Raw genomic sequence first — 102500 nt, 5'->3', positions numbered from 1 at the left:
ATTGCGAACTATTTAACGATATTTGTGGATCAAAAACACTCAAAAGGTCCTTATAAATTTAATTGCTAAGTTATGAAGGCAAAGTTATGGCTCTCTTATTAATTTGAATACAAAACGGTTTGATCAAATTGTCACTAACGGGACGGCGTGAACATGAAAACGACAAAAAGCCCATACTGTGATGTAATAAATGAATAACTTACATAATAGCTGGTCAATGAGTCTGATATGCTCTTATGTGCTACACGCAAAAAACGCACACAAGCTGTCATGAATTCATGGCTATATTAAAACAATCAAAAGTGGTTTGTAAACTAAAAGTTATAACTTTCTTTGTGCCATAAATGTTCAATGCAATTGTTGTTAGCGTGACTGCTGTCAACAAGACACCAACTTATGAAACGACTTTATAATTCTTGCGGGTAGCCAATAATGACTATAAATGAATACACGGTCCAGAACCTAGTTAAAATCTAGGTGAAGTATTTTCATAGTCCAGCTGTTCTCTTTTCCGTAGAATATGATTTAAAAAATGCACTCACAACTTCCTCTGGGTGTTCTTGTTGTTGTTGAGTTGCCATTTGCACTTGATCAGCCGATACAATTTGCACGTGTGAAGCCATATTTGTACTTGAGAATACTTGAGAATGTTGTATTTGTACTTGAGAATGTTAAATACTTGTACTTGAGAATGTTGTAAAATATCCAAATAACTTGTTCTTCGGGTTCACGGAATACAAAACACGCAACCAATCTAATCTGAAGAGCATTCTGGTTACACACACACACTCTGGTTACATCTCTGGTTATACATTTCTCATCGTACAGTCATATTATACACCTCTCAACCGCTTCCCTCCCTCCCCCCCACCCAGCGCCCCCAACTTTCAACATCCCCCCCAACCAGCGCACCCAACTCTCAACACCCCCCCCCCCCCCCCACCGCCACTCATCTAGCCATCCTTTATTGTATCCAATCTCTATTCTACACTCCTCTTCTATCCATTTTAATTCATCCAATGGCACGTGCTATTTTCAAGTTTGATCTCTGTCGAACGTTCTGAACACCTGTGCTCAAGATGGGACAATGCCACATTCATGATGGCTGCAGGTACGAAGTTTCGGGTCCCGATGGGCGAATGGGCAATGATGGAAAATGTTCAGTGTCAACTTTGAGGACCTGTTTCACTTCGGGAGGAGTAGTAACAGCAACATTGCATTATAAGAAAAAACAGTTTTTACTTCTGAAAGGGTTGGGGCGGTGGGTGGGTGGGTGGGTGGGTGGATGGGTGGGGGGGGGGGGGGTAGGAATCTGGACGAACGGACGGAAGTAAATGCATTAATTCAATGCCAAATCAAATATTTCAAATCAAATGCCCCCCCCCCCCCCGGCGGGTGGTTCAGTTGATCATTCATGCGTTCTACAGCGAACTACAGCGGTTATCTACAGCGGTTATCGAACTACAGCGGTTATCTTCGAACGTTTTGCACAACTTTTTCAACTAACGTTGTCAGTTGCCTTGACAGATGCCAGATCTTGCGTGCTTACTCGGTGATTAGTTCTCTTTGGCGATGAGTTCTTTTTGTTTTGCCAAATCAGATGCCTGATCATTCATGCGTTATTTCGTGTTCAAATTAGTTAAGATGACGCGTCCAGATTGTTTTTAGTTTTAAATAGCATCTTCATGCAAAACCAAAATTTTTGAGTTTCATTCGAAAATTTCATTTTTTTCTGAAATCTCTATGAACATTATGAAAGACTCATATCATCATGTTCATCCTACTTTCAGAAAAAGAATGCTTTCTGAATTTATACTGAACATACTTGGCTAACAAAGTACCCTTAGGTCACTCTGATTCAGTACTGAATCGTCGATATACTATTGGAATATACTGATTCAGTAATGAAAGTCTATGACACTCGGGTCCGGGTGGCAAGTTTTAACAGCAAAAAATACCAAAATATAGGAAAAAATTCAAGTGAACATCCTCAAATATTGGACTTAAAACTACAAAACCATGCCGTTTTGTTGCTCGCTTTTCAAAAGCACGGAAACTTTTCGGAATAGCAAACCGAAATTCAAATTTTTGTTGCTCGAGATATTACCTATTTGTTTTATTATACGGTTTATACCTAATTTTATATACGGTTTGCTCACTCAAAAAATATAACAAAAATAATTATAGGTACAAATACTTTTCCGACATTTTGGGCAGAGTTGCTGATCGAAAGCAACAGAATAGAGCCCCTGAGCTATGAATAAGTTTGAAAAGTCAACAGATATTCAGCAGACACTGCTGTACATACTGATGAAATGAGAAATGAGGGTTTCCTGCGTCCGAACTCCTAAAATTTCTGAAAAAAAAACACCTTAGACAGTATTGCAGCTTTTATGAGCATTTTGCGGATAAAAATTAAGATTGATAATTCTTCCAAAATACATAGGTAATCGATCATTTCTGAAAACCGCGTCAAGTGAAACCATATGCACATAATGAAATTACCCAAAAAGTAAATACAAAAAAGCTTTTTATGACTTAGCTGTAAGGAGTTGATTAACCAATTCTCCCTTAAATTATCCGTAAATGTGGTGTCTGTCGATTTGTACATCTGTTCTACCATCAATTTTTCTCTCTATCAAGAAACTTTCATCAAAATAGGGACTAGTTATGGAATTTTGACAATGCTGATCGTTTTATTGGCTTTTATATTACATATAGAGGCTAAATTTATGTTGATAAATTTACATAGTTGAAAAGCAGGGAATCTTAGCTTTCAAACGGTATCATCATTATTTCACTGCGACCTCTAGTTCGGGTAAAAATCGGCTATTGAACTTCTGGAACTATGCTATTTTTGGACTCAGTTATATTGAATTTCAATTGCGCGCTCTTAATTTTCGTTCCGGTCGAGCTTGGCACTATAAATACAGAGCATAAATTTAGCTTGGTATCAAACTGACTTTATTTCACTATTTGCTCTAGTTAGTAATATAACCACCAAATTTACTCCAAATTCTTACAATTCAAAAATACTCTTATTTCGACATGACTGGAACTACACCCGCTAAGAAGACCGCCACCCCCAAAAAGGCAGCAGCTGCAAAGCCCTCGCACCCAACATATTCTGCAATGATCAAGAAAGCAGTCAAATATTTGAACGAAAAAGGAGGTTCCAGCAAGATTGCCATCGAGAAATACATCAACGCCAATTACAAATTATCAGGAAACGTCTCCAATCTTGTCAAAATGGCCCTGAGACGAATGACAGCGAAGAAAGAACTTGTTCACGCGTCCAGTAAGAGCACTGGAGCAAGCGGGAGCTTCAAACTTCCGGCAAAGGAACCCGCTGTTAAGCCGAGTCCAAAAAAGAAAGCAGCCAGCCCAAAAACAAAGACCCCAGCTTCACCCAAGCCTAAGAAAGCTCCAGCAGCGCCCAAGAAAGCCAAGAGCCCGAAGAAACGGAAAGCCAAGAAAGCTCCAGCAAAGAAAGTTGCCGCTAAGAAGTAAAATTATTTTCCAAAACTGATTTTAGCTGAAAAATAGCTTAGAAAACTGTACCAAAACTTGAAAAACTCTCAGATGCTTTTTATATTTCCGATAGTTTTGGTTATTTTTGATGACATCTTTGTATTTTGTTTCCTAGACTAAATTTGCGGTCTCTAAACTTTGTTTTTGATGGAACTTGTTTGAATTTAAATATTTGGATTTGATCAAACCTTTTTCATGTTTTTGTGAAATGGCTTCAATTAAGACGGCTGTATAGCTCTGCTGCGAAAAACGGTTGTTCGGAATTGAAATAATACGCGAGGTATTTTTTGTAAATTATCTGAGGGCAAGAAGTTGCTCAGGTATAGAAATGCGTGGGGGGGGGGGGGCTAAGATCCACTGAATCAAGCCTTGACAAAAAGTTTTAAATTGTTTTCTCGAAGAATGAACGAGCATTAAAAACCACAAACGTTTTCTGACCTTATTATATCGGTTGTAATGGTATCATATTCAGTCCCACGCGCCGCCAAGGCATGGCAAAATGCGTTAAATGTGCAGCTCTTTAAAAGTCAAGTGGTTTTGTGTTTTTTCCGTGGTTTTTTTCCCCGAAACCACGTATACCATAACCCCATATCATTTAACCCCAAAATTAGCAGTTTACATTTCAAGCCGCTTCCTTCCTAATAAGGTGTATAAATTAATCTCATGTTCGGTTGTGTTAGCTTCATATCAAGTCCCGCGGGCCACTGAGACATAGCCAAGCAATTATTTTCTAATCAAACCTAAAAATACCAATTAAATTAATGGCTTAAATTGGGATGAAATGATGGTTCTACTTCTTTTCACCCCGATTCATTTAACCCCTTATATTTTATCACCACATCATTTAACCCCTCAATCATTTCATCCCGCCAATAAGCAGTCGATATTAAAGGCAATAATCAGGCCACATTAAAGGCATCAGTTGACATGAAAAAACGGGACACCGAAATGATAGAGGGTTAAGCAAAAAGGATTGAAAAAGCGTAACACCATATAAAAAAGAACTCTTTTCAACTGTCGCGCTATCTTTTATTACCGTCATAATTAAAGTTCATAAGTCCATAGAAGGGCTAAAGTTTTTAATAAGGAGGCTCGTTAATGTGCGTTCGCAGATGATGTTCCGACCCGAGCTCATCTACATTTTTGACTTAATTGTCAACCAAATGAAGAGATAACAATATAGATATTTGAGTTTTAAAAAAATTGTTACAAAACTACTATTTGAATTAAATGCCATGCCTCATTGAAACACTCACAAGATCTGCCATTCATTAAGAAGGCTGCGAGATAAAAACAACAAACAACAAAATAAGCAAAAACAAAAATTTCACGGCAGAAACAAATATCTAAAATTAAAAGCACCTAGTAACAACGTCAAAATGCAATCAGATAAAACCTTACTTACACAAACAATATTTTTCCCAACTATAAAGCAGATAGATGTTTTCCTTAATGAGACTAGGTATCAAGTCGACAAAGAGAATAAATGAGGTTAAAATCAAAAATCTATCGACATTTTTTAAACCAATTAATTTCAAAAGTCTAAGAATCTTTAGCTTATAACGAAAAAAATCTTGATAAAATTAATAAAAAGTCATTATGAAAGGGACCTGTCTTTGGTTAGACAAATCCATAGGAACGGATTAAAGACACAGAAAATCTCAAAAAATTACGAACAATTTCCAAAAACAAAAATTATTGAAGCCATTAAAATCATTAGCTAAAATCTGAATATTATGTATTTTTACTTTTATATATACTAATTCCGCTATAATTATACTGAAAGAATAAATAAGTTCATTTGGGCCATATTTGAAAATCATTTGCATCTGTTATCACGTGAATGTGCTAAAAGAAGAGAAAACGAAACACAAAAACACCACTCTCAAAACTTTTATGAAAACGCATATTGTCAACCAAACAAAACATCAGTTACGACAAAATATCAGTAGACAAATTAATTTTTAAAATTCGAGGAATCAGATGGGACCTCTCAAAGACGAGAATCAGTTACAAGTTGACGAAAAGAACAACAAAAACTGAAAAGTTTGAAAAATCTTTGAAAATGTATAATATCGTAAACGTTAAGACTATGCACTATTAGTTGAGTGGTTTGGGTAACATCTTTTTTTCAATCGTCAATAACAAGTTCAATAACACATTTTACGGCTATCTAAAGAATAAAGAAAAAAGCAAAAACATGCATTAAATTTAAAAGCATTCAACGGAGTAAAATAAACACGCTAAGCTCCGCCTCGACAGAAAAACAATGATATCTTTCATTTATAGGCCATAGATGACTCATCACAATAAGTCTAATGGCAATGGAAAATACATTAACTCACGAAATTTTTGAGAAAACCCGTTGTATCAACGTCATAAAGTTCAATAGCTTTCAACGAAAGCCAATAAATACGCTTATTTTTGCTTCGATGTGATGACAAGGATGTTGGCTATTCAAAAGTTATCAGTACGACATTACAACATTTCATTGACTGTGAAAACAACAACAAATACTGGCAAAATCCAAAAATTCGGTAGAAAAGTGCGAGAAGAATATGTCGAAGCCATTTAAACCAAAAACTTTTCCCCGAATACTTTTTCTACGATCCACTGCAAGTCTTCTTTAAGCCAAAGGGAACTATTAATATTAGGATTTTGTAATAATATTGCAAAAGGAACCAAAGCTACGAAAAAAAAAGTTTAAAAAACTGTGAAAACTCGTGCATCGAAGTCAAAAAACCAATAGTTAGAAGATAGAACCGCTAACCAGATAAAAATTCGTTGAACTAGAAAAAAATTTGTTCTATCATAACTAAGACTGACTTAAAGTTCACGAAAATAAGTTTAAGATTGATTTTTGTTCAAAAGATTAAAAAATATATTTTTAAAGACTTAACAGACATTAAACTCAAAAGCTTTCAAGGGAAGAAAATATATAAGCTCAGTTATGCCTCGTTGTGATACCAAGGATATCTTTCATGCATAGGTAATCAATGAGACATCAAAATAAGTCATATGACAATAAAAACAACAACAAATTCAGGCAAAAAACAAAAATTCTATAGAAAAATGCGAGAAGAAAGCGTCGAAGCCCTTTAAACCAAAAGCTTTTCTGCTAAAATTTTTTCTGCGATCCATTGGACGTCTTTTTCAGGCAATGAGAACTAACAATATAAGGACAAGGCAATAAGATTTCTAAAGGAACCAAAATTACAAAAGAAATCCAAAAACTTAAAAAAATTATGAAAACTCGTGCATCGAACACGAAAAACCAATAGTTAGAAGATCAAAGCCCTAACAAGATAAATTTTTTGATGAACCCAAAAAGGGGGGTTCTTTCTTTACTATGACTGACTTACAGTTTACGAAAATAAGTTTAAAATTGATTAATAATCAAAAAAAATTTTTCAAAAATTATTTTTAAAGACTTAACAGACTTCAAAATCAATAAATTTCAACGGCAGTCAATAAATACTCTAAATTATGCCACGATGTAGGTACAAAGATGTCTATCATGCATAAGTTTTTAATAAGACATCACAATATGTCTTGTGACTATGAGAAACAAAAAATACAGGCAAAAACAAAAATTCGGTAGAAAAGTGCGAGAAGAAAGTGTCGAAGCCATTTACACCATTAGTCTTTCTCTGAAAACATTAGCTATGATCCATTAAACTTCTTCTCTAAGCCAATGGGAGGCATTAATATTAGCATAACAGGATAAGATTAAATGGAACCAATAATACGAAATGTCCACAAATTAAAAAAAAATTGAAATCTTGTGGCTTTGAAATCATATTACCAATAGTTAGAGGCTACAACGGCTCTGCAACAACGAGATTAAGAGATTAATTTGGTTGCAATAGGAGAGAGCGGGTCCTATCATTACTGAGACTGACTTACAGTTCACAAAAATAAGTTTATGATTGGTTAATATTGAAAAAAATTTTGAAAACCTATTTGCAAAGACTTAACAGCCGTTAGCTGGGCACTCAAATCATTAGATAGGTTCACCTAATGCTCATTACGAAACCTATTGCACCTTTAGTCAACGAGCTCATGTCATATGATTCCAAAAATTTCGTTAAACCTGAAAAAGAAAATCAAAATTTCACTTAAAATTAAGAAACTGAGATACGAATCCAAAAAAACTTGAGGGATTCTTTGGAAACGAATTTCTTCTTCATTGGCTCCATTTGATTGTAGATGATGTTTGTCATTAACGGACCCTCGATATGAAAAGTGACTAGTCTCTAGATTACTTGAAAAAAAATTTGCAAAATTTTAAAAAGATAGCTCTCAAATAGAATTCGAATTTTTTTTCGATAGTAAACTTCCCTGTGAGACCAGAACAAGTCTTTTTATCGCCTTTCGTGTCTTAGAAACACAAAAGCGATTTTTTTTGTGGTGTGAAATTTATTCTAAAGGAAAACGTTTTCTTCTGCTTGCAAACTGAAGTTGTATCAAAATTAAAATTACTAAAAAATATCGTTGAGATCTCTAAATTGAAAAAAGTTAAAAACATTATGTGTACAATAGCATATTGTCTAGTCGACAATTTTCTTTATCGGATTGAAGCAAAAACATGTTTGGAGCCCAGTTTATTAAAGAAGCGAATGCATTCAATGACAATTTATGCAGTAGAGTTATAATTATGAACATGCATAAAATGAAAGTCGAACTAACTACACCCTCACCAAGTGAGTTTTGCGACTTCTGCACAACTTACGAATTTTATAACATGTTTCCATCAATTTCGTTATGCTTAGTCCGCGACAAAATCATTTGTTACTGCAGTAAAAGTTAAGAGATTTTCTAAGATCTCAAATTTACACTGAAAAAGTGGAAAAGGCGTTATGCATCTGCAGCTGATCACAGCTGCAATTTTTCAAGGCACAACCACGTGACTAAAAATATAAGTTAGGTGAAATTTAGGTGAAACTCACACCTTTGTTCATATAAAATAGGCAAACATTGCATATTCAAGCACTGTCATTGACCAGTATTTTTATTGTTACTGTTTTTTTTCTGTAAATCAACTTAAATGATTGTAAAACTTACTTTTACCCTAACTCATTGAAAAAAAACGTTGAACTGGAAGTCCGAAATTTTCGACGATTAATAGGTGGAATTGTAAAGTAGATTGTTAATTCTTTCAATACCCTATACTCATTCAATTTCCAATATCCGATGTTGAATTCAGTTTTTTCATCGGTAAATCTGAGAATTCATTCACAAACGATTAAAATTCATTTTTTGCCCACGTATCATGGGCAATTGAAATACAGAAGCTAAGCCCATCGATATTGTTTAAACAGTGCTGCGGATTTAACATCAAACAGCGAGCCACCCAACGTTCTTAAGCACGTAATTTGTTAGCTGACTGGAATTTAGGGTCTAGGAGACAATCAAGAAGAACTTTTGAATTGAGTAACTGAACTTTGTGAAATATTTGAATAATTCAAGGGAAGTAACTGTTATTCAGCGAACCTGAACGATTAGTTATTGGGATTAATTGAAGATCAAGTAATGCAACGGTATTCTACAATCTAACAGATAATAGAGTTCACGAAAGTTAACTGCAAAAACGTATCATCCCAACAGAACTGAAAGCGCTGAAACAACCAGGAGGTAATTGTTGGCCCCATTGGCAAAAATTAACAGAAAACTTGCCTTAATTGAAAATATATTTGAAATATCTCTAACAACAAGTTCAGGATGCTGAACCCAGCTCTGGTTTTTTTTAGTATCACAGACATTTTTCATTTTTAAATTTGAAAACACAGCGTCACCCAAATGGCAGCCAAAAATTTTACACAAATTGATTTGAAATAGTCAAACTCTTTTTTAATCAAATTGTTGGTACAGTACTCATTCCGGGAAATAAAAAACTATTATAATTAAACATTGGAGATTATTTTCAATTTGGAGAAGCGCAATGATAGTGTTCTATGATAAACAAATTGTAAATTCAAATTTCAATGCTAATTGACTTTTGATGTGCTGAAACCTTGAGAGAAATTGAAATATCAAATGCTTGTTTTACATGCAGTAGGGTATTTTTAAATGCTTCAAAACAAATTTTCTTGACATTTTTTCATAGATAAAATCTTGACGCATTTCATGAGCTATTGCTAAAGTTTATTTTACTGGTGTTGCCAATGTTATTGCAACGTTCAAGATGATTTAAATCAACCGCCAAAAATTGCAACAAAAACTTTGACTCTTTTGTCCAGTAACGTGAAACTTAGAGGTGCTCTTTTAACAATTGATTAGACTAGAGATTTGTTTTAAAACATAATTCTGACGACCATCCGCCTTGATAGAGAGGACATAAAACCTTCTGAATTTAATTCAATTTTTTTTAAACAAAGAGGGGTCATGAGCACACCCCAAGACTATTATCCAAGACTGCGACGTCACCCCAGAGGAAGAGTTTTTTATTGCAGACGAGCCAACCAAAGACGAAGAGTTCTTTTTTTTATTCAAGGGTTTTCAGACGTCACCCGACCAAGAAGGCCTCCAGTTTTTCGGTTGCAAACGTCACCAAGAAATGATCGCCCGAGGTTCCAGACGTCACCTCAGAAGTCCTTTCCCCGGTTAGACAAACCAAAAAAAACATGATTTTTTTGCAACAAAAAATCTCAAGCACATAAAAACGGTCCCCCAACAAGCTTTTGTTGATGGTTTATAAATGAAATAGCTGTGAGGAACTACATGTCATTAATTGACGAAAAAAAACCACAAATTGCACGAAAAAACGATCCAGTGTTTTTTGCACCGGAAAAATTCAAAAACATTCTTTCTGAATTTGTCGCAAAAAATCTACGTGAATGTAAAATTTTTAGTTGAATAGAACTCTTCAGTTGGACCTAAGATCAACTTTATTTTGGATGAACTCCGCATGTAAAATTTTTGCTCAATTAAGAAAAAATCTCAAAAGTGCTTTTTTTGAGCGTCAAAAATCAAAAAACGTTTTTCTAACGTTTCAGTGAAATCTTTTTAATAAATCCAAAAAACCCATTGATTACCCCCCTGAGCTTGTCATAAAACAAGCGTCAGAATCAGTTTATCGGCCATGCACTCTGGTAAAGAGGCAACTCAATTTTGAAAAATGTGCTTCTTTGACTCAAAAAATTCAAAAAACGTTTTCCTAACGTTTTCAATAGAACTTTTTATGGTTCCACTGGAACCTTTTGATTGGATCGTCTAGGCTTGCGAGAAAACAGGCTTCAAAGTCAGTTTATCGACGCTGCTTTATAGTAAAGAGACAACTGAACTTTAACAAATTTGCTTCTTAGACTTTAAAAAATTCTAACGTTTTTCTAACGTCTATTGGATATTTTCAGTAAATAACAAAAAAAACGTTCAAAAAGGCCCTTCTCCTTGTTTGAAAACAAGCCAACAAATTATCTTGTCCCCTCGCAGAACTACAAAAAAGCAACAAAAATGTGGCCAAATTGCTTCTCTGTTATATAAAAGTAAAAATTAAAAGAAAAAACGTTTTTTCTAACGTCTTATTAAAATTATCAATCAAGTTTCAAAAAGACCTTTTTAATAGTCCTCCTCAGTTCACCACAAAATAAGCTGAGCAAATATATAACCATTCTGAAAAACCGTAAAGAGTAGACAGAAAAATTCCTGAAAATCTTTTTGCTAAAAAAACATACAGAGGAGTTTGTGTTTTCTTATACCTTAACTGCATACTACTAGCCGCGAGCCTAGTTAATGGGGTAGTATCTATTCCTAAGAAAATCCGACATTTACGCCTACTTGGTTTTCATTTTTTGCATCCTACTAGCCGCGCACCTAGTTAACGGGGTAGTATACACTGAAAACACCTTCTCAAGAAAATTAAAAAAAGAGAAGATCTTCTTTCTTTTTCTCAAAAACAACGAAATCAAAAGTTCTTGAAAATTCCCCGCTTAAATTCACTAACGCATATAATCCTTTTAGTTTGAAAAACTCAAACGTCTCTTCTTTTTTTTGTCCGCGGTCTTAGAAGTTGCCGAAAGAAGTCCCTTTTTCCCCTTTGCTCTCAGTAGTCACCAATTGAAGAGGAGTCAGTTGTTCCTTGGGGTCGCAGTAGTAATCAAAGTAAAGATGAGCAATTCATAGTTGGCAGATAACATCAGAAGCAAATAGAGGCGATTAAATGGTAGCAGTTGTCCTTAACTTCGTGAAAATCGCAAATCAGAATTTCTCGGAAAAGAGCTTCAAAGTAGACCCAGAATTTAAGCAACCAGTCTTCTCTGCTTGTCTGTAGCTCACAATGCCTGTTCGCACCGCATTTTAAATTCCAAAAAGAACTTGTTTTGCAGAAGCAACAATTTAGATTTAGTTTGTTTAGTTTTTAGGTTTTATTTGTTCCTAACACTCCACACACACACAAAAAAAGAAAACAGTCCAGTAAAATTTTTCTGGTACCTTGAATGTGATTAAAGAAAAACTAAAAATTGGAGGAGCATTGTTGCAAAATCATAAATGAAAAAGAAATTGAAAGCAATCATTTGGTCCTGTTCAACAAATCAACGGTACACACGCGCAAATGCTTAGTTTTTTGCTTTTTTTTATCAACTCTGTAGCTAGATTTAGCAACACAAAAAAACACATCTAGGACTCTTATTTTCATGAAAACTTGCCTTGCTACTTTTGAACGAAAAGAGCTAGGCTGATTAGCCAACATAAGCATAAGAGGTTTTTTAATTTACCAAAAAAGGCGTCGGTCCGTAATTTTTGAGCCGTTTTTTAACTTTACTTTACCTTCGACAGAACAATTACGAGTCGACTTCAACTTGGTGCTGAACAAGGTCAAAATGAGTGAGCTCAAAGTGAAAAATCAGCTTGATCTCTTGCAAACATCCGTTGAGCAGAGAAAAAGCTTCCAAACTCTTTCTTTGTTGATCAACCAAATCAGGGAGAGCGTTGAAGAGCTGAAGACAAACCTCAACAGCATCAAGATGGAGAAAGTAAACTCTAGTAGTATAAACTCCGTCATGAAACGTCCCTCAAACTTGATCTCTCGTCTTGAGAAGTTGGAACTGGAAGTCAACAGTCTCGACGAAGATGGTCAACTGGGTCAATCATCCACTCGAGTACGCGATGACATCATCTGCGTTTCACAATCATCAAGAAGACAACTTGAGTCCCAGCGATCGACACTCGTTTCCCAAATATCAGTAAATGACGACTTGAAAGTAAAAATGTCCGTCAGCGATGTGTCAGCCCAAGTTCCCCCAAGACTGGCGAAAGCATCGCTTTTCCTCCTGCAAGTAACCCCATTCTTCTGTCAAAGTTCTTCCAGAACAAACCGAAATTTTCTCAGGTTTCTAGAAAATGGACTGAGGAACCAGTAGAAGCCTCTACGACAACGAAAAACCTTAAGCAATCAATGTCGTTGTTAGCAGCCCCCACACCAGCACCAGCTCAAATATTCAGAACAAAGGTTCAAGACAGATTTGTTTTGAGTGATCATCAATTCCCATGAAACAACGCGGGTCTACGAGAACAGGAGAACACGTTCAGGCAGTTTGCTTCATTCCAACAACCCTCCATTCCATTGAATCAAACTGCAGTCTTATTTCCTGTTGAATCTCTTGATAACCAGCCGGAATTAATTCACTCGTCAATTGGAGAATTGAACCAGGTCTCTAGTTCAAAGTTGATCACATTGCCTGATATGCCAATCAATCAACCAGCAAGTGCCACAGTTAGACCAAAAGAAAAGTCTTCGGTTCCGTTAAATAACGAAAGAGAATATCAAAGCATACAACGTCCTGCATTAGATTTACAAAACTCACTTCAAGATAACTGCTCAGTTAGCAAAACCAATACATACCAAACGTCAATTTCATGCATTTTAAATGGGCAAATGCTCCAGCATCAATTTCATTTGGAAAAAGGAACAAACAGAGTGACAAATGAGACATATTGTTACAAAAACAGTGTGCCAAAATCCCCTGCCATTTGACCATAATCAAATTTCAACTGCTCAAACCGTTTCAGACACTCAATTTGCAGCTGTTCGAATTAGCGAAAACCAGAACAGCCTGAAATTGGCGTCAGCGATGTTTTACCTACAGTAGTGCAAACAAGCGTTTCCCAACAACTTCAGTACCCACATTACCCAACTGGAGTTCATTTTAGCAATAGAAATTGAACGGAAGAACCAAACGATGGAAATTTTCCCCCCTCCAACACAACACTCAACAACCAAAGAACCAACCTTCTCTGCGGTACGTCATCACAGCCACTTAATTTTCCGCTTACTCCGGAAAACCCATTTACAAACTACCAAACAGCCATTCATCCCCCCATTGCTCAACATATTAGCCTACCAAACGTTTCGGGAAACTCGAAAAAAAAACTAAAATGGTCATTTCCTGGAAACTAACATTTTTAGACACGAACTTAAATACAAACAGAAACAATCCCATTTGAACACAATTCTAATTAACAAACCACAAATAAGAGTTCAATTAAATTTCCTCCTACAACAGTTCCAAATTTCAATGGTAATCCACTGAAATACCATGAGTGGATAAACAACTTTTTCAAACTTGTCCACAATAATATCACTCTTACAGATACAAACCGTATAACATACCTGCACAACTTGGTCGTAGGAAAAGCCAATGAAAAATTTCAAGCTTATTCGTGTGACTCTGCTTACTACCTGATTGGGTTGAAAGAGATTATGGATCACTTTGGGGTTCCTAGCTTTGTTTTGAATGCTTTCATCAATCAATTGGAAGCCTGGCGACCGAACAATGACTACATCAAACAAAATTTTGTATCTTTTGCTTCTCTTCTCAAAGGGTTAGTGCAAGCTTTCGAATATTTAGGTTTCAAAGCTGACTTGCAAGCTCAACATTGATGGAAAAGGCAAAAAAATTCCACATATCGTTTTGATAAAAATGGACAGAACGTACAATCACATCAATTGGTAATCATCTTACGCTCTCTGAATTGAAAAATTGGTTTGAAGTACAGGCCAAATTATACGACACAATCACCAGAGAAAAGGTTGTTATAAGCCGTTTAATATTTTGAAACGATTAGTTAGAATTAGTAACATTAGCAGAATTAACAACAACAACGATAATAGGAACAGCAATGCTATGAGTCGATTTTCTAATAATTCAGCAAACAATTGGAAGTATAATAAAGGCACTCAAGTCGCCCTGCAAACCAGCATGTTCAACAACCCTTTCATCCGTCCGCGTAAAGAAACTGATCAGTCAAACAAGTGTTGCGAAAAATGCAAAGGAAGTCACATACTCGCCACATGCCCTGAATAACAGAATTGTTCGCCAGACCAAAGGTATGAAATCGTGAGCAAAGATAATCTTTGCTCGAACTGTTTAAGCAACAAACAATTTATGCAGTCGTGTCGTCCACAAAACGATGCCAAACATGTAAAGGATTTCACCACACAAGTTTGCATGATACTTCGAAACAAGTTATTGCCTCACCGCTGCTTTCTCAACAAGCAATCAACATCGGACGACACAAGATCTGACCAGCCAGCAAATCCAGTCACTTGGTCAACATCAAAATCAAAACAAAAGTACTGAACTCGTCAACAGTAAAAAGAGCAGCACACAAGATATGGTCAATCGTTTTCTGTTAAACAACAAGTACAAAAACAAAATATTCAACGCGCCCACTTGAATGCTTCGAATCCGATCCAAATCTTCAGTATTAACCGAAATACAATTCCTCCGCCTGAATGGTATGGACAACTACAAAAATTATCAGTTTCATATATAAACGGAAGTAAAGTGTTTGATACGTATGCCTTGATCGATTCCGGAAGCCAGTTCACCTTCCTGCTGGATAAAGTTACTACTTTTCTTGAGCTTCTCTTCGAAGCACAAGCATCAACACCTCTGCAGTACCTAAAAACTGAACATGAAATGCCACAGTCAAAAATAAGTAAAACATTGACAGAAACGCCTTTTGACAAAATCAATCAGCAATTCAGCATTGCAAGAACCTATAGCACGCTATGTCTCAATGTATCACCCGCTAACGTTCTTGAACTCTATCAATTATGCGACACCTTTAGAAAACTTAGTCACCTTTATTTCCCTGACATAGCCAACGGTGCAATAGGCGCCCTTCTTGTTGTCAATACGTTTGCTTTCACTTATCCAGTCGATGTAAGCCAAGGTGGCAAAAAGCGTCCATTCGGCGTCAAAACAAAGCTTGGTTGGACTATCGATGGAGAGTAAGAGCTATCTCATAAAACAATGAACGCAAACAAGCCTCAGCGCCAACAATTCATTTACCATGTCTGCCGGAAAGACATTGAAGAAGAACCAATAGACGAATAAGTTCAAAGATTCTGGAAAATAGAAGCTGAAGGCACATTTCCCGAACAGAATGAAGACAGATTCAAACCAGTCCGCCAAAAGCATGTTTTCTAATGGGAAAATGCAACGTTGCTATCATTAAACAAATAAGCGTGCCGAAAATGAGATTAGAAGCCGCCGTTATAGGAGCGCGCCTTCTGCAACTGATCGAAAAAGAAATGACATTGACATTCAGTCAAATTGTTCCTTGTTGCGACAGCCAAATAGTGTTGGACTGGATAGCTTTAAAAATGAAGCGAAAGGTTTTTGTTTCAAACAGATAGCAAGAAATACCGAAAGTTTCCTCGGCGAAGCAATGGCATCACATCGCTACTTGTCTCAATAATGCCGATCACGGCACTCGCGGATTTGAGACTAAAGACATTCATCAAAATTGGCTAGAGCTACCCCAGTTTCTCCGCGAAAATGAGTAGTCGTGGATTGAGATGAATAAACCACGAGCCACATGTGCCGCAGCGACAAGAATCTCCAAGACGCCTGTCGTCGACTCGAGCAAATTTTCCACTTGGAACAAAATTCTTCTGACAGTTGCAACAGTGTTCAGTTTTATTTATTGCGCAAAGAAAATGAGAAAGAACAATCAACAGTACACAACTGAAGACATTCAATCATCAAGAAAATATCTCCTAAAATTGTCTCAGGACAATTTTTCCACTCCACAATTCATTCCTTACAAAGTGGAACTAAACTCGATTCCAAATGCAAAATACAATGCCTAAATCCGTTGTTGGATGAGAACGGGTTGCTTCGATCCTGTGGTCGACTGCAGTATGCACCAACACAACTCGATTTGGAAAAAAACATCCGATCATCTTGCACGCCAAGGACCAAATTGTTCGTTTGTACTTGGATTATGCCCATCAGGTATGTATTCATCAGTCGACAGAACCAACAAAAGCCTTATTACAACAACGTGACCATATGATTGGCCTTCGGAAAGCGTTAGGAAGCGTACGATTTCGTTGTTTTTTATATCGACGCTTTGACACGAAAAACATTCAAACAATTATGGCACCATTACCGAGTTTTCGTTTTCCAACAGAAGAAAATCAATTCTCGTTTGCTAATTCTGGTGTAGATTTTTAAGTGTTATAGAAAAACATTATGGTCTGATTTTTACTTGCATGGTGACGCGTGCAGTTCGCTTAGAAACGTGCCCAGACTTAAACAGAGATACGTTTCTCAATGCCTTCAGAAGATTTTGCAGTCGTCGATGCCAGCCCCAACTTCTTTACAGCGACAACGGAAAAACTTTCGTTGGCCCTTCAGAAGAACTGAAAAAAACTTTTAAAGTTTTAGACAATGACAGAATCTACAAAGTTTTAGCGGTAGCCAATACAACGTGGAAATTCAATTCCCCATACGGCCCTAATTTTGGCGGTGTCTGGGAGCGTTTGATCCAGAGCGCCAAAAGAACGCTCCTTCTTTTTCTAGAATACAGAAGACTCTCTTTTGACACTTTCCTAACAATGATGGTGGAGACAGAATCAATCCTCAACTCCAGACCACTGACTAACGTTGCTGAGCAACCTGACAACGAGGAACCTTTGACTCCAAACCACTTTCTTATCCAGCGTCCCTTCAATAGCTTGCCACCAGGACATATTGGAGACCAGCAACCTTCAAGCTTAAAGACATGGGAGAACACGCAGAAGCTGATAAAGCAAATATGTCGACGTTTGGTGAAAGAGTATCTGCCAACCCTTAGCCGGCAGTCAAAATCGTCATACAGCAACGATCGACCTCTCAAAGTGAACGTCATCGTTTGGGTGTTGAAAGACCAAATGCCAAGAAGTATTTGGCCACTGGGAAGAGCCATGGAGACAACGCCAGGACGAGATGGAGAAACACAAGTCGTAAAGGTAAAAACGGCTTACGGCACGTTCGTTCGTCCCGTTTCCGGTCTCGCACTTGTTTTTTCTCCGTAGTATTTTTCTGATTTTTCTCGCTCCGGTTTTAGGCAACGTGAGTTACCCTTTTCCCACAAATTGAAGTACTGATCCTATTGATATTTGAGCCTACAGTTTCAGAGCCAATTTCAAAGAAGTTGACAAAAGACTTGGAATCAACTGACGCCAGCGAAAGCCCTTGATGCCCCCTTTGTGCCCTTGCAGCATGTTGCCAATGTTATTGCAACTTTAAAGATGGTTCAAATAAACCGCCAAAATTACAACAAAAACTTTGACTCTTTTGTCCAGTAACGTGAAACTTAGAGGTGCTCTTTTAACAAATGATTAGACTAGATATATGTTTTAAAACAACTAAGATATTTTTCTCGGATTTTGAACCAATAATTTAAGCGAACTCAAATTAGTGGATATCAGAAAAGTGCTTGTGATAGTTGTGTTCTTTGCAGTTTTCAAGTTTGGTTAATCCAACTCAGTAAATCAACATCATGACGATTTCAGTGACCTAAATAACTGAGAGTGAATGGAGAAACTTAGGTAGCTGAAATGATTTCCTTTATATTTTGTTCCTCTTTGATAATACACGATTATTCAGATGATAACCTGAAAAATAGGCTAAAACTTTTTCTGTTAATTGTTGTTATGATTTGATGGGTCACCTATTATGATTCTAATTTTACTTTTTAATTGCATGGGTCCAATGCTTACATTTATTTAAATTTTGCGCAATTTACGAATTAAGTGAATAATTTAGTCCTCTGCTTAAATTATTCGAGACGTGAGGCAAAATTAAGATGTCACAAGTGTCAAGTGTCAAGCCACCTCCTCAAAAGTTGTTATAATAAACCCTCATCGGGTCTAATCTGAATTATTTACATATTGACTCGGCCGCGTGACAAGATCTAAATATACTTGAATTTTTTATTTACCTGTTTAAGTATTAAGCGAGGTCTCCCGTGCATTGAAATTCAGAACATTATCGGTACTGATTCAGAGCCTGATTCAGGTCGCATTTTGATTTCTCTGATTCAAACTCCAAATCAGAATCTGATTCCTACTTTGATTTTTCTCTGATTAAGAGTTTGAATCGGGCTCTCAATCAGGCGCTGATTTTTTCCATTGAGACTCTAAGTTCTCACTGACTTAGGTCAGTTCGTAGCTAAGCTCGTGAGCCAAGCGAGGTTATGCCATTACTTTTGCTCTCGGGTATTGAGCTCTCGGGTATACAATACAAATTCATACAATATGTGTGGAAATCGTAGAATTAAATCTAACATATACAAGGCGGCTAGGTAATGTGCGATCGCACATAAGGTTCCGACCCCGCTCATCCACAATTTTAGTATGATTGTCTACCAAATGAGGAACAGATGGAAAAACACAAAAAATTCAAGTATTTTTCAAAAAAAAAACTGGTTTATGAACGAAAAGATAGCATCCAAAGCAAATAACTCAGTGGAGTTAAAAATGATGCATTAGATTGATGAGATATGCCGATATAAAGAAAGCGAGCAAAGACGAACGGCAAAATCAAAAAACAACAACAAACAATAATTACATCAAAAAATATTTGTTCGATTTAAAAACAAAACTTAAAACCAAAGTCAAAATAGCGTCAGATAAAACTGAAAATAAACAAATTAACTTGTAATTCACCAGCAAAAATGGCTATTCACCAGTTCATAATAAAGCTTGGTAACAATTAGACAAAAAAGAACAGAAACTTTAAAGTTAGAAAATTCGCTGAATTTTAAAAAAAAAAAACAATTAATTTCAAAATAATGAAAACCATTAGGAATCAACTAAAATATCCCAAAGAGCTACAATTACCAATTCTTCTATAGAAGGGAATTAGGAACTCTTGGTATTCGGTTTTTTATGGAGTTACGAAGAGAACAACAAATAGACAACAAACTAAAAATCAAATAAAACTTGCCAGAAAATGGTTTGGAAGGCGTAAAGCCATACTTTGGCTCCCGAAAAATGTTCTTTTGCACCTTCGTGTAACACCAATGTTGTATTATGGGGCCGCCCATTAATGAAAACAAGCAACAATAAGACAAAAAGAAATAGATGCAAAACTATTTAATACTTGGTTTTTTTTCAAAAATTTATTTTCAAAGACATAAAAGCCATTAATTACAAATTGAAAAATTTGAATAGGTTCGTCCATTCTTCCAAAATCAGCCCTTGAGCCCTGCAGTTAAACAGAATATCTCTTACGTCTACAAAAAGAACTTCAAATATGACAAAAATCAAAAAAACTAATCGACCTTTTTTTGTGAAAAACCGTGTCGAAGCCAGTAAAGCCAGAACGAATTCATTAAAAACATTAGATTTTGTGACCCCAATCCCTTTTGACACCTTCCCTTGACAAAAATAATGGCATCTTTAACCTTTAATTAACGAAACCAGGTAGCAAACAGACAAAAAAAGGAAAAAAGTTGCGAAGTTGTAATGGTTTTTTTTTCATTTTGGAAAACAATTGTTTTCAAAGTCATGAAAGCCATTATCTATCTTCCCAGATCAGAACGTCGGCTCATCTACTCTTCCAGGAAATCCAATCAAACCGGTCATTGTACAAGAAATTAAATACGACTAAAAAGAGTAAAAACGACAGTGAAAGACAAAACTAAAAAACTCAATTAAATTTATCGAGAACTTACTGTAGAAGTGGTAAAGAACCACAAACTATATCGTTAAGGATTTAAATATTTTCATTTTTGCAATATTTTGAACGCAAAAAATGTGATATATGAATTGACAATAACGTGATAATTTGACAAAACTAGAAAACATGAAAAATGGGCAAAAACCTAACAATTAAAAAAAAAATGGTGGAATCTGGTAGTATTAAAGCCAGAACACCATAACTTAAAGCGTAAAATCGCAATAAAGGCTAAAATTGAATTCAGCAGAAAGAAGGAGCTCTATTTGATTGCTGACACTAGGCTACAAGTTGACCAAATTGAGAGAAAAATGGAGGCAAAGTTCAATAAGCCAATTTTTATTTAAAAATCAAACTTTTTAAAAGACAAAACGACCATAAGCTTTCAAGCAATGAAGTAAAAAAAATAATTTTGATCTAATTAGGAAACCAATAGGACCTATCACTAGTGAGCTTTGTTTTGAAATGTTCTGTTATTTAATTAATAAAAAAAGATCGAATTTTTTTGCTAAAAAACCGACTGACGACAATACGATTTATTTTTGGATGGTAACGGTCCAGGATTGGTACAGAACTAGTCCTGCTAATGCTGATTTTCCATTAAGGATATTAATTTTTGGAATGTCAATGATTTAGAAAATTTGATAAAAAATCAGAAATAAAGGCTGCGTTTTTGATAATCAACGAATAAATTAGCAAAAAACGGCAAAGTTTTATTTACAGAGCACTCTCAACGAAAGTTGAAGTGAAATTAGCCCCTTTTTCAGTCTACAAAAGTTGTTTTGGTGGTGTTTGGGTGTGCACTTCCTGCAAATTTAATCAGAGTGGTCTAAAGAAACTTATTTCGTGCTGTTTTTGATGAAAAAGTCTGAATTTTGTGAAATATTTAGCCGGAAACTTTGACAAAAAAAATCAAGGAAAGTAGCCGACAATTTTTTGGTATTTAAACGTAAAATCAACAACATGAAAATTTTAAATTATATCAAAATTGGCGAAATTTTAGTCGAAAATTCCGAAAAAAGGTGAATGAAATCAACGGAATTTCTCGAAACTTCAAACCTTGATATCTCCCTGTCAAAACGAAAAAAAAATCTTTTTATTTCCATATTCTACGCTGGACAAGCTTTCTAATGATACCAGTTGCAACTCTCTACGATGAATTTATCGATCGGCCAAAATTGACTGAACAAAAAAAAACCCATTTGAGTATATAGTTCCTCCCCCCTCAAGAGGGGTCGGAACAATAAAATTTGGTCGGAAAAATTCTCAACACAAGCTAAAATCTGATTTTCCGATTTTCCAATATTATCTGTTTGGTTTTCTCTTCTCCTTTTTCATTCGTAGCTTGAGACGGATAGCGCAGGAGCTACTGAAATAGCATATAGGAGTATTGATATAACACTAAAAAAGTACTTGGGAAATCGTATTCTAAAATTCTTTAAATAGTGACAACTTTTTGCAAATAATTACATTCTGACCAACTGTTTTGCAAATTCACAGTTGACATAGCCCTTACAGTTAGTCGTACTTCTTCTTGAAAAGCTAATAACATTGAAATTTCCTCATAACACTTTTGGCTAATCGATGTGAGGACAAAAATACTAAAGTTTTCTTATACCAAGAACTGCAAAGAGCCAAAAGTTTTTTTTACTTTACCAGTATATATCAGCAAAATTCTGATTATTTTTTTCGGCCAAATCTTTGGCATTTTTCTACGAAACCTGATAAAAAACGATTACAAAACCGATGCAAAGTTTTTTTTCTGTGCCTGCAGTGTTGAAAAAAATTTCTAATTATCATTCTCATTCAGAGGCAATTCAGAAACGCAAACTAAATTTTCTTCGGATTAAGTGAACTTCAGAGAACCTAATGGTGAATTTTGCTCTGATTCAGAGAGGCTTCATCAGAATCGATACAGAAACTATTCTGAAACCGTTCCCAATCAGTGCTGAACATTAAAATTTCTCTGAAATTGTTCAGATTCCGTACTGAGGTTCTCTGAGCGTCAGGTACGTGTAGTTGGGGCAATTATTTCAAGAATTTCAACCATGCCTCATCGCACTTGTGTTAGTGAAATTAATTTTTTTGACAAATATCAAAAAGAATTCCATGCATATATTGAATCAATATATATTTCCAAATCATAATCTAATCTATTTTTGTGATGCACCGTGTGAATTAATCTTCAAAAATTGAAAAAGAAATTTGTTCAGTTCAGTTTTCAAGGCTAAATTTCTCTCTCTAAAGAAATTTTCATTATGTCTTACGATTTCGTAATATTTTCTAGAAAAGCAAGATTTTGCAATAAATTTTTGGCGCGCCTCTGAAAAAGTTAGACGAGTAAAAACAGCGTTATCCAAAATCAGTTTAGAAGGTCAATTTGGGTATCGGTCATTTCAAGTGATTGGTTCTCAACTGTCAGCCCTATTAGCCGGACATTCTTGTGACATGCACTGGAACTTTCCCTCTGGTGTCATTTTGAACTTGCCCCCGATGTAGTTGTTACACGTCACACACCGACAACACTCTTTGCAGATCTTTTCACCGCCTAGTCTGAAGAACTCTCCTAAAAATCAAAACAGCAAACTTTGTGTTGTCGAAAAAATTAAAACTAAATTAGTTTTATACTTTTTAACAACAAAAATACATCCAAGGCTGAGAAGTTCTTCGTTTACAATCACTCGGGGGGGGGGGGGGGGGGGGGGGGGGGGAGGTATTGCGAATGCGTTACTAATTCAGACCAATTATGAAATCTTCAGAATTTTTGACGCAATTTTTGCTTATTTTTAAGTTCCCTGTTGTTTAACATATATCGTTATAATCGAAGCTTGCAAAAATATGAAATTATAATATAGTAATAAGCATCTATCTAATCAATCTACAGGTCGCAAATTACTCAAGCTAACCAATGAGAGGCTTAGAACAGCGTGCACACTTTTCACAGAATTTCTCCAAATGGCACTCCATACAGTACACTTCGTTCTTCCCATTCACCTCTGTCTTCCCACCCAGGTCACTAGAGTTCAAGTCCTTACCACACAGTATGCACATGAAACAGGTGGCGTGGTAGTTGAACTTTGACCCCTCAGTGTCTCCAGCAATGCTGTTGTAGGGACCCATTATGACCTAAGTTTGCATTTGGTAGTTTTAATTTCCTTATAATCAAGCAGCACAACTGTTCACTTCTGAGGGCTTTTTCGATACTATTAATGCCTCAAATTTTCTGAAGAACGTTAGAAAGTTTGAAGGTTGTCGATTATAACTATTATGTTCTGTGCTGTTTCCAACATTTCATTTTGAATCCCTTGAATTGGTCCAGTTTTTCTTGAAGTTGTATTATAACAAGACTTAATTTTAGTTTGAATGCTTGGCCATAGGTTTTTCCAAACTTGGTTGTTAATTTATCGATATCGAAGCAGAGTGGTATGTGGTTTCTGGGTTTATTTTGCGATGATCATATGCTGCGTTTATATTTAAGAGTTTCGTGTCCTCTAGTCTAAATAATGGCGCATTTACTAGTACAAACATTGTACTATTTTTTTAGTTTCTTCACTACTTCCAGGCGATGCCAACCTCATAGGCAGCAGTAATGTCTGAATTGCTAAAAAAACCGCTTCTGACTCCAGCAACTTTGTTCAACTTTTTTTTTAAAAATTGCATGACATTCATCAAAATCACATCACACAACACGATCATGTCAATAGTAAAGCGCGTCTTTTGCTATAGAAAAGATGACGTCTCTTCGGTATCTCACACTCAGCAGACTGAAGACGTTTCTTAGATAGGTTATCGCCGTCTTCTCAATCACTGAGGATCCATTTGTCATAGATCCATGATACTGTGTTCGTGGTCTTTGTCCTATCTCGTAGTTGTTACGAGTTCGTCAAATTTCCTTAGAGTTTTTCAAGAAAAGCATGTTTTTTGGAAATGAAACAGTATGATCATGTCATCAAAAACTGTGTTCGTGGTCTTTGTCCTATCTCGTAGTTGTTACGAGTTTGTCAAATTTCCTTAGAGTTTTTCAAGAAAAACATGTTTTTTGGAAATGAAACAGTATGATCATGTCATCAAAAAGAGTTCACAGTAGTTAAAAACATGCTTTTATTTGGTCTGAGCAGAAAAATCCTTTAAAGATTGATTAAAAAATTCTTGACTTGATAAGGGTGGCCCACTAAAAAATTTATGATCTTAAAACCAAGAAAGTAAATTTCTATAACTTTGTTCCTTTCAACTATTTAATCAGGCGTTTTTATCAGGCGTTTTTATTATAAGTTTATAGTTTCTCAGGATTTCCGTTTAATATGGTAAAAACTTAAATTTTGTAACTTTTACACAAAGCAATTAAAAGCCTTAAAATGAAAAAAGTATTTAAATGAAAAGTAGCTACGTTCCGCTTTCAGGGCATTTCAGAAAATTTTAATTTTTTAATCCATTTGCCGCTCAAATTTACAATTTAAAGTTTTAGCATTACCAAAATGAGGGATTAGACTGCAATCATTCTGCCGCGCAATTTTTTTTGGAGAACTCGCTTCTTTCAAATATAGTTTGCAGTGGAAAGCAGTTTTTGATTTTTCAACATCCAGTTGAAAAATGAAAAACAATGTATGGATTTTCCATATAGTGCACCGACTTTTCGTCCGCGAAGTTTGTAAGTATGTTTCACACGCACAATGTATTAACATAGGAAAAATGAACTGTAGTTAAAAAAACGTGTAATTTTACTAAAAAATTTAGTACCGGTAGACGCCCGTAAAATAGTTGGCTGCCCTATTCATGCTGAAATTTTTTCGTCTGCTAAAATAACATAAAACTGATTTTTTTTACCGGATATGTGTCAGTCACCAATGCATACTAAGTAATAGTAAAAATTTGAGAACTACCCGACATGGAAATTGTTTTGGCTAACTGGAGATCAGACTCATTATTGTTTACCAGTGGAGAGTATACCACACAGTTTCTCCGTAGAAAAAATATCGAAAATATGAAAGGTTTTCTTATTGCGGGTATACAGGACCTGCAATTGAGATGCTTCGTCGAAGCCAAACAAGGGCGTTGCAACAGCAGTGCTCTATGAGTAACTTGTATCAATCGAAACAAGACAAAAAATTTCTGTGAAAATATGAGCTGCGAGAAAACTCTTAGGGGAGTTTCGCATGATTTCACGTTGGCATACAATTTTCTTGTTCTTAAGCGCTAATTAAACTGATTTTGTGTTATAGCTGTTAAAGTCATTACTAAGAAGATGCGCAGTGTTGTCTCTATGAACAGAGTTGAAAATTTATCTAATTTGAAATTAAATAAACTAAAACATGTTAAAGCTCTATTGAGACGTCAAGCTTATAATTTTCGCAACAGCTGAAGAAAAACAATTTAAGTTGGATTCCTATCGGATATTGCCTGCTGACAACAAACCCTTTTAATGGAAGAATTGGGTGCATCTGCACGTAGTCAATGTTGTCTTCCATTGTTTCACTTATTGTTTCCTGGTTAGGATCTTTTATCATGTGGCTTAGTACAGGTCTTAAGTATTTTGTCACATTTCAAGACTTTGAAATTTTTTATAAATTGATTTAGGAAAACTGCAGATAACAAATGAAATGCAATTTAGTCTTTTTCTAATTCGTTGTGTTTCATCTCTTCAGCGTCATTTATCTACGTTGTTTTTATACTTAGCTTTTTGCATAAGAAAATGCATACGTTCCTTGGGACAATTTCAAACTTAGGTGATTTGAGAACAACTGGCAGCATGTTGAAATGACTCTTCTTCGTACTGCTATTTTTTGTCGGTACAAAACTCGACTGCCAAATTTAAAATTGAAAACGAATATCTTCAATTTGATAGTTTTTCTTCAGAGTTGAGCAATATTCTTAGTTCACATTTATAGGGAATAATGTATTGAACAGGATAACGTGCGAAAAAGTGAAAAAGTTAAGAACTAGCTTCCATTTAGTCTGATCAGTTGATTCTGATTACGTTTTGCCGAAGAATTCTTATCCTGATCAGAGTGGCTATTTAACAAAAACTTCAAGATTTCAGATTAACAGTATTTTAAAGCTGACTTATATAATTTTGAGTTGAAGTCATTACTTTTTTTGCATGAAATTATAGTTTCTCAGTAACAATAAAATTGAAATTAAAATCTCTTCAATGTGTTTTTCGGAAATCATCATTTGGTTCAGAAAGTTAAGTGACTAGAATTGCCTTTTCTTCATGGTGTTAGTTTTTCGTCTACTGTGCATATAGCTCTAGGGCCAACGTTAAAATCGGTGTCTATTTTAAAAGTCAACCGTTAATTTCAAAGTGCTGAAGTTCAATTGAACTTCAGTGGTCTTGTTCGTGTCCTGGATCGCCTTGCTTTCCATGAAAACCGGTCTTGGTTGTTTGGTAGTTTTTTTCAAAATGAGGTGGTATTACTTTTGGCCTGTCTCAACTATATCGTTTTAATGTTTCGCGCAAATCGTTCTTATTGATTTTTCGCTTGGTGTCGAAGTCTTAAATACATCTGCCTGAGAAGATTTTTAATTGTCTCTATCATCTTGCCATGTTCTATTCGTTTTGTTGAACAATGATTTCGGTTTAGTCGAAAATCATCAATCTCCGCATCGTATTTTAAACTTGTTTGTCAATTGGTGGGTCATATTTGGTTATTTCTCTTCTCCAAAAATGGAAAATCACGGTCCCATTGGCAACCAAGAATCATGCTGGAAGAACCTTCCCATTTAATTATATTTTGTTTGTTTAATTGCGATCGATGGGCATCTGAAAACCGCTGAACTTGACTGCCAAACGAAATTTTCGTTTCGGATTCTTGGCACTGCTGGTGTTAGTTAGATAAAAAAAACACAATAAATTTACCGTAGAAGTAATTTGTAGTAATCAATTATTAAACTATAGAATTGCAGCAGTAACCTAATGCATTGAAGATCAACAACAACATGGTCATTTTTTGACCATTGACCCCATAATGCTTTCGGTTGCGGCAGTAGCTATTTTGCAGGAGTATTTTGAAAATTTTGCTTTTCATAAACAATCTTTGGTGTAATAACTGAATTTTCAACTCAGTTGTTTTTCAGAACGGAATTTAACTTTAATTTGATACAGAATGAAATTATTGCTCATGCACAACTATCCTAACAAGGGTTTAATCTAGTTAACTGGCATCCGATTTAACAAACGATCAAAAATCAACAAGTAGGCTATATTAGGAAAGAGCCAGAGGAAAGCAACGAAGAAGAGACGACAACACTCACGACCTTGGGACCTTGGACATCAAGACTACTCGCTCCAATACTAACCAGCTGCTCTGTTTCGAGACAAGTAGTGAAGCCACTCCGAAAGAATTATTGTCTACCTGAAGAACACTTGGCTGGCTACATCAAACCATTCACTATGGACAATTAACCAGGTAGAATCTCAAGTCTGCAGTAACCTTAAGAGCCTGGTGAGCAGTGTCTTAGCTTTCTTTTCAGGTAGACTGATACCATCTCCAATCTTCTTTTAAGTATATTGGTTGGTCATTTAATTAAAATTTGAAGAGATAATCTGTTAAAGTTCACAATCTAAGAGTCACAACTTAATTTGAATAGACACAACTTTCCTGCAGGTCACAGAATATCACTCAAAGTAGGGAGGACTTAAAATATTTTCAACTTTTTACAATTGGAAACTGAGTAAAGTAGTAGTACGCCTCGAAAGTCTTCAATTAGGTATTGACTAAGAGTTTGGTATACCCCTTTCTTCTACTACGGAGCAGTAGATTTGTGAATTCACCAGCCTTCCAGTGTTGCTTCCGTCGATTAAAAAGTTCTAGGGAGAGTTTTGGATTGCGAACTCAACAGATCTGTACCCTATGTTTTTAGTTTCTATATACTATATTTCTGTTTTACTATTAGATTATCCGTTAGATATATTTTCAGCGCTCTGTGTTTCTTAGCGCTCTTTGAATTCAACGGGGACTCTGTCAAAAAAGAAAGCTCTTAACTTATCTGTACTGTTCTGAGCTTCGATTAACGTTGGCACAATACGCCACTCTATAGAAGCTTTGATCCAGTTTGGACATTTGTTTCAACGAGGCAAATTTCTCTGTGATTGATCAACATTTTGAGCTGTCCCTATCCTATTTAAGGATATCTCTTTCCCCCTTCATTGTCGCTAAAAGTCAGCTATCATCTTTTGATTAACTCACATTTTTCTTTTGATTACTTTTCTCTTTTAAGTAAAACATTATATAGCCTTCAGATTATTTTTCCGTTCACGATTGAGTTTGAACTAGAACTCTGCGCCACCCCATTCTCCTCTTTGCAATTCCAGTTTTCATTAGTTCATTTTTTCGAACAACCCAGTTCATTTTATGGCAAATGACAGCAGCCAAAAAACTAAAGTTTTTATACTTAGAATATACTTACAATAAAGTTTTTAGAATACTTAGAAAATATTCATTAGACTTAGAGTATTTCGCGATTTGATCGTATTAGAGCAACTCTTTTGCTCGTTATGTTGATTCTATGTCAACACCATTATAGTGAGAGTAAAGTTTGGGACCTATGTGGGTTGCGACCCCACAATCTCTTAATTGATTGCAATCCTCTGCTCTCCACTGAGCCAACTGGTCCACATTGCGAGAGTCTTACTATGCTCTCTTATATTGAGCTATAATTTCAAGCTCCATCTTATGATCACAACTTATTAACTAGAGTGTATACTCTAACAGATCGCAATTTAAATCAAAATTCCTCAATATCACCATAATCTTTTGTTGTTTCGTTTGAGCAGCTGACTGCTGACAGAAAAATTCCGATGAAAAATTCCGATGCTTGTTTTGTGCAACTGAATTGATTTTACTGATATTAATCGGTTGTCTTTGTTTGCTCTCCTTTTTTGTTTATTATACGTCTAGTGCCAATTAGGTAAACGAATCGTGTTGCCAACGCAAATTAAACAAGTAATTATAATAAGCAAGCTTTTTGAGAAAAAAAATACAGACGTAAATTTGAAACGCAAAACGTATTTCTTAGCGCCGATAACAACGCTCTGAACTGCAGATCATCACGCAGCTGCGTCAAACTCTTATGACAGTTTTCAAGGAGCCAATTCAGTGTTTTATTAGATTAAGTTTACACAACGATTAGATAGAAAGGGAAAAAACAAATTTCAAGGGACACATTAGGATAAATAGGATCTAAATAAAAAATTATTAACAAAATAGTTAGATTTAGGGTTTATTTTTAAAAAATAACACAACTTTATCAGAAGCGACTTAATACTGACACTGGTAAAATCAGACAAGAGTTTGAATGAGACTTTGCAGTACATTGGTTACAGACAGCAGCCCTTTATAATTGTTTCACTAGCATTTTTCCACGATTTAGGAATCGTCTCAGCTTGTTTGGTTTGTTGGGATTTATGGAGAGCTGATGAAGCAAAAAATAGCCGCGTTCAGACGATTCACAAAACTTTAGCACTTGAATAACGTAGACTTCACTTAATTCGACGATTATTCCTTTCTATAGTTTTGGAAGTCATTGGCCTGTTTGGGTTGCTTCATAAGTAATACCAGACAATTTCAAAAAGTATAAATGAAAAGAGGGTGGTCAAGATCACAATAAAAAGATGCCAGATAACATTTGGATTTGTTCATATTAAGGAAGATTACAGATTTTTTCGGGCAAACTTTTCTTATCCGAGCTCCAGCATTTCGAAGATATATTTTTGGAGATTTTTAAATTTCCAGTTTTGTTAGGAGCTGGATACTTTCAGTTTCCTCTGAGCAAAATGAGTTTACTTATTTATAGAAAAGGCAAAACTTGCAACAATGAAGTCTTTGACCAGAACTGAACTCGAACTCCAAGAAGCCGTGTTTGCGATTCATTAAAAAGTAGACACCCTGAAAGCGGTAACGGTACCCCAAAGACAACTCTTAAGTGAATAGATCGAACGATTGTTCATCACCGGTTGACTTAATGGGAGAAACATTCCATCTTCTTCGCAATCATTCTCTAGATTTGTAGAGTCCACAAGAATCGGCCAAGGTTTCTATGCTGCGTCAGCAAACAACCCCGCCGGTCCTAGCACTACGGTCCTGGTGGATAAATATTTACAATTTTCTGGTTAAAAAGTCCAAAGGCACCTGCTGTTTACTCAACGCACTCGGTTTCGAATACTGAGAATACTAATAATCTGGTATAATAAGGTATAATTTAACTCCCTCAGAAGGATCTTCGAAAGACGTTACACTAGCATAAGCAATATTTTCGATGGATTAGATGTTTCCAATTAAGACATAGCTGTTGTTCTAATTTAACCAGCACCGCCTACGCATTCTTCTACAGCAGGCCTGTTTCTACTCATTAAGCCTCTAGACTTAAAAAACTGCAAATTGCCTAAGTAAAAGGCCAATCTGATGGGTTCCCTGTTCAAGAACAGACATAAAAAGAAAAACCCAGTCGCAACATTGGTTTTTTCATTGGTAAAAAAAAACTTCAGAGGAGTAGTGACCGCGTTCTGCGCACAAAAGAGGAGATTACGAAAATACTTATAATCATCCTCTAGTATTTTATGCCATCCCATTGTTAGATTGTTCCCAGTAAAATCCATTTGATCAACCATCGTGAGGATGTTGGCTTTGTGCAATTGTACTTCAACGGCAATATGCAGTTCAAACACTTCGTTCTGCTCTAAGATGAGTCAAAATTATTTACTAAAATGCCTTAAACGTAACAAGAATTCTACCAATCTTTTCAGCTGAATGTTTCTTTTATTGTACTCACTTTTCTCAAAATGTTAAGAGAATTTTTGTGCCATTTTAGGCGTAAGTGACACGTTAAGTGAGAGTAGCTGACATTTCTTTTTCACGTGCATGCTTTTAAATTACTCATGCACTATAAAGTTTCAGCATCAGTGGAAAATTTTCTTTGGGCTATGCGTTTGGAAATTTTATTCAGGCAGTGATTACTACAAAAACACAATTAACTGTGACAGCAAAAAACTTTTGTTTATCAAGAGTTGAAATCGAAAACCCACTGCAAGCTAACAATCTAAGAAAAATAATTGTTGACACTTTTCATACCATCCACTCCGGACCGCGGTGACTCGTGTGAACGAATGGTATGAAATCTCAAACATTTTAGTCGGTACTTATCAGACAACGCCTTAGAGATGAAACTTTGAAAATATCAAAAAATCGACCACTTAATCTTTTACGTTCTGATGAAACTGAACTCGATTATTCAAGTCCCATTCAGTTCATTCTCGGAACTGGTCCAGCACTATGTCCTTGCTTATTAACGAAGAGAACATCAACCGACGCTAGAGATGCGAGCATTCATATTGCTACGCAACGTCCATTTGGTGAAAAGGTTAGCTGATTATGTATCTGCCTCGGCGCGTCGTAGTGCACGAACAACTCCACAAACACAGAATCTAAGTGGCGCTTGCCCATAAAGCTTCGTAGAATTGGAAGTATGCTTTACAGAGGTCATATGATTGCCAGCCGTATGAGATAAACACGAACCTTGGTAAGTAAACCATACCACATGCAAAAATAATTCAAGTCTTAGAAATCCATTATTTGTGTTCGAAGGTTGTGAAGAAAAATAAACAAAACACTTTTTTCATATGAGCTGTTTATGCCACGCGTAGTATACGCTCAAATTTAAATTGAAAAGCATAACGTGACAGAAAGCCCAAAAGTCGCACATTGAAACGCATTGGAATCTTTATCAAAGGTTAGCTGGTTCATTTTCCGCTCAACTACGACAATTTTGTCCTATTAAAATCAACATTCTCATAAAGGAGGCCTGAGCAACGACTAGTTTGAGATCTTCGATAAGTCAAACTCATTCCTGACACATATATGGTGTCGACATAAAACTATTACATTAGTGATACATGAATACGTTTTTTAAAGACATGGCCCTAAAGGTAACAATAATTCTATCCTTTTTTGAGCTGAAAGTTTCTTTTATTGAATTCCCTTTTCGCGAATTTTTAAGAGACTTTTTGGGCCATTTCAGGTGTCAGTGACACGTTCAAGTGAGAGAAGCTGGCATTTCCTTTTCGCTTGCTTGCTTTTAAATTACTCATGCACTATAAAGTTTCAGCATCAGTGGAAAATTTTCTTTGGGCTGTGTGTTTGGAAATTTTATTTAGACAGTGATCACTACGAAAACACAATTAACTGTGACAGCAAGAAACTGTTTGTTTATCAGGAGTTGAAATCGAAAATCCACTGCAAGCTAACAATCTAAGAAAAATAAATTTTGACTCTTTTCATACCATCCACTCCGGACCGTGGTGGCTCGTGTGAACGAATGGTTTAAAATCTCAAACATTTTAGGCGGTACTTATCAGACAACGCCTTAGAGATGAAACTTTGAAAATACCAAAAAATGGACCACCTAATCTTTTAAGTTCTGATCACACTGAACACGATTATTCAAGTCCCATTCAGTTCTTTCTCGGAACTGGTCCAGCACTATGTCCTTGCTTATTAACGAAGAGAACATCAACCGAAGCTAGAGATGCGAGCATTCATATTGCTACGCAACGTCCATTTGGTGAAGGGGTTAGCTGATTATGTATCTGCCTCGGCGCGTCGTAGTGCATGAACAACTCCACAAACACAAAATCTAAGTGGCGCTTCCCCATAAAGCTTCGTAGAATTGGAAGTATTCTTTACAGAGGTCATATTGTAAGTAAACCATACCACATGCAAAAATATTTCAAGTCTTAGAAATCCATTATTTGTGTTCGATGGTTGTAAAGAAAAATAAACAAAACACTTTTTTCATATGAGCTGCTTATGCTACGCGCAGTATACGCTCAAATTTAAATTGAAAAGCATAACGTGACAGAAAGCCCAAAATTCGCACATTGAAACGCATTGGAATCTTTATCAAAGGTTGGCTGGTTCAATTTCCGCTCCAACTACGACAATTTTGTCCTAGCAAAATCAGTATTCTCATAAATGGGGCCTGAGCAATGACTGGTTAGAGATCTTCGATAAGTCAAACTCATTCCTGACATATATATGGTGTCGACATAAAACTATTAAATTAGTGATACATGAATACGTTTTTTAAAGACAAGGCCCTAAAGGTAACAATAAATCTATCTTTTTTTGAGCTGAAAATTTCTTTTATTGAATTCCCTTTTCGCAAATTTTTAAGAGACTTTTTGGGCCATTTCAGGTGTCAGTGACACGTTCAAGTGAGAGTAGCTGGCATTTCCTTTTCGCTTGCTTGCTTTTAAATTACTCATGCACTATAAAGTTTCAGCATCAGTGGAAAATTTTCTTTGGGCTGTGTGTTTGGAAATTTTATTCAGACAGTGATCACTACGAAAACACAATTAACTGTGACAGCAAAAAACTTTTGTTTATCAAGAGTTGAAATCGAAAACCCACTGCAAGCTAACAATCTAAGAAAAATAATTTTTGACTCTTTTCATCTCATCCACTCCGGACCGCGGTGACTCGTGTGAACGAATGGTATGAAATCTCAAACATTTTAGTCGGTACTTATCAGACAACGCCTTAGAGATGAAACTTTGAAAATATCAAAAAATCGACCACTTAATCTTTTACGTTCTGATGAAACTGAACTCGATTATTCAAGTCCCATTCAGTTCATTCTCGGAACTGGTCCAGCACTATGTCCTTGCTTATTAACGAAGAGAACATCAACCGACGCTAGAGATGCGAGCATTCATATTGCTACGCAACGTCCATTTGGTGAAAAGGTTAGCTGATTATGTATCTGCCTCGGCGCGTCGTAGTGCACGAACAACTCCACAAACACAGAATCTAAGTGGCGCTTGCCCATAAAGCTTCGTAGAATTGGAAGTATGCTTTACAGAGGTCATACGATCGCCAGCCGTATAAGATAAACACGAACCTTGGTAAGTAAACCATACCACATGCAAAAATAATTCAAGTCTTAGAAATCCATTATTTGTGTTCGAAGGTTGTGAAGAAAAATAAACAAAACACTTTTTTCATATGAGCTGTTTATGCTACGCGTAGTATACGCTCAAATTTAAATTGAAAAGCATAACGTGACAGAAAGCCCAAAAGTCGCACATTGAAACGCATTGGAATCTTTATCAAAGGTTAGCTGGTTCATTTTCCGCTCAACTACGACAATTTTGTCCTATTAAAATCAACATTCTCATAAAGGAGGCCTGAGTAACGACTAGTTTGAGATCTTCGATAAGTCAAACTCATTCCTGACACATATAAGGTGTCGACATAAAACTATTAAATTAGTGATACATGAATACGTTTTTTAAAGACATGGCCCTAAAGGTAACAATAATTCTATCCTTTTTTGAGCTGAAAGTTTCTTTTATTGAATTCCCTTTTCGCAAATTTTTAAGAGACTTTTTAGGCCATTTCAGGTGTCAGTGACACGTTCAAGAGAGAGAAGCTGGCATTTCCTTTTCGCTTGCTTGCTTTTAAATTACTCATGCACTATAAAGTTTCAGCATCAGTGGAAAATTTTCTTTGGGCTGTGTGTCTGGAAATTTTATTCAGACAGGGATCACTACGAAAACACAATTAACTGTGACAGCAAGAAACTGTTTGTTTATCAGGAGTTGAAATCGAAAATCCACTGCAAGCTAACAATCTAAGAAAAATAATTTTTGACTCTTTTCATACCATCCACTCCGGACCGTGGTGGCTCGTGTGAACGAATGGTTTAAAATCTCAAACATGTTAGGCGGTACTTGTCAGACAACGCCTTAGAGATGAAACTTTGAAAATACCAAAAAATGGACCACTTAAACTTTTAAGTTCTGATCAAACTGAACTCGATTATTCAAGTCCCATTCAGTTCTTTCTCGGAACTGGTCCAGCACTATGTCCTTGCTTATTAACGAAGAGAACATCAACCCAAGCTAGAGATGCGAGCATTCATATTGCTACGCAACGTCCATTTGGTGAAAAGGTTAGTTGATTATGTATCTGCCTCGGCGCGTCGTAGTGCATGAACAACTCCACAAACACAGAATCTAATTGGCGCTTCCCCATAAAGCTTCGTAGAATCGGAAGTATGCTTTACAGAGGTCATACGATTGCCAGCCGTATGAGATAAACACGAACCTTGGTAAGTAAACCATACCACATGCAAAAATATTTCAAGTCTTAGAAATCCATTATTTGTGTTCGAAGTTTGTGAAGAAAAATAAACAAAACACTTTTTTCATATGAGCTGCTTATGCTACGCGTAGTATACGCTCAAATATAAATTGAAAAGCGTAACGTGACAGAAAGCCCAAAATTCGCACCTTGAAACGCATTGGAATCTTTATCAAAGGTTAGCTGGTTCAATTTCCGCTCCAACTACGACAATTTTCTCCTAGCAAAATCAGTATTCTCATAAATGGGGCCTGAACAATGACTGGTTTGAGGGCGTCAAAAAGCAAAACTCATTCCTCAGGTCATATCTGGTGTCGATATAAAATTATGAATTTAGTAATACAAAAAATTTAATTGTAAAGACAAGGCAGAGCAAGATTAGGTAATTTATCAGTTGAATTGACCAATATTGGCCGACAGAAGGGTAACAGACATTTTCTGGATTTTTGGTCGCCAGTGTTACTCCAAATGACATTTTAATTGTGTCGTGGTAATTGCTGTATGGAGTGTGTGTTGCTGATTGATAATTCTTGAATAAAGATTTATTGTCTTTTTTATTGTGTGCGAGTTTTAAAAAATTCATTCTAAAATAATGTGTTGGAGGAACCGAGTTACGTGTTTTAACTATATTTAAGTGCTTGCCCAAATTTTTGAGTTATTAGTAGGGCTGACTTGGTTTTATTGTTTTCAAGTGCTGTTAGGGTGTGAGTCTGTTCAAATTGGTATAAAATGTTAACCTAATGTCGTTTGATGTCCTTGTAGAGTCGACTGTTTTCTCCTCGACAGCAAGCAGATCACAAAAGACATAAACTTCTTCTTAATTGCACATCGTCCCATCCTCATTTTCACATTCTGAGCTGCACTGACATCACTGCCGAGGTCTTTTACACGGTGACAAAATATTCCAGAATAAATTTATTTCAAATTTTTCAAATTCTTCAAATTTCAAATTTTTCAAATTTTTCAAATTTATGTAATTAAATATTGGTTATGCTCTGTTAAATGTTACTTACATGATAACAATTTAATATCAAATCAATACTTCCATAATTTAAGCAATTTACAATGACCGCACGTGGGATTAGGAAGTAACTCGAGGGCTAAGTTTAGTATAGATTACGTGACTCTGTTTCAAGTCAGTTCGAACTTAATTCTTGTGTTCATTGCTATCCTTGCATTGATTCGAGCTGTTGAGCTAGAATATCGAGTGACTTCTGCATAGTCACGGAACTTTGCTTAAAAAACGCAACCTCCAAGTTTGAACATGCCGAAAGTCAACTTCTGGTTATTGATATAAGAATCTCTACCATTGACGTCTGGCACTTGCAACGTTTGGTATTGGTTTAACTTGTTTTAACCAGAAGTTAAAGATTGGCTCTTTCAGAGGAAACCGTAACATAACAGCTACCTTATACAGTACTTACTTGATTACATCGTCTGCAGGTGATGCTATTCTTCATTCTACACTCTGAGCAGTTGAGTTGTCCATTGACAAACATCAGTTCCTCTCCCCTCGCCATGTTCTTATCACACAACCCACAGTTGAGACAGTCCGCGTGGTACTGCATGTCCTTACCACTAGTGGGGTTGTTCAACGTTAACACTCCGTCTGAAAATAATTGTTATATCTGTTAAACTGAAGTAAGTTATTAATCAGAGTGCATTTCAACAGAAAGCGTCATAATACGTTCATGCCAAGTGAATCAACGTGTGTCCATGACTGAATTGAGAAGTTAGTAAAAATTGAAACGTACACTGGTAAAATTCTTTTTTTTGAGAAACTTGTTCAAAATCATGACAAAATTGATGCAATATTCTTGCCAATTACGGTTATCTGCATGACCCTTGAACAGATCGACCATTAAAACCGTCTCTTAGCAAGAATCTTGGAGTATAACCGTTTCATGCATATGACGGTTTCCGTGTAAGACAACTGTAAGAGTCCAAGATAACGAATTTTCTCAGTAAAACAGCTGCATCAGGACTGCCAAAAACACAGCTCTTCCTTGACTTCATGCGTCCCATAGAAAATCGTATTATTTAAATTAGATTTGTTTATAGTAAAAACCGATCAGTCTCAACTAAAATGGGTAGAAAATTAAAATCTATAACAAGGAGGCTCGGTAATGTGCGATCGCTCATAAGGTTCCGTCCTCGCTCATCCACAATTTTGGCATAATTGTCTATCAAATGAGGAACAGATGGAAAAACACAAAAAAATCAAATATTTTTCAAAAAAAAACTGGTGTATGAACGAGAAGATAGCCTCCAAAGCAAATAACTGAGTGCAGTAAAAAATGATGCATTAGATTGATGAAATATGCCAATATTATGAAAGCGAGCAAAGACGAACGGCAAAATCAAACATTAACAAACATTAATTACATCAAAAAATTTATGTCCGTTTTAAAAAACAAAATTAATAACAAAGTCAAAATAGCGTCAGATAAAACTGAAAATAAACAAAATAACTTGTAATTCACCAGAAAAAAATGGTTATTCACGAGTTCATAATAAAGCTTGGTAACAATTAGACAAAAAAGAACAAACTTTAAGGTTGGAAAATTCGCTGAAATTTAAAAAAAAAACAATTAAATTCAAAGTAAAGAAAACCATTAGGAATCAACTAAAATATCACATAGGTTTACAATTACCGACGCTTCAGTAAAAGGGAATTAAGAACTCTTTTTTTATGCAGTTACAAAAAGGACCACAAATAGACGAAAACTAAAAATCAATTCAAACTTGCCAGAAAATGCTTTGGAAGCCGTAAAGCCATACTTTGGCCCCCAAAATATGTTCGATTGCACCTTCGTCGAACACTAATAGTGTATTATGTGGCCGCTCATTAATGAAAATAAGCAACAATTAGATAAAATAAAAAACGCAAAATTATGTAATACTTGTTTTTTTTTCGAAAAAAATTTATTTCCAAAGACATAAAAGCCATTAATTACAAAATGAAAAATTTGAATAGGCTCGCCTATTCTTCGAAAGGAAGCCCTTAAGACCTGCAATTATCCAGAGTATGTCCTGCGTCTACAAAAAGAACGTCAAATATGACAAAAATCAAAAATTCATTTACTTTTTTGTGAAAAACCCGTGTGGAAGCCAGTAAATCATAACGAATTCTCTTAAAACATTAGATTTTGTGACACCAATCCCCTTTGACACCTTCCTTTGAAATGTATAACGTGACTTCTCGTTAACTAAATCAGGTAACAATTAGACCAAAAAGAAAGCAAGTTTATGTAATACTTGTTTTTATCGAAAAAAATTTATTTCCAAAGACTTGAAAGCCATTAATTACAAAATGAAAAACTTGAATAGGACCGTTTGTTCTTCCACAGGAAGCCCCCAAGACCTGCATTTATTCAGAACAAGTCTTACTTCTACAAAAAACGTCAAATATGACAAAAAACAAAACTAATTTACTTTTTTTTTGAAAAACCCGTGTCGAAGCCAGTAATGTCATAACGAATTCTCTAAAAACATTAGATTTTGTGACACAAATCCCTTTTGACGACTTCCCTTGACAAAAATAATGTCATCTTTAACCTTTAATTAACGAGACCAGGTAACAAAAAGACAATAAAAGGAACAAAACAGTGAAGTTGAAATGTTTTTTTTTCATTTTGGAAAACAATTGTTTTCAAAGTCATGAAAGCCATTATCTATCTTCTAAAATCAGAAAATCGGCTCATATACTCTTCCAGAAAAAGCCAAGCAAAGCGGGTCATGGTACAGGAAATTAAATACGACTAAAAAGACAAAGTAAAGACGACAGTTAAAGACAAAATTAAAAATTTCAATTGAATTCTACGAGAAAGTGCAGTCGAAGCGGTAAAGAACCACAATCTATATCTTTAAGGATTTATAAATGATCAATTGTGCGTTCTTTTGAATGCATAAATTGTGATATATGAACTGACAATAACGAGTTAATTTGACAAAACTAGAAAACATGAAAAATGGGCAAATATCTAAAAATTAAAAAAAAAATTGTGAAATCTAGTAGTTTTGATGCCAGAACACCATAACTTAAGGCATAAAACCGCAATAACGACTTATATTTGAATTCAGCAAAAAGAAGCAGCAATCTTTGATTACTGACACCAAGCTACAAGTGGACCAAATTAAGAGAAAAATGGAGGCAAATTTAAATAAGCCATTTTTTGTTTAAAAATCAAATATTTTAAAAGTCAAAACTAAGCTGTCAAAACCAAGTCCAAGCTTTCAAGCAATCAACTAGATAAATTAATTTCGAGCTAAATAGGAAGCCCATAGGACCTATCATCTGTGAGCTTTGCTTTGAAATGTTCGGTTATTTAATTAATATAAAAAAGATCGAAATTTTTTATAAAAAACCGACTGACGACAATCCGAATTATTTTTGGATTATAGCGGGATTATTGGAATATAACGGTCCAAGATTGGTACAGAACCAGTCCTGCTAATGTTGATTGTCCATTAAGAATATTTAATTTTTGGAATGTCATTGATATAGATATTTTGTTTGTGGAAAAAATCAAAAATAAATGCTGCGTTTTTGATAATCAACGAATAAAGTTAGCAAAAAACGGCAAAGTTTTATTTACAGGGTACTCTCAACGGAAGTTGAAGTGGAATTAGCCCCCTTTTCAGTCTACAAAGATTGTCTTTGTGGTGTTTGGGTGTGCACTTCCAGCAAATTTAATCAGAGCGGGCTAAAGAAACATATTTCCTGCTGTTTTTGATGAAAAAGTCTGAATTTTGTGAAATATTTATCCGGAAATTGTGACAAAAAAATTCAATGAGAATAGCTGACAATATATTATGACTTTAAACGTAAAATCAACAACATTTTTTTGAAAGTTTTATTAATTTTTATCAAAATTGGCAAAAATTCTGATAAAAAGTGAATGAAATCAACGGAATTCACTCTATTTTCTCAAAAGTTTAAACCTCGATATCTCCCTGTCAAAAACGAAAATCAAAAAATCTTTTTAATTCCATATTCTACGCTGGACAAGCTTTCTAATGATACCAGTCTAAACTCTCTACGATAAATAAATTGACTGAACAAAAAAAAACCATTTGAGTATATAGTTCCTCCCCCCTCAAGAGGGGTCGGAACAATAAAGTTCTCAAACTTCTGACATACCCCTTGATATTTTGTTATATGTGTCCATACTGTAAAACGTATTATTATTGTTAGAAATACTGCGGTAAGATTTGGAATCGAAAAAGAATAGAAAACTTGTCGATAGCACACTAAGTAAATCTACATCCTCCTTGAGGTCTAATTTATAATTATAAGATCTGGCAAACTTGTCAATGACTATATTTTGCAAGAGACTGAAAGATAACAATCTATCCCTCCCCCTCGGAAAAGATTTGGTAAAAATACTTTATTGTTCCAACACTTTTTTTTCAAAAAAGGGGGAATATATATGCGAGGCAGGCTTTTTTTATTCAATCATATTTTCACAAATTAGAGAGCGAGACTTCTTTAAAATTTTTAAGGATAAATTGTTTAGAAAAAATTCAGACTGCGTGTATTTCAGAACTTTTTTAGAACTAAAAAATTAGTATTCTAAATTTGGATAACCAAAAGCGAGTAAGATCTTTTTCATTAGGGTCTATTATATCCATAGCAAACTTTCAGAAACATTTCTTATAATGGATCAGAATTCTTATCTCTTGTTGATAGGAAAGAAACAGCCTCTCTTTGAGGAAGAGTTGAATGCAATTCCTGAAGCAAAACTTCCACAAAATTCGAATACCTTCAACTCCATTGTGTTTACTTCTTCTTTAAGAGAACTTTAAATTTTTCAGTAACGGTCATTATCTTCACAGTCGGCTATAATCGCGCTCCTAATTGTATTAAAAGTTTTGCATTATAAAAAAATTGCAACGAAATGTTTATATTTTTGCAACGAAATGTCTCTTCAACTTGCAAATTATGAGGAGAATTTGAATCTGTTTAGTGCGACCAAATTAAGGCCAGCCTTCTTTTCATAGTTTCCTGCAGTTGTTGCTGCGTGTATTTCTTGTACCAAAATTGATAGTTACTATCAAAAATCAAATAGGTTTCTGATTTTAGAATTTTCATGTTTTAATCACGTGTTTCAACGAACGAATGCGAATGCAATCAATTTTTGGATTGACGGGATTTCGGATATTGTCAAATCACTTATTCGTTGTCCTTATGCGTGGGATCCAAAACGATTTTTGGGGCGTTTCTAAGATCAAAAGTGCCGCATTTAACATGCTAACAGAACTTGCTCTGGAATATTAAATGACTCGTGCATCATTATTTTTTGTTGTTTTGCATTGACAACTGAAAGCTATTTCCCCAATGAAACTAATAGTAAGGTCACTTCAGCTCAGTTATTTTATATCGTTCTTTAAGACTGAATATGCAATATTGTGACTTCTGCTCTCAATTTTGGTTCGCTTTAACTTTTTTGGTCGCTTTGTCTTTTTTTGGGAAAAATGTTTTCACTTCTTTAGGCTAGCCTCAAACATCAATTAACTAAACGTGCTTCTAAAGTGCAATTGTTCAGCGAAACCCTCTAAAAACAAAATGACTAGAGTAATCTTTGAAAAAATTATATAATTCAGATGAACCCATGGTGTCTGTTGGAGCTGAGCTTAAGGAATAACAAGCTTGCATAGGCGGGGAAAATAGAAACAGAACACTTTCTGATGTCTTAGTCATTTAATAGTTATAGTTCTAGTTCTAGTTACAGTTTGTCACGTGAGAAAAAAGAGAAAAGGGGGAAATAACAAAAGCAACACAGAGAACTCAACGTAGTAGCCGCAGAAAACGGCTGAAAGTATAACTCAGCAAAATATTGCAAAACAAATTGTCTTGAGCAGTAAATAACGTGTTACTGTGTCTTGAACTAGAAATATTCCTGAGCAGTAAATTGTTACTGTGTCTTGTGTTCAAAATATTATTCTTGAGCAGTAAATTCTGTTACTGTGTCTTGCATCAACGAATTATTGGAGCTGAAATTCAACTGTTACAACCCCAACTTCTGGTATTCTCAACTTGTGAGTACAAACAGCAAAAGCCAACTTAGGTTTAAATTTAAATATTTTTGCACAAACAGGTCTTAGACATATATCTTTGTCTTCGATTTGTTTTTTCTATCGGATTGAACTGGTATACATAAAGAGATCCCGTATTGTGTGATCTGTAGCAATCCAGTTCAAATTGATAGTTGGAAAAACTAAGATCAGCGAATAGTTACGAACTAAAATAGTTAATGCAACGGTAAGTACAGCAGAGCGGATATACAGTTACAAAAGCGAACTGCATAAACGAAGTATCCGGACAGATTTTTTAACCACTCAGAACGAACTGGGCGGTGTAAAACTTTCTTTGTGAAACACAAGGAGAGCAGCCGTTACATTTGGTCCGCCGACCCGGACGGTGGAATAAACTGCTGTCCAACCCAACAGTCGAAGTGACAAAGTCATCGACGAACGAAAACAAAAATCAACGAGCAAATCAACAACGCAAAGCCAATTAGGCAAAGTGCATTAGAAGTTAAATAGCAAGGCTTAATTAAAGCAAATAAACAAAAGGTACTGTAGAGATTCAAGCTGCAGTCCCAAAGTACAAACGCGGTGACTCCGTCACAGAGTCAAAGCGTTTTGGATCGACAGATCAACAACTTGCGAAATAACTTGATTGAGAAAGAGGAAGAAGGTTTTGAGCTCATTGAGAAGCGAGATCGACCAAGCAAGCTCAAGACTCTTTATCAGCAGATACTGCAATTGGATGACAGCATTCAAAAACTCGTGAATAAAAAGCTGAGACTCTCCGAGACCCAAATATTTCTTTAAAACGCAAACTTGAGACAGAAAAATACTTTCAATATTTGAACGCAGAGTGGTTACCGTATATCCACGGAGAGACAAACATGTCAAGCCAGCAAAGCCAGTCAACCCTTCATGCCAATGAAGAGCAACCGCCTGCGAATAATGTGCATCAGTTAGAACAAAACGTTGGAATTCCAGAGTTTAACCAAAACCATGGTAACACAAGCAATGCTACGACGAATACGGTTACACGGACAATCAACCAGGATACAGAAAACACTTCGGAAGCATCTTCAGTGAAACGTCGGGTGGAAGAACGAATAAAAGAATTTGAAATTGAATTTGAAAGAAAGTTGCAAATCGAACGAGCACAATTTGATCGAAAGAAGTTGGATCTAGAAATGCAAATGAAAGAACTAGAGATGCAACATCAGCTTCGGGAAAAAGAGCGAGACCTAGAGCGCCAATTGCAAAGAACAGCATTGGAGAAAGATGACTTACGTTCTCAATCGACTAAGGCGCGTGACAAGTCACCTTTCAATTGGACCCCAAAAGGGAGAGATGTCTCGGAGTGGGCGAATTCGATGAACGACACGCGAACGCCAATTCGACCAAGAGCTCGCTTTGACGTCAGCCCTGAACGAAATAAGCATAGGCATTACCCATGGTACCCAAACACTCGTGAACGCTCACTAAGTGCTGAAGAGCGGGATAAATCGCCGATAGCTGGAAGGCACTACAACTCTGGACATTCAAGCAGTAGTTTACCAAAATTGAGGTTGAACAATTTTGACGGAAACCCACTGGAGTGGCCTGAGTGGTCTAGCATGTTCATAGCAACAGTAGATAAACGCACGATTCCCGACTCAGAAAAAATGAGCCATTTGAAGACTCTGCTAACAGGCAAAGCAAAATCTGCAATCTCGGGAATGGGCTATTCTGGACAGTTTTATAGTGCTGCCTGGAACATTTTAGAAAGAAAATTTGGAAGACCGCATGTAATTATAGATGCGCAGCTCGAGAGCCTACGAAAAGCTAATCAAGTGAAACCTCATGATTCAACCAGCCTGATTAATTTTTCTGTTATTGTATCTAACTTCGTGAACGTGCTCAAAGAGTACAAACATATTGGTGATTTGCAATCAAGTTCGACATTGTACATGGCAGTTGATAAGCTACCTCAAGTTCTTAAAGAAAAATGGTGGTTCTACGTCGATGACAAAGACGAGGACTGGCCTGATCTAATCATGTTTGAAAAATGGTTATCACGAATGGCATTCGTGCATGAAGGGTTTTCAGCGTTTAAAGGGGAACGCAAAGAAGAAGACCGACGCAACGCAAATAGAGAAAAACAATTCTCGAAGACATCGAACTTCAGTGCAAGTTCAAACCTGCAAGAAACCAAGCAAATGCAAAACAACAACTGTCCACTAGCGGATGGCACTCATAAAATATGGAACTGTCCAATATTTAAGAATATGAATGTCACCGATCGCTATGCAGCAGTGAGAAAAGAACGTTTATGTTATGGATGTCTGGGGAAAGGGCATGCAATCAAAGATTGTAAAGTCCACCCGTGCGGTATAAATGGATGTACCAAAAAGCACAACAGACTGCTACACTCAGAAAACCAAATGGACGAGGGTAGTCACGCAGTTAATGTTAGCGCAGCAACAATCAACCAGAGTAACCAAGTTACTAGTTTTCTTCAAATAGTTCCTGTATCGGTTCAGAGTGGTAGTAACAGGTTGACTACCTACGCTTTCCTCGATAGTGGGTCAACAGTATCATTCATCGATCAAAGTGTCAAGGATCAACTACAAGCCAAAGGCATGGACGTTACCTTGAACATAGCTGGCATACATGGGACGCAAGATTTGAGGACAGAGAAGGTTCCTATCACAATAAAGGGACTACATTCAAAGGTGCATTCGATTGAAGCGTTTGCACACCCATCAATCTCGTTGGGAAACACAACATATGATTACAAAGAACTGAAGAACAAATTCAGACACCTGAATGTTCTCACAAACAGAAGATTCAACCTGATGGAAGTAGGCATCATTCTTGGACAAGATGCCTACGAAATTCAACGTCCATTGGACTATAAGATTGGAACACGAAGTGAGCCTTTCGCCGTCTTAACAGAATTAGGATGGGTAGTCAGTGGTCCCATGACAGGCAAGAAAAGTCAAAATATTTGTCATTTCGCCTTCACAGAAGATGTGAAAGTGGCAGAAAATATCCAATCATGGTGGGACATAGAAACCTATGCTTCCAAAATAAATGTTGTAAGTCAATCAAAGAAAGAGCAGCAGGCTCAGAAATTTCTAGAGAGCACGACAAAGTTTACAGGCGAGCGGTACGAAGTGGGCATGCTCTGGAATGAACCAGAACCCAGTCTTCCAAACAACTACGGCTCAGCCCTTGGTCAGCTCTACTCACTGGAACGAAGATTCCAACGAGACCCAAAGTTAAAAGAATTGTATCAACAGTCAATTGATACAGATGTTGAAAAGGGATTTGTGAAGATCCTTGGTAAATCGGAAGTCAAATGCACTTTCGGAAAAGAATGGTATTTGCCACACCATCCAGTACTAAACCCCAACAAACCGGGTAAAATTCGCCGTGTTTGCAACGCTGCAGCAAAATACAAGGACGTATGCCTAAATGACAAGCTGTTAGCCGGACCCGATCTACTACACGGATTGATCGGAACAATATTCAGATTTCGAGAAGGACCAATTGCCTTAACCGCAGATATTGAATCAATGTTTCTGCAAGTGCAAGTTCCTGAACGGGATAAAAGCTGCTTGAGATTCTTGTGGCGACCAACAATGAACGAAGCTGTGCAAATTTACGAGTATCAGCGTCATGTTTTCGGAGCAAAGAGTTCACCAACATGTGCCAACTACGCTCTGAAGCGAGTAGCGATCGATAACGAAGACGAGTTCCCAATTGCAGCAAAAACAATCCAAAACAACTTCTACATGGACGATTTCATCAAGTCAGTCGAAACACCTGAAGAAGCAATCAAAATTTTCAAACAACTGCAACCTCTTCTCTCAAAACATGGATTTGAACTGAAGAAGTGGATCACCAATAGCGACTTGGTAAGCAACGCAATCCCAGAGGACTTAAGATCAATCAACAAAACAAAGCAGGTTGAAGTAGAACCCAGCCAGGAAGGGTCATCAGTGCTTGGGCTTCAGTGGACGATTACCGATGATAGTCTACAGGTTTGTAGAGGTACAAGCAAAGAAGTTGAGACCCCAATCACCCAAAGGAAGATCTTATCTCTAGTTTCTTCAGTGTTTGATCCTCTTGGACTGTTTGCACCATTCAGTGTCCATATGAGACGACTCCTGAAGAGCATCTGGACCAAAAATGGACAACATTGGGACAACTCAGTAGAACCTAACGAAGAAGAAGAGTTTCTGAAGTGGAAGGCGCAGCTTCCAGAAATAGCAGAAACCAGCATTGATAGAAGATACTTCAGCACAGCCAAGGACAAATGGGAACTTCATGTGTTTGCCGACGCATCTGAAGACGCAATGTGCGCTGTGGCATACCTACGTTCAAAGCCCAAAGAATACTCAGCAGACTTAGCATTTGTAATCGGGAAGTGCAGAGTCGCACCGATGCGACACCTTTCCATACCACGCTTGGAACTACAAGCAGCAGTGATGGCGGTGAGACTTAAAGAACAGATAGTGAAAGAACACGAAACGAAGATTCACAGTTGCAACTTTTGGTCAGACTCCACTACTGTTCTGCAATGGATTCATAGCTCCCACCGTAAGCAACAAGTGTTTGTTGCAAACAGAGTGGCTGAGATTTTGGATACAACTAATGTTTCACAGTGGAATCATGTGAGTGGTATTAACAATCCAGCTGACATCGGGACACGAGCGATCAACGTTGACGAACTTAAGAGAAGCGAATGGCTCACTGGGCCGGCCTGGTTGAAGCAACGAGAGAACGAATGGCCTGAACAGTTGAATTTAACATTTGCTTCAGACGAACAAAACGACGAAATGGTTTTCTCAGCAAAGGTTGAAGAGAAGAAGCTGATTGTTCAGTGGGAACGATTCAGCAATTTCAATCGACTTGTAAATACAATGGCATACGTACAGCGTGTATTCAAAAAACACAAACCGGCAACAAAAACACTAAGTGTTCAAGAAAGAGAGGATGCACAAGCAAGCATATTCAGACTACTGCAGCAAGAACAGTTTACTGAAGAGATGAAATCTCTCAAGGCTGAAAGGGAAATTCCAAAAAACAGCAAAATCCTCCAGTTTTCACCATTCATAGACCAGCAAGGACTTATCCGTGCCCAGGGCAGAATAGGTAAAAGTGAATTGAACTTCGAAACCAAGCATCCAATACTGTTACATTGGAAGCACCATGTAGTAGAATCATTCTTGCGAAATGAACACAAGAATAGTCATCACGAAGGTACTGAACATGTCAGAAACATAGTTCAGCAGAAATTCTGGATCCTAGGCATACGAAATGCTTTGAGATCGATCAAAAACAAATGCATTAGATGTCGAAAGGGAAGAGCCCAAACAAAGGCACCAGTAATGGCAAATCTACCTGAAGAACGATTAGTCGCATCAACAGTGTTCTCGAATGTAGGCGTAGACTATTTCGGACCATTCACAGTAAAGATTGGTCGAAGAAACGAAAAGCGTTGGTGCTGTCTGTTCACATGCCTTACTGTACGTGCGGTACATATAGAGATTGTACCAAAACTAGACACTGATTGTTGTCTAAACGCAATTATGCGATTCATTGCTCGCAGAGGCAAACCGGTCAAAATGATTAGCGATAACGGGACAAACTTCGTTGGAGCTGAAAAAGAACTGGCAGAGTATATAGCAGCATGGAACAAGGTTCGAATTGAAGAACATCTGATTCAACAGGGTATCAGATGGAAGTTCAACCCACCTGCAGCACCACACTTTGGAGGAGTGTGGGAACGACTGGTTAGGAGTTGCAAGAAGGCAATGTACGCAGTGCTGGGCAATCGATCAGTCACGGAAGATGTTCTGTCTACCACGATGTGTCTTGTTGAACAGACGCTGAATGCTAGACCGCTAACACAGGTCAGTTCTGATGCTACCGATTTAGAAGCTATTACTCCAAACCATTTCCTACTTGGCAACAAGAACCTTTGTTTACCGTACCTATCAGGTGCAGAGCAATTTGTTGATCATAGAAAGCTCTTCCGACAAACACAAGCTTACGCAGACCTCATCTGGGACAGATTCCGTAAAGAATACTTGCCAACGTTGAATAGTCGAAAGAAATGGCAGACCACAACGGACAGAAGTCTTCATCAGGGTGATCTTGTGTGGTTAGTGGAAGACAGTGACAAACGTGGATATTACAATCTGGGTCGAATAACCGAAACCTTTGAAGGTTCCGACGGAGTGATTCGATCAGCGAAAATCCGAACGAAAGATGGATACTACAAGAGGCCAGTAGTGAAGCTCGCTCCAGTACTTCCAACTGACGATGATGTTTTCACGAGGGAAAACAGGGCCGGCGATGTTGGAGCTGAGCTTAAGGAATAACAAGCTTGCATAGGCGGGGAAAATAGAAACAGAACACTTTCTGATGTCTTAGTCATTTAATAGTTATAGTTCTAGTTCTAGTTACAGTTTGTCACGTGAGAAAAAAGAGAAAAGGGGGAAATAACAAAAGCAACACAGAGAACTCAACGTAGTAGCCGCAGAAAACGGCTGAAAGTATAACTCAGCAAAATATTGCAAAACAAATTGTCTTGAGCAGTAAATAACGTGTTACTGTGTCTTGAACTAGAAATATTCCTGAGCAGTAAATTGTTACTGTGTCTTGTGTTCAAAATATTATTCTTGAGCAGTAAATTCTGTTACTGTGTCTTGCATCAACGAATTATTGGAGCTGAAATTCAACTGTTACAACCCCAACTTCTGGTATTCTCAACTTGTGAGTACAAACAGCAAAAGCCAACTTAGGTTTAAATTTAAATATTTTTGCACAAACAGGTCTTAGACATATATCTTTGTCTTCGATTTGTTTTTTCTATCGGATTGAACTGGTATACATAAAGAGATCCCGTATTGTGTGATCTGTAGCAATCCAGTTCAAATTGATAGTTGGAAAAACTAAGATCAGCGAATAGTTACGAACTAAAATAGTTAATGCAACGGTAAGTACAGCAGAGCGGATATACAGTTACAAAAGCGAACTGCATAAACGAAGTATCCGGACAGATTTTTTAACCACTCAGAACGAACTGGGCGGTGTAAAACTTTCTTTGTGAAACCTAAGGAGAGCAGCCGTTACAGTGTCAGTTTTTAGCCATCTGTTGTTTAAATCTTGTTATTAGTCATGTTTATCAGGACCACTGTTTTTCGTATTGATTTTCATACCTGTATGTTTTCGGGAACCAATATCAGCTTCTTTCTTGCTTTCTGCTAGTTTTTTGTTCTTTCAAACACTGTAGGTATTCAAAACCTGGCAAAAAACTTTCGAAATAAAGATAAGTGGAGTTTTGGTTGAATTTCTTTTGAAATCCATTTTGGAGTGTAACTTCTACTTTTTTTCTTTTTTTAAAAAAGTGAGTTTTTGCTTAATACAAGAGCTTCTGATATTCACGGAGGACTCAAATGTGATCATGCATAATCATACAAGGGCCCAGAAATATCACAGAAGATCAATTTTGACTTGGATCGTTTTTTCGTCTGTCTTAAAGAAGAGATACTTTGACTCATGTATCCAGCACTGAACTGCCACTTTGCAATATGGAAAACAAATTCATATAAAAAAATGTGGCTTTTGGTAGTTTTGTGTGCCTTCAAAAGATTTTTTAAGAAGATTGCAGGAGAATTTGAGTTGATAATAGGTTCAGTCTCTCAATTCAACATACATCTGATGACCGATAAACATTTTCAACGGCGAAAACCTTATTGATGCCAAAATTTGTGTACATACATATCTTGCGAAGTTTTTTATTAGGGGATTTTTTCTTCGAGTATAGGTCATAAGCATAGGTGCTGGAGGCAACAACGAATTTTGAAACTAAAAGGCTATCTTTTAAGGTTTTCGAAAAAGTTCATCTTGGAAGATTATTGAAAATTGTTATATTGTAAGATTCTTTTTAAGAAGGAAGTTTATTTTGTAAGATATTGCAAGATTTCGGAAGAACTTCTAGTAAAACTATACATCGTCTTGCAAGATTCTGCCAGAATGGTGCAACATCTTTCAAGATAAACTTTAACCAACTAGGGAACAACCAGTTAAGTAACGTGCATTGAACAGATAAAAAACAAAAAAGAGTATCTGAACTACAACTTACACACCTCCGCTGCCTGAAATAAGAATTTATAAACTCTTCTGGGCGAACATTGCTTAGTTTTATCATTTTCAAGTATTTCTTTTTTAAGGGATAGTAGCCTCTTTGAAACATTTTTATCGATTTAATTTTTTCTTCCCTTGTTGATATATTTCAATGTGTTCAATGAAGTCGCCTTACCTATGATAGGCTTTTGACACTTAACGCACACAGGTGCATTTGCCAAGTTGCAATCTTTGCAGAAGAACTTGACCCCTTTGCCCTCTCCCTCCTCATTGGGGAAGATGACACAGTCATCCCACTTTTCCCTGTCCTTCCTACCACACCTGTTGCACGTGATACACTTCTCATGGTACTGCCACTCTCCACACGTGTAGTATGTACCACTAGCAGCTGGCTACAAAAAGTCAAACTAGATGATGAATCTAATGAATCTAACGGCATAGTTTCTGATATGGCAGTTGAACTATGTCGGGAAAAACTTTTAAAAAGACAAGATTGAACCGAATTACTGGGCTCAAATTCGCAGCTTTTCTTTTTTGGTGGCACAACAGTACAACTTGAGATTTGTGGTCAGTCAACGAACTGCACAGAAAAGCATTTATGTTTCATTCACATTTATCTCATGGCTATTTTCAGTGAAGGGAATCAGGAATGTTATTTTAATTACCATTTCGCAGATGAAGCAGTCTTTCTCTTTGTCATTTTTCACATCCATTGAGATGGCTGGCTTGTCAGTGTTGAGATTCAACTGCTTTGCTGAAACAAATTACACACTCAAATCTGCTAGTCAGAACAGGTACGTGCAAGTTTTAAACTCCTGAAAATTTGCGGTGCCAGAAAGTTAAAACGTCAGAAGTTCCCATATATAAATAGCCCGAAGCCGACTCTTAAACTTTCGGTATTTTCAAGCTGAATTGTTACGTGACTCTGCAAAGTGATTTCAAAGTTTTGACTTAAAAACTCAGACCGCTACTGAGTTCTCGATAAACGCCAGAAGTTCCGATTGACTTCAATCAGAGTCACGTAACTAAACTTCATTTATTCCCCGAGCTATCATAATCAGGCACTTGAATTGCAATGCTTTATGAAAAACGGTGAACTTGTATTGCAGAACTATCACTGCTTATAAGACTACTGACGATTTTTTTCTGTATCCGGATAGACGCTAAACAAATATGCCACAAAATATGCAAGAAAAATGATTCCGCAAAATTGGATGTGTAAATTTAAACCAGATGAGTTCTCTGAATCATTTTTTGCTGTATTACTGCGTTTCGTGCTTTATTGTTTTCCCCTGCTTTTTTTAGCTTCAGGTGCCATAAAATTGCGCATACTATGAGTTCAAACCCTACAGAGTGCAAGAAATTGCTTGCAAGATTCCTACTAACTTTTCCCTGTACCTAACTCCAAGTGCGTTTCAGTACTGGGCCAGTATAAATGCAATTCATCATCATTACTGAATCATAGAGTGATTCATGTCACCTTTTTGACCTGTTAGACGTGCGTTCATCCTAATTTTTAATAGTCAGTCTGGAGCCAATTCTATTTTTTTTACTTGCCAGACGCGCCAATTCTGAATTTTTACTTGACAGAATTGCGACAATTCTGATTTTAAGATGGCCAGGTTTAGTCCAATTCTGATTTTTTTTACTTGCCAGATTGGCACCAATTTCAGTATTTCAATCGAAAATAGCCGCCAGGAAAACGCCAAAAATAGCCAAAGAACCGTCAAAAATAGCCAAAAAAACGTGGAAAATAGCCGGGAAACGTCAAAAATAGCAGAACAAACGTAATAAAAAGCGCAATCAGGGGCCAAAAAACGCTACAAAGAAGGCCGTCAGCTTGGCCTAAACTTTATTCTAGAAGTGAGGTTGAAAACGCACGACAGTGCTCAGTTGTAAAAAACGGGTTGAAACAGCAACAAAATTGCCCAGAATTAGCTGAAATACCCTCAAAACGGCCCATTCTGGGTCAAATAGACCGCCTCGTATGCGCCCCTCAACTCTCCCGGAGTGCTAATTTACTGTTTGGCATGCACCTGGCATCATTTTGTAACGCGCCGGAAAAGTGACTGAAAATAAATGGGAAAATCGTGGCACGTTACAAAATTTGCTGGATTTCGAAATTTTTACTAGACAATTTTGAGAAGTTAGTTTTGACTTTGAAATCATCCTGCCAAGTGCATGTCAAATCCGATATCACTCATACAATTGAATTTGTACTGATTCTTTACTGGTTATTTTAGAAAGGCTTGCATTTATACGTGCCACGTACTGAACCGTACTTGGATTTCGGTACGAGAAGGGTCTATATGTGACCGTACACAAGTAAATGCTCATCAAAAGCTTTTAAGTTCATATTCGGTACAAGAAAATTTTATTTAGACAAAATGAGTTAGTTAGACAGAACTTAGACAGTTATTAAATAAAAAACTTCATTAAATAGGGATTTAATAATGTTATGGAATGAAGTATTTTAAAGATTTGTCACTATTACATTTTATTATACTTAGGAACAATTTTAAACTCATTAATGATTCTTGGTGACACTGATAAATATAACCAATTTGTTTTTTTAATTCGAATTAGTCAGACCAAAATAATAATAGCGTAAAAATGATGAGACGCTGGAGCAAACAATTGTTAACCACCTAAAAGTAACTAAAGAATGAAAACAAACGGAAACAAAAGGAAATTTATTTGTAGGCCATGACTGGCCACTGCGTTTGGTCGGTTGAAGACCCTTCAACACTTCATTTTAGTTTAATTCATAATTGACCTGTTTTTTTCTGGCTTCCATTTTTTTCATTTTTTAAATCAAAAGTGTCAAAAATAACAACGAAGCGCTGTTGTTATCAGCGCAAGGTTTTACAATTTTTTTTCAAGGTAATTCTCAGTGACTCCTGGCTATTACAAATGCATAAAAAATTGATAAAATCAATTTTTTCCTGTCAATTTTTTTCAAAAAATCCTCCGGTTTCATTTTAAATCACGCGGTCAAACTTCAATATTTGAAGAGTCGCACACAAACCAAGTTTTCTGAACTAAGGGATTTAAAACGTCTCAATGATTTAATTTTTAAGACGGAGGTAGTTTGCTTACACAAATTGACAACGATTTTTTAACCTCATAAGAGTGCTATATATTGATTGTTAAGTTGCAAAGTAGTTTATTCCTAAAAAACCTTTAAAATAAAACGATAAATTCAGAATGCTTTTGTCTTGAAAACATTGCTTTTATCATTAAGTTGATGATCTTGATGAATTCATATTTTTATTAAGAAAGGATAATCAAAATTATTATCTTCATTGATTGTGTTTCATAACGAAGAACTGAGGTAGCTTGAAAAATTAAGAGTTTTCAAAATTAGAAGATTAGTTTTGAAGCAGTTGCTCTATGTTTTCTTAGTTTTTTTAATCTGTTCCGAGACTCTTAAAAGAACCATCACAACTTTCCAATTAAACAACTGATTACTACTTGCAACGAAGAAGATTATTGCGTAACCGAAATGGAAGATGACTATCGTTACTCTGAACACATTGCGCATGCGACACAAATTGACAAGTTTTGTAAATCTCATGTATTAACATTGTGACGAGGATTCTAGATCTCCGTTCAGTCAAATCTGTCCATGGGGATTTAGAAACACAGATATTGCTTTATGCTGATGATGCAACTGTAACCAAAAATGTTTATGATGAAGATTATAGCAACCAACCAAAAAACGAACGCACAATTAAAAAGCGTTGTTGTGCTTTTTTCTTCGTTGGAAAAATTTATTTATTGCAACAAAAATTGAAGCCTTTATAATTATGTAGACTCTACACGACTCCCTGATTTTAAAAATGATGTAGGATATTTCTCTAGCAAAACATGTTAACAAAATTTTGTTTAATGTGAGCAATATGGATTATCAATACCATACAGACAGCCTCACAAAAGGCAGAATAAACCATTACCACCCATCATCCCCAACAAAAAGTCGTGTTTTTTAAATTATCCTACCGTTTTAGCTGGGTATAGACGATTCAAGGCTATTTGAAGAACACCAATTCAGTTCAAATTTAAACTCAAATACTATCTCGTAAATTGAGCGAATACTATGATAGTGTTTGCGAAGTTGCGTGTAACAATTGTACTCAAAATAGCCGGTAAGCTTGCTGGAACTTTCACATTTTAGAAATTGAGTATCATATGAGCATGTACAAAATGATTCACTCACTCCCCAAGACAAATTTGATTAAGTCAATATTAACGGTTAATATTAGTATAGTTGTCATTTTAGTGCGACAAAATCTTTTCAATTGCATGCACTTGCAAAGTTTAGCGCACATGGCTCCTAACTTGATCACCCATACAAAAATGCCGTCCATCGTACCTTTTAATCCTATACAAAGTATACAAACTTATTTAGAGTCGCGCGCGGTTTCCTTATGGACTGTCATTTACTATCAGCCTCCATGAAATTTAGTTACAAATACCTTAGGACAATAAAGTTACCCGATGCATCGTTTCCCGAAAATCTTTGTAAATTCACAATTTTATCTCTTTCCCCCAGATATCGTAAAGATGGATAATTTTGAAAGATGGATGTAAGAATTAAAAAGGTGTCGTTTTTCCCGATGAGAATTGTGAAAATTTCAAGTTTCGCGGTGAAAATTGGGGGGATCAGAAAAGAGGCCTCGGGAAATATTCAAAACGTCGCAGTGGGATCATCGGAAATTAGAATGTTTGGTGAAAACAGCGGGGAAAAACAAGATTCCCAAAAACTGTTTTTGGAATTGCTAAACATTCATGGAATCGGGGACATATATCGAGCAAAGATCATGTAGGATGTAGCGGAAATCATACAATACATACAAGGTTTCGTAGCAATTCGGGGATGTTCTCTAAGGAAACAAAATGGTAAAGTACCTGCGGAGTCTGCTAAATCTTCGGCTGTATCATCTGCTTTCATCGCTGCAGTCGTAACTGAAGCAGGAACAGACGGAGCCAAAGGCTTCAACTCTTCTTCTTTATTTTCGGCTTCTTGAGCTTTCGGCGTTACTTCGACTGTTTGCACAGTAGGTTCGGGTTTTAGCTTCGCGGGCTCTTGTTCTGGCCTGTTTTGAGGTAGTTGGTTGTTTGTAGCTGCCGGATTCGGCTTATTGATCGGAGTTTCTTGAATCGGCTTAACGACTGGTTTCGGGGCTACTTTCGGTGGGGCGACCTTTGGGACACTGGCTTTTCGTTGTCCGGCAAAAGTGGAAGCAGACTTATTTTCTTTGGATGCTTTCCAGCACTTTTGACAGTAGTAGAGTGCTTTTCCAAGCCGAATGGTCATCACAGGCCGATCTGCTAGTGAAAGTCCCTCTTTGCATTGTAGACACTCGTAAACTAAATTACGTAATCTTGAATTATGATACTGACTAAATTAACTGCTTCAGCTAAATTAACTTTTAGAACTTCAGAACAACTTTAATTTCAATGCGCTTCAAATAAAAATGAAAAATGACTAAATTGTAAAAAAAAATCCAGTATAATAGTATGGTTGTTGTACTTCGTTGTGGCTTAGTTTTGAGAATCACAACTGTAAAACTACAGCTCTGATAAGAATTTATGGGTGACAAGAGATCAAATATACACCATTGCGCTAGAAGAAACGTGGATTAAATGTTGCAATAAACTGATTCAAAGGATTGCAAACGTCTGTAGTGGGCGGCCAGGTTAGGTTTGGTAGGGAAAATTCCCACCCCTCCCCCCGTGAATTAAAGTGATTGGATTTCGACAGTGCCCATAAAACTTACGAGATGTCCCCAAACAAAAATCAATCAAGTGGAAGGGAGAGAGTAAAAAAGTTTGAAGTAGTTTAGGCTAGCAGGGCCATAATACTAGAGCCGTGAATCGGTTCACCCTACTTAAGAAATTTATGTATTCTTCGCTTATTAATTGTCGTGGTCGATAACACGGGTCAAAGAATTCAATAAGTTGAATTTTAAATTAAATTTTGAACTGAAAAATACAAAATATAGCTTGTATTTGTAGTAGTTATCTATGCGAAAATATACAGAGAATTTAGGTTAGCTAAAAATATTTTACATGATTGGCATGTGAATAGATCTTAGCTCCGAATCCCGGAGGTGATTTTCTATTTTCATCAACATTTCATGAGAATCTTATATGGCTTGGGTACAATCGAGTTCATTAGTTGGTGGTCGGTGGATGTTAAAATCAGGTTTCTGTTTGTGGGAGAATTTACTTCTGACATATGATTGATAGGTAAATAAGATACTGATAGCGCCAAAACAAAATTAGAAAAAGTTTAGTTTTGTGGCCATTACTTATCGACACAGCAATAAAGTTCGTCAGGTAAGTTCTTCTTTCGTTCTTTGAAACTTCAATAAAGAAAACTTCTAAGTTTCTTGATGTTTCTTGGAAACCATCACATCCTCCCTCCTTTTTTAAGCAAGTTTGTGGGTATAGGTTTTCCAAATCTGTCGGGTTGTTTTCTGTTTCTTGTTGATGTTCGTGAAGGCTCTGAGGTTTCGTGTTGTTGGTGCTCTGCAGATGATGTGACTGCAGAAGCTTCATCTTGAAGTGAAGGTCCCACATCTGTGCTCTGAAGTTGTTGTTCTGATTGAGATATGGTCTCCTCCACTGCTGGTTCGATTTTCACATTGTCCTCGTCTAGTCTTGCAATTTGGTTGTCGCTCACTAGAATAGTCCGTGCTGAGTTTTCGGGCTGTATGAAAAAATGGGTTCGCACAAGTCGAAATCTGCTATTGCTGGTAGTCTCACTCTGCGTCCCAACAAGAATTCATCTGGAGTTTTGCTCCTCGTCTTTAAAGTTTTGCGATGTGTCATCAGTGCCCTTTGCAGGAATGCTCCAAATAACACATTAAGGTTGGGACTCCACGCTTGAAGTGCCCGCTTCACTGTCTGAACTAATCTTTCAGCTAGTCCATTAGCTCTTGGATGATAGACGGATGACTCCATTTTCTTATTTCCCAGTGATTCACACAACTGTTTAAGGTCACCACTTACAAATTCAGGACCATTATTAGATACTAAAGTTTTTGGTATTCCGAATCTTGCAAAGAATTGACTAAGATATATTTTAACCGTTTCTGATGTTCAATTTCCCGCGGGGAAAGCTTCTATCCAAACAGAACCTGCGTCAACAATTACTAAGATATTGCCTTGGTTCTTAACATAACCCCAATCCATGTGGAGCCGTTCCCAAACGTGGGCTTCTGGCCAGGTAGAGACTGTTTTTCCCAGGCTAGGCCTGTTCAATTGACAATTTTTACATTGTCAATAACAATTCAAGAAAGCAATAACACTTCTATGTTAAAATCCAGGCTTAGGCCAAAGAGAGGTACAGACTTCAATAGGAGACGCTCCATTTTTGACAAAGTACCTTCCCCGCAACATCCGGCCCCGTATTCCTGGATTACATCACACAGCGAGTTAGACCGATAAACACGGACAACTGCCCTCAATTGTCCGAATACTTCTTCCTTGCTTATTTGTTGTTAGTTCTAGTCATTATGCATGCTTTTGGCGACATTATGGATATGACAGCTAAAAACGAAACTTATCACGGACATATCAACTGGTTGCAGATTATTTGCACCCCAAAATTTCTCACAGTTTTTTTAAATTCCACTGAGAATGAGAATTTGTTTCTAATAAAAAGTTTAAAAATGACCAATGTTTAGTGATAGCGATGAGTTCTTTACACGTTATAATAATAATAACTTAGTTCTCGAGTTTATTCCATTGCTTGCATTTATAAAATTACAACCAACAAAACAAAACTCGAAAGGACGTCAAAAGGTCACTAGACCTGTCAAGTGATGCCTTTGATTTCTCTACTTATTTGGTAAATCAAACCCTCTCAAATCATATTTTATCCTATTAAAACCCTTTTCTAAAAAACTTTTAGGACATATCTAATAAGAACACCCATTTTATTTTGAAAATTCAGATCGATAAACATTCAAGTAAAACCATTAGCCCTAGAATCTTATTCTTTACCAAAAAAAGGTTAACAAAAAATCTGTTATCTATAAAATATGAGTCTTTAAAACAATGTAAAAAGTGTGTTAAATCCTGCGCATTAAATGATCCGAGGTTCTGAACAATACTTTCATCCACTTTAATTAAAACATTTATAAGCGTCTTAATCTACTTATGGGCGACTTGTTTCTCTGCTTCGTTTGCAAAAACTTTGTTTTGACTAGAGTTCCTTCATTTACTTGGATATTCTTCTCATTTATTTCAGGAACTAAGCTGTTTAATAATTTGCTTGAATGTTCATGGCGAAGAACTCTTGACGGTAATTTCATCAGTTGATATATGTGTAACTCTTTGAAAGAAAACAATTTGTGTTTACATCGCAGTTCGTCAATGCTTTGCAGTCTCATAGCTGAAAATAACAAACAAAAAATTCTGCTTTGCCGCCACTCTAACTTTTGAAGATTGCTTTTTTTGGCCACTCTACACGACAAAACCCCGTACTGCAATACTGATTGAACGTAAACTTTGTATAATCGGAATAGTTTGTGTCTTTGAAGAAGTTTTTATACTGATAGATGGCCGCTGTTAACGAATTCAACCGACTATTTATTTTCTCAATGTGTGTGATTTGAAGCTCAGCATACTATCTATGTATACGCCCAAATATTAATTGTTGTCGACAAGTTTGATGTTGAATTCACGAATTTTTGTTAAAGGTGTCTCATTAGTACCACCAAAACTCATAGCCTGGCATTTATTTTTGTTTATTACTAACTTATTTGATTCCATCCAAATTTACAATTTTTCTATTGTGTCATTAATTCCATCATCCAGCTTTCCGTAAGTATTTGTATCATCAGCAAACATAGTTACATTACAGTTTGTAGAAAAATCAGGTAAATCGTTTACATAAATCAAGAACAAAGTGGCCCTAAAAACAACCCTGCGGTACACCGCAAAAAATGCTTTCAAAGGATGATTGCTGCTTGCTAACTGAAACACATTGATGTTTCATGACTCACAATACCAAAAGCCTTAGGTAATAAAAAAACCCACATATTTATTTTCTTTGGAGCACAAAGAGTTCTTATTGTTCCAACAACCTCCGGCACAGCACCAATTGTGTTTTTTGCATGATATCCAAACTATGCCCTGTTTTTTACTGAGTAGTTTGACAAAACGAAATCAGCTTTTTCTCTAGACATTTCTCAACAACTTTTGAAATAACTGGCAGCAGTGATATTGGTCTATAGTTACCGAACTCATTTTCGTTGCCAGTTTTGTACAGAGCTTTAACATTGAAGGGAGTTCTAGGGAAATGGCCCTCATTAAGGCAAAGATTAATTAATTTTGCCAATGTTTCACACACGCTTTTTTAACGAACTTAATCAGTTCATTTGAAATGTGTTAAAGATCAGCGGAAGTTTTTTTGGGCATTTGCTTGATAATGTCTTTGGCTTTGACTTTAGTTATGAACATGGAAATTTCTAACCTTCTGACCAGCTGAGATCTGACGGTAGATTAAAATTTTCAGATAGTTTCTTTCCTATTTCAACAAAATACTTATTGACTTCATCAGCCTTCAAGTTATCAAGGTTCTTTTTCTTTTTTCCCTAAATATAGTCTGTTATTGAAAAAATTTTTATTTTTGTTTGCATTTTCTTCTAATTTTTGCTCATAAAAATTTATTTTAGTTTTTTTGTTAGGTTTTTCGAACGGTTACGCAGTTTTTTGTATTTTTCTCTAATTTCGTTTTTCGGCCTTTGGTAGGCTTCAAGCTTTTTAAGACTGAGGTTTTTGATCTGGTTATCCAACCTAGGTTTTTGATCCGGTTTGGGTTTTTCGTTAGTGTGCCTTTTGAACTCTTGCTTTGTGTACCTGACGATCCAGTTCCTCAAAATTGCAGAACGATCCAGAAAACACAAATTCCACGCAAAAAAATTTTTTTCGATTACAGAAAGCACACCTCAGTCAATAAAAGTTGAGGTTAGATATTTTTTCAGGAATCAATCTTGAGGAACCGTTCAATAACAAAATTTTAGGACAAACAAATACATTGCATGCAGTAACATCTTAAGAGCCAAAAATTGCGCTGTTGATTAGCCACTCAGATGCCCAAACTATAGAGAAGTTCAAAAAATGCAAAACCCTGATTTTTTTTAAAGCGATCAAATGAATTTTTTGTTGCGCAATTTGAAGATTCTTCTTAAATCCTTCTCGTAAATAGTATAAGTAATCATATTGTAGGTCTGCAAGACGACTCTTGTTGTTGTGATTGCCCGAAAATAATCGACTTTTCAAATGAGCCAAAATTTGAATAAAAAACTTTTATTGAAACCAGAATAAACTGTGGGTACTGACAGTTTATATTCTTTCCTATAAACTTTGGGCATGTTTTTAAACATTTATTCACCAGCTATTTAAGCGGTACTGACAGTTTCATGTTAAAAAGAGCGCTCATTTTATTAGATTCACTTAAATGGCAAAATTTTTATTTTTCCGACCTTTATTTTACAGCTAACCTCTTTTTGAGACATAAAACGTAAGCATTGGTCTGGTTTGGAAACTAAATATTCAGCTTGGAATTTTTTGATGGACATTTGGCGTTGAATGTTTTTCTTGATGATTTTTGACATTACATAAAAAAAGATTTTAGCGATTAAGTTGACGAGAAAGTTGTGAAAATTAAATGTAATACTCTCATTACTTTAGGAACCAATTGAAATTCAACTCAAAAGTCTAGAAATTCTGATACGAAATAGATTAAGACACAGAGAAGAGGAAAGGGCACTAAAATTGTTGCTGATGTCTTGAATGCGCTGAAAACATCATATTTTTTTTTACAGAAACAAGAGCACAATTAACTGAAACGACCGCAAACAACTAAAAAGAACTTTTCTTTAGTTTACTATAAACTGTGGGCCTGCAATTGGGGATCTAATCACCAGCTGTGTGCAGGTGCGACTGTCAGTTTATTGTGTAAAATTGTGCAAATTATATTTGATCCCTTAAAACTTTTGTTTTTCCGAACTTCAGATCACAGCAACTTCAATTTTTTGAGACATAATACCTCTGCATTGTTCTTCTTTGCAACAGATCTCAGTTTTGACGTTTTTGATGGATTTCTGGATTTAAACATTTTTGTGGTTGATTATTGACATGAATTGCAGAAGATATTATTAGCCTTCCAAAGTTCTGCACGGCCTCACAAGGAAATTTTTTGGCATTTCGAACTGTTCCAAGGTAAAATTTTTGACCGTCAGGTGTACCCCCAGAGCAAATTGATGTTTGAAAACAATACCTTGGAAAAATAACAAAACTTGATACGGCCTTATACGATGGCGTACTAAATTTTGTAATTTTTCATAGATGTGAAAAGTGCCAAAAAGTAGTGAAATGATTTGTATGAGATAATCGTTGTTTTTGAAACCAGTTTTAGGAAGGTAGACTTTAAAAATTGCTATTTACTTCAATTGGATACGGTACCGTAGAAAAATTATTACGGTTTTATACGGTGCCGTGCAAAGTTTCGTAAGTTTTCTACGGCAGCGTTTAAGTCTTAGTAAGTTTTCAAAGTTTCGTCTAAGGTGGTCAACCTGAGAAGAATCAGCAATTAGTGATTAAAATTTGATTAATCCCAATTGTTGTCAAGGTTTTCATTACCACCATCAATTGATATAATATATCACCGGTAATTTCAAGCGGCAAAAGGACAGATAAAAACCGGCTTGCAGAGAAAATCAAGCCAAAAATACTGACTTCTTTTAAATTCATTGTACGAATCACGACATCAACGACCGGCAAGCTCAATTTATCAAAAAAATTTGGCGCCTTGTCTTAGATTGTGATGATACATTTAAACCTATGTGGGATTAATTAGCAGCAATTTGCATCAAAAATTATTTTCGCGCAACTAAATTGCACTCTAGTCCACCCATTTCTTGCACAGTCAACGCAAAGAACAATTTCGGCCAAATAAGGAAATTGTCTTGACCTTATTAGTTTTCATTCATTGACCTAGGCTGTAACTGAATTTAGTTCTCTAGTTTGGCTCGATAAAAATTATTGTCTTCGATTTTAGCTGGATCTAAAACTTTGTTCCCTAAAATTTTTAGCTGGATCTAAAACATTATATAAAACTCGTGTAGAAAAGCTTATATTGTACATATATTGTAATCACAAGCATATATTGTAATCATAAGCTTATTTTCTTTGAATTATTCCGAACCAAGAACGTTAGCCGCAAACAAATACTTCGAACCATTACTTCAATCAAAGTTTTTGCCAGGTGGAACAATAAAGTTAGTCAAGTGTTCAAGCAAATGAAAGAACAGCCATGTAAAAACATTCTCGTCTCGTGTAAATAATTGAAGTTTTTGTATCGATCCAATTTTTTTGGAAGATTTATCCCCGACTAATTCGGATGCATAAAGAGTTTGGGTTTTGACTCACAAAGTACTATTGCTTGACTTATGAATAGAAATTTGACTGGACTTATACAAAAATTTGACTCAGTTGTGTGACTCGCTTTTTTAACATTATATGTGCTAAACTGTGGATTAACGTTGCATTAAACGTGATTTTATTAGTCCAATAAACTAATCGTACAGCTTTGCTCAATAATAATTTCGATTGCTGGAACTACTCAACTAGTTTCAATCATCTAATGAAATTGATTTCTGAGTTTTGGTTAATAACTTGGACGATAATTCAATTTGGTGCAATTCAAAACCGGAAATTTGTATCCCTATAGGTTGCTCATGTTTACAAACAGTTCTAAAAGGAATCGTTCAGTTTCAGATACAACGTAATCCACAGAGAAGAATCTGCCTTTTGCCATAAGCGGACTTGAATTATTGGTAAAAAAGAGGTCCTTCATTAGCTACTGGGGCCAAAACCATAGAGACGATGTAAGATCTGAAATTCTGTTTTGGAAACTTCAAAATCTTTGAAAAAAAGTCTATCTGTCACTGCCTTTTACTTTCAGAGAACTGATCATAAATCGTTCTTCTGGTCGAAAAAGAAATTTTTGTCACCCTAATGTTCAGATACTAGAGGTTCTTTGATTTCCTTTTTCTCAAATTACACAAAATGTCAATGCCAAATCGGTGGTAAAATAACTTAAATTTCACGTTAGCAAGACAGTTTTTTAATGCTCAATTGAGATCGCAACAATCCGCAATTTATATCAAATTGACAATCAAAGTTTTAAGTTCTCCACCCCTCTCCCGTTGTGTTTCAGTAGCCTGCAATCCTTGTTGTACTTGTCAATTCCCAAATGTTGATTGGATTAACCTAACTATGTTGACATAACTTCAAGACGTCTTTTTTCCTCGCAAAGCAGACTCCAGGAGTTTGTGATTAGCCACGTGGATTATCCATAAAGGTTTCGAAATACACGCTAAATTTTCGGTGAGGAATTGAGGCCATAATCTGTGTTAAGCGTACTCTGTGTTAGAAAAATTAGGAACAAAATATGTCGAACTATAATGACTCAACTTTGAGTTATATGCGTCTCCAAATTTGCTCTTGTGATAAACTACTGTTGTAAACTACTTGTGATAAACTCTTGTGTAATTAACATCTACCCGCCTTGCTTCGACATATTGGCTTTTCGTTTAAGTCGACGCCTCAATTAGGGTATTGTACAAGGAGGTTTCAACTTTTAAGAAATATTCGAGTTTTGTTGAGTTTCTGAACGTTTAGGATCAATCTTAATCGTGCCATGGAATTTATACGCGATCACTTCAATTTCGCAATGCAATTCGTTTTCTCAGCGTTGTTAGTGAAATTACCAAATTTTATGAATAAATTGGCTGAATTTACATGAAGTGGCAGGTTTGTTCAACTTTAGTAACCCGGGTTGAGATTTGGTCGAAAAATAATGTTAGATTAGCAGTGAAAAAAACTTTTTGCACCGCAAAATACCCACATCTTTTGACGTTGAATGCAGTGAATTTTTGCGGTTTTTAGCAGAGAAATTTTTTTTCACCGCATTCACCGGATTTCTTAAAAAAGAAACTGCCATACACGGGTTCGAACCTCTCACCTCCTGCATGTCAACAGCTTCTTATTCCACTGCTCCATCTGTCACTTACTTCACTGATATTTCCTGTGAAATTCAGATAGGCGTTGAAATTAGCGCGGTGAATATTTGCAACTTTAGCAGTAAATTTTTTTTGACAGCATTCTGAAGATTTTTTTTCGCCGCGTTCTGCTGGTAGCGGTGAAAAGATAATTTTTCACCGCTTAAAAGTTTTTTCACCGCATTCATCGCATTAAACGCAAATCTTACACTTTTACTGAAATTCACCGCAAATCTTTTTTTTTGCAACAAGTAAATTAAAATTATAACCATACGGTTAAATATACCTGAAACAAAAAATATTTCAAATCATTCAAACAATATTAATATAATAAACAATCTTACATCTTTTAGCATTTTTAGCGGTGACAATTCGACCCGGGAAGCAAATTGTTGTTGTTTCGAAAATGTTTCTGTTTTTCAATTCAGCCAAAGTTTACTTATACATATAAATACAAAATTTAAAGTTGTAAGTGTTCCCCACCTTCCTAAAAATTAATAATTGTGCTATGTAAACACATTCATTAAAAAAGTTAATGATTTTTGTCCTTCATTGCTTAGTTTTCTTAAAATTGTAAGTTTTAATACTGCATAAACATGAGTCGTTAATAGTGTACTAACCTGGAATCAAATACCCTTGAATTTCAAAATCAATGAACAAAATTCAAAAATTATTGAACACCAAGTATAAATAATATCCCGGAATTTGCTTGGACTTTGAAAACGAGGCGCCAAATGTTATCTGTCTAGGCCAGATTTGCGAATAAGTGATAATCAAAACCGTCATGGAAAATTAATGGAAAAAAGATAAAAAATTTAATGGTTCAAGCTATCGTTACAATATCCATTAAAACTTGTGGAAAAATCGATTGTGCGTTGTGCTAAGATAACTAACTATCCATGAAGCGTGTTTAACGATTACAAGTAGACCAAACAACTCTGTTGAAATATAACAACAACCATCTGCAAATTGAAAACGGAAAATGAGAAATAAGTTCAGCTTCAAGGATTGTAAAATTTTGTTTGCACAACTTACTTTTCCCGTCCATAGCTTTTTGAGTTGAAGTTGACTGAAATCCAATGAAAACGTAATCTTGAAATGTGGCGCAATAATTTAATCAATTCGCTCTAACTTTGCGTCAAAACTCTCGAATCGAGGTACTGAAATGAACGTTCAAGCTCTCAAGTTTCAAACTCGAAAACCAGTTCTTGAAACAATTCGGAATTCTGTTCAAATGTTCTTGAATTATTCAGGTTTGCAGCGTAGGCTTTTGATTATGCGAAATAATCTATAATAAGTTTAAATATGGCTTCAAAACAATAACAGAACTGAAAATGTATTTAACCTAACGTTAGTGAAATCGGCAATTTATAAAACCAGCCCTGAAACTGTTAGAAATAACTTTAAACAATGGACCTTGCAAAGCAGGCGTTTAATGTTTTGACATAAATTACTACTTAGCAGTGGTGAATTTCACACATCAGCGATCTTTATTGTCAGAAGACAAATATTGGGCTGAACATAAAACAAATAAAACAGTTTGTAACCATATTGGGCGTCTATAACGGCGTGTTTGACATTACTGGTGAATTTGATTTTCTATAAGGAAATACGACAATAAACATAATCAACACTGATTTGCGAAATAGAGTTTATGCATTGATGCAGCTCGTTATAGTATATCCCAAACAAGGAGGCTCGTTAATGTGCGTCCGCACATGATGTTCCGACCCGAGCTCATCTACATTTTTGACTTAATTGTCAACCAAATGAAGAGATAACAAAAGCATATGTTTGAGTTTAAAACAATCGTTACAAAACCTAACTGCTAATTGAATTACATGATGCTATGCCTCATTACAGCGGCAACAAGATCTGCCATTAATGAGACTACAAGAAAAAAGCCAACAAAGTAAGCAAAAACAATAATTGCACGGCAAAAACTGAATATCTAAAATTAAAAGCACCTAGTAACAACTTCAAAATTCTTTCAGATAAAATTTTAACTACACAATTTTACTTTTTCCTAAATATACAGCAGATGGAAATTTTTTCTAATGAGAGTAGGTAACAAGTCGACAACGAGTTTAATCAACATTTTTTAAATCAAGAAATTTCAAAAGTCTTGAAAATCATCAACTTTTAACAAAAGAATCCTTGATATATTACTAAAATGTCATTATCAAAACAAAAAAACTTGCCTTTTGTTAGACTAAGCCACAGAAAAGGACTAAAGATGCAGAAAAGCTCAAAAAAATTACAAACGGTTTGCGAAAACACGAACTATTGATACCATTAAAATCATTAGCTTTTATCTGAATATTATGTATTTTTAATTCAATTGTTATTCCTATTATTTCAGCTAACTGTTTTTACTGAGAGATTAAATAAGTTTACTTGAGCCACATTTGAAAATCATTGGGACCTGTTATTACGCGATTGTGATGAAAGAAGAGAAAAAATATTACAAAAGTTGACTCTGAAAAAACGTTCATGAAAACGCAAATTGTCCAAAACGTCAGTGACAACATAATATCAGTAGATATGTTATTTTTTGAATTAAACGAAATTGGATAGGACATCTCAATGACGAAAGTAAAATGCAAGTTGGTCAAAAGTACAAAAAATGGAAAACTTGAAAAATCTTTGAAAATGTTTATCATAAACTCTGATACTATTCGCTATTAAGTGACTGCTTTGGAAACCATCAATCATTCAGTTCTCAGATGAAGTCTGATGAGAACGGTCATCTTTATACGGCTACCAAGAGAAAAATAGGCAAAAAGAACAAATTCAAGAAAAAAATTTAGCGAAAAAATTGTCGAGGTCATTGAAAATTAAAATTGAAATTTTTTTATTCTCATTTAATTTTTTTCAATAGCAATTTGATTTGTTAAAGGAACCAATTAAAAGAAAAGAAGCATTCAAAGACAAAAAAAATGTGAAAATTCGTGGCATGTAAGTCCTAACACTAATAGGCAAAAGATAAAACCGCTTACCAGATTTATTTTTGTTGCAGTAAAAAAATGGTGTCCTGTCAATACTGAGACTGACGAGCAGTTCACGAAAAAGTTTAAGACTCCTTAAACATCAAAAAACAATTTCGAGAAATTGTTTTTAACTTCTTAACAGCCATTAAATCAATAGCTTTCAACTGAAGTCAATAAATATGCTCAGATATGCCCCGATGAGAATGTTTGAAAAGAATGTTTGTCATGCATAGTTAATCATTTAGACATCACAACATTTCCTTTATTTTTGAAAGAACAACAACAAAAACCAAAAGTTTAGTAGAAAAATGCGAGAAGTAAGTGTTGAAGCCGTTTAAGCCATAAGCTTTATCTGTAATCTATTGAACTTGCTCTCTAAGCCAATGAGAGCCAGCAATAATAAATAATATGATAAGATTTCAAAAGTAACCAGGAATGCAAAAATATCAAAGAAATTAATTTTTTCCTTGGGATCATGTGGCATTGAAGTCATATAACCAACAGCCAGAAGATAAAACCACTATCCAGAATAATTTGAAATGCAATAGAAAAAGATGAAATATTGTTAATAATGAGACTGACTAACAATTCACGAAAAACAAGTTTAAGATTGGTTAGGGTTTAAGGTTGTTTGGTAGTTTAATATTGAAAAAAAGTTTTAGATTGGTGAATACACGAAAAAATGTTAGATTGGTTAATTATATTTGGAAAAAAGATTGGTTAATTATTTTCACAAATCTTAACAGCCATTAATTTCAATAGCTTTAAAGGGAAAACAACAAACATGCCCAGGACAGCCACAATGAGAAAAAGAAGATGTTTGTAACTCATAGGTAAACAATAAGGCATCACAAAAAGTCTTATGACTACGAAAACAACAAAAACAGGCAAAAACCAAAATTCAGTAGAAAAATGCGAGAAAATGTCGAAGCCATTTAAACCATTTTCTTTTCTCTGAAAATCTTATCTGTAATCAGTTGAGCGTCTTCTCAAAGCCATTGGGAGCTATCAACATTAGGATAATGTGAAAAGATTTCTAAAGTAACCAATGATACAAAAATATCCAAAAAATTAATTTTCTTTTTAAATTTTGTGGTGTTGGAGCCTTTTAAACAATAGTTAGAAGACAAAACCGCTAACCATATTAAACTTGGTTGCAATAGGAAGGCGGAGGGTCCTTTCATCACGGAGACTGACTTAAGGTTCACGAAAAACAATTTATGATTGGTTAACAATAAAAAAAAATTTCAAAAACTTATTTTTAAAGTCTTTTTAGCTCTTCAATCCCTTAGCTGTCCAGTCAAAACACAAGATAGGTTCACTTAAAGCTCATTACAAAACTTATGTTTTAGCTATTGATCACATGCCATAGGACTCCTAAGTTTAGTAAAACCTCAAAAAGAAAATCAAAATTGCTCATAAAATTACGAAAACTCAAGAGTAGAAACAAAAAAAACATTTCTATGAAAAAGAATTTTTTGTTCATTCGGCTTCATTTGACTATAAATGAGGTTTGTCATTTAGAGAACGGCGATTTGAAAAGTAACTACTCTCTAGGTGACTTAAAGAAACAAAAAAATGAAAAGTTTTCTAAAAAAAGAGCTCTCAAATAGAGTTCGAATTTTTTTGGTAACGAACTTCCCTATGAGACCAGAACTAGTCTTTCTTTTGTCTTTACATTATTTTGAACACAAAATTGATTCACTTTGTGGCCTGAAATTAAATTTTGCAGTTCTATTTTTATAGCAAATATCTTAGTTTGGAGAAAAATTACAGTCAGAAGATAAAACCACTAACCAGAATAATTTGAAATGCAATAGAAAAAGATGAAATATTGTTAATAATGAGACTGACTAACAATTCACGAAAAACAAGTTTAAGATTGGTTAAGGTTTAAGGTTGGTTGGTAGTTTAATATTGAAAAAAGTTTTAGATTGGTGAATACACGAAAAAATGTTAGATTGGTTAATTATATTTGGAAAAAAGATTGGTTAATTATTTTCACAAATCTTAACAGCCATTAATTTCAATAGCTTTAAAGGGAAAACAACAAACATGCCCGGGACAGCCACAATGAGAAAAAGAAGATGTTTGTAACTCATAGGTAAACAATAAGGCATCACAAAAAGTCTTATGACTACGAAAACAACAAAAACAGGCAAAAACCAAAATTCAGTAGAAAAATGCGAGAAAATGTCGAAGCCATTTAAACCATTTTCTTTTCTCTGAAAACCTTATCTGTAATCCGTTGAGCGTCTTCTCAAAGCCATTGGGAGCTATCAACATTAGGATAATGTGAAAAGATTTCTAAAGTAACCAATGATACAAAAATATCCAAAAAATTAATTTTCTTTTTAAATTTTGTGGTGTTGGAGCCTTTTAAACAATAGTTAGAAGACAAAACCGCTAACCATATTAAACTTGGTTGCAATAGGAAGGCGGAGGGTCCTTTCATCACGGAGACTGACTTAAGGTTCACGAAAAACAGTTTATGATTGGTTAACAATAAAAAAAAATTTCAAAAACTTATTTTTAAAGTCTTTTTAGCTCTTCAATCCCTTAGCTGTCCAGTCAAAACACAAGATAGGTTCACTTAAAGCTCATTACAAAACTTATGTTTTAGCTATTGATCATATGCCATAGGACTCCTAAGTTTAGTAAAACCTCAAAAAGAAAATCAAAATTGCTCATAAAATTACGAAAACTCAAGAGTAGAAACAAAAAAAAACATTTCTATGAAAAAGAATTTTTTGTTCATTCGGCTTCATTTGACTATAAATGAGGTTTGTCATTAAGAGAACGGCGATTTGAAAAGTAACTACTCTCTAGGTGACTTAAAGAAACAAAAAAATGAAAAGTTTTCTAAAAAAAGAGCTCTCAAATAGAGTTCGAATTTTTTTGGTAACGAACTTCCCTATGAGACCAGAACTAGTCTTTCTTTTGTCTTTACATTATTTTGAACACAAAATTGATTCATTTTGTGGCCTGAAATTAAATTTTGCAGTTCTATTTTTATAGCAAATATCTTAGTTTGGAGAAAAATTACAGTCAGAAGATAAAACCACTAACCAGAATAATTTGAAATGCAATAGAAAAAGATGAAATATTGTTAATAATGAGACTGACTAACAATTCACGAAAAACAAGTTTAAGATTGGTTAAGGTTTAAGGTTGGTTGGTAGTTTAATATTGAAAAAAAAGTTTTAGATTGGTGAATACACGAAAAAATGTTAGATTGGTTAATTATATTTGGAAAAAAGATTGGTTAATTATTTTCACAAATCTTAACAGCCATTAATTTCAATAGCTTTAAAGGGAAAACAACAAACATGCCCAGGACAGCCACAATGAGAAAAAGAAGATGTTTGTAACTCATAGGTAAACAATAAGGCATCACAAAAAGTCTTATGACTACGAAAACAACAACAAAAACAGGCAAAAACAAAAATTCAGTAGAAAAATGCGAGAAAATGTCGAAGCCAATTAAACCATTTTCTTTTCTCTGAAAACCTTATCTGTAATCCGTTGAGCGTCTTCTCAAAGCCATTGGGAGCTATCAACATTAGGATAATGTGAAAAGATTTCTAAAGTAACCAATGATACAAAAATATCCAAAAATATTATTTTCTTTTTAAATTTTGTGGTGTTGGAGCCTTTTAAATAATAGTTAGAAGACAAAACCGCTAAACATATTAAACTTGGTTGCAGTAGGAAGGCGGAGGGTCCTTTCATCACGGAGACTGACTTAAGGTTCACGAAAATAAGTTTATGATTGGTTAACAATAAAAAAAACTTTCAAAAACTTATTTTCAAAGTCTTTTTTAGCTCTTCAATCCCTTGGCTATCCAGTCAAAACACAAGATAGGTTCACTTAAAGCTCATTACAAAATTTATGATTTAGCTATTGATCATATGCCATAGGACTCCTAAGTTTAGTAAAACCTCAAAAAGGAAATCAAAATTGCTCATAAAATTACGAGAAGAGTAGAAACAAAAAAAACATTTCTATGAAAAAGATTTTTTTGTTCATTGGGCTTCATTTGACTATAAATGAGGTTTGTCATTAACAGAACGGCGATTTGAAAAGTAACTACTCTCTAGGTGACTTAAAGAAACAAAAAAATGAAAAGTTTTCTAAAAAAAAGAGCTCTCAAATAGAGTTCGAATTTTTTTGGTAATGAACTTCCCTATGAGACCAGAACTAGTCTTTTTTTGTCTTTACTTTATTTTGAACACAAAATTCATTCATTTTGTGGCCTGAAATTAAATTTTGCAGTTCTATTTTTTATAGCAAATATCTTAGTTTGGAGAAAAATTACACTAAAAGTGAACAAAAGCATGCCAAATATCCCGTGTTCACACAAAATTTCTATTCCCGATAACTCTTCGAAAAACACGAAATTCAGAAAAATCTTTTTCATTTTGAAATCTACGCTGGACGAGCTGTTCAATGATACCACTCACATTTCTCTACGATGTATATATCGATCGGCCAAAATTGTCTGAACAAAAAAAAAACCCATTTGAGTTTATACCTCCTTCCCCCACAAGTGGGGTCGGAACAAGAGTCCTAACCCAAGAAAACTTAAATTACGAAATTGCAGATGTCGAGATGAACAAGTTATAGTCTGTCCCATAAAGTTGCAACGCTATCGAACGTTCGAAAAATTCGGGGCATACAAATGAGCAACGTTTTGCTAGATATCTGCATGTTTTAATTTTCGGCTTTGACCTTGAAACGTTCGATAGCGTTGCAACTTTATAGGACAGACCACTTTTGTAAACGTATACAGTTGCGCATTTGAAAAACTGAAACTTAAGCGAACATTTCAAACTGCACAACTGAGTTCAAAGATCAAAGTCCAAAATAAATTTTGCAATGAAATGATGCAACGCGTTATTTAGTCTGTCACACAAAGTTGAAATAAGCGAACGTTCGAAAACGCCAAAAGTTTGCAACTGAGCATCAGTGTGGTCATTTGAATGTCCACGTTTTTTCCATTAAGCTTTCATTCGTCCATTTTTTCCTATATGCTTTAATATCGAACTTTGAACTTCAAACTATCACTTGTGGCTTTTGAAACGTTCGCTTATTTCAACTTTTTGGGACAAGCTAGTTAGTTCCGTAGGGCTTCAACGCATGCCCACGTTCGAAAAACTTAAGACATTGAAATGAACATCAAAAAGCTGATATCCAACTGTTTTAAATTGGCCATTGACCTTTGCAATTTCTGTTAACGTAGCAACTTTATGAGGCAAACAATACAATCCTTCTGTTCATGCAAATGCTTTTGATTTAGAGTTTTGATCTATATTTAACGACGGGTTTGACTACAATTAATTTAAAAAATTTATCTTCAATGTGTCTTGCCCATACTTTTTGTCCTTTCATTTGCTGCCCATTTTTCTCACTTGTTTTCACCCTGAAAAGAATAAGCGATGATAGTTAGTTCTGCAATGTTCCGACTCAGTTTAGCGGCGGGGGGCATATGTCCGGTTGTTTTTTCGTTCAGTGATTTTTCATCGATCATGATACTAATCGTACAGAGTTGTGATTAGTAACCTAAGAAACCTTGTCAAGCAAAACACCAACACCGGATTTTATAATTATTTGCCACTACTGATGACGGTGTACATGTTGTGCAAAAAGGTATAAGGTTATACCTAGGTACAAAAATTAGGTAAAATTTAACATTAAGATTTGTATTAACTGTAACAATAACATTAACGCAAACATTTGCCAGAGCATTTTTAATATTAGTATTAACTTTTAATATTCACATTACCATCAACATAACTTTTACAATTAAAAATTATATAACTTTTAATAATGTTATTATTACTACGAAAATTATTAATACTTAATACAATTAACTTTAGTTTCAAAAACATTTGACTTATTTCACTTATTCTTTTTAAACTCTTCATGAACCCTAACTAATTCTTTATATTCATAATTATCTGCTGTCTGTCATTCTTTGACTTAGCATATAGGTTAATAAGCTTAGCAGAAACCTGTGTAAACAAGATAAAATCTGTGACTACGTTATAATTTTTTTAATGTTTTTTGGTTGATCCACATAGTTTTTTACGCTGTTTGTATTGAGTAAGGAATCTTTTTTGTACCAATCACATTTCTCTACGATGTATATATCGATCGGCCAAAATCGTCTGAACAAAAAAACCCATTTGAGTAAATAGCTCCTTCCCCCACAAGTGGGGTCGGAACAAAAATCCAAACCCAAGAAAACTTACATTGCCAAATTGCAGATTTCGAGATGAACATGCTATAGTCTGCCCCATGAAATCGCAACGTTTCAAACTGCACAACTGAGTGCAATGATCAAAGACCAAAACAAATTTTTCAACGAAATGATGCAACCCGTCATATAGTTTGTCACAGAAAATTGAAATGAGCAAACGTTCGAAAACGCCAAAAATGTGCAACTGAGCATCACTGTGGTCATTTGAATGTCCACGATTTTTCCATTAAGATTTCTTTTGTCCATTTTTTTCCAATATGCTTTAAAATCGAATTTTGAACTTCGAAATCTCACTTGTGGCTTTTGAAACGTTCGCTTATTTCAACTTTTTGGGACACGCTAGTTAGTTCCGTGGGGCTTCAACGCATGCCCACGTTCGACTTGCAACTTAAGACATTGAATTGAACATCAAAAAGCTGATATCACATTGTTTTAAACTCGTACCTTTATTAGATTCAAAGTTGAACATAGATTTTAATTGTTTTTCAAAAAAATTTTCCTTCAATTATTTCTTTATTAGTATCTTCTGTTTTTCATATTGTTGATTGGGATCATAAAACATAATTAATTTTACATAACCCCCTTTTCCAATTTGATGCATATCCATTTGAACATATATTACGTTTATAAGATTTTCTTTCATAATGACCAATTTTGAAATAAGGCTTAAAATTACTATGATTAAAAAATTCTGTATTAGCGACAAACATAGCGAAAAATCCATTGTAAAAACATAAATATTATCTTTTTTTCTATACCATTAGGTGTTAGAGATATATCTACATACATTATTTCAAAATTTTTCGAAGATGTATCAAATGAGTTTAATTCAAATTGTTTATTTGATTGTTTTACCATTAGTAATAGAACATCAGTAATCTCATTGCCTACAATGACTGGTTCAACTTTTCACTTATCAATATAAGAGATAACAACTCAGTTGGTGAAAATTCTAGACTTTTCAGAATGTTAGTGTTATTTTCTAACACTTGTAATGTTTGTTTTCGATTGTAAATTATATTCTCTGTACCCGTGTTCAGTAAGTTGTTTGTTGAATTAGAGTTTTAGATAAAGGTTCGAATAACTCTTCTATGTCACTATAATTTTCTGGTTGTTTTAAATTATATGCCAATCAGTTTCTTCCGTTCTCTCTTTTTTTAAAATAGTTTGTTCAATTAGTGTTTCTGGTTTAGTTTCAGTCATAGTTTTATCGGATTTAAAATTTAGGATTTTTTCGGTTAATAAATTTGTAAAAAGATTTTCACAACAAGTTTAGTTCTATTTGAGTAGACCTTTTATGTGTCACATTCATATAAAATTTTAGTTTAGTTTGTTCTCGTAGTGCAACAAAGTGAACACTTGCTGCCTATAAAAAATTCAACAAGTGTATGATTTATTTAAAATTATAACAGCGTTTTAGTGATGTTTTGTCCCTGAACATTCGAATGTTAGTGGCAAGTGATATTCATAGTTGATAAAATCATTCAACTAATATGAATTCGTTTTTTTAGTAGTTGAATAATGTATTTTTGTGATTGATAGCAGTATGTTCCTGAAATCAAATATTCCATCAGAGCAAATTCTGGTTTTTTCGGCTCTCATACTCCACCGAGACAACAAAGTGAGACACTCCAAAGATGTAAAAATTACAATTGAAAATTTGTTGAAGGAGTGGTTGGTGGAAAAATTTCAATCTCTTGTTCAGTCTTATAAGAGATGCACTCAATTCTCGAGCAATGCTGTGAGAACTCGAAGGAGTGATCCCGAGGAGAAACTGCGAGCGTTTGCGAAAAAGTTTTAAGAAAGGAACATCAAATATGCAACAAGGGTCCTTGCAGATAAAACGAAACGAGTGTTCTTAAGCCTTCTGATTTAAAAGGCGGAAGAACGGTAGCCGAATTTCTGCAATAAAAGCACCCGAAAGCCTCACCATTATTCGAGACATTCAACATATCAGAAATTCCTCCTCAAGAAAAATTGAATATAACCAGTAGTGTAGTTGAAAACAAGCCCGGAAACTTTTCGGTGGTTCAGGACTCTCTAGATCAGACGACAACCACTGGTTTGATGCCTTAATTAGGTTTGGCCTCAAAAGCTCCAGATTGAGAGACTTAGTTTCTCAGCTAGGTAATTTGATCGCAAACGAAATCATTTCATGGCGTAAATTTAAAGCCTTGTTCTCATGTCGACTTCTTGCTTTAGATAAACAGCCAGGAGTCAGACCAATCGGCATTGGTGAAAATTTGCAAAGATTACTCGGTAAAACAGTAGCTGACTTAACTGGTGATTACTTGATGTATGCGTTTGGATCAGAACAAATTGCCGGCAGAGTGTCATGTGGAATTGAGGGATCGATTCATGGACTTCGAGAGTTGTTGAGAAAAAGTTTTGGTCTGCTGCTGCTTGATGGCCTGTTCCTCCAATGGTTTTGGTCTGTTGCTGCTTGATGCAAAAAATGCATTCAATTCTATAAAGAGAAGTTCCGCACTTCTAAACGCTAGAATCCTTTGGTCCTGAGCTTCCACGTTTCTGTTCAAGAGTTACCATGAAAGCTCTAAGCTTTAAAGCAATACTGACGTCTTTATCCGCAGCGAAGAAGGAACAACTCAAGGCGACCCTCTTTCAATGCTGTTTTATGGTGTCGCTCTATTGCCTTTAATAAAAAAAATTGTACAACCAGACGAAACATAAACAAAGTTTTTATAGAGATGATGCCGCAGCTTGCGGAAAAATTGATGACTTAAAACAGTGGCTGCAACAAGTAGTTAATGAGGGTATGAAATATGGATACTACCCTGAGCCAAAAAAGAGCTTCCTTATTGTTCATCTAGACCATGTTGATGAAGCCAAGCGTTGCTTTGAGCAAAGCGCTTTGAAAATTGTGACTGGAAAACGTTATCTCGGAGGCTTCGTTGGCGATGAAACTACCACGAAAAAATTTGTTTATAAAAAAAATCAAAATTGGCAGGCCAAGATTCAAATTTGAGCGCTACAGCCAATTGCTGCCCTCATGAGAGTTTCTCGGTTTTCAAAAAATCAGTCCAGGCCGAATGGAATTTTCTGATGAGAATTGTCCCAAGCTGCGATGATTTTTTGAAACCACTAGACGATTCAATAGAAAACCAGTTAATATCAACCATAACTAACATTTATAATGTGAGTACTCCACAACGTAGCCTGTTCATTTTGTCTGCTCAGAATGGAGGATTAGTAGGTATTCCAGACCCAGTGGTAAAATCGACTGAGCATTTTGAAATATCCAAGAAAACATCTTCACTGATTTCGGATTCTATTTTGAATGGAACGACATTGGATATCGACGCACGCAAAACTCACGTTCGCAGCAGCAAATAAAGTTTTCAGCTCGAGAAAGAGTCCCAGCAGAGTAACACATATAAGGGTTTGTTAAAACAAGCATGCACATCAGAGAGAAAAACACGGAGCGGAATTTCAAAACGGGAAACTCTTGTTGGTTAACAGCAAAAGTGTCAGAGGGGGACAATTTTTTTTGTCGAAGTACGAATTGCAGGAATCCATGGCGCTAAGATATCGTTTACCCCTAACAAACCCCCCTGTGAAATTTGACGGCTTTGGTGAGGACTTCCATTTCCAGTATGCCCTATTCTGCAATAAAAGAGGCCTGATTACAAAAAGGCTTAATGGAATTAGAAATTTATTGGGAGACTTATCGTGCCTTTCATGGACTTACACTCAAAACGGGCCAGTAATTCTTGAACATTCAGAGAATCTGAAAGCGTTGAGAGCCGATCTTCTCTTAAGAGGTGTCTGCAGCCCGCAAGAAACTGCCTCGTTTGATATTCGTGTCTCAGACACTGAAGCCAAATCTTACAGCAACAGAAATGCAGAGGATGCGTTGGAAAGCTGCGCTGACAGAAAGAGGAGAAAAAAGGCCAAAGCTTGCCAGGAAAAACATATAGTTTTAACTCCGTTAATTTCCAGTGTTGACGGCATGATGGCCAGAGAGAGCAAAAGTTTTCTCAGAAGACTGTCTGACTTCTAAGTGGGACAAACCCTACAGCATTATCATGACCTGGGTCAAACTGAGAGTTTTGCAATCTTAAGGGCATCAAATCTGTGCATAAGAGGAACTAGATCTAAATGGAGATCGTTTCTCTATGAGGATGGAGCTTTTATACCTTGAAGAAGTATGTTTACGTTCCAGTTGTAATCGGATAAAAGTTATCAAATGTTTATCACAAAACTTGAGAGGGCAGCGTACTTGTAGACTAAATGTCTACTGGCATGGATTCAAATTTTCTTTTATAAGTCACCCAATCAGTAAGGTCAACAAATTGTAACGCCAATTATTAGCGCTCCGATGTTTTGTCACCCAATGAGTGGGGGCATCAACCTAAAATCAAACTGACGATGTTGCGAGCAGCATCAAATGAGCTCAATTTGAAAAAGTCATCAACCCGAAAAACTACATTATGTATCCAGAAGAATGCCCTCTAGCTAAGTTAATGCTAAAGATCACAGATTTCGTTCTTACCTGATCTAAGTGGGGAGAACAAAAGCACATTGTAAGAGGCTTATTTCTTGTGAAGAAAAAACTGTCTGCTGATATTAGATTAAATAAACTGGTAATCTGTTGTGTTGATGACAATATCATGTTAACCAAGTTAATTGTCAATTGATTTGCGTTTTATCTTAAAAACAATCGCAAGGTCAGTGTTTAGGTGATTTTCACACACACACACAAAAATTGAAGACTTTGCCGTTTAAGCGAGTTTTCAACAATTTTCTGATGTGAAAATCATTTAAATAATGTGAATTTTTCATTCACTACTAATGAGCGGTAACGCAATTGATTGTGGGTTTCCGGGAACTATGGAGCGGGATTGAGGACCCCTAAGTGTGGAATAAGAGCTCCTTACTATGTGGAATATGAGAGGGAAGTGCTGCCGCCCATTTCCAGAGAGGCCTAAAATTGGTTTTGTAGATTCGGAATACCAAAGACGAGAAGTTGGTTCCCATATCCCACACTGTAAGGCTCTTTAAGTAAGTATTACGTTTTGTGGTATCAAAAGTTAAAATTGGACCAAATTGTAAAATGGACCAAAATAGTCCATATTTTAATTGGTTGGCGCGCCGGCTTGTAATGACCCAATTCAAAGTCTACCCACTGGCTATTTCAAGAGCCGATTAGTAGCACGTTAGCTCCCATTATTGTTTAATTGTCTCTTTTTCTGGCCTTTTGAGTTGAAGCTATTTGAATTTCTGTGTTGACTCTAATTTGTTTAAAGAATTCATTATTATTACCAGAGCATTCTTGTTCTTCCTATATTCTCCCGTACCTAACTCTAAGTCGAATTCAGCACTGAGTCAGAGTCTAATTCAGGTCACATTTTGCACTGAAATTGTCTGATTCAGAGCTAATTCAGTGATTCATTCTGAATTATCTTCTGATTCAGAAGAAAACAGAATATTTTCTCTGAATTTTGCTCTAATTCAGAGAAAATCAGAAATCAATTCACAATTGGTTCTGAAATCCTTCTGAATCAGTACAAAATCATGAAAATTCCCTTTTAGACCAACCACTCCCTTCTCTTATCCCTTCTTTTTATCTCTCTTCCATTTTTTTCTTCTTTCACATATACTGCTATTTTCAACCACTCAACACTCTTTCAAGTGAGGGCACTTGGACAAATTCGTTAATCAAATTGATAATACAAAATCGTATTCATACAAATCAACAAGACTCAATTCACAAATCAGATATAGTCCCATCGTCTCCATGTCATTCATCAATTTCAGAAGTAATTTGCTCAGAAAAGAAAGATGAGCCAATCATTTCCGCTTCCACCTCCCCAGCTTAGCGGGTGCATAATCATTGCAATCCGCAATGTTTGAGCCAAACTTGATCACATTAAAATGATTTCTTTGCTTTCATACTAGGATCGTACTAAGAAATCGAGTATGATCCAGTACGAAATTAAAGAAATTTCAAACCGGGAGTATGCTATTTTAATTATCATAATCATCTAAAATTGTATAGGTTTTGGGATGATTTTAACGAATAATATCAGTTTCAGGAACTCTCTTTCGTTACCAAAAGGTTACATGAGAGTCCACAAGACATTCACAGATTTGTTTTTGATCTGTTTTAGATGTTTTACACTTCCATGGATCGCATCTTCTGCTTAGCCGCAACGCTGACAACACCTGTGATCGTTTCTCTCGACTCACACGCTTAGCCATTGTGACGTCAGAGGTCACTAGCAGACATAGAAGCAGAATGGTGATTGATACCTGGAACAGATTAATAGTAGTCGTTTTTAGTAGTTTAAGACACTTACTTTGAACACAATGCGATATGCTTACCTAGATTTTAAACAAAAAATGAACATTTGTGTGATAATTTGGAAGTTTTGCTTTATAAAGAATAGGCAAAAAAAGATACCCAAATGATTATAAGCCAATTTGAAAAAGTTATTTTGAAGCATAGAAACAAAGAAAAAGTTTTTAAGAAATCCTTTCAGAAGAAAACTGGATCTAGATTATAAATATAAACTTAAAAAGACAAGTTACCGTTATCTTAAGCATTATGTTTTGACGATGACTGTATTTCCGATAACAGTTTTTGATAAGAGTTAGAAGACAACTGTGGTTCCTATATTTCAATTGACCTTATAAATGGAGTTTTGGCGCTATTTTTAGAAATTGTGGTTGAATGGTATAACTGTTTTATTGAAGTCATCAGAAATCACAGTTCATTTTTGTACAGTTGATATCAATCAACGTAAAAGTCAACTGGCTTCAATGTCTTTGGTAATATGGAATATTTTGACGGAGATGAAGGAAGAATCTATGATTTGATTTGGATTCTATTGTTTCGTGTCCCCGCCTTCGTGTGCAACTACCTTACATAGGAACCTGATTTGTACGTGGGTGTGATAAGAGAACGGGGGGGGGGGGGGGGGGGAGGGGTATCGTAGCTCACTGATTTGCTATAAGCAAGATAAAATAACACTCAGTTTGCCAACGAAGAGGCTTATCTACATGAAATTTAGGATCTATTCTGCCCCCCCCCCCCCCCCCCACCGTGTTTTTAATAATCCCCAGCTACGAATTTTTAGATAAGAAGTTACTATGTAAGAAAATAGCACGCGCGCGCTTGGGATCATGAAAAAAAAGATTTATGCTTACTAAGCTGTGGGGGGGGGGGGGGCAGAATAGATACAAAATTTACAGTCACCTGGCTTAACTTAAGAATTTGTATGTTGATTAAAAACTTTGAAATAGGAATGAGGAATTAGCAAAAATGTGGCGGAAACTTCTGACTATAATGTAAAACAGAACTTGATAAATTTTGCTAAGACAAGCCATTTCAATTCTTGGTTTTCTTGAGACAAATTTGGACAAAACAGCAAAGCCTTGTAATGCTATAGTTTCCATTATAGAACGTTTGAAATCTTAACTTGATCTTGCCGCAATACTTTATTTGTTGAACACGCATACAAAGATCTTGCACAACAATAAGCTCATACAAATCTTGGCTTGCCGTTAAAGTTTCGTTTCAGTGGATAATTTTCAATGAACAGGAGTTCATGCAAACTTGAAAACCCATCATCGCCAAAAACTTCAGAGAGGAAATTATGTGAAAATTATATATGAACAGGAATCTATGTTGTATCAATATTTTTCTAAAAAGAAAAGTGACAATGTTTGTCTTAAATTAAATTAAGTTACAAAATTTTAAAAATTATATAAGAAATGATGTCAACTATCGAGCGAGTCTCAATCGGTCGTGTAAGGCTCAATCAGCAACACCAAAATCCATTGGCAGAATAATGAACAAAAATTCATTGGAAGATTAAAAAACAGATCTGCAAAAAAATGCAATTGAGGAAAAACAGTGAAAAAATTCACTCTAAGTTTACACGGGAAATTTCAGGATTCTTTTTGTGACACAGAAAGCTTTTACCTCGTAATTGACAATTTAGAATGCATTTTTCAATACTGAGGCCTCAGTCAAGAGTCTGGCTATAAGCTGCATCTATTTAAAGTCCTGGTTTGCATGTTTTTTATTCCAAATGAGTTCTCCCTTGCCCAAAAAGACAAATTAGGGTTTCAGCTGTACACTATTTAGTGAAAATGCCTATATTGTAGGTGCGGCACACTTTAAGTTCTTGGCGATCAAGCCCTCTCCTGCCATAGCTGGGTCGATATAACTGGCTGTCACGATTGGTTGAAGGACTAAATAATATCACCATGCTCATCCGCTAGCCTCTCCGCGAACTGACAAATCTGCGACCCGATGACAGCGATAGGGCGGGAGACATTTATTTGCCACGTTTTCCTCCACTTCAACCAGCAGTGCTAGAAATTGTTACTATATCCCCTCTGCGAACCATTCATAACAAAAACGCAGCGAGGAACTGTGGTTTCACTCAAAATGCAGCAGAAGAGAGAAAACACGAGAAGTGCTCACAATAGTGCAACCATATGTGTTGTTTTGGTTTTACAACCTTGGCATTAAAGAGTTTCGCCTAACTATATTAAATACTTCCTTTCTTGTGAACACTAAGAGTTTCCAACCTGCTGGCAAAACAGTAGTTTGCAACAGAATTGCTCAATCTGTGTCAGGTTGTTCAATTGGTGGCTCAAGCACATAAACATAATAGTGTAATAAATTTCTACCAACTTTTTTTGCAATGGTGGCACAGGCTGCGCTTCATCAGTTAAGGTTGTCATACTTCAAAAAAATCAAATACCAAAAAAAACCTCTCCTTGCTCGGACGGAATAATTTTATCTCAAACAAAAGAAAATGACTCAAAATCCTGACACTACCTAACAATGTGTTTTTGTAGATTATATATAAATTTTTGTAGATTAAAATTTGAAACATGTTATTGGCATTTTAAATTTAAAAGTATAGGAAAATACAGTAGGCATTTGTGGAAGGTCATTTAAATAATAGGTTTTGTTTGTAAAGGGGGGAAAGTTGCTTTTTTCAAAAGTCACTCAAATCATACTAAAAAACCAAAATTTAACTTTTGTCAGATTTATTTTAATAATTTGTTTTCACTAGGGTTTGGTTTCATCAATATCAGGTATTTATTATACGTCATATCGATTATTCTGCAAAAAAAGGAGATATTGAAATAAAAAACAGTGGCCCAGCGCAAATAGAAAAATTGAAAACAATAGACCAGTAGTACAAAGAAAAGAAGAGAACAGACGATGATCTCAAGTTCTGGTACATAAATTGTAGAAGCCTAAATAATAAGTACGAAAAGTTGTCAAATTTTTTGACAACTCTTGACGAGTTGTCTTTCCTAGCTGTTACCGAAACGTGGATTAAAGAGAACAATATTATTCAAGATTCTTTTCTATGCAGCAGTCATCAATTTATTCATCAGCCGAGATTATCACCAATTGAATTGGAAAGAGAGGAGGTGTAGGCATATGGATACCCAAGCAGTTTTCAATCAAAATAAAAAATGACGTGAACAACATCAACCGGAGTTTTTTTTTGAATCACTGTGGATAAAAGTAACTGAGCCTCTGAAAACGAAACTGCTCATAAATGTCGCGTATTGATCAAACGTAAACCTTTCAAAATTCTTCCTTGATGAAATGACATGAGAAATTTCAAGTGTTTATTCCAGCACTGACAATCTAATCCTGTTTGGAGATTACTACATAAACATACTTAAAGAAACTGGGAAACAATTACTTAACAACTTCATTGCAGATAACGGGCTTCAGTGCGTGAAAACAAAAAAAACAACATGGACAAATGGAGAAAAACTTTCCTTAATCGACCACTGCTTTTATTTAAAAAATCAAATATTCGAAACAGATATCAGAGTCAATGGTTGAAAATGACAAATTCAATATTGTATATCAATCATCATTGAAATTAGAATGGAAGCAGCAAAAGACAAAATATTTCATGTGAGATAAAAGGAGATGCAAAAGAAGTAATTTTAACCGTGATATTGCATTGCAAGGCTGGTCGCTAATGTACAAAAACATTGGAGCAAATAGAATTTCTCATACATTCATCAAAATTTTCCAAAACGTATTAAAAATTCGCGCACCTCTGAAAAAAATAGTCAAAAAAGTGAAAACAAAAAAGGAGCGCAATAAATGGCTATCAAAGAACTGCGTATTCTCATTAATGAAAAGCATCTTGTATTCAATGAATAGAAAAAAAGATCCTAATCAAGAGCTCTTTAACAGTTACAAAGTAATTAGAAACAATGTTAATAAAAGATTACGTAAATCATCTGACGATTATACAAAACATTTTTTCGAGAATCTCCCAACTTCAGAAGAACAATGGAAATTTATCAAGAACAAAATTAACTCAAATAAACCGACAGAAAAAATTCCAAAGCTGAAAGAATGCCATACCGTAATATCAGATGAAAAAAGCATTGCAAACTGTTTGAATAATTGTTTTGCCCGTCTTGGTTTTTACAAGGGCAAAATAATTGCACCTAAGTTGCCTGCTTTTAATTTAAGGGAAATGAATTCAATTTCAGGCCGGTATCCAGAAGAGAACTATACAAAGTTATTTTACTGACAAACTACCAAAACAAAAGTCAGCTGGACCAAGGCATATACCATCTTGGGCACTGAAAGATTGTAAGTTGTCCATTGGAACCCATTTACAGTTTGCTATTAATGAGTGCAAAAACACATTCCCTGAAATTTTAAAAAAAGCCTAGGTCACCCCCATCTATAAGAAAGGCGACAGGCATAACCCTGAAAACTATCGACCAATTTTGGTCAATCCAACATTAGCAAGTATTTTTTGAAAAACTTCTCTTGGAGAAAACGTCGGAACATTTAGATATGAATAAAAAAATTAACAAAAATCAATTTGGTTTCCGAAAAAAAGTCGTGTCTTAATACAAAAATTGCACTGACAGAGAAAATAAATCAATATGTTGAAAAAAAGATAGTCTTAACAATCTTTTCGGATTTAGCAAAAGCTTTTAACTCAATATCCTAGGACATTTTCATTCAAAAAAATGAAAATTATGGTTTTGGAGAAAACGCAAGAGTCTTATTGAAGTCGTTTCTATTTAACAAGAAACATTGTGTTAGAAACGGAATAGTTGAATCCGACTGAACAATTATAATTCATGGCGTTCCACAAGGTACTGTACTAGGACCACAAGTATTCATACTTTATGTAAATGACTTCGGCGAGGAAGTAGTAAAAAGTTCGAAAATTTTACAATTTGCAGATGACACAGCAATTTTGTCATGAAAAAAATGAACAGTGTTTAGAAGCAAAGACTAAAAAGATATTGACGGAAACTTAACTAAATATGAAACAAAACATGTTAACACTAAATGAAGGGAAAACAGAATAAAGGGTTTTCAAAAATGAAAAGTTACCAACTGTCAATTGCATTGAATTTAAAAGTCTTTCATTGAAACCAATAGATGAATGCAGATACCTAGATTTTATTCTTCTCAAAGAGTTGGCCTATCAAAAACAACTTAATAACGTGATCAGTAAAATTGCTTTAGCTATCAGACCAATTTATTTGGTACGCAGTCAAGTACCTTTAAAGGCTCGAATAAATCTCTTTAGATCACTTGTTTTATTGCATTTAGAATTTAGTGCAATATTTTTTCAAAGTTTGCCAGAATAATTGACAGAATTGCAAAACTCAATTGACAGAATAGACGAAGAATATAGATGGGGCATAAAAGTTTGCTATTTTCGAACAAAATTTGACAGTAGTGATAAACTACTTCTTAAAAAAAATTCAAAGAAGAAAAACTTCATTAAATAGACTTTTCAATTTTGTCCAACAAACAAACATACAAGATCAAAAAGATTCAGAATAATCGGAGACGTTGAAATTAAAGTTATTAATCGTACATATTATTTTTCTCTCACAAATAAATGTAAATCAAAATGGAGTCAAAATTCAATTATAAGAAATTTTGTTCGGAAATGGAATAAACTTCCAAGAGCTCTGAGAAAAGGGAAAATCAAAGAAATACTTTAAAAAATTGAAGATAGAGATGCAAAAAAGACACGAACGAGTTCCAATGGACAAAAAAATTGAATGCTTTAAAAGTTTTTTTTTTTAAAATAATTCACGAGAACTAGAAACTGAACCTGAGTTTTTCATTGTTATTATGTTTAGTTATTCAAGGTAAATATGTAGTATGTTTGATTTATAATATTACAACATGTAACTTAAACCTTGGGGTTATTCGATTTTACATGTATGAGATTTAAAAAAAGGAAGAGTGGAAACATTTGTGAACGAAATTTTTTTTATCGATAGCTTTGAAAAAGCAGCGCTATTCTTAAATTTTAATCTAATAATGCTACCCAAAACATGAACAGTGAGCTTAACAATAGCTTTATTTACGCATAAAAAATGCCATTTTCACGTATAAAAACTCCAAAAAAATATTTAGCAGCCAAAAATAGTTGCAAGGGTTGCAGGCGTTGAAATACTTCAAATAACGTCAGCTGTGTTGAAGACGATTGGGATGTTTTTCTCCTATCATTAAACTGAATTATAGTAATTGTTGTACTGAGGGTTGACAAAGGCTTTAGTGACACCATTCAGGCAAACGGCAGTAGCTTTTTCAGAGGAACTCAAAATAAAAGTTCTATAAAAATTGTTCCGACCCACATGTTGAGGAAGGAACTATATACACAAATGGGTTTTTTTTGTTAAGTCAATGTTCGTCGATCGATATATTCATCGTAGAGAATTGAGACTGGTAGCATTAGAAAGCTGGTCCAGCGTAGAGTATGGAATTGGATTTTTTTATTTTAGTTTTTTACGTGAGATATTGAGGTTTAAACTTTTGAGAAAATTAGAGTAATTTCCGTTGATTTTATTCGCATTTTCCGGAATTTTTGACTGAAATTTCGCTAATTGGCTAAATTTTGAAAAAATTTTTTAAAGAAAGTGTTGTTGATTTTACTTTTAAAGACACAAAAACTGTCGGCTTTTTTATTTAATTTTTTGTCAAATTCTGGCTAAATGTTTCCAAATTCAGACTTTTTTTTATCAAAAACAGCACGAAATAAGTTTTTTGATTAAATTTGCTGTAAGTAAACACCTAAAAACCACTAATAAAATCTTTGTAGACTCAGAAGGGGGCTATTTCTACTTCCAAAAATTTAGCTTCGAAAAATTAAGTATTTTTATTGAACGAACAGCATTAGCAGAGTGAGTTTTGGACCAATCTTGGACTGTTACAATCATGAATAATTCGGATTGTGATCATTCGGTTTTTTATTGAAAAAAATTCGATCTTTTGTATATATTAATTATTTAACAGAACATTTCAAATCAAATCTCACTAGTGATAGGTCCAATTGGCTTCCTAGTTAGCTCCAAGTTATTTTATCTAGTTTATGACTTGAAAGCTTACGGTCGTTTTGATTTTTCAAAACATTTGATTTTTAAATAAAAAAAGGCGTACTGAACTTTGCCTTCATTTTTCTCTTAATTTGGTCATTTTGTAGATTAGGATCAGCTATGAAAAAATGCTCCTTCTTTCTACTGAATTCAAATGCAGTCTTTATTTAAGAAAGTGTTGTTGATATTACTTTTAAAGACACAAAAACTGTCGGCTTTTTATTTAATTTTTTGTCAAATTCTGGCTAAACTTTTCCAATTTCAGACTTTTTTCATCAAAAACAGCACGAAATAATTTTTTTTATTAAATTTGATGTAAGTAAACACCTAAAAACAACTAATAAAATCTTTGTAGACTCAAAAGGGGGCTATTTCTACTTCCAAAAATTTAGCTTCGAAAAATTAAGTATTTTTATTGAACGAACAGCATTAGCAGAGTGAGTTTTGGACCAATCTTGGACTGTTACAATCATGAATAATTCGGATTGTGATCAGTCGGTTTTTTATTGAAAAAAATTTGATCTTTTGTATATATTAATTAATTAACAGAACATTTCAAATCAAATCTCACTAGTGATAGGTCCAATTGACTTCTTTGTTAGCTCCAAGCTATTTTATCTAGCTTATGACTTGGAAGCTTAAGGTCGTTTTGATTTTTCAAATTTTTTGATTTTTAAATAAAAAAGGCGTACTGAACTTTGCCTTCCTTTTTCTCTTAATTTGGTCATTTTATAGACTAGGATCAGCTATGAAAAATTGTTCCTTCTTTCTACTGAATTCAAATGCAGTCTTTATTGCGGTTTTACACCTTAAATTGTTGTTTCCTGGCTGTGATACTACTAGATTTCACATTTTTATATTTTTAGTTGTTTGCACATTTTTCATTTTTTATTTAGTGTTGTCACCTTATCACTTCATTGACAGATCATATATCACATTATTGGTGTTCAAAATAAGACACAATTGATTATACTTAAATCTTTTTAGACAAAGACTCTGTTGTTAACGGCTTCGACATTATTTTCTCGAAGAATTTAACTGAATTTTAATTTTTGTCTTTAACTGTCGTTCTTACTTTGTCTTTTCAGTCGTATGAAATTTCCTGTACAATGACCCGGTTTCATTCGCTTTTCGTGGAAGAAAAGAGGGGTCATTATTATGGATTTAGTAGATAGCTGATGGCTTTCAAGACTACGAAACCAATTGTTTTCAAAAACAAAAAACCCTTTTTAACTTCACATTTTTGTTCCTTTTATCGTCTGCTTACAATCGAGTTTCTAATTACAGGCAAACTATAACAATATTGTTGTCAAGTGAAGGTGTCAAAGAGATATCTGTTACAAAATTTAATGTTTTCAAAGAATTCGAAATGACTTTACTTGCTTCGACACGGGTTTTTCACAAAAAAAGTAAACCAATTTTCGAATTTGGTGATATTTTACGTTCTTTTTGTAGACTTAAGATTTATTCTGGATAATTGCAGGTCTCAAGGGCTCCCTTTGGAAGAATAGATGAACATGTTTAATTAATTCATTTTGTAATTACTGGCTTTCATCTATTTGGAAAAAAAATCTTTTTCAAAAAAGAGACAAGTTTCACTAATTTTACCTTCTTTCTTTTTTGTTTACTTGTTACCTGGTTTAATTAAAGAGAGGTCAGATAATACAATATTGGTGTTCGAAGAAGGTGCAATCGAACATATATTGAGGTTCAAATTATGGCTTCACGGCTTTGAAAGCGCGTTCTAGCAAAATTTAACTGACATTTTGTTTGTTGTCTATTTGTTCTTCTTGTAACTGCATAAAAGTTGGATAACCACAGTTTTTAATTCCCGTCTTTAGCAACACTGGAAAGTTTAAACCTATGGGATATTTTAATTGATTTTTAATGGTTTCCATCACTTTCAATTTAATTGTTTTTTAAAATAAGCAAGATTTTCATATTTACTGTTTTTGTTCTTCATTGTCTAATTGTTAACAACCCTTATTATAGACTGGTCCTATATCTTTTCTGGTGAGTAACAAGCTACAACGTTTATTCTCAGTTTTATTGGACGCTATATTGACTTTGTTATTAAAGTTTGTTTTTTGAAACTGACATAAACTTTTTGCTGTAATTAGTGTTTGTTGTTGTTTTGCTGTTCGTCTTGACTCGCTTTCTTAATACTGGCATATCTCATCAATCTAGTGCATCACTTTCCTTACCCCGCTGAGTTGTTTGTTTTGGAGGCTATCTTTTTGTTCATACAGCATTTTTTTAAAAAAAATACTTAAACTTTTTGGGGTTTTCTATCTGTTCCTCATTTGGTAGCCAATTATGCCAAAATTGTGGATGAGCTGGTTCGGATCCTTATGCGCGATCGCACATTACCAATTCTCCTTGTTTTCAATATATCGTTCAGATCTCACACGGCATCACACAAAAAAAGTTAATTGAAAATTGCGGTTAACGCTACCTTAACCTACCTTAATATGGGTTAAGTCAAAAAGTTATATTACTCATGTTAATGTAGGTTTACCTTATTTTACGCTTTTGTGACGCATCAAGGACAAATATGCCCGTTTTCAATATATTTTTTTGTTTTTTGGGCTGTTTTTTTGGTACGGGAAGCGTTTAGATGAAATAAGAGAGCTAACCAAAGAAGCTCTGTTTGTTTGTTTTCTTGGAGATAGCTTTTTGGGACCCGGCTTTGCCGTGCATCTTATCGGTGCTCTTCAAAGTTTTGGGTTTTCATGGACCCCTTTCTCTTGTTGGTCGTAGAAGGCGTGTAACCTACCCTGCACATTATGAGCTGAGATTTACACAGAAACTCACATAAAAATACTGGAAAAAACTTGCTCAATAACTGGTTGATAAAGAAAACGTTAGAAATAATTTCGATATTTGTTCACTTATTTTCTCTTTTCGGGTTTGTTTTCGTGCAGTTGATTGTAACTCAAATTTATATATAAGTTTTGTTACTTTAACGAGTTAATGTGGTCTTACCTTACTTTAAATACATGCTTATCTTACTGTACATTAATTTTACCCAAAAATTACCTGAACACACATTAGTTTCAACGTACAAGTTAAGAGGAAACCCCTTAAATTTTCATTTTAACTTCCCTTGAATTTACCTTGACTTTTTTACGTGGTAGGTGATTTCCACTGATTACTTTATTTTAACCTAAAGGATTAAAGTAAAATTTAAAGTACTGTCAATATAAATTTTAAGCTAAAATCTAAGTTAGTGCTCCCTTAATCATTTAGTTAACATTAAGATGGTTTTCAGGAACGAAAGTTAAGGTACTGCAAAATTAATTTAACGTTTTAGTTAAATTAAGGTTATTTTTCAGGTGAATATACCTCAACTATTTTTAGTGTGTTCACTATACATACATTACATTACATTTCCGTAACTATCCATTTTCGCTTGAATACAATATGTTTGCCAATTGTTTATCAACCATTTGTTTACAATTTGTATATCAACCAACTATTTTACCTTTTAATAAAAAAAAACCTGTTGATAGCATTCACTAGTTCAATACAATCAAACGAAATTATTAAATCAAATAAATACCTGTTTTCTGTTAAGCGATAATAAACAGCAAATCTGATCAACTTCTGAATCTCTAAGATGCTCTATGTTCAGCATTGCATCTTAGGATTACAAATTTGGACTCTAAATATGTAATGACGGCTTCCTAAAGTACTTAGTGTCTCTTGATTTTTATAAATGTTTACTCAATCATTCAAACTCAGCTTGAGAAAAAAGAAATGCTCATGATAACAAGAAAATAATAAAGCCATTTTAAATGAGAACACAATGGACTGGAATTTTTAATTTTTGTATTCATTATTAACAAATTATTTTATTCTTCCCCATTGAAAACAGAGGACCCGTGATTTCGGTGCGTAGTCATCAAATAGTTCAACTTATCTTCAGTATTTGTCAATCTTTGTTCGATAATTGCGACAGTTTGAGTCAATATATCCATCTGATTTGTAATCATTTCTAACTTTTCCATCACTCTCAAATCCTCCTCTTTCGGTCTCTGTTGATCAATTCTGGCAACATTTTGTTCACTTTTTTCTTTCTGAATAAACGGCTGAGAAGTGGCTGGTTCAATTGCAGAAGAATGAACAACTTCAGATGCTGAATGTTGATGAGAGTTCTGACTGAAGTTTCCAGAAAAGTCTGGAAGAGATGGCTGATGTTGGATTGAACTATATGAAATGTTTGGAGTATTTTGTATCGGCTGGAATGTTGACTTGCGAAGCATGCCTGAAAAATCAGACGTAGGATCAGCAAATTTCAGTTCTTAGCAAAGTTTTTGAGACATGAAGTATTGGGGTTGCGTGTAAATTGTTTCATTAGTGAAACTATCTTTTTTACTTCTTGACCAGGGATCCAAAATGTGCGCAACAGTGAACTGGCTATGATTAAAATTATCTAATGACAAAAAGACGGTTAAGTTCCAAAAGTATGTTGATCAATTTTGTACGACTGGTTTGTCCATTGGCGTTGTTTGCTCGAAAAGATCTATTATGTTTCGCATCCACCACTGTTTTTTATGCCCCCCAATTATAATTTATGTACTGTTATTAGGCACGTTACTATCTAAAATATAGCACGTTTGCCAGGAGTAAAAAGTTATATGGCCATTAAGCTGGGAGTGGGGGAGGCAGAATAGATCGGCTCAAAAATGATGCAAAATTAAACTCAAACGTCTATTTTTAATATTTTTGTACAAGTAATCCATTAAAAAATTCTCGTTTACAATATTTTTCAGTGTATAAAATTTTTGGCTAGGGAAAAGCAATGGAAGGACTCCAAGAAATTTTTTAAAGGAGTATGAACAAAATTTGGGTTCAAAAAGTTAGCAAATGTGCATATCTAATTTGCTCTCATTATAGAAAAATGGAGTAGACTGAATTATAGCTACCTTTAGAGCAAAAAATAATGCGGTTAACGAGGTAATGGATTTGAAACAAGTAGTAAGTTACAGTCAACACTATCTGATGTAACGCATAATTGTATGCATTACTAGTGTAAATAAATAATCTAATCGTTAGTTCTTACTGCTCGAGCTCTGTCGCTAAGCATTTAACCCCCGTGCTCAGCCGAGTTTGTTGTTATGTGCCAATTTTCCTCTGCTTCGGGTTTGGAATTGCCAGCCAGTGGATTGTATCCTCGAAGATTTATAAAAAGTTCTTCTACTACAAATTTGCTTTTTATCGTGATGCTTTATAGTCTGATCGGTTGAACACTATGTCGATATATATTAAGACAATAGCACAGTATGTTTGCATGAGATAACATCAAAAATACTTCTGTTTTGTAGCGAATGTAGCATTACTACACTATTTGCTGATCGGATGTTAGAGACGTAAAAGGTCAATGAATTAAAGAAATGTTTGCGAACTCTGATTTATCAATTTAATTCATATTACGTGACAAACAAAACGATAAACTTTTTCCCTATTGGTTTGTGAAATAAATGATAGAAAAACAGCAACAAATGAATCAAATATAACAGAGATTGGTGAACTTCTCTTCTCGTAGTATCTTGCTAGATCCTCTTTGATCCTGTGAATTTTTGTGTTCTCGAAAAATAAACCGTTTTCTCGCAAGTTTCCACAAGATGGGGTTTGTCAGGGTGAAATTTTCAAAATATTACAATTGTTATAATAATACACAAGGACTCCCATCTTTTTAAGGCTATGGCATAACAAACTAAATTCGAACAAACTGCTCCTGGAAAGCAATGACTCATGGGGGCGGCTTTATATAGATTAATCTAGTTTAGGTTCTTTAAATTCTGAAAAGCGTTTGAGATCATGCAAAAATTATGAACTCAAGCGTGAAAAATCGAGAAGACAGACGAATGACGTTTAAAAAATAAAATTGGCCAAGCAACAATTTTGCATGAAAGAGACGCGAATGGCTACAGAAATTGCTTCGAACTCCCTTTGACCTCAAACACCAATTTCAGTTTTACTTTTTTATTTGAACACGATAAAACATCACGGTTTTCATCAGATTTTCATCCTCTTTCCTGATCAGTTTTCCTACACTATACCTTTACAGTACCATTTTGAAAAGATCACAGAATATTTGCACACGTAATATGGCAGGTCACTATACCAAAAACGCTATGTTCGATTTAGCTAAGCTGCACTAACTTTCATTTATTTGTGCAAGAGGCTCCCTTGCATTCGGCCTACTGTATGCAGGAATCACACTCCCACTTTCACTAGACTGTCTGCTTTCCACCTGTCTCGTAGGGGGGTTAATTTTCCTTTTCGCGCTCTTCTTCCTAGATCCTTCCGTGGAAAACACATCCGATAGTTGATCGCATGCCTCAGTGAAGTTGGTGTCCCAAATTAAAATCTGGTTATCGCTTCCCGCAGAGGCGAATTGCTCCCCATTGCGAGTGAACGCAACTGCAGTGGCCGAATGAGGTTGATGTCCGTGCAAAGTGTAAATCAATCTAAAAATATTAAAAATTGTCAACATTGCTTGTCCTAAAACTATTGAATTTTAATCTTTCGAAGTATATGCATCGCTTTGTAAAACTATTCGTCTGTCATTTATTTCAACATCAACTAACTTCGACCATTGGAAAAGTATTACTTTAACATTTTTTTTCTTCACCCATTAAGAGGGCATGTTGATCAAAGTTTTCGCTTTATCAAATAATTGTAGGAAGAGAATCCGAAAGAGACCAAAAGCGCTGTTAATTTGGGCATCTGATCGAGAATCAACTGAGCTTATGAACGTTTTGAGTCGTTCACGATTGCACCAAACTAAGATGCATTGCATATTTTTAAGTTATAATGTCAGAAAACTGACATTCGTTTTGTGCAATTTCATTAAATTAACGAGTGATTCGCATCAGTGAATAATATATTTCAACTAATGTTGAACTCTTTCCAGAACGACCGTACTCTTTGATTAGTACAGTATACTGCATCAAACCTTAATAATAATAAAACCAATACTAACCTTCCTTCTTTTAAGTCGTGTATTTTCACAGTACAGTCACTGCTGGCCGAAATCAACACATCTCCGTTTGGGTGGAAATCCAGCGAATTGACACACATGTCGTGACTATGATAACTTTGCAGAAGTCTATTCACCCTGCAATCCCAAATCTTGATTCCCCCATTAGACAAGCCAGTTGCTAGGCAACTACCCGTATTGTGGAATTTCACATCGTGCATGTGGTAGTCGTTGCCGTAAAACGTGTGAACACATTCCTTGGTTCGCATGTCCCAAATTTTAGTGGTTTTGTCGTCGCTACAAGATGCAATGATGTTGCTCTCCGGGGCAAAACGAGCTGCTCGAACCCAATTAGTATGTTGGTTTAAAGAGAATTGGAATTTCTGCCTGTGCACAGACCATATTTTTATGCTTTTATCGTCCGAAGCAGTCGCTAGATACTCGCCGTCTAACGAGAAGTCCACAGAGCGCACAGTAGCTGGAAACATATTAATGATATACTGTTTCCTATTACAGCTCCCCTCCCCCCGGGGGAGAGTATGTTCGTTCAGAGGTGTTAGTATTATTTGAAGAACCGTATGGTGCAAATAGAATATAAATTTCCTATAGGGATGTATCTATCAGCCCGGTTCGAGGTAAGACCGCTAAAAATCGCTAAAAGATGTGAGATTTGCGGTGAATTTGAGTAAAAGTGTAAGATTTGAGTTCAATGCGATGATATAATAATACACAAGGACTCCCATCTTTTTAAGTCTATGGCATAACAAACTAAATACGAACAAACTGCTCCTGGAAAGCAATGACTCATGGGGGCGGCTTTATATAGATTAATCTAGTTTAGGTTCTTTAAATTCTGAAAAGCGTTTGAGATCATGCAAAAATTATGAACTCAAGCGTGAAAAATCGAGAAGACAGACGAATGACGTTTAAAAAATAAAATTGGCCAAGCAACAATTTTGCATGAAAGAGCCGAGTTTGCATGAAAGAGCCGAGGGGGTTTTGTCGTCGCTACAAGATGCAATGATGTTGCTCTCCGGGGCAAAACGAGCTGCTCGAACCCAATTAGTATGTTGGTTTAAAGAGAATTGGAATTTCTGCCTGTGCACAGACCATATTTTTACGCTTTTATCGTCCGAAGCAGTCGCTAGATACTCGCCGTCTAACGAGAAGTCCACAGAGCGCACAGTAGCTGGAAACATATTAATGATATACTGTTTCCTATTACAGCTCCCCTCCCCCGGGGGAGAGTATGTTCGTTCAGAGGTGTTAGTATTATTTGAAGAACCGTATGGTGCAAATAGAATATAAATTTCCTATAGGGATGTATCTATCAGCCCGGTTCGAGGTAAGACCGCTAAAAATCGCTAAAAGATGTAAGATTTGCGGTGAATTTGAGTAAAAGTGTAAGATTTGAGTTCAATGCGATGAATGCGGTGAAAAAAAAATTTAGGCGGTGAAAAATTCTTTTTCACCGCTTAGGCGGAGAAAGAAAATTTTTCACCGCTATCAGCAGGATGAGTTGAAAAAAAAATCTTCAGCGCTACCAGCAGAATGCGGTGAAAAAACAATTCTCACCGCTACCAGCAGAATGCGGTGAAAAAAATTTTTTCATCGCTAAAATCGCAAATCTAACAAATATTCACCGCTAATTTCAACGCTTATCTTGTATTCACAGGAAATATCACTGCCGTGAATGAACGATGGCGCAGTGGATTACGAAGTTGGTGACACGCAGGAGGTAGAGGTTCGAAACAGTGTAGGGCAGTTTCTTTTTTGTATGAATTCCGATACATGCGGTGAAAAAAAATTTTCGCCGCTAAGAACCGCAAAAATTCACCGCATTCAACGCTAAAAGATGCGGGCATTTTGCAGTAAAAATAGTTTTTTTTCATCGCTATTTACCGCTAATTTTATATTGTCTTTTGGCGAAACATCGACCCGGGAGTCAATATTGTCAGCTAATATTATTAACAGTTTTTTATAGAAAACTATAAGAACGCTGTTTTCTACTAGCAAGATTTCTGAGTTCTTTACACGCTTACCGAAGGGTATTATGGCAATTACACTTTATTAAATTACTGTAGAATTTAGAAAAATACTACTTTTATTACAAAATTGTCGCAATTGAAGAAGATAGTCGCAATTGAAGAAGAAGTTATTACAAAATTGTCGCATCTGAATTTCGAAAATCGGTGACCAACAAACTGTTAGTAAGACTGTTGGCTTGCAATTCCAAGCCATTTGGCAAACCAGACGTCTAAAGAATAAAAAAGGTGTTGTTAGAAGTTGAATTGGTGTAATATTAATTTCCTGAGGGGGACCAAGACTATGAAAGTTAGTTACCATAAGGGAATTAACTCAGCATGGTCAAACTTGCCAGGCAGTTAATAAATACATTGGGGCAAGTTTCTTTGTAGTCATTTTCGGGAATTTTGTTTCATAGATACGGCGAGCTCTTTAAACATCCAAAAAGGCTATTTTTTTAGTTGAGTCGTTGACCGATTGATTATTGGTAGCGTCATAAGTCTGATACTGCTTGTGTTTTAGAAGGAATAGCTTGAGTAGAAGTCAGCAATGTATAAATAAGGGGTTCAGGTCATTCAATTGCTCACTTGAAGTCATAGTAGCAAACTTTTCGTAATGGAGACACATTTGCTGTAGTCCATAGCAGCTATTTGAACCAATTTGTTGTTCACTCGTTCTAATACGTTGTGAGTTGAATAGTTGCTAAAGAAAAGTAAAATACCACGGTTGTTTGCTGCGACAGCGGAGTTGTAGAAGGCTCAAAACAACTCTGACCTCGTAGAGGTGTTCAACTTGAGTAACAGAATCAGAGAGAGAGAGAGAGAGAGAGAGAGAGAAGAGAGAGAGAGAGAGAGAGAGAGAGAGAGAAAGAGAGAGAGAGACAGAGAGAGAGAGAGACAGAGAGAGAGAGAGAGAGAGAGAGAGAGAGAGAGAGAGAGAGAGAGAGAGAGAGTAGTTGTTCTCGATTAAAGTTGGTCTTTCTTAAAAGATGAAAGAGTTACATTAAGAATATCGAGAGTCAAGAACTGGAGTTTCGCGAGGCTGATATTAGAATAGACAATTTTGCGTGGTCAATTAATTTTAGAAAAATTGGGATCTTTAGATAAGTTCCAGTTTAGATCGTCTAATTGTGGTGATGAGTTGAATTATTTCTTTTGGTTAAAATCCAATCGACTTGTTCCCGTATTTGCTTACCTGTTCTTTTACTTTATTATATCAATTAACTTTCGAGCAGCTGAGTTGATTCCAAGTCGGAGGCAGGGGAAGCCGGAAGCATTGTGAGTAAACTTTGAAGAAAAAATTTCTCTTAAAAATAAAACATTCGTGTTAGTATTTTGGGTGATAGTGTCTCTCCGACTATTAACCTAGTCTAGATACGGAATTCAACAAAAACATTCACTCTGATACCTTCAAGGTAAAATTGACAATTAAGATTCTTAAGTATACTTTTTATATTTATAATTGAGAGAGAATTATAATTTTTTTAGCTCACTCATTTTTAGTCCAACTTGAAGCGACTGGAATGCCGCTTCATAAGAAATAAGCTCCACTGGTGTGACTGAAGTTTCAGCAATTTTTTTTTCTTTCTCTTCCCTCAGATCAGTTAAGGAGTTGGTGGTTCACGTTGTGCGGTTCACGCATGTGCAACAAACGTTCATAGAATTGCTCAAGAAAAATTTAAAAATTTTTGACTAAATTAGGTATTTGCCCCTTTTTAGTAACAAAGCTGTATGAACTTTTTAACGACATTGTTACATTATTTTTTGTGTCAGACTCCGGGCAGGCTTGGAAGTGAGCCAACTGAATTAGACGCGTTGCTTGACATGTTAGAGGGTTGAGAGAGAACAATCTTTTACAAATGGTGCGAAAAATAAGTTTGGCCTAGCTTAACAACTAGCTACTTTTGTTCAACGTTTTGTAAAACGTGCACGTAGAATATTCAAGAAATGAAGTCTTCATAAACAAGAAAAATCCCCTTGTTCGAGATCTTAAAACCAGTTGGTGTAAAGCTCATCATACTAGGAGACGCTGGTTCGAATCCAGTACCTGCGCGTTTGTATATTATTTGCGCCTGCTTAGAACCTCGTGACAGGTTATGGGTCCGAACCGTAGTTTCCGGACTTGATCGCAAAAGAGTGACAAGGTATTTAAAAAGTGTGAAACAGAAGAAGGGGGAGTGTTAGCAGGTTGAGAGAGAATTGCCCCATAGAAGTTGTGAATAAGATAAGCTTGACGTAATATAATAGGCTCCACTTGTTTGATGCATACTTGGCTGGAGTGATGAAGTCTCAAATAACACGATAGAACCTGAGAACGTGTTATGAGCGATGCCCAATTTCTAGAACTTAAGGCCAGTTGGTGTAATTTAGACCAAATGTAATTAATGCTCTAAGAAGCAATGAGGGATGTATTGAAGTATAATTTCGTCAATTAGGCAATCAGTGCTCAGCAAATCTTTTTCCAATTTCAATTAAAATATAAGATTAACAACAAATTCAAATTGCATTTTTCTTCAGTTGCCAAGATATCCGCCCACATGTTTCGAATTACATCCCACAGTAGATGAGAGGCAAGGAACTGTACAGCGGCCCGCTTTGTTCTGGCAACCACTAGATTTCTTAAAATGACCAACTTTATTTGTTTGATGCTATATGCCTTAAACTAATTTGAAAATTTCAAAACACTTTGCACACTCGTGATTGGAACCTTTTCAATCTTTTATTACTGAGAGGTTACTTAACCTAGGTGCCCAGAAAAAAAAACATGTTTCCTATTCGTTTCGACTGGGAAAGAAGTCAGAGAAAGGATTAAAATACATAAAATTCTTCAATTTATTTTTTCTCTACATCCCGTGATTAGCGGATTCAAATTTTGCAAGATATAAATCTCGGACAAATATTAAAAGACAATTTATTGCGCAAAATTTATTGTCTGGATGACCTAGTTAAGAAAATATCTGATTTTTTGGGCAGGTGTCGCTTTCGCATACAAATACTAGCGGGATTCATAATCGTTCAAGAACCTAATGCGGCACGTTTTCTTGATATCTCGTCACCTTTAACTTACCTGAGTGGGCTTTGAAGGCCGTGTTCTCCCCTTTGATTGAAGGAACCACAAACGCACACTTCTATCTCGAGAGGAGCTTGCAACCAGATGCCCAGTCGGGGAAAACTTCACTCCCGTCACTCCATCAGAATGACCTGAAATATTTACTTGCATCAGGCGACCAGGAACAGAAGCAAAAAAAAATCGTAAACTCTTTGAATTATATACCTTTTTATATTACTAAATATTTGGACAACCAGACTCATTTAAAAAGTGGTCAAAATGGGTCCAATAATTGCAGGAAATGAACGTTCTTGAGTGTTTTTTTCCATATAATGTTATCAATTATGTCTTTTCACATTGTGACGAAAAGCAGCACTTCGGACTTTAGTAGTGAAACTTGAGATTTATTCATGGAAAGATATTTCAAGTAAGAGATGTGAAGTTATTTAGATAATAGATTTACAAATCATACCGAGATAGATGCGGCCTAGTGTCCTCGTCTTGTGAAATGACTATAGGGCAGCATTGTCAAACATGCTAGTTATCCAGACTGCTTTGAAAAAAAGAACAGGCCAATTCTCAATTTTGATGGCCAAGACGGTCAATGTTTTTAAAGTACCGGTGCAAATGGTCACTACCTTTTTATAAAAGCTCTAAAACTTTTTTTTTTCTGGAAATACAGGCCAAAAATGTCTTTTGCACGGAATTTGGTCTATATCATCGCATATCATAGCGGTCAAATATACTTAAACACTATGACTATTTTTCCGAAAAAAAATGTTTTCCTTGGTTTTTCAGACAACATTTCAAATGAGGAAAATAAGCGGTTTTGGATAGCATGTTGATATTTGGTGTACCCTCGGAAAGAAATTAGCGTATGTTAATTATATCATTGATTTGTTACAGTTATATAAGCGTCTATCATCGTTGTATTCATACATATAGCCTAATTTATTAACGGCTCACCTTGGATATCATGTCCACTGAACTGAAAGCTGTTTTGTCAGCTCATTCTCTATTGAAACAGCATAACAGCATAAATTACAGACGGCAATATTAAGCTGTCATTTTACACATCTCTTCCTATTAGTTGTATCCCTGATTGTAGATTGCACGCAATACTCGGGTTCACAGTACCAATTTATCCGTTTACCATAAAGACGAACATATTTGAAAACTAAACCGCAAATTTTTTTGGCCTTAATTAGTTATTGGGTGAAATTTTTTCACTGATAAATACGACTTATAAACTATTCTTGACACTTTTATAAAAAGAAAAGATGCCGTCTGTTTTTTGTTCGACCAAAAAAAATTTAGCTCCGGAGTTAATTTGTTGTATTATTTGGCGGGATCTGATACGCATTTTGAAGCAATACGCATTGATCGTGTGACAAAAAAATGTATTTGAGGCGTACCTAAATGAGATCCTAACTTTCTGAAGACCTGATACAAATTTATTTGGCTTCGATTCAGAGATTTCTGAGTGCCTGACCCTGAGCGAAATTTCTAAGAAATCAGAGAACTTTTTTGAACAAAATTTTTTTGCATTGATTTTGCAAAAAAATGTTTAGACTATGGAGTTTTTGTATTTTGTAGAACACGATATATAACGCTCAAAAAAACACTTTTGAATTTATACACTTGTGTCGTTTCAGTCAGTATCATTCAATACTCATCCACAATTTGGGACTATTATTAGAATCAAGATTTCAGCCTTCTTCATTTTTGGATATTTTTTGTTCGATATTATGTTCTCGCTACGATGCTCATAGAAGCAGAACTGTGCAAAGAGAGCTCTCGATCCAAACACCCCATAAAAATAAAACTGTATTCTTTAATTCTCGCTGATGGGTCTAGACATAGAGCAATTCTACCAGAGTCAACAATCTGAGTTGACAATCCATGCTTACTCTGGGAAGGCTGGACCCGCATGAGAAGACTGGGCAAAAAATTGTCAAAAAACTTTTGAAATTGACAGCTTTTGAGTGCTAATTTTAGGAATTGAATCTTTTTCAATAGATTTTGACCAGTCCCCAGTCGAGACCAGATGGTTATCTTGCAAGATTCTGCCAGAATCTTGCAAAAACTGCTTATCTTGTAAGATCTGGCAGAAAAATGGTTATCTTGCAACATATGCCAGAAAAATGGAAACATCTGCCAAGAATCATGAAAGATTCTTGCAAGTTTTTCCGGTCGAGCTGTTCTCTTATTGGCTCTAATTCATGAAACACATTTCATTTTGCGCAGAAATTTACTTATGAAACAGTTGCGTGTTTTTTACGAAAAATAGTAAATATAATTGGATTTTTAAATCAGGGAAATATGAATTATGTGAAGAAAACAAATTGAAATCTGCCTTTGAGAAGAGTTGACACAAAATAAATTACTTTTAAAAAATTTTTTCCTTCAACTTTATCACGATTTACAAATCTACACGTCTAGATTACCTTTTTCTGATGAAAAAATTATGTGGTATTATTCTTTGCATCTAAAACAGCTTCCCTTTATTTGATTCAGCTCCTTCCGCTTAAGTTTTCTTGCCAATGCCCAAAAATGTGATTATTCAAGGCCTGCCATTTTTTTGAGCTTCAACGAAATTAGGAGAGCTTTTGCGCAAATCTCTTGCTGTCAGAAATACTCGCCCTTAATCAATTCATCTTGTAGGATATTGCGCAAATATATATATATATATATATATATATATATATGTATATATATATATATATATATATATAATATATATATATTAGAAGATTCTGACATAGAAATGATTATCTTGTAAGATTCTAGCAGTAAAATACTATCTTGCAAGATTCTGGCAGAAAAATGGTTATCTTGCAATTTTCTGACAGAATGAATGATTATCTTGCAAGATTCTGGCAGAATCTGTCAAAATCTTGCAAGATAACCGTTCAAAATCGACTG

General features: G+C 35.3%; 2 protein-coding genes, 1 long non-coding RNA gene and 1 pseudogene across 4 annotated transcripts; 1 reads left to right on the top strand and 3 right to left on the bottom strand.

Annotated features, from left to right (window-relative positions):
* The first annotated feature begins 2968 nt into the window (after positions 1 to 2968).
* LOC142348416 (histone H1-like) lies at positions 2969 to 3718 on the top strand. The gene has a single exon (XM_075399772.1). It carries the CDS (start codon positions 3049 to 3051, stop codon positions 3508 to 3510), a length of 462 nt encoding a protein of 153 aa, XP_075255887.1. The 5' UTR covers positions 2969 to 3048; the 3' UTR covers positions 3511 to 3718.
* Positions 3719 to 22582: 18864 nt separating this feature from the next.
* Positions 22583 to 66332, bottom strand: LOC142348415 (uncharacterized). Of its 2 annotated transcripts, none has more exons than XM_075399770.1 (7): positions 65911 to 66332; positions 55703 to 56164; positions 51457 to 51545; positions 50967 to 51183; positions 37048 to 37232; positions 23393 to 23612; positions 22583 to 23052 (listed from the first exon to the last, which is right to left on the bottom strand). In XM_075399770.1, exons 1-7 carry the CDS (start codon positions 65921 to 65923, stop codon positions 22898 to 22900), a joined length of 1341 nt encoding a protein of 446 aa, XP_075255885.1. In that variant the 5' UTR covers positions 65924 to 66332; the 3' UTR covers positions 22583 to 22897. The 2 variants fall into 2 exon arrangements, with proteins under 2 accessions (XP_075255885.1, XP_075255886.1); XM_075399771.1 differs by lacking the exon at positions 65911 to 66332 and adding an exon at positions 65496 to 65782.
* A 13480-nt stretch (positions 66333 to 79812) lies between these two features.
* On the bottom strand, positions 79813 to 80752 carry LOC142348414 (uncharacterized). The gene is made up of 2 exons (XR_012760730.1): positions 80681 to 80752; positions 79813 to 80401 (listed from the first exon to the last, which is right to left on the bottom strand). It is a non-coding gene; the product is annotated as an uncharacterized LOC142348414 (long non-coding RNA).
* A 10525-nt stretch (positions 80753 to 91277) lies between these two features.
* Positions 91278 to 102500, bottom strand: part of LOC142347981 (uncharacterized) — a 22018-nt pseudogene continuing 10795 nt past the window's right edge.

Source organism: Convolutriloba macropyga, chromosome 10, assembly GCF_964194025.1.
Source record: "Convolutriloba macropyga chromosome 10, txConMacr16.3, whole genome shotgun sequence".
Classification (NCBI taxonomy): domain Eukaryota; kingdom Metazoa; phylum Xenacoelomorpha; order Acoela; family Convolutidae; genus Convolutriloba; species Convolutriloba macropyga.
The sequence above is the reverse complement of the archived record's forward strand: the minus strand, read 5'-3'. Positions and strand labels throughout refer to the sequence as shown.

Bases quoted from the DNA above. Each gene is read 5' to 3' on its own strand.
- LOC142348416 (XM_075399772.1), top strand. From the start codon at position 3,049: ATGACTGGAACTACACCCGCTAAGAAGACCGCCACCCCCAAAAAGGCA.
- LOC142348415 (XM_075399770.1), bottom strand. The intron at 51,184-51,456 runs GTAATTAAAATA...GACTTTTTGTAG, and splicing joins ACTGCTTCATCTGCGAAATG to CCAGCTGCTAGTGGTACATA. The intron at 23,053-23,392 runs GTTAGCTTGAGT...TTTGATTTTTAG, and splicing joins CTGTTCTAAGCCTCTCATTG to GAGAGTTCTTCAGACTAGGC.